This window comes from Branchiostoma belcheri, unplaced genomic scaffold (genome assembly GCF_001625305.1).
Source record: "Branchiostoma belcheri isolate BF01 breed outbred unplaced genomic scaffold, Haploidv18h27 scaffold6, whole genome shotgun sequence".
In the NCBI taxonomy this organism is placed as follows: domain Eukaryota; kingdom Metazoa; phylum Chordata; class Leptocardii; order Amphioxiformes; family Branchiostomatidae; genus Branchiostoma; species Branchiostoma belcheri.
In genome coordinates, this window is record NW_017804242.1 from 1790574 (window position 1) to 1934026 (window position 143453).

The 143453-nt window shown below is 42.4% G+C and overlaps 10 protein-coding genes and 1 long non-coding RNA gene across 12 annotated transcripts in view; 4 read left to right on the forward strand and 7 right to left on the reverse strand.

The window, feature by feature from the left end:
• The window catches only part of LOC109482392 (probable peptidylglycine alpha-hydroxylating monooxygenase 1), a 27344-nt gene extending 5965 nt beyond the window's left edge, over positions 1–21379 (forward strand). The window contains exons 2-13 of one of the 2 annotated variants that reach the window (XM_019785100.1): positions 4074–4282; positions 7844–7901; positions 8353–8443; positions 14784–14890; positions 17599–17682; positions 18276–18324; positions 19094–19161; positions 19330–19410; positions 19681–19757; positions 20122–20175; positions 20378–20427; positions 20630–21379. In XM_019785100.1, the coding sequence (XP_019640659.1) occupies positions 4112–4282; positions 7844–7901; positions 8353–8443; positions 14784–14890; positions 17599–17682; positions 18276–18324; positions 19094–19161; positions 19330–19410; positions 19681–19757; positions 20122–20175; positions 20378–20427; positions 20630–20777 (1038 nt within the window). In that variant the 5' untranslated portion in view covers positions 4074–4111 and the 3' untranslated portion in view covers positions 20778–21379. Of the gene's footprint in view, positions 1–3815; positions 4283–7843; positions 7902–8352; positions 8444–14783; positions 14891–17598; positions 17683–18275; positions 18325–19093; positions 19162–19329; positions 19411–19680; positions 19758–20121; positions 20176–20377; positions 20428–20629 lie in introns of those variants that run through there. The other variant, XM_019785101.1, reaches the window with a different exon arrangement.
• A 2542-nt stretch (positions 21380–23921) lies between these two features.
• LOC109482234 (CUB and sushi domain-containing protein 1-like) lies at positions 23922–37080 on the reverse strand. Its single transcript, XM_019784927.1, has 23 exons — positions 37067–37080; positions 36675–36883; positions 36375–36551; positions 36006–36192; positions 35595–35773; positions 35072–35254; positions 34692–34875; positions 34265–34443; positions 33664–33840; positions 33115–33250; positions 32589–32767; positions 32153–32335; positions 31694–31835; positions 30953–31140; positions 30530–30719; positions 30112–30263; positions 29416–29592; positions 27735–27912; positions 26873–27051; positions 26435–26636; positions 26125–26297; positions 25655–25831; positions 23922–25297 (listed from the first exon to the last, which is right to left on the reverse strand). Exons 1-23 carry the CDS (start codon positions 37078–37080, stop codon positions 23922–23924), a joined length of 5121 nt encoding a protein of 1706 aa, XP_019640486.1.
• Positions 37081–40376: 3296 nt separating this feature from the next.
• On the reverse strand, positions 40377–41563 carry LOC109482429. The gene is made up of 3 exons (XR_002140951.1): positions 41472–41563; positions 40842–41031; positions 40377–40477 (listed from the first exon to the last, which is right to left on the reverse strand). It is a non-coding gene; the product is annotated as an uncharacterized LOC109482429 (long non-coding RNA).
• Positions 41564–51547: 9984 nt separating this feature from the next.
• On the reverse strand, positions 51548–75374 carry LOC109482235 (neurogenic locus notch homolog protein 1-like). Its single transcript, XM_019784928.1, has 39 exons — positions 75218–75374; positions 74862–74975; positions 74590–74739; positions 74051–74319; positions 73727–73802; positions 73484–73597; positions 73222–73335; positions 72748–72867; positions 72239–72352; positions 71578–71691; positions 67799–67912; positions 67438–67551; positions 66999–67112; positions 66620–66736; positions 66111–66257; positions 65324–65589; positions 64660–64735; positions 64419–64532; positions 62383–62496; positions 62142–62252; positions 61743–61862; positions 61217–61360; positions 60605–60867; positions 60295–60370; positions 59918–60031; positions 59627–59740; positions 58064–58177; positions 57596–57739; positions 57071–57177; positions 56559–56708; positions 55991–56081; positions 55694–55807; positions 55162–55278; positions 54676–54798; positions 54324–54440; positions 53795–53950; positions 53136–53410; positions 52607–52679; positions 51548–52394 (listed from the first exon to the last, which is right to left on the reverse strand). Exons 1-39 carry the CDS (start codon positions 75372–75374, stop codon positions 51940–51942), a joined length of 5496 nt encoding a protein of 1831 aa, XP_019640487.1. The 3' UTR covers positions 51548–51939.
• Positions 75375–76729: 1355 nt separating this feature from the next.
• LOC109482236 (MAM and LDL-receptor class A domain-containing protein 1-like) lies at positions 76730–85558 on the reverse strand. The gene is made up of 4 exons (XM_019784929.1): positions 85357–85558; positions 77633–77886; positions 77194–77284; positions 76730–76926 (listed from the first exon to the last, which is right to left on the reverse strand). The coding sequence occupies exons 1-4, from the start codon at positions 85556–85558 to the stop codon at positions 76730–76732; spliced, it is 744 nt and encodes a 247-aa protein (XP_019640488.1).
• LOC109482395 (zinc finger protein 525-like) lies at positions 79093–80353 on the forward strand. The gene has a single exon (XM_019785103.1). The coding sequence runs from the start codon at positions 79093–79095 to the stop codon at positions 80113–80115; it is 1023 nt and encodes a 340-aa protein (XP_019640662.1). The 3' UTR covers positions 80116–80353.
• Positions 81823–84611, forward strand: LOC109482377 (zinc finger protein 260-like). The gene is made up of 2 exons (XM_019785079.1): positions 81823–81918; positions 83075–84611. The coding sequence occupies exons 1-2, from the start codon at positions 81875–81877 to the stop codon at positions 84531–84533; spliced, it is 1503 nt and encodes a 500-aa protein (XP_019640638.1). The 5' UTR covers positions 81823–81874; the 3' UTR covers positions 84534–84611.
• An 8295-nt stretch (positions 85559–93853) lies between the features above and the next one.
• On the reverse strand, positions 93854–120083 carry LOC109482355 (trichohyalin-like). Its single transcript, XM_019785042.1, has 35 exons — positions 119776–120083; positions 117403–117458; positions 117015–117075; positions 116565–116766; positions 115691–115797; positions 114384–114499; positions 113932–113979; positions 112717–112797; positions 112359–112455; positions 111589–111776; positions 110656–110766; positions 110196–110360; positions 109844–109966; positions 108965–109105; positions 107386–107549; positions 106164–106330; positions 104932–105155; positions 104072–104239; positions 103499–103645; positions 102992–103126; positions 102357–102422; positions 102128–102214; positions 101214–101324; positions 100890–101019; positions 100172–100337; positions 99651–99732; positions 98975–99103; positions 98534–98632; positions 97354–97454; positions 96961–97035; positions 96571–96717; positions 95864–95968; positions 95278–95380; positions 94703–94836; positions 93854–94090 (listed from the first exon to the last, which is right to left on the reverse strand). Exons 4-35 carry the CDS (start codon positions 116690–116692, stop codon positions 93943–93945), a joined length of 3993 nt encoding a protein of 1330 aa, XP_019640601.1. The 5' UTR covers positions 116693–116766; positions 117015–117075; positions 117403–117458; positions 119776–120083; the 3' UTR covers positions 93854–93942.
• Positions 120084–127303: 7220 nt separating this feature from the next.
• LOC109482413 (phosphatidate phosphatase LPIN2-like) lies at positions 127304–130225 on the reverse strand. Its single transcript, XM_019785125.1, has 2 exons — positions 129999–130225; positions 127304–128312 (listed from the first exon to the last, which is right to left on the reverse strand). The coding sequence occupies exons 1-2, from the start codon at positions 130029–130031 to the stop codon at positions 128082–128084; spliced, it is 264 nt and encodes an 87-aa protein (XP_019640684.1). The 5' UTR covers positions 130032–130225; the 3' UTR covers positions 127304–128081.
• Positions 130226–131279: 1054 nt separating this feature from the next.
• LOC109482368 (kelch-like protein 24) lies at positions 131280–137771 on the forward strand. Its single transcript, XM_019785064.1, has 7 exons — positions 131280–131381; positions 132219–132464; positions 133119–133260; positions 134613–134897; positions 135303–135560; positions 135870–136274; positions 137145–137771. Exons 2-7 carry the CDS (start codon positions 132313–132315, stop codon positions 137691–137693), a joined length of 1791 nt encoding a protein of 596 aa, XP_019640623.1. The 5' UTR covers positions 131280–131381; positions 132219–132312; the 3' UTR covers positions 137694–137771.
• Positions 137772–140084: 2313 nt separating this feature from the next.
• The window catches only part of LOC109482375 (zinc transporter ZIP14-like), a 6755-nt gene continuing 3386 nt past the window's right edge, over positions 140085–143453 (reverse strand). The window contains exons 4-8 of the mRNA XM_019785075.1: positions 142940–143056; positions 142328–142537; positions 141742–141934; positions 141077–141264; positions 140085–140426 (exon numbers count right to left, since the gene is read on the reverse strand). Of these exons, the coding sequence (XP_019640634.1) occupies positions 140259–140426; positions 141077–141264; positions 141742–141934; positions 142328–142537; positions 142940–143056 (876 nt within the window). The 3' untranslated portion in view covers positions 140085–140258. The remainder of the gene's footprint in view (positions 140427–141076; positions 141265–141741; positions 141935–142327; positions 142538–142939; positions 143057–143453) is intronic.

The following is a 143453-nucleotide window of genomic DNA, read 5'->3' on the forward strand; positions in this document are numbered from 1 at the left end:
ATGACCTTGCCTGCTCCAATCCAAGGCTCGCGGTTTTCCAGGAATAAGATTAGTAGAATTCTCAGAAAATATCCCTGTGGGCCAGAAAGAAACGAGGGATTAACAATCACGTTTTCTTGGAGCTGGACAGTCTTCGCATATCCAAGAACGTAGACTTGCCCCAGGCTCATATCCTGCAAGATGCAAAAGTAGGATTTAAAAGACCAGAACTGCCTGGGAACAAAACATGGTAACAAAGCAATACAGATAGACAGCAGTTGAAGTGTGGTCACAGAGCATGTCAAAGTGCGGGTTGAACCTGTAATCACAGACCAACTTGCAAACTTTCGAAGTAAAAAGATCGATGTTTAGTTACTCTATTCTTTCTGTCTGTAATGGATGCACAGACAATGATGGAACAATGCTTAAGGTATCATAAAATAGATTTAACCCTTTTGGCCTGCATTGAAAAAAAAACACGTGAGTTTCCCAATTAATTCATCATGCATAAAAACGACGGATCTGATATTTACATCGATATTGAGACCAGGGAGAAAGAAACGGTGGTGATAATAGGTCTGATAGCCAGGCTAGTATGACGCCGCTTATCCTATGAAAACGCACATGACCTTGCCTGCTCCAATCCAAGGCTCGCGGTTTTCCAGGAATAAGATTAGTAGAATTCTCAGAAAATATCCTTGGGCCAGAAGGAGCGAGGGATTAACAATCACGTTTTGATGGAGCTGACTAAAGCAGGTAATTATAACCAGCACATGTATGCATGTGTATGCTTACTGCCATTATTTCCAGATTGATGCACTCATTGTCGTGTGACTTATGAGGCTTAGTAAAGGATTTCTGATTGAGTGGATGTTATACGTTATTAGCTGCTTAGCACTCAGCATTTGGGAAAGAGTATTGGAGTTAAGCCTCGGTCACAACCCGCCGTACGTGCTTTGTCCGTACGTTTTTTGGGAGGCTACGTCTGCTACTTTTTTTCTGAAAACGTGGGGAAGGAGTGGGTGCGTTTTCGTAGGTGTAACTTTAACGTGCAATTCAAAAGTGCTTCTCCAGGTGGGGTGAATACTAGGTGATTTCGTGACCTATTGTATCTTGTATTTTATTTCATCACAAAAGAGAACACCCACGACAGGAATAGGGCACGATACAAAATTGAAAGCAAATTGAAAAACTGTGTCTGCTACGTTTGGCACAGCATCTTGCTTGGACACAGTGGGATACCGGCTATTCGTCCAGCATCAAAACATCATGAGAAATAATTTCAATAATTTACTTGCACGTTATTTTCTTGTTTAGACAGTACAGATGATATCTCAGAATAATAGATGAACATTTGTGTTGCGTGATAACGCCATTTTTGAGACGCCCCCGGCCCATTGCATGGTTGGATGCACGAGTTCTCTTTCATGTTACAGTATTGGCTATGTTGGACGCTTATGGGTAATTTAGTGCTATCTCTACTGCACTGAGAAATTGCCCATGCAGTCAAACCTAATTGCAGTTCTGAGTAGGATCGGAAGGAGGCGATGTTGCACTAGACGATGACTTCAGAGTCTAGGGTTTGGGTTCGAATACCCGGCAGGCCCCAGAGTTGTGTCCTTGGGAAATTATCCACAGGCAGATCTTTCTGTGGCCTAGGGACAGCGTATCCAATTGCCAATGTTGGATTAAATGGATACTGCCTTGCCACCGAAAGATCAGACTTGAGATTACTTTGAAAAGGCACTTTACACCTATTTACACAAACGGTCTGGGCTCTGTCCTTGGTGCTGAAAGACGTCTGTCTTGGTTGTTGTGACACCTTATGCCACGGTGCAGTCATGGTTACGCAGCAATGCCTACTGTATATTCATCTATTTTCTTGTGGATTCAGAGCTTCATTGTGGCACGCATGGGACACCCCCGGAATGCTGTAATGAAACAGTCCGGTTCTGATGTATGATTTTCCGGATGACCGCCCCGCCCGGTACATGCAGCAGCGACTCTCCCTTGGGGAGTACCGCTGATCTACACCGCTAACAACGCGGGGTTGAATAGTAAAAATAAATTTACCAAGGGAGTTAGGCCGCTTCCCTGGCTTATTATTATTGACCATCGGGCTATTTTTGCCCAATTCTAGTATTTCTACTATTCATAAACCCTTTCCACTAGAGGCTGAGAGAGCATAGGTTTGGCAAATTTGAGATCGCTCAACGAATTTTAAAAATTTGTTCTTACGTTTTCCATATCAAGTTGTCTGTTAAGTCATACTTTTGCATCTTGCATCATATTGCAATAATGACGCAAACAGTCACACAAATCCAATTTTGGCCTCTCAGCGCCTGCCGTCAGCTGAAAAGGGGCCTTTAGGCCTGGTGGAGGCTAAACGACTTTTCCCCCGGGGAGTAAACCTAGCCTCCACCAGGCCAGGCCTTCCTACGGGGTTATTGATAAGTGAGATTCGGCAAAAATAGAGTCAATAATTGGCCAGGAGAGTCAGGGTAAAATTCCCCCTGGAACTGCGCGGGGAAATGAACTCAATAGTGGCCAAACTCCCCAGGCAAATTATCCTCAGTATTCGGCTAAATCTTGACTATTTTTCAAACCATGACGTTCGTTCCGTGTAGGCATAGAGTACACCCGTGACTAGCGTCGGGGTGTGCGTGTGATTCAACCCGCGCACGACAATGTACTCTCCAAGCAGCGGTTTGGGCTGCCTTTGGCTTATTCTTGGCGTTAATTTATACTTTTTTCTCAGGCTTTCACAAAAAAAAAGATACCGGTACAAAACAGACCAAGAAAAAAGCCTAAAACACGCCAAAAATATAGTCTCCTGTGCAGGCTCCGGGCGTTTGGGAGGAAGTTTTGATACTGCGTTTTGAGTTGACGTTTTTAACGCGTTCTTTTAATTGCCGGCCATCCTACAACCAGCCGCGAGAGAAGGTTTCCATCCGCCCACGGCAATTAAAAGAACGCTTTAAAAACTCTACAAAACGCAGTATCAAAACTCCCACACACCCGGAGCCTGCACAGGAGACTATATTTCTGGCGTGTTTTAGGTTTTTTTCTTGGTCCTTTTTGTACCGGTATCTTTTTTTGTGAAAGCCCGAGAAAGAAACAAAACGCAGTATCAAATCTCCCATCCGCCCGAAGCCTGCACAGGAGGCTACCAAAACTAAAGCCAAAGCCCAAACCGGTGCTTGAAGAGTGCGACAATGTAATGTCCGGGCGGGGAGCGGAAACAACCCGCTAACGAGCTTTACATTGACGTCAACTGGGCAATTTGAGCAGGCCGGGGAACGGCGGCGAATTTCGGGCACACGTCACCGCCCGTCACGGCGGCATGGTACTGACGTCGCCGTCTGTAAAAAACCCGCTCATTATGCAGAACGCGGGACTATTCAATGACATGCATTATCCTCGGCCTTCAAACAAGAAGCCAAACCTCATAATAGAATAGGAAACGCAGTAATTATATAACTTGATCAGACAGTAGTTAGTTGTACGTCCCCTGTTGCTTTATTTAACGTCTTTGAACATGTGCTTGCAATTAGCCTTCAGAAATGATTTTACAAATATATTCTACATATGTCCAGATAGACAAAGGCACTCGAAGTTCTTATTCTATGGGGATCGCAAAAGGAATAAACCTTAAATTTACCCTTTATTTCAGACTTTGAAAAACTGCGGAGATAGCAAACGACAAACTGTTGACAATCTTCACAGCGTATCTCTTATTTGTGGTAAAAAAAGAACTGCCCCGCCAGAAAATGGTTGGATCCACTTCTAAGATTTCAAGCCATCGCTTCTGTGCGTTTCCGGCCCTTTATGATCACAGTCGATAGCTGTTCAAATAACGCACCGTGAAAAACACACACAGCTACACCGTTCGACTCGCGCTGGATATTAATCTTACTCGTATTTCCACACAAACCTGGAGCAAACATATGTTACGGTAGAAAGCCCAGGACCGCTGATTTCGTATCGTCAGCGCAAGGCTAGAGCGGTTGGTATCTCCCACCCATTGCGCGCGCCCGCCGACGACTCGATTATAGTGTTAAAGAGGAACTGATCTTTGCATTTTAACGCTGCAGCTCGTCTCAGCGGGGATATTCGGAGGCCTGTCTCGGCGATGGCGGGTGCGCGGTACGGCTGGTGGCTGGGCCTGGCGCTGATTGTGACGGTCTGGGGGGCTCCGGGGCGCTCCCAGAAGTGGCTAGAAGACCTGGATGCTCCCATGTATCGACGGGACCGTCACCAAGATGTCGTGGACGTCAGGATGCCCGGCGTTCGTCCGGAAAAGGTAAGGTAGAAAGGGGAAGTGTTAGCACATGTTGCGCATTTACTTTCCAACCGCGCCCGTATTCATATTGACTCAACGTTAAAAGGTATTGAGTGTATCGTGCAGGCGTTATATTGAAGGTAGTAAAATCCGTGGTAACGGCTTTTCCCACTAAAATGTGTCGGCGTTTTTGTCGGTCATCAATTCAGATTAAAATAATGATAAATATACATAAATTTGCTTAGCGTAAAATATGCCGCCGTATGATTGATTGCAAATGTTTGGCAGCCTTGAATCTGTATGATTCCTTCTGTATCTACGATAAGTGTGATTGCTTCTCGCGGTAAATTCCGTGTGTTGTTTCAATATTTCATTGTAAATTCAGTAAATGTTTTGGCGTTATTCATGGATGTATGCGAATGTCCAATTAATGTCACAGGGCATGCGACATCAGCAACGCTGCATGGGCGACCTTTGTCTTGCCGCTGCAATTTCAATAAAATATAGAATGAAACAAGATTCAATATAATATCATACATGTAATAAAAGATACTGTGCTAGCAACAGTTTGCGCCGATGAGACTTCGAAACTGTTGCCCGAATGGTTCACGTTCTCTATCCACGAGCAAGTAACACTAGTGTAGTATCCGTGTCGACTCCGATTTCATATTCATAAATTTCCACCCGCACGAAAAACGCCCCCGCTAAACGGAGTAAATTTCCTTTAATGCTAGTCGCAACCGCGGGAAACATCCTGGAGTCTTTCATCTTCTGGTACTGAGTACACGGTTAAGGGGGCTGTTCTTACATCTAACCCGCTGGGACGGTATATGCAGGTGGACTAGCTAGTGTCCATGCTTTATTTGCATGCCCTATTTAGCTATTCCGCGGCAATATTTACAAACTACACCCGCATCTGTGAGACAAAATGGCGCCAGATATTACCACGTCAAAGCGATTCTCCCTACCAGTAAATTTCCCCTAACACGACTCTTCCATCTTGCTAAATGTTGTTCCCGCATATACATAGTCAACGTCAATAGCACTTACAAAATATAAACCTTCCCTCCGAGGAAGCAAATGTAATGAACAAGCCCGTATTCTCTGATTAACAGAATTGAAGCCAGGGCGAACCTACCATCTACGGGAGCACAGGGACCATCGAGTGACGGTCGTGCATGATAAACTACCATCAACTGGTGCCACAAAATTCATCAGCAATAGTCTTTATTTATTCAGTCTTCAAAACATCTGAGTAGCCCTTGCAACAATTTGTTGATTTTTGGGGGGATTTGGGCTACATAATAGAATTAACGATATAAGTGGAAATTAACACAAATAAAACCATAACAATAATGAATATGTACAGCATGTACAAATAACGAAACCTAAGCATTTAAACAAAACCATATCAACTTGTTCAACATCCAAACTCACGTACACATGCAGAATACTAGTAACACTCGCAAAGTAAACGCCCAAGACGCCATATGTTTCAAACTACCCTCAATGAACGTTGTTTACAAAACTGTATTTTTAATGGCTATCAAAGACGTGTGTTTGGCGTGCGATTCGTATTTTGCTCCATACAAAAAGGACCATATCTGAGATGTATGTCTCCAGCCTACAGATCTCCCTTTAGCTAAGCCCATTAACAGGTGTTCATAAGCTGCATTAAGGCGAGGATTCCTCTTTCAGCGATCAATAATAACCAGTCAATACAACACGTCTCAGAGGTGGTCATTGAATTACACACAGTCCCCCGTTTTCGCTGGAGGCCTCGACCTGGCCTGTACCAGGCACCGCGGATCGCCAGAAAAATAGTAGAAATTGGCCGAGATAAAGGAATAATATACCAGGGGAGGAAGCTGACCAGAGAAGATCCAATTCGCGACCCACTCCCCTGGTATATTATTCCTTTATTTCGGTCAATTTCTACTATTTTTCCAGCGATCCGCGGTGCCTGGTAGAGGCTAGCTTCGACCGATGAGCGACTAATAGATAAAGAAAGATTTTAAAAACGTTTTGTATGTTTTCTTAGCATACGTTTGTATCGTGCATCATGTTTCAGTGATAAAATCAAGGGTCACACGAATTCGACTCCGGTGGCTCAACGGTCACCTAGTCCTATGTAATGACGATTATTTTCCCATAGCACGACTATTATACATCGATCTAACACAGGAAAAACACGTCGTTTGGCGAAACGGTACAGGGACATTGGTATCTGCATGTATGTATGTAGGCAACATGAAAAGCGTCATCAATCTTTCATAGGGACATTTGAAGCATTTCAAATTATGACAATATTAGATCAATACATAGCAAATTAATGAATTAGTGATGGCACTGCGCGGGATAGACGCCCATGTAAGTAATGCACATATTTCAAGGAAATCAAAGCACATCTATGATTATAAAGTGTAGAAGAAGTCATTACCATTTGAAAAGGCGATGACTCTAATTCGATAAATCAAGTGCAGCGAAAACGTTAATGGTTGTATTTCTGCCTGAATATGTATGCCTCAGTCACTAAAACGTCGTCTTGGGATGGATAAAATTGCTAGTATGTAAAATACGCAATACTCATTGAACAAGCGTTATGAATTTATGATTACAGCGTTTTTCGGCAACTCGAAATTAGTCTTGTATGGCTGCATCGTCGAAAGATATTCCAATAACGCCAGGAAAGAAATTTAATATTCGCTATACCACACAACAACACAATTAAGATCAGGAGCCCTCCTTTCTACCGCCGCTCTCTGGCGCACACAGTGAGCGGTTCTACCTTCAGTTCTTGCAGCTTCTGCAGCCGTGAGGCGCATACACCGACTCACTAAATGGATTAAGGCAATATTTGTGATCTTATCGAATTTTATGAGAGCTCAAAGACGTGTAGCAGCCGCCGTGAATGCCGTATTATCAGTACCGTAATGCACTCTAGGTCCCCTGATGATGCACTCCCACCGAAAATAACATGCTATCAACAGGGTTGTGGATATGTATGAACAGGACGCCGGGGGAGTGTTCGCTTCTTAAGGTGTCCATCTTGTACGTAAGTGGGAAGCATCTCTACGTGTTTACAATCAGAACAAGCCGACACGAAGAGCAGTGATGTACACCATAAACAGGACGGTGTGGGAGTGCTCGGTGCTTGAGGTATACATCTTGTAAGGGGAAACGCCCGCGTTCTCAAAATCATCATTCAAAGTCAAAATCATGTTACCATGAAGGGTAGTGATGTACACTATGAACACTAAAAACAAGATACTGTAGGAGTGTTTAGTTCCATCTTAAGATGTCCATCTTCTAAGGACTTAAGGACTTTGATAACCACCTTAAGGGGAGGGGGCATCCACTTAATAAACCATGTCTCACAACACCCCTATTGCACTAGAGACTGATGATCAACAAAGTTCATTGATGGAGAGTGATCTTTTTGTGTTTTCTTAGTATCACACAAATCCGTCTAGGGGGCCTCAATTTGTGCGTTAAATAGAAATGAAACAGCACTGTCGAGTTTTTTTCCTGAGGTTTGTCTTAAACCTCTGGAATCTAAATAAATCTGTTTCTGTTTTACAGCGTGACTCATACTTCTGCTACAAGTTCAAGGTGCCGCAGGGAGAACCGTCTTACATAGGTAGGTCCTGATTGAGACCCCAGGGTTTACCTCCGTGAAACGGGAGGTATTGCTGCTTCCCGTGTGTCTGTGTGATTGTTTGTCAGTTTGTCTGTGTGTGAGTTATTTCCACCACTTGCTAGTCGCGTCGGGAACACTGGCAGGATGTTAAAAATGACCCTGTTATCGAAGTTATCACATTTCATGTCCTCATGTCTTATTATATAGGTGGAAAAGTAGATGGATAGAATAACCAAAGAATTCACAAAAACTCTTGACAATATTTTACGGAGGTATATCTTACGGAGGTATGAGATCTTTGACTTCTTGCTTCAGACCTATGTATGACTGTAATTGAAATCAATCGTTGAGAGTTGCGTCTACTGGACGTTGAACCAAGTATAGTATAATTTTGTGTCCTTCCCATAAATATAACTCCAAACTTTACATGTCTGCCTGGGTGCCGTTTCAGTGGGGTTCGAGCCGAAGACGGTCGAGCACGCGGCACATCACATGCTGCTGTTCGGGTGCAAGGTCCCCGGCAATGCGGACCAGGACGTCTGGTAACTATCACCTTGTGTACCGTACTGTAATCGTGGTAGGGAAGTATTGTTTTGATCTAATTTATTGAAATTGCAACAGTGCAACGAACGCGGAACAGAGGCAGCTGTTGCTGGTGTTGTGTCCCGCACATAGAAACGAATACTGGACAGACAATACTCATTTTCACTTGAGTCTAGTGGGGAAAGTCGTGTAAAGTGCCTTTCCCAATGGCACATGATCGGTGGCATGTCAGGACTCGAACCCGGGACCTCCACGACCCCAAGTATTGTTTTGGGTGGCTGCGGCGTGGGTTTGTGTGTATGCCTGTCCGAACAGAGGAGGACAGACCTGTCGTAACCCTCACCTTCTACACCATCATATTATCGTAGTTACTTCTGTGTCCGGAAGTATTGTTTTTGGGTGGGTTGGCGGTGGGTTCGTTACTCCTGTGTACGGAAGTATTGTTTTTGGGTGGGTTGGCGGTGGGTTCGTTACTCCTGTGTACGGAAGTATTGTTTTTGGGTGGGTTGGCGGTGGGTTTGTGTGTATGCTTGTTCGAACAGAGGAGGTTGACAGCACGTGGGGGGGGTTGATGGGCAGGATGACGCAGGAAATGGGTGAACTTGAGCGCCACAAAAACTCAAAGTTCCTGGAGGTTGGAAATCGATTCTTGTTAAAAGGATATGGTGGGCGTTATTTTTTGACAGAGCACATTGTCACGAACACAAAACAACTAAATTCTAATATGTAATAAAATAGGAACATAGAAGATTTAACTGGATAGATTTTCTAGATTAGACTGAGCACAATATAATCAAGACAAAATGAACTAAATAGCTATAACCAGGAATGTACTTAACCAAATAGTTAAGAACCATCTGAAAGCTGTAAGAGCACAGAGGCAATTTCCGTTGAGTCCCGATCAAACACTTTTAACAGCACGGCCGGGCTTTAGATCTTTTCATGAGAGGAGTGGGCCATTCTTGATGACACGTGTTCGTGGTTCATGGCACGTAGCGCCCGCAGTGTGGGTGGTTCGGTGGGCGATACCGCAAGATTAGCCGGCGTTTGTTTACCCTCTACATCACACTTCTAGAAGGCAGCACGTCGGAAGAACGTACTGCACCTGCGCGAAACCCGTAATGTATTGTGCATAGTATTTCGGCAGAATGTCTCATATAAGGTTGTATTCGCTCATATAAGGTTAGCATTTCGACAGTAGTTTCCAAATGTTATGTCGGAAAGAATATCCTCTGCAACAGGCAAAATTCTGGTGCAACGTTGACCAAAAACCCAAGAAAAAACGCGAAAATACGGGGTTCTGCGCAGGCGCAGTACGTTCTGCCGACGTGCTCTAGGAGGCCCTTCTACTGACCAAGGCCCATAGAAGCTTGATGGTCAACACCTCCAAGTCAGGAGAATTAAGGGAACATCTTGATGCTGTTGATTTATGCATATGCGGTGACATAGACCGATAATGAATGAATACCTTTATTGTACATTTGTGTTCTACAGAACTAAGTACAGGTCGCATGGGTACAGAACATGAACATAAACATATATACATTACATACATTTGAACATATAGGAGTGTAAATAAATGTCTAATTTCTATTCTTTTCGGCTTCATCTCGCTTAGTAGTGATTGTATGGATATATGGGGCTGTGAGATTACTTAGAGTGGGTTTATAAAAAGTTAAAAGGAATATAAATTTCTCTTTACATATTAATAGTAAGACTGAGAACTGTCTGTTACTTAGTACCATCATGGTGTTGGAGGCTGAACGAAATTTTTCGACGTTTGATGTAGTTTGCTGTCTTTTAAGTCATACTTTCATCATATTGAAATAAAAAAAAATCAAGGATCACTGACAAATCCTATTTTGGTCGCTTAGCGATCACATGTTTAGCGGAAAAGGGCCGTACCGATATGTGATACATCAAAAGACTGACATCTAATAGGGCAGACGTCAGCTATGCCGCTCTTGTTTACACTCTTGGTAATCGCATTAACTTCTCGCATGGGCTAATTGGCAGTGTGTGATCATCTTCAGCACCAACTACCGTGTGTTGCCCCAGAAGAAACCTGCTACGGTGGCCAAGTGGTTACGGGATGGCAAACTGTAGTGTCTTTTCGCCAAAAAGCAGTTACTCAAGCAACTGGATATGATTTTCAAAATCATATCCAGTTGCTTGAGTAACTGCTTTTTGGCGTATCGTATTACCTGGATGTCTAACCTTCATCGACGTATAGTGTCTTTTTCCCAAAGAAATCTGCTCATAGATTAAGTGTGTGAGGCAAACGGCGTTTCCTGGAGTAATTTATCGACAGTAGTAAGTTGTAGTTGGGCTGCATTGCAGTAACGGCACCATCGACCGGGACCGCACCTGATGCCGTGTGTGGGTGTCCAGGCGTGTAATGACTTGGCTCCGGGTTCATGAAAACGTCAAGTCGCGCGAGATAAAGTGAGAATCATCCGTGCAGATGACGTCAGGACAGAGACAACGTCGTCAAGCTAGATTATTCATTTAAATATTGAAGGTTTTCCTTCAGTTCTTAAATTGGAAACTTGGTAGTTGGGAAATGAAAGCACCTCCTTTTCAGATTTTGAAAAAAAAATCAGTTTATTCAGATAAATATAACGCACAGAACAGAAACATACAGAAACATGATCATAGGACATACCAAACAAATTATACATACACCGCCAAAAATTCACCAGGTGTTAGTGATGAAAAGAACATTACGAAATGCTACGATAAAGGCTACATTTTTATATTGCAAGCGCCTTGCTCTTAGTTTCAATTTTTCAAATCCTTTTGTCCTGAAAGCAGGTGCACTGAGGTTCTTTCACAACCTTTGCCACACACACACACACACACCATTACCGGACTGTGTGAGCCGCAAATCGCCCTTAATGGTCGGTCCACACAGGCACACCTGCCCACCGCCCACGGAATGTTACACTGCCTCCTCAACCAATGCATTTTCATGGCGGCAACACAAAAAATCTGGATGAGAAAACCTTCATATAATCTGGCCATGAGGAAATATGTCTGACATTGTATTTACTGCCTTTTCTGGGCACATTTTCGGACCATCATTTCATACCTGAGGCGTTTGAAATAGCCCAAAAAACAAGCTGTGCGATGAGTAACACCAATACAAGCAACCGTTTATCGACAGCAACAGTTTGCCTCACAGATATCTGTATGCTAGTGAATAGGGTTATTATTTTTTCATATGATCAGAAAATAGACTTTGACAACCCAGTTTCACCAGCCTGAAATCGCTCTGATTGCCTTTAGGTGTCAGTCCACGCAAGAAACACCAGCCCACGGCATGTACACTACACCGCCTCGGCAACCTTAACAGCTCCCGCAATCCCCGTGAATCTGTAATAGAAATTACCCCGTCTTCCGCCATGCAAAATACATGCGATAATTCCCGGTAGTTATGTAGGATGATACGGACCGACGCAAGCTGCCAATTACGCCGTAGGTTACATGTTGTGTGCACGCACCAAATCTGCTCCCATTTCTTTTGATCCGGAACGCGGTTCATGAGAAGAATTTAAAAGAGACATTTTGGACTACGTGTTTGAACGCTGCGACTAAGAATTATATAAGACAGGATACAATTTCGTCGGGTTAAGGTCTGCAGATACAAATTACATGGGGCACAAAATCAATGTTCAAAAATACACACTTGAAGCATTACTGTAAAGATCGCCTGTCTTACCGGTAATCTTCTTCCGTTTTTCTTTGGCATTGATGGACCGCGTTCACCCCTTTGCCAAAGTTCTTATCCCATAAAAGGATTTGGTTCCACAGGCTGGTTGCTAGGCGTGGGCGGCCGTGACGTCTGGTAACTACGCAGGCTGTTAGAACCCAGGGCTACCTGCGTCATAGAGGTCACAAATGTCGGATTACTTATGGCCAAATAAGGCAAAAGTTAGTGAATATATTTTCGGAGAAGAAATCTGGAGTTTGGTTTATCGGTTGGTTGACGGATCTTCGGCTAAAGGCCGGTGTCATCAGAGATAAATATATTCAAAGCAACCTTTTGCAGCAACTGAAGATCGTATCATTCCTCTTCCCTCGAGTATACATGTTATGGCCATGCCTGATTATAGCCAAATCTCACTCTCCAATCAGAGGTAGGCGTCGGCCATTTTTACCGGGATTTCTTATTTTTACAGGTATCTTTTTCTCCAACCCCCAAAAGGGCACTATTACAAAAAGGAAAACCCAATAAAAACACGTCAAAAATAAGCCAAAGCTGCTTGAAGGGTACTAGTAGCCAGATCTCTCTTTCCAGGAAAAATGAAATGCTCAGTGCTAATTCTGCGAACTCTAACTGGTGCGCTTCAAACCAGTAATGTTTCATTAAATCCGCGGGTTTTTGACGCTGCCCTGATGAAAGGCGTGGGTGTAAGCCGAGACCACACCGCCAGGCTGATGCATATTCCCGGTCACGTATGGATGGGTGATTTCCTACACCGATTTTGTGTAGAACGACCGCAGTATTCTATCAACCATTATCGAAACGATACCATACGACAGATCAGAGCGTGCAATCGCGGTGCCTAAAATATCAGTACTGCTCCATCATTGAGAACTTTCAAACAAAGAATACAGTAGTCGAGAAATTTGATTTGCGGACTGATTTTGCGGATTGTGATTTTGGACAAGATATGATTATTATGTTAGGTATTTAGTAATTTATTTTTGTATTAATTTAAATTTTATTTACTTATTTATTGTGTTCCCTTCAACTGGACCTCTGGGAAGAGCGGCTAAGGCCGACAGGGCACTTCCAGTATAAATAAAGGGTATTGATTGATATTGATTGATTGTACATATTTCTTCTGTCGACGAGACTTGCGGAAGTCGCGATACTGGATACAGGCGCTAGGAAAGGCATAGTTTTTTTCGGGAGCGGCGCCAATGAAATTGCCTTACATGGGTTTAGCTCATCACTGATTTGCTCATCAGCAAACCACTCACAAAATCCTCATCACAGATACGGCACCAACTTGTCCAGACAGATGATTAGTAGTCTCCAAAAGGCTAACGACAACCGGGGGTTCAAACACAGGAAAATTTGGCCAAATAGGAGATTAATTGGCCACAAAAAAACGTAGAGTTCAAGGGAAATGAAACCTGGACGGTGGACCCACTACCCTGGCAATCAGACCCTGTTTTTGGAGGATTTGACTCTCCTAACCCCCTTCGGAAGGCCAGGCGGAGGCTAGGTGATTAGGCCGATGACTATAGATGAGTTCAGGTAAAGGTGAAATCCAAAGTCCTCCGGTGACAGAATTACTGATGAGTCAGACATGACAGATCATGGGGTGAGGCTGTTACTCATCGTTCGTTGTTAGTCATCATAATCAGCTTTCCGTTGACAAATGACGGGTTGACTGTAAACTTCAGGATTCATTCCAAACAACGTAAAACGCGGCATCGTGACATGATGGCTAATAAATAACATGGTTCCACTTATTTACCGTGTTATGTCTAGATGATCAATCAGACAACGAATTCACCATAGCCAGGGGATTTCTGTCCATGATTCTTCAACGTGTATTTCATCAAGGCAACAACACGTTAATACCCATAGATATAACAATTTTGTCATCCCACGATCTAATCTAGCTAGTGCGGCAGTTTTACCGGTAATTTTTAGCCCAACTGGCTCCGGTTTGGATTACTAGGCAGTTTCAGATTGACGTGTCTGATGTGAAGCGCTTGCTTCATGGCAACATATAACAGCACATGCTATCAAAGAGATTTGTGAACCTCCGTGTAAGTGTTCTTTTGCAAAGATTGACAACCATTTATGTTTCATAATCTGCATAACCAGTATAAGCACACCTTGGCTGGTTATATTGCAGTGTTATCACTCATGCTTACCTTCATGGTACTGTATATTACTTATGTTTACTGTGATATCGTCATGATCGTTTTTAATCCCATGTTTTTTTATTATGATTTTGTTGTTTTTTAAATATTTATTTTTATTTTTTTTATTTAATCATTTTCACTATAAGAAAAAAATCACATATGTTTATGTTATACTTTATGTCATCTTTATGTTTACATTTGTATTATGTTTTATGAGCAGCGGATTTACATAAGCACAACAAGTGCTTCCTATCCAATGCTCAAAAATCCATGTGAATAAAATAAAATAAATAAAAAATTCACATAGACATAGAGTCTCCCTAATTGACCATAAGCATTAAATGGCTACTATATAAAGTTAAGTACATAAGAATTAAATGACTAGACTAATACATAAAGTAATTTATATAAGTACGCCTAACATTACATTTAATCTCATGTTTATCTCAGGAACTGTGGAGAGATGAGCGGCTCGACCATCCACCCGACCTGCCGTGATGGGGTGCAGGTCCTTTACGCCTGGGCTCATAACGCGCCGTCTCTACAACTGCCGAAAGGTAGGAGGAAAATCTCTGTGTAGACGTTGTCATCCAGTTGTGGTTATGTTACATACAGAAGGGTTTCACCGGTGAAAGACAGCGAAGGCTATCTAAAACGTGTCACATCAACACACTTACAGAACCAGATATGCTACTCGGAACACCTTCAAACTAGACAAACCAAAAACAAACAGCACTAAAAAGCCTTCACATACAGAACTACTGCAGCATGGAACTCTCTACCACATGGGTTGCAAACAGTGGCATCACATGAGAAGTTCAACAAGGCCTACTAAAACACATGAGGGACATGAATAAGTAGAGCACATACGATGTTACACACTTGTTTTTCTTTTAAAATACTATGTAATGTAAATGTATATGTAATTGTACGTGATGTATTATGTATTACATGTATGTACCCTCTCCTGGAAGAATAGCTGCCACCTTCGGGTGGGCAGCTAAAGGAGAGTTTTCCCTCAGTAAACCTCAATAAACCCTTGAGAAAATATACCCTTGGGAGGAGAAACAATCACTGTCACTGTATGAAAATTGTTATTTGCCAATGGCGGTAAATGCCTGCTAAGTCTGGTAATGGTTGCTGTTGGCAGTTGATGATTCAGGCGACCATTGTCGGACTTACCTGGCATGTATCACTGTTGTTTAGGCAACCATTCCCTGACGTGTGTGTTGAAAACATTATCCTGTACATAATTACGCAATAGCTAAAAATAGCTAAAAATAACACCAGTTATTAGATATGCAGGGCTCACTCCACAAAATGTTTGAAATACGGAAACCTATAATAGCGTAGTTTATCGTCTAAAGAAAACATTATATCAGACTTATCTTGCATTGGCAGATCCCTCTTTCCATGCAGTGTACGTGTGTGTACGTTGTCAAGCAGTTGTGGTCATGCTAGAAGGGCTTCTCATCAATGAAAGATAGCGGATGCTATCTGAAACGTCTTACGCTTCAGAAGAATTTATCCAGTTTCTTGACTTGTTTTATTTACGAAATACCCTACGTACATAGATTGTCTAACCTTCATAGACGTAAGAAACATGTATCATTTTGCGGGGTGAAAGTTGTAGAAGAAGTGTTGATGGTATCGTCAGCACCAAGGACATGAACAATTAAGGCCGGACTTCCTGATCGATATTTGCTCCTCCAGTACACAGTCTCCTAGGGCCTTTAGCAGGCAATCTTTCTCAAGCGTGCTCTCTGGTACGTGCTTAATTTAGCGATTGCGAATCTTTCTAGTTTAACAACACACCGCTTCCTTCCTCACAACAGAAGACCCCCCCCCCTTTTCCACGGCAAACGTAGCGATTTCAAGTTCCTTTTTTAATCACAGATGTTTCGCTTGTTAGGTCAGTAATTAGCAAAACCGGACCGCTTTTGCAGCAAAATGACTTGTTGATTAGTACAATGTACGTACGCGGATATATATACATAGTACCCAAGTCTTGTGCTTTGTAAACGTCGTTATATATGTGCATTTTGTATATATACAAAACCGCTCGTATGGTATATTGTACATTATTCAGTCACCAGGGCCAGCCATTTATATTAGCCTTCGGCTGGCTGCACGTCTCCATACAGCCGAACAGATAAATCAGATCCAATCAAATCAGAGTAACGGCCGCGCGGCGACAGATCGGTCCTGTCGGCGACAACGTGTGAGTAGCGACAGCCCCGGAGAAATCCGCGGAGCTTCACGAGATTTGGGCGTCCCCATCTAAATTAGGCATCAGTCCCGCGGGTACTGTATACGCACCAAGCAGAGGTTTGGGTTTGGGGTTATTTTTGGCATGTTTTTAGGCTTTTTTTATCGGGATTTCTCATTTGCACTGAATTTTTTCCCCACCAAACCCCAAACAAATTCCAGTGCAAAAGAGAAACCTCGATAAAAAAGCCTAAAAACACGCCAAAATAACCCCAAACCCAAACCTCTGCTTGGAGAGTAGGTACTGTACTCACTGCAGCATCATACGATCTGTGAGGAGTGATGGTGGAAACTCAGAATGCCTTCGGGCGTCTACGGACGCTTTCATCATATTCCTTGACATCCTTGCGGACGCTTTAGAAGTAGGATAATGTAATAAATGGCGCTAACAAGTACAGATGCGGACTGCCAGATATATACGCTCATAGGCTTGAAGTAGTCAGTGTTGCAACTGTACCACCAGTGTAATGTGGTATCTAAAAAGAGTGATTGGTAGATTTAGGTACGATATCTAAAGTTGAATCCTTTTCCATGAAAGTCAATGATGTCAGACAATAACGTAAGATAACTTTTTCTGACACAAAACAGCTTTAGTCGATGAAGGTTAGAGATCCAGGTATGAGATACACAAGAATGACGAAAAATAGTGGATGCTACTTGATTCGTCTGACATCTTTTCAAAATCTATCCAGTCGTTTGAGTAACTGTTTTCCTATGCAAAACAGCGTAATATTATACAATATGTTCACGACTGGCCCAAGATTACCCTACTGCAGTTTACGATTGTAAGACGTATGGGACCACGTCCTAAGGCCCTTTTCCTACTAGGATAAAATTGTCCAGATCGAGCCGAATTGATGCGCTTTGATCCGGCTTGGATCCTGCTTCGAGCCAGATCGGAGCCGGATCAAAGCGAATCAATTCGGCTCAATCCGAACAACTTTATCCTAGTGGGAATGGGTCCTAAGTCTCGATGTCATTTGTTTTCTCACCACAGATGTCGGCTTCGAAATTGGCGGGAACACAGACATCAAGTACCTGGTGCTGCAGGTGCACTACAATGACGTCAGCAAGTTCAAAGGTCAGTCTATTCAAAACGTTATTACTGATCATTCACGGTGTTAATGTGTATCCAGCTATATTATCATTTTTAGCATCGTCAAGCATGTCATTTGTGACACGCTCATCTTGTAGCCTGCTGTGCAGACTTCTAGCGGAACACTGTTTGTTTTCCAAGAGCTGCTAGAGTGGCGGTTTCTTTTCGGGGGAAGGCTTTATCGTTGGGAGAGCTGTATCCACGGACAGAGTTGCATCTCCTGCGCTAGGCATAACTCAATTTGCCGCATTAGAGAACCTTAGCCAACTAGAAAATCACGCGTCTCAGCGTTTTCCTCTTCCCAACATAAACGCCACTGCTCCAAGAATTCTGCGAAGGAGGCTACACAGTCTTGTCAAATGATGAGTCGGGTTGACTCGAGGCTTGTTCCATTTGCAAGCTTTTATCTATTCGGCTTTTACTATAGCCAAATCCCCGCTCCCAGGGCGCCATCTATCAGTAAGTCACTGAGGAGTTATCATCCTCTAGCATCCATTAACTGTGCCCGCTGCCTGCTGGGGGGTCACTGTTCGCGCTACTGATGCACTTACGCTGCAATACCTCTTCCTTTCCCACAGGGGGCGCAACGGACAATTCTGGGGTCGGCCTCCAAGTGACGGACGTTCCGTAAGTTAAATGATTATTATTATGATTTTTTTTCCATCACGATGACCTGGAGTAGAGATACTTAAGTTGAAAGCTAACTGCTGTCAAGGAAGATTTCATGCCAAGTTTCAAAGTACTGACTATGAAGCACGAAACAAATAGGTAGGCATTACATCAATGTTTAGCTCTGAATTCATGACATATTAGATTTGTCATGAAACATAGATATGCCACTATGTCACCATTGGAATTCTAGACAAGATATTGAAGTATCGAGATAGTCACAAGATTCCCTACAGCCAAATGAGATCTAGGTACTTCGTCTCTGGCAAGATTTCAATTGGCACAGAGTCCCTACGGATGTTACAAAATCACGCAGACGATGTTGTCAAGCTCAACAGACAAAGATGCCGTCCGCGTATTCCAAAGCGTCTTTCATACGCTGTAAGGAAAGGATCACTGTGTCGCTGTTTTTGTCTGAAAGACCATAGCAGGCATTATAAATATATGTATACCAAGGGGCCATGGCCACGGGTAGACTACGACGTTACTCGTACCTCTCACCGGGCCTACTGTGATCCCGGATCTCCATTTTGTCTTCCTTTTGAAACACAGCAGCCCGTGTACGTCATCAGAACGTCACTAGACCATTTGATATGCCGAAATAGCTTCTGAAGATCCGTTCGCCACACAGATGCTTCTGGTAAACATCTAGATTGTACGTGCAGCGTAATTTTGAAGCCGATGTCAGGGTCGATGTTTTATTGCTGTTTTTGTTTTGTTGCAACAGACAGAAGTACCTGGCTGGGGTGTATATTCTCGGGAACGGCGAAGGAACCATCCCTGCACACTCCTCAGGTATCACATGTCAGTCATTTTACAGGGTTCAATTCGTCTTGCTTGATTTTTCTTACAATTAATATGGCATGGGACCATCATTGTATAATTTTTGTCTCATTATTGAAATGAAGAAATTCTGAAAAACTTCCATGTTTAAAGGTAACTTAAGCTGGTTTTGTGCTACAGCGGCGCTTGACACGGCCTGCATGTATCAGGAGGACACTGTTCTTCACCCGTTCGGCTTCAGAACCCACGCTCACAAGCTAGGTAAGTGTTATGATGGAATCTAAGGCGGTTCAAGTTGGCTTAATAGATATCTTGAATAGCACTAACAGCGTTTAGATGTGAAATTGGATTGGGTATTCAGAAATCTACATTTGAAGTTGAGAGTGCAAAGGTGTACTCGTACTACGATACCTCATATTTTTGCAAGAAAAAAAGGGCTTTATGTTGTAATTTGTAACAGTGACGTTGCACTAAAACTGATGTTTTGTTGACTCTTTACAACCGGTGTGCTTCTCTCATTGCGATCATCAGGCACGGTGATCTCCGGGTACCGCATCCGGGACGGACAATGGGAGGAGATCGGCAAGAAAAGTCCGCAGCAGCCGCAGGTTAGTTAGCTCATGGCTTCACGTTGCCACAATCAGTATTCTATATTCTATATTCTATATTCTATATTCTATATTCTATATTCTATATTCTATATTCTATATTCTATATTCTATATTTTGTTTTATTCTATTCTATTGAATTCTATTCTATTCTATTATATAGTGGACAAAGCCATTTCTTGTTATTTTCCATGTTGTTGGATTCAGTACAAAGTTGTACTACGATACCTTATTTGGCTGTGCAAACATTAAGACGTTAACACTAACATGCAAGAAGAGCTTTGTTTTTTTTTCTTACAGTGACACTGAGGTGTCTATATATTCGTGCTACTAAACAGTTCTTTTCGTTCTTCTCTCCCGTTAGATGTTCTACCCTGTAAGCAACAAGGGAATGACCATCAAACGAGGGGACATACTGGTAAGTAGGTTTGATGAAGGTTAGACGTCCAGGTAGAAAATTACGTAATACAAATTAGTTCAAGCAGCTAGATAAATTCACTAAAGAATCAAGCGTTTCAGACAACATTAAGCTGTTTTTCTTTTCGCCACAATTTGTGCAACTGATCTACATTTTTCTACAGTAACTACGTCTGAGTAATTTTCATTTTATTTCTTCACAGGCTGCAAGATGCTCGTACAAGAATAATCTGGACCATGACGTGCGCATAGGGTAAGAAAAAGCGCCAAAATATTCTTACAGAATTATGAAAGATTATTTTTAAAAAATCTAGAAAATTAAAAAAAGATCAAATGTAATGTAAGAAATTTAAGAAATGAAAAAGGATTAGAAAAATAGAATACTAAAAATCATGTAATTAGATAATTAGAAAAAAGATAAAGGAACAAGAAAACAACTTCTTTTCCCCCGACAGGGCCACAGGTGCTGACGAGATGTGTAACTTCTACATCATGTACTACACCACGAGCCGCCAGCCCCTGACGCAGAACGACTGTTGGCGGGAGGACTTCCACTGGGAAAAAGTCTTCAGCAACATCCCCAAAGACGCAGGCTCTCTCTAAAGGTTTCCTTGAAAGACCCAAATATACTGTACCGATGTACATTGATATAGAAGGACGCAACTTTCAATAACGGGATTGAGAAATCTGTTAGATTCTCAAATTATTTAATTACCTTACATTAGATATGAGATCCTCCCGTATCTGTATGCTTCGTTTTTGACGAAGGTGGTGCGTCCGTTTGCACCAGATTCGCGAACCGTTTTGGCGTTGTATAAGAGAAGGAGGTTTCTGCATTATACACTTGGGTGGTACATGGTGTGTGAAGTTGAAGGTACATGGTATGTGCCTTTAACCGTGGGTTAACTCTACACTTTGGCTGTACTTGGGGCCGGCCTTTAGATATAAATGAGGTTAATCTTTTCTCAAGACGCAAGCCTGTGCCTGTATTTGTCTTAACAGCAGAAATGCTGAACTCCAGTATTGAAGTTTATGTTCGTTTATATACGTGGGATAGGGCAGTTACTTATGTTTCTTTGTCATGCTTTTTAAACAAGATTGCATTATAATCAATTTTATTGACTCCAAAGATTGTTAGAGTAGCTGGTTGTACAAAATTGCAAAAGATTGCAAGACTATTAAACGGGAGAGATATTATTCAAGAACTTTATTGATTAATTATCGAAATAGAGCTTAAGACGTTCATTGTCAGGACTGTTATTAAGTATCCTGGACTACCAGCACTTTAATACAAACGGTATAACCTTGAGCACTGCGATGAGCACTGTTTTTCAAACAAATGTTATCACATGGTGTTCAAATTCTGATTCAGTGGGACCAAACGACCGAAGCTAGACTCGTGGACGATTTGCAGTGAGGAACGTACTATTTATTCATGGAAAATAGAGGTCGGAAGATAAAGATTGTAATTTATGAGATCCTCCGGCGGGCCCGACTATTCAAACACTACATTCATATATATATAAAGCGATTACACTACATTCATATTCGTATAAGCGATTATGCTGAAATTTGGTACAACGATGTAACAATTCAAACACTGCATACTAAATTTTGACCACTCTGCTGCTTTATTAAGAAGAACGTTTTTGGTTATTTTTGACAAAAACCTGTACATTTTTGGCTATTCAGTTGGGCTATTAGGAACGCCACCATATAGCAAGACGCGACACACAGAGATAGCGTGTGTCTGAATTCCACCGACCACGTACAGCATTAAATCACACAGACGTGTCAGACATGGCAAACGGCTGGGCAGGCGCCATCAACGATCTCTGTTATCAATGGGAAGAAACGAGACAGATATCAGTTTAACCTTCTCCCTGCTACCTAACCCTGTAACGAATAAAATTTGGGTGCCGAAAGGCTACATCAGCAGGGAGAAGGTTAAGATCTTGAGCTAGGAAAAATCTAGTGGCTCTTTCCAAAGTAGGATTGAGACAGGATGTCTGCCAGCCCTTGTTAGCCTTTAAAACAAGTCGTTCGTCATGCATGATATTTGTATTGCGCTTAGGGCTTCCAAATGGCAGCGCTTGGGTGACATATTGCGAATCTTCGTTTGAAACGCTATCCAACGATTTATTGAAAATTCCCGTATCCAGCCATCTTCCTTCCTTCCTTAACAACCGGTTCTCATCCGTGTACTTCAACCGACATCCGCTCTATTAGTCAAGATTTAGAATAACCATTCTATACAGAAGAGCCTCTTCTTTCTCTTCTAACCAGCTCAAGCCGCACACGTTGCTTGAAACGTGATGATCCAAACCGTACATTCTCTGTCTGATGGTGCTCGCTCATTTTGGAGTGGTTCAATGGTTAGTTCGTGCTAATGACCAGAAGGGAGCGAGTCATACAAATGCTGCTCACATTGCTATACACGTGTACTGTATGCGAGTCAAAGACTGTAGTGTTGTATTTAGATGCGTATGCGATGTATGATATGTACATGAGATATTTGACTTGACTTGGACAATCTTACTTTTAACTCTATGTATTCAAGAATATGGACACGGATCAACATGAAATAAAATGTATTTGAACGATTCTTCGTCTGATATCTTGCTGTTTATTTGAATATCTCTGGTATGCGTGTGTTGTAGAAATCACACGTTTGAAAACTCATTACAGACTCATCTGAAGGTTAAACATATAACTTTAGTAGAAATTCTTTGAAACACATGCATGGGTGAATAGGTTTCAATGGAAAGCCTCTGAGCAATTCCTTTGGCAAACTGAGGACGTTCCATCAGACTGTCGTCCTTGGGTAAACCATTCATCTTATTTTTGCTCATTCCTGGTATTTACTCGTTACCGAAAGAAGACTGGCTGAGATTACGATTTCTGAAACCACCTTCAGTGTGAGAAAAGTTTTCAATAGAGATGTGGAAGCAGCAAACATTTTAAAAAGAAAATTTGCCCTTGTTCAAGACAGTTCTATCACCCCGGAAATTTCTCCAGAACGTCACTAACACGTTTAGAAACCTATCATGGAGCCATATTACTAGTAGAATCACAGACACAAAGTACTTTATTCAATAGTTAATAGACCATGTATTATTAGGTAACAAAATAGGTTACTCAATCAGCTCTAAAGATTAATTACAGGTTGGTGATAGCAAAACTTATACTGTTTTCGTCGACATTCATGGGCGCCGCCATGTTGGATTTGACGTCATATCGGCGCCATCTTGTCTCGGGTCTGATTTGGATTCTCCTCACCGAGACCTGTCCATGATTGTTTCTGCAGATCCTGCACTCGACTTGTACATTGTAGTCGCAAGAGTTTAACACTGCTGTGTTGCCTGTGTCAAAATACTAGCTATGACAAGGCAGACATTCAATTACTCATACATTTCAGGGTGGACAGAATGTACAAACTTCTTCGAATTTTTAATGTCAAAATCTTGTTTTATGAAACACATTCGTAGCAAATGGCAGGGAAGTACATGACTGTGACTTTGAAACTCCGCTTTATATTGCACACAAGCCTCTCCATGCGTAAGGAATCATACTTAAGTAGCAGCACAAAAGCCAGGCGCCAGAAATCTTTGACAATACGCGCGTGTCGTATTACCTTTGACCTGACGTTTGGCGCGCATCAAACTGGCAAAAGGCAGCATCTTCTTGCGTCTGTACAAACATAAGCTGCATCTGAACATTATTTACATCACATCATCATGTCTAGAATTATTCTTTAGCGTTATTGAGGTCCATTAGTTCAAGTTCCTCCCGTTTTTGAGAACCGGCGAGCAGTTTCCTCCTCCGAATCATGATCACACAGGCGCATCCCCCCGCCACCGCTGCAGCTCCGCCCCCAGCAGCCCCGGCGATTATTACAACCTGGGAAGACGAAGACGATTCTGGTTCGTCTTCCTTTGGAGGCTCGGTTGGCTTTGGCTTCGGTTTTTCTGTGTTGGCATTGACTGGCTTTTCGGTCGATTTAGTTGTAGTGGTGAAGACGAAGTCTGTCTTTTGCACGATAGTCGGTGCCTCTGTCGGTACAGGTTTTGTAGCCTCAGGATGCTTGGTGCTTAGCTGTTCTGTCGGCTTCACGCTGGCGGATTCCGTCGAAGTATACGTAGTGTCAAGCATCGTTGACGACGAGTCCGTGGCCCATGTCTTATTGGTTGTCGTTTCAGGAACTGTTGGTGTGGATTCTGTCGTTGGCATCGTGGCTGTTGTTTCAGGTATCGTCACTACGGATTCTGTCGTCAATAATGTGCCTGTTTCCGATGGCGTGGTTTCAGGCAGGGTTGTAGTGGATTCTGTAGTCGTTGTCATGACAGTTGTCTCCGGTAGCGCCGTTTCCGGTAGCGTTGTTTCCGGTGGCGTTGTCTCTGGTAGCGTTGTCTCCGGTAGCGTTGTTTCCGGTAGCGTTGTTTCCGGTGGTGTTGTTTCCGGTACTGTTGCTTCCGGCACTGTTGTTTCCGGTAGCGTTGTTTCCGGTAGCATTGTTTCCGGTAGTGTTATTTCCGGTTCCGTTGTTTCCGGTAGTGTTGTCTCCGGTATCGTTGTCTCCGGTATCGTTGTCTCCGGTAGTGTTGTCTCAGGCACCGTTGTGTCCGGTAGCGTTATTTCCGGCACTGTTGTCTCCGGTATGGTGGTTTCCGGTATGGTTGTTTCTGGCACCGTTGTTGTGGGTTCTGTAGTCGTTGTCACGATAGTTGTTTCCGGTAGTGCTGTTTCCGGCACTGTCGTTTCAGGCACCGTTGTGTCCGGTAGCGTTGTTTCTGGCACCGTTGTCGTGGGCGTTGTAGTCGCTGTTGCGGAAGTTGTTTCCGGTAGCGTTGTTTCCGGCATCGTTGTTGTTGGTTCTGTACTCGTTGTCATCATAGTTGTCTCCGGTAACGTTGTTGTGAGCTCTGTAGTTGTTATGGCAGTTGTTTCGGGTAGCGTTGTTTCATGCCCCGCTGTTGTCGGCTCTGTAGTCGTTGTCGTGACAGTTGTTTCCGGTAGCGTTGTTTTCGGCTCCGTTGTTGTGGGTTCTGTAGTCGTTGCCGTTGTTTCCGAGAGCGTGGTAGAGACAGACTCCGTCGTTGTCATGGTTGTGGTAATGACGATTTCTGCGGGAGGAATCAACATCACAGAATGGGTATCCAACAGGGTATCGCAAACCAAGATATCTTTTCTATGATGGTTGAATGCAAAACAAGAAACCATGTATTTCCTATATGCAGCTGCTCAGAGGTATATAGAATATCCAGCTAGACATGATTGCCATAAAAGAAACGAAGTGCTTTCAGCCATGGGTCCTGATGACCGACTACTTTATTTATTTATCTTAAAAGACAGTTGGGTGGTACCTTCAGTCTCTGAAAGACTGATTTCCAAGGTAGCCCAACTTTCACGACACAAGATGGAATGGCTCCTTTTAATAAATTCCAAATTCATCTTACGTGAAAATTCTAAATGCATCTTACGTGTGCACGTTGGAATATGTTGACTCCATGTTTGGTCAGCCTGGCAGATCACACTGGAGGCTCCGGCTAGCTCGTACCCATGGTTACAGGTGAACGTCACCACGTCCTGGTAGGAGTTCGCTCCAACAGGTGTCAGCAATCCATTCGCCGGGGCCGTCAGAGACGGACATTGTACAGCTGCAAACATGAAACAAAATAAGATAAAAGCTTATTGTAATTAAGTTTTGTAAACTACACGTATCATAGGCAATATTGTATGTCCTTATGATCGTTTTATGTGCTCCATTTGGGGTCACCAGCGGTCATTCGAACAGAACGAGTGTTCCATTTGGGGGTCACCGGTGGTTGCGGTATTGAAGGCATTTAAACACGACTGAGTTGATGGGATTTAATTGCCACTGGTAAAGTTATGGCGTCATAACCAATATGAAATTGAGACTATATGATAATTTAGTTTTAAATCGTCTTACGTTGGCATATTGGGACAGGAGCACTCCATGTTTGGTCGGCGTGACAAGTAACACTGGAAGCACCGTCTAACTCGTATCCTAGGTCACAAGTGAACGTAACCAAGTCTTGGTAGGAGTTCGCTCCAACAGGTGTCAGTGCCCCATTCACTGGGGCCGCCAGTGTAGGACATTGTGTAGCTGAAACCATAAAAACCAAGCGATTAAGAACTTTTTCGTACCTTCATCAAAACTTAAAAAATGGCGATGAACTGGTGTCATCGAGATAAAACTGTGCAGATCAAAGATTCAGGTGAAAAGGTAACCAGCTGATCTTGTACTACAAACTGTCTTACGTGTGCATGTTGGAACAGGATGACTCCATGTTGTGTCATTCTTGCAGGTCACGTTTGAGGCTCCGTTCAGTTCGTACCCCTGGTTACAGGTGAAGGTGATGACGTCGTCCTGGTAGTAGTTCGCCACCTCGGGGCTCAGGGCGCCGTTGGCTGGGGCCGTCTGAGCAGGACATTGAATAACTGGAAAAGAATGTGGGCAAAAGTAAGTTAGAGAGAGAGAGAGTAATGTTGACATATTGTGCAGCAATCCAGTTCTAATTACTCAACTGAAACTGTGATACCGTAAAACACCGCAAGGTCCGGAACGCCTGCATAAAACCTTCTCACGAACCAGGTACATGTATGACATAGATTACGTTATTGTCACAGTCTATGATCCAAAAGGCCATGGAGGAAACGACGTCTTCAGCACTTACCAATGCTGTACTTGGCTCTGAACCCTGTACGTTGCGTACTGCCGTCTGAGCGGAACTTAACTGTCATGACGTTGCCGACTGTCCGCACTGTTGGAGGCAGGGTGGCTCCACAGAATTTGCCCAAAGTGGGAGAAGCACTGCCTCGTCCATCGAGGACTCTTACATAATCGTACCGGCAACTGCGAATTGCAGATTGACTGAATGAGTGAGTGAGTGACGAGACAATTCAATGGAAATAGGCATAGATAGGGTACATTATATAGTACACTGATAATAAGTAGAGTTTGGTTAACTTGTCTTGAAACTACGTACTAGAATGAAAATGTTAGAACTCAAGGTTAGATTCTATTTGGTTTGTCCCAAGAACTGTAAGACCATTGGACGTCAGATAAAACTTTAGTTCTAGATAAAACTTCTAGTTCTAGAATTGTATCAAAGTGTCGAGTTGCTTACAATAACTGTCTTCGCATCATAATGTCACTACCCAGATTTTGTAGTGCAAGTGAAATGTTTGTATACAATAGGATTGACACATTTGATGCTACATGGCGTAAACAATGTTACTCATTTATATCCCGTCTATACAAGTCATCAAACAACATTATCCAATCTGTTCTTAAATCTGAAGTGATATTCCGTAGCAGATTCTTTCGCAATAACTGGGCCCGTCTGTACATATAGTTATATTATTATTTTACTGATGTTATTGTGTGTGTATTTTATATGTATGTTGTGTATGGGCGACTTATGCCTGAAATAAAGAAAGAAAGGAATAAAACAACAACACATTTCTACATATAGGTAATAATGTATAAAAGGATCTAACTGAGTGAGACTACCGTATGAAGATGACACACAATACCTTTGTTGGAGTTCGACGTCAAACGTGACAAAGTCCAGCTGGATGGCTGAAGGTGCAGTGATTGTCCAGGAACAGTCGGCGTTACTTGGGTAGTTGTCAGGGTAGTTTGGTGACATGATGTACCCTTCTGTTACTGAGTCTGTGAGAGCCAAGTTCTCGCCTTGAACACAAGCTGTAACTGATTCACAAATAGACAACAGTAAGACTTTATTTTGGAGTCACAAGCATGAAATCCTAACAGTTAAACAAGAAGCCATAGGTGACAATCCTCCGTGAAGTTTTATATATTTAAAAAAAAACAAGCGTCAACGCCAGACCTACTGTAACCTGGTATCCAGTCTGATCGTGGTCGGGGCCGTAAGAGCTCGGGGCCGTAAGAGCTCTGGCCCGCCCGCCTCACATAGGTTTCCCGGTGTGTATTTCACGAGAGATTAATTAGCCCTCCTATCGTGTTGGGGGAAACCAAATCCCCAAGCATACTGTCTCTGATTAGCGTAACTCTCCTACCGGGACGGTCGACTGTTGCACTGGGCGGGGGAAGCTCTTAGAGCCCCCGAAGACACAACCTGCCTGAACACCCCAATACCCCCAATCACGATCAGACTGGATACCAGGCTAGACCTACTGTGCAGACATTATAATTAGGTAACGGTTAATACAATGAGGGCGCGTCACAACCACACATGTAAAACATAAAAGGACCTTAATCCATTACTGCTCCCAGGGCGTGTAAAGATACTGTGCTTCAAGTTCGAAGTTCATTTTAATTACACACACACAATCATTGCATTCACATAAAGATCGGACTATCATGGTCGTGTCACTAGTAACAAAGACAGCCCCACCGTCTTACCGTGCCTGTTACTTATTAAGCGCGACTGCAACAGGCCAAATTCCAGCAACAGTTGCAGCGAGTGTCACTACCGCCGGTCAGATACCCGGGATATCTGCTTAGAGAACCTCTGCTACCAGACAACTGCCTAAACCTACGGCCTATTCCACAGGATTGTAAAAGTAGGGATGTTTTTAAAATATGCATTTACTTCAATATCAAAACAGCTACGGTAAAAATAAAAAGACGTGCATCATCCCGGACATAATGCCACACCACATGCGAAATTACACGGAAATGCGACGTACGGAAGAATGCGTTTTGACTGCGAACATCTTCCAAAAAACTTGGCATCTCTTAAGCATGGGCAAAAACATCTGGAACCACTTATCAAAACCACCCCGTATCTGCTGAAGTTCCACCCCCCCCACTGCTATTCCAAACAACGCGTTTTTCTGGACCATTCCAATTCGCCTCGTAATTGTAGGGGTGCGTCTGCAATATTACATTGACCGCGAAAGCAGCGACGGCAAAAATACACATTCGTGCATCAACACGGGCATGCCCGCAGGCGGCGTATAAAATTGCGTGCCGATTACACAAAGAGAACCCAGTGTTTTGACTGCGAACATGAAAAATCAGCCGTTCACAACACTCCGTCCGGAGGTCCTGACCTCCTTCACGGAGTAATAACAATAGAAGAAAAATCAACCATACAATTGAACACCCAAGGAATTTCCAGATGTCTGATGGTATATTCATACATGTATATGAACGAGGTTTCCATACTTAACTAGCTAGCTTTCGACCATCCTCATAATTTGTCCTGGTAATTTTAAACTGACTTACGTGTGCAAGTTGGAGCAGAATCACTCCACATTTGGTCCGCCTGGCAGGTCAAATTGGAGGTTCCATTCAGTTCATATCCCTGGTTACAGGTGAACGTTACCACGTCCTGGTAGGAGTTCGTTCCTGTAGGACTCAGCGCTCCGTTAGCTGGGGCCGTCAGAGTAGGACATTGTACAGCTGAAACAAGGAAACAATGTCGGATCGGTTAAAATATCGTGACAAATGAGCCAGAATGTGAATATCAAAGCTTGCGGTAGCAACGTGGTCTTGAGGTTAGGGTTCTTGTTTAAACTGTCTTACGTTGGCATATAGGAACAGCACCACTCCAGGCTTGGTCATGCTGGCAGATCAAAATAGCGGCCCCGTCCAGTTCGTACCCCTGGTCACAGGTAAAGGTTACGACATCCGGGTAGTAGTGCAATCCGTTAGGACTCATCGCCCCATTCGCTGGGGCCGTCAGAGTAAGACATTGTATAGCTGAAACAAGGAAACAACGATGCTAATATCTCTACCCCAAAAAATTATTCTATGAAAAATCGTGTGACACAATTAGAAGCCTGTGGTATACCCCAAAGTACAGACCGCATCGAACCTTATCAAAGCCCATGTTATGACATAAAGATATTGCTAAAACTATAGGATTCAAAAGTCCAAATGTCAAAAAGGACCTCCCCAAGGAAACCATGCAATACTTACCGATGCTGTACTTGGCCTTGAACCCTGCACGTTGCTCACTGTAGTCCGTGTGGAACTGAACTGTCATGACGTTACCGACTGTCCGCAGTGTTGGAGGCGGGGTGGCTCCACAGTATTTGTCCTCGAGAACTTGTACATAGTCGTACAGGCAACTGAATATTCCAGACATAAGGTAGGGTTAGGGACTTTCTACTTCAGTAAAAAAAGCATACTTGTACATAAATAAAGTATTTTGAATACTGGTAAGTTGTTACCGTGGAATTCAAGCAAAATCGTTTGACACTTATCATTGTTTATTCACAAGAACACGAAAACCACGAAGCAATATTTTCCCTTTCTGGTCGTAGAGACGGGAACCACGGTAAAAGGTTGATAAAATTTGAATGTGGATGATGTAGATCTCATGTGATTTACTTACTTAGCACCATATTCAATGTCAAACGTCTCCACAAAGTCCAGCTGGACGGCTGTAGTTGAGGGTGCAGTGATTATCCAAGAACAGTCGGCGTTATTTGGGTAGTTTCCGGGGTAGTTTGGTGACATGATGTAACCTTCTGGTACTGAGTCTGTGAGAGTCAGGGTCTCGCCGTGAACACAAGCTGCTGAAACTGATAGAAAAATGATTAATTACAACACTTAATTTATATATTATAATTATATTATAATTATAATTATATACTAAGTTGACTCATAAATCTGCAAACGAATTGTCACGTGCTTGATGGCGTATGAACTGTTGGAAAGGGACACATATTTCTTATGCTTTTATCCATTTTGTATTGTCAACCATCCTAAGAATGAATTTACAAAAGATTCGTTATACAAGCCATGCAATACTTACCCATGCTATACTTGGCCTTGAACCCTGTACGTGGCACACTGCCGTCCGTGTGGAACTTGACTGTCATGACGTTCCCGACCGTCCACAGTGTCGGAGGCAGGGCGGCTCCACAGAATGTGCCCAGGACTGGAGACGTACTGATTTGTCCCTCGAGGACTTGTACATAATCGTAGGTGCAACTGGATATACTGGACGTAAGATACGATTAGTGACCCCCTATCACAATAAAAACGTATACACGTTCATGGATAACGTCTTTTGAATACTGCTATTGATCAAGTTGTTATTGTGGAATTCATAGCACATAAATGTGTTTGGTTCTTATCCCTTGTCCTGCTGGCATTCCTGGCACAATATTTTTCAATAATTTCATGTCTTAATTAGATCATAGACCCCCAATTTTTTTGCCCTGCAGTGGCATAGTTACTTCCGCATTCGTTGCGTTTCGCTGCTGTGTGATGCGTTGAAATACCCCCAAATCGTACCTATACAGGGTGTTATATAGATGGTACTGTACATGTATGTGCCGCGCGACATATGTTGCGCACAGCAGGACAAGGGTTTATCATTGTCTGGTCATAGGAACATAAAAAGCAAAAAGTAATAATGTGCTTTTCTGATCTTAGGGACGGGAAATACGTAACAGCTTGATAATATGTGAATGTGGGCGATGTAGGTGCCGTGCCTTGTGTCCTGTACATTGTATAATGGTGTGCAGTAAAGGTTATATGATTCACGTACTTAAGACCAGGCTCAATGTCAAATGTCTCCACAAAGTCCAGCTGGATGACTGACGCCGAGGGTGCAAAGATTGTCCAAGAACAGTCCATGAAATTTGGGTAGTTGTTAGGGTAGTTTGGTGACATGATATATCCTTCTGGTGCTGAGTTTGTGAGAGTCAGGTTCTGGCCGTCAACACAAGCTGCTGAAACTGATAATAATAGCACTGGGTCACACACATGGCATCCTGTCAGTTGAACAACAATAACAACAGCAAAAGAATCATACGTCTTCTGCACCCACCCTATATTAGAATCACCGAAAGGCCCCGGATACCATTTTGATTAAGTCCATGGTTTCTGACGAATTGTCAATTGGTGTTTCGTGGCATATGAACTGTTGCGAAAGAGCACACAATAATTTTCATATTTTTGACAAATTTCTAAAAGGCTCCCTTGTACTTTTGGCTGGTTGTCTTACGTGTGCAAGTCGGAAAAGGACCACTCCATGTTTGGTCAGCCTGGCAGGTCACGTTTGAGGCTCCGTTCAGATCGTACCCCGGATTACAGGAGAACGTGATGACGTCGTCCTGGTAGTAGTTCACTCTCTCAGGACTCAGCGCGCCGTTTGTCGGGGCCACCGGCGTGGGACGACATGGTAAAGCTGAAAACAGGGATCAATGTTGACAACGGAAAGTTACTGGGAGTAATATAGGAATATTGGGCAGCATATTCAAATTATTCTATGAGATTTCACTTGATACAGGTAGAATCCCGGGTGATATCGTAAAAAAATGACTGGTCTGGAACATACTATCGCGGCCCCTGGTATGACACAGTCTATGGTCCAAAAGACCACTCAATGCCAAATATGAACTCCCCCAGACCATGGACCAAACCAAGTGTGCCATGCTTACCCATACTGTACTTGGCTTTGAACCCTGTACTTGATATACTGTGGTCCGTGTGAAACTGAACAGTCATGACGTTGCCAAATGTCCGCATGGTTGGAGGCAGGGTGGCTCCACAGAATTTGCCCAGGACTGGAGAAAAACTGATGGCTCCCTCGAGGACTTGTACATAGTCGTACTGGCAACTGTATATTCCAGACACAAGGTACCTAAAAGTTAGTGACTCACTACTTCGATAAAGCATACTTGTCAATAGATAAAGTGTTTTCAATACTGAATTGATAATATTGAACTGTAAAACACAAAATCTTTTAATTGTTATCATTTTTAGGTTAACAGCAATTCGAAAATCATACGGCATCAAATAATCAATGAAACAATGTATTTCCCTTTCCGATCTACGAAAATCATACGGCATCAAATAATCAATGAAACAATGTATTTCCCTTTCCGATCTCGGCAAGGGCAAAGATGACAATAGATTGATAAAAATTTGAATTTGGATGATGTAGATCTCATGTGATTCACATACTTAGTACCAGGGCCAATGTCAAATGTCTCCAGGAAGTCCAGCTGGATGGCTGAGGGTGCAGTGATTGTCCAAGAACAGTCGATGTTAATTGGGTAGTTGCCAGGGTAGTTTGGTGACACGATGTATCCTTCTGGTGCTGAGTTTGTGAGAGTCAGGGTCTGGCCGTGAAGACAAGCTGCTGTGACTGATACATAATAGATAATTGTTATACTTTATTTTGAGTCACAGATATGGAACTCTGCTGAGTTGAACAGAGAAAAAAAAGAGTCATACGTCTTCAACACTAAAGCGAATTGCCACGTGTGATGTGTGATGGAAAATGAACTCTTGCATCGTTACTCTTTGTACGAGTCACAGAGATGGAACGCTGCTAGGATGAAAAAAAAAGAATCATTGATCTTCAACACCCAACGAATTGGTAGGTGTTTGGTGGCATATGGATTGTTGCAAATGGAAAATGTTTTCATACTTTCAATCATTTTTCATACTTTCGACCACCCTCTAAACGAGTGTTCAAGACAGGTGTAGTTGTACTTTGAACTGTCTTACGTTGGCATGTTGGAACAGCATCACTCCATGTTGTATCAGCCTGACAAGTCAGATTTGAGGCTCCGTTCAGCTCGTACCCCTGGTTGCAAGTGAACGTCACCACGTCCTGGTAGTAGTTCGAGCCAACAGGTGCCAGCGCCCCGTTCACAGGGGCCGCCAGTGTAGGACATCGTACAGCTGAAACCGTAAAAACCAATCGATTAAGAACTTAATGTGGCGATGAACTGGTGTCATAAAACTGTGCAGATCAAAGATTCAGGTGGAAAGGTAGCCAGGTGGTCCATTCGCAGGATCCATCAGAGGGGGGCATTGTATAACTGGAACAAGGGAACAGTCTTGCTAACCCTGCCCATTTCGGCGAAGATAATGCTTTTGGTAACGTCTTTTGGCGTTTTGCAGCATAGTTTAAGACGTTATGCTTATGTAGCTAGGTCTTTTTTTATACAAATGTCAAAAGTCACGGCCGTTACATGTGGACAAACAATGGTCATAATTTTAAGCGGTGCTCATTATAGAGTCATTGTGATACTGCGATAGAAGGCTTCCACACCAACGATAATCATCGCCCTAATTTACGTTCACCAAAGTGTTCAGTACTTACCAATGCTGTACTTGGCCTTGAACCCTGCACGAGGCACACTGCGGTCCGTGTGGAACTGAACTGTCATGACGTTGCCGGTCGTCCGGAGTGTCGGCGGCGGTGTGTTTCCACAGAATTTGCCCAAGACGGGAGAAGAACTGACTGGTCCCTCTAGCACTTGTACATAATCGTACGGGCAACTGGAATCACAGACACAAGGTAAAATTAGCAGTGACTCGCTACCTCAGTAAAGTAAAAACCAGACTCGTAAATGAACATTACCTTTCGAATACTTGTAGAGATGTTATTGTGAATTTCTTAGCACACAAATTGTTTGGTGCAAGAACACGGAAAACACAGAGCAGTATATTTCCCTTTCTAACCTGAGGAAGGTAATGAATTAAACAATATGAATATGGACAATGTAGATGTCATATGATGCACGTACTTATCACCAGACTCAATGTCAAACGTCTCAACAAAGTCCAGCTGGATGGCTGAAGGTGCAGTGATTGTCCAAGAACAGTCCATGTTATCTAGGTAGTTGTCAGGGTAGTTTGGCGACAGGATGTATCCTTCTGGTGCTGAGCTTGTGAGAGCCAGGTTCTGGCCGTCAACACAAGCTGCTGTAACTAATTCACAAATGGATAATTGTTATACTTCATTTAGGAGTCGTAAATACAGAATCATGTTAAGTTGAACAAGTCGAACAACACCCAACGAATTGCCATGTGTTTAAAGGCAAATGAACTCTTGCATATACATACATATCATACATTACACCATACTTTACATGCATGTAAAAAAGGTGCTCTTAAACCTCCTTACGTGTGCATGTAGGAGAAGGATGACTCCATGTTTGGTCCGCCTGACAGGTCACGTTTGATGCTCCGTTCAGATCGTACCCCGGATTACAGGAGAACGTGATGACGCCGTCCTGGTAGTAGTTCGCCACTTCGGGACTCAGGGCTCCGTTTGTCGGGGCCACCGGCGGGAGAAGACATGGCAAAACTGAAAATAGGGAAGAATTTTGACAATGAGGGAATAACATTGGAATATCATTGCACGTGGGGGATTTAGGAAAAGTCTATTTTACTCCTTGGGAGCATGGAGTTAGAGGCTTCTCCCTTCTAACTTCATGTTGGGAGCAAACAGCACGTCCTGGTAGCAGGTCTCGGCATTTTATTCACTCGTTAATTAAGGCATAGCTGAAACAAGGTTGTAAAGACGTCCCTAGGCTGTCATTAAAGTGGAGTGTGTTTAAGTGTGGGAGCGGTACAAATCTGTTTAATTATCAAAGCCCTCAATGTAAAGGTGTGTTACATTCACCAAACTGCAGTGTAATACGTACTCATACTGTACTTGGCCTTGAACCCTGCACGTGGCTCGCTATAGTCCGTATGGAACTGGACTGTCATGGCGTTGCCGGTCGTCCGGAGTGTTGGAGGCAGGGTGGTTCCACATAGTCTGCCCAGAACTGGAGAAAAGCTGATTTGTCCATCGATGACTTGTACATAGTCGTACGGGCAACTGAAAAGTAGTTAAGATTGGTAATTTGCTACTTCAGTAAAATGGTAGAGTTGTTACTACGGAATTCATAGCATACAAAATGTTTGCTCTATTATCATTGTTTAGTCGCAAGAACCTGAAAAACACAGGGCAATATATACCCTCTTTTTATCTTATAAAAGGAAATAGGGTAAAAAACTGATAAGATTTGATTATGGGTGCTGTAGATACATGTATCATGTGATTCACGTACTTAAGACCAGTCTCAATGTCAAATGTCTCCACAAAGTCCAGCTGGATGACTGTAGTTGAGGGTGCAGTGATTGTCCAAGAACAGTCGGCGTTATTTGGGTAGTTGCCAGGGTAGAAGGGTGACATGATGTAGCCTTCTGGTACTAAGTCTGTGAGAGCCAAGTTCTCGAAGGGAACACAAGCTGTAACTGATGCACAGATAGGTAACAGTTTTAATGTATAGGTTACAATGTATATTTTGTTTCAGCTACGTACGTAATGAACTTGTCAATGTTAAAGAAAAAGACAAGGGCCCCTGATGATGAATTGTCAGGCGTTTGATGGTAAATGAACTACAAAGAGGTACTTTAATTTATTTTGATTATCTTACATATGCACGTTGGAACATCGTCACTCCATGTTTCGTTAGCCTGACAGGACACACTGGAGGCTCCGGTCAGCTCGTATCCCCGGTTACAAGTGAACGTCACCACATCCTGGTAGTAGTACGGTCCCTCAGAACTCAGCCCTCCGTTAGCTGGGGCCGTCGGAGCAGGACAATGTACAGCTGAAACAAGGAAACAATGTCGGATCGGTTAAAATATCGTGACAAATGAGCCAGAATGTGAATATCAAAGCTTGCGGTAGCAACGTGGTCTTGAGGTTAGGGTTCTTGTTTAAACTGTCTTACGTTGGCATATAGGAACAGGAGCACTCCAGGCTTGGTCATCCTGGCAGATTAAAACAGCGGTCCCGTCCAGTTCGTACCCCTGGTTACAGGTGAAGGTTACCGCGTCCGGGTAGGAGTTCGGTCCCTCAGAACTCAGCCCTCCGTTAGCTGGGGCCGTCAGAGCAGGACAATATACAGCTGAAACAATGAAACGACATCGGTGAAGACCCCTTTCATTAAGACATTATATGACGATGAGCTTGAGACAAATGAGGGAGAACTGTACATAGCAAAGCTCAATGCAGTCTTGTGTTTAGAGTTGGTATCAAAGGTTTTCGAATTCTAACAGGTCACAATGCTGTTCCCTTTGGTAAATACACTCAGCTTAGAGGAAAATGAGCATCTATAGATACAGACACAGATCCATATGCCACAGATACAGTAGATAGATGAATAAAATGATAAAGTTATTTAGCACACATTAACGAGAATATGGAAAAACATACCGAATTCACAGTGGCTCCCATAGAACGCGTCGCTGCAGATACAAGTGTAGTTCCGGTCGCCGTCGATGCAGGTCCCGTCATTGAGGCAGGTGGCGCTCTTGCAATCATCCATATCTAGAGTGATATGGTTTATACATGTTAATTGTATGTAATTTATGTATAATAAGCAGTAAACGTACAAGTAATGTACTACTCCTAAGATTTACCATCATCCTCAAACTCAGCTCAGCGACTCCGTCTAGTGGGAAGAGGGTATGAGTGAAACAGGAATGTGAACCTACCGTGCTCACAGTTGGGTCCGTAGAACTGGTCCCCGCACGTGCAGGTGTAGTTGTCCTTCCCGTCTGTACACGTGCCGTTATTCAGGCAAGGGGAGCTCAGGCACTCGTCAAACTCTGTCATGGGCAATTGCAAAAAAAAAACATTATTTTCCAACATCTTCGCAAACTAAGTGGTATTACATTTATGATTGCTTAGAATTTCGATATATGAAATGCACCTATCTGTTCTGTGCATACATTTATGAAATACATGCAAGAAAATTAAAATCCCGGTGCCACAGGCACGTGTACAAATGACTTTGTCGACTCAAATGTCGAGGAAATACGACCGCTATTCAAGCATTTTGGCTTGGGTATCTTTTGTATCACTCAGTCTAAGTACTGCCCACAAAAGTGGTACATGTATCCTACGGTAACTATTTCCAAACGTACAAACGTAATCTATATGGATAAGACAGCTCACCCGGCCAAGGACACAGTCCCTCTCGTACTGACACGTCGTCCAGTCCGATGTCTCCGTACCCGAAAACACCCCCATTCCCGATAACGGCCTGGAACACAACCTGGAGGAAACATACAGAGTTAGTCAACACTTTATACTCATTAGAACGTTGCAAGGCTATTTTGTACCTTCTGTGGTTGGCGTATTAGAATCTAGCAGCACTAAAGACAACATTTGTATCGGGAAATAGACTCCAGGCTAACTTCCTGCTGGCTCCCGGATAGCAGCCTGTGGGACCTATTAAACTTCCTCTGTCTGACCTTTTCTGGTCTGTAGTTAGGGCATTCCCCCACCCAGTTGCTGTCACACAACTGTATGTAAACACAAGCAAACACACACAGGCAGATATACACACGCACACACACATACGCGCGCGCGCACACACACACAAACACACACACTTGCACATACACACATGTGCACACACACACACACACACACACACACACACACAAACACACACACACACAAACACACACTACAAACACTACTTCAGTACCTCATAACGGAAGTCGGCAGTAATCTCTATCCCACCCCTCCGCCACCCGGCACCCTGCTGTCCCACAAGCCTCCACGCGGGTGTCATGGCGACCGATTCGGCCAATGGCATGTCGTCTCTCTTCAGATAGACGTTCAGCGCACCTGCAACAATGTGCAATGACGATGACGATGGCACTAGACACATGACTCATACATGCTCGTTTTAGGTTCAGTTGTAGATTATAGCAAGCCATGCCGCACTTACCGTCAAATTCGGAATGCAAATCTGGCACGGGAAAAAAATCGGGTTCATAGTTTCAACTGCACATGCACGGCGTGATGCCTTGTGGGTATTATACCAAAGGTGAAGGAATCTACATTGTAAACAGTTATTGGCTACAGTCTAGACCATCCGTTATAGATACCTACAAATTTAGATGTGCACCGCTTATGTCTTTGGGCCTTCAACTTAAACATTACCCACAATTCATCACTCTGCTTGCGCAGTCGGAACCGTGAAAGTATTCATGGCATGTAGGTTTCATGAGGGTGAAGTTAGTCATCAGAGCACGGATGATCTTTGGTGTATCTCATTCGAGACTTCTCAGTTGTATCTAAGCAACCAGTTTGAATAGTCGTCATGCTCACCGACGTCTGGACCGTCCATGTGGTAGAAGAACGCCACACATTTTGCCGGAGTTGGCGGCTGAACCTCAGTGGAAAGAATGGCGGTGTCGTCAACGTGTCTTCCCGTGGCGTCGGCAAGCAGGAAGGAACCTCCTACATACAGTGGATAGTAGAAATATGAATTTTCAGATTATAACAAAATATATAGTAGGTTTGTTTGAGGTCTTTGTACGACGACTTTTTTTAATTGAAATTGCAATACAAAGGCGACCCTGGCAGCATTGCTGATAACGGGTGCCTTCTGACATAGCCATTCATATGTGACATTCGCATGACTTCGCTACCAACAACTCCAAAACCAAGGTGGGGAGTAGCCTGGAATCACGAAATCACCCTATTCTAGTTCGCTCTCGTGGTCATCCCACAAGGCCGCGTGAACAACTGCACTTAATATGTACCTAAAACAAGACCACGCACCTGCTCCAGAGGTGTGATCACTGGTAGGACTCCAGACTTCTGATCCTGTTGCAGTCTTCCACGTCCACATGAAGTCAGCAATGTTGTAGTTCCTGATGTATCCGCAAGGACTGACATCAAACGTGCAGGACCCATAGTCTGTTATTGGAAACAAAATGCATGTTAGAAGTTTATGTGAGATTCTACTACGTATTGCCATGCCCTTTATACATGGAGTGACGAATATATGCAAGAGTCTAGATGGCATTAAAAAAACACAATTTTTAAATTGTGTTTTTTTAAAAGAGTTTTGGCTGCAGAAATAGAGAAAAGAGCCTAGAAAAGCATCCATGGCGCCCGGCAACTTTGAGGATTTCTATAATGAGAATGGCAAGCTACATCTGTTTTCAAGACGGTCTGTGCGTGGAGCTTGCGCTTAGAATTGGACTTAGGGTGTATTAAGAAATGATTATGTTCAAAGATCACTCACCACATCCGATGATTTCCAGCCGCAGACTGGGCTGCAGGTGATACTGTATGGGAAAGACTCTGATGCGCTGCGCCTGGAGCCGACCTGAGAACAGGTGTTCCACAACGCTGTCGGCATCAACGTTTCCGGTCAGCTGGGGGATAGAAGGTTAAGGATAAGCTCATGTGTATATCCGGTGTGGTGTAGTGTGGGTAAAATCTCAATGTTGAAGGCACACAGAAAAAGACAAAATATCACACAAATGTCTGGTGACATGAAAAAGGGTTTAAAGTTGTTCGAATTTATACTACTAGTAATTTTAGTCGGACTGGTTTATTTTGTAAATATGATAATTACATGCCTCCCAATTCGGGAGGCATGTATGTTAAGAAAGTACCTGGTCAGTTGTTATAAACGCATTGCATGTGATCCATGTTGAAGATAGCGTTTCGGAGTACTCGACCTTGTACTTGGTTATCCACCCGGTTCTAAAGCCTTGGGTTCTAAAGGAGAGAAAGGACAATTATAATATAGTGATTCAAACATGTTTCCCGGCCCTTTTTCCACATGCAGATTTCAGGTGAAGTCCGATTTATGCATATAGTGTCTGTGTGTGTGTGTGTGTGTGTATGTGTGCGTGTGTGTGTGTATGTGTGTGTGTGCGTGTGTGTGTGTGTTTGTATATTTATGTGTGTGTGTGTGTCTGTGTTTGTATATTTGTGTATATGTGTGTATGTATGTGTGTGTGTGTGTTTGTGTCTGTGTGCGTGCGCGTGTGTGTGTACACATTTGTGAATATGTGCTTTCTTCGTCTTGAATGGAAAGTTTAATGTAGTCATACCCTATCATGTCTTAAAATCTACTAACCTGATGCCAGTTAAGATCATAGTATTGGGGAACTCCACTTGTAGCCAGGAGCTGTGGGGAGTGGACGGTATCCAACAGCCGTTACCATGGAGACGAGCATTGCGTGGTGGGTAGTCCTGGCCGCTGGGTGTCGCGGTGATCTGGTCGTCTGTTATCCATCTACTCTCCATGCCGAGTGGTACGTTACAACCTGTTGTAGTCAGGAAAACGTTTTCGCGAATTTAAGATGAACTGATTGTTGCCTTCCTTCGTCTTGTTTGTTTGTCTACTTCACATAACCACTAAACCGCCTTAGGCGTAACATATGTGTACAGTAATTGCAATCCTTGTATGATCAGACTGTAATGTTTGATCCCGACTTTCATCAGCAAGGACCCCTACTCTTTTCGATAAGCGTGGTGGGATCGTTAACGTGCTCGAAGTGCATGTGGCTCTCCTGAAACACGTGACCTCTGGCTTTCACTGTATTTGTTAGCGTACTTAAGCGTAGTATCAGGGGTGCATAGATGAGCGAGTGACCGCATCGAGGAACAAAACTTAATGTTGGCATCACACATACAGTGTTTTTAAAAAGTTGAACCGGCTATGACAACTGTATGTTGTTCGAGTGAAGTTTAAGCGCATCCTTACCGTCACTGTCACACGGTCCGTTGATGAAGACGACGTCATCTATCGCGATCAGTCCCGGCTGTCCTGAACCGACCACTGCGTCAAAGTTGATCTAAAACAAACATACGTGTATGCATTTTTCTCTAAATATATCAAACTCGTCTTAGATTTAAGTTGCTGTCACACCGTTACCACCAAGACTCAGATGATAATGACAATGAATAAGATCTACTTTAGCAACATTACAGTCCTCGTAAGTTGAATAAGTGTGCAATGTACAGCTGGAAAGGTATCATGAGGATAAGGAAGAAATACCTGTAACACTTAACATCACCAAATATTTTAGAATCAATGGCTACTACAGTACGACAATGGTAATGAAAGCGTAATCTGGTGTGACTAATTTCTATTGACAAAAAAGTACAGTGATTGAACTTGTTACTTATTTACTGATCTTGCATATCTGTACTAACCCTATAGGCCAGAGGCGTGCCGCCGCCATCCAGTGGAGACGTGATGTCCACCCGGGCTTGTCTCCACTCCCGGCCCTGGTCTCCTTCTACCGACCAGAGCTCAGTTCGCCGTTGCTAATGGGGGTTTAAAACGGAACAATGATGAATACAAAAAAAGAAGCTCCCATACGTCCATTATTTTTTTGGTGAATTTCTTGTTTTCTTGATCAGTGTGAATTTCTCACTGGTTCTACCTGTATGTATTTTCCCACTGGTCACCATAACGCAAACAGGCAGACAGATAAGAGGAAAGTTAAGACAGGAAATGAAATAACCTTTCTGCCTGATACCTTTCTGGAACTTTGACCTACCTTTCTGTCAGTGTCCTTGACGTCCCAAGCTCATAGAATTAACCACGGAAACACAAGCAAACACACAGACACACCCATGTATATCAACACAAACCTCCTCCCTCAAAACATCAATGGAAAGCGGCCCACAGGCCACGATTGATGGGATTCTCGTGAATGAATGAACAAAGGTTCAAACTTCTAACATACCTCTCCGACTTGTCTCTGTAGAACAGCCAGAGACCCCACACCAGTCCCAGCCATGTAGTAGTAGAAGGTGAGACAGTGGTTTATGACGGAATGGAGCTGCATGGACCGCAGGATGGCGGTTTGGGACGTGGCTCTGCCGGTGGTGTCGACGTAGGCATAGCTACCTATGAGAAATCGATAAAGATATCTGTATCTGTATCAGTATAGCCGATATAACCGCCCTTCGGCGTAACACACCAGCTTCTCAGGGACGCGGCGCGGCGGCAACTAGCTATATCACACAGAGCGAATTGTTACACACTTTGCACATTTAATTGCAGGAGTTGTTTAAAGTTTTCTAGTGATGATGCCCCAACTGTGCTTGGTGGCAACAAGTTCCAGTCTACGATAGTTCTGGGGAAATACGAGTTTTTGAATACCTCAATTCTTGGTTGATAACTCTGATATTTGGAGGCATGACTGTTTCTTGTTCTTTTCTGGGCTGGTATCAGATACTCAGTGGTTGGTACGTCCACCAGTTTATTAGTCATTTTGTACATCATACATCAAGATAATCGATTATGGGTCTTTATTTTAACGTCTAATAGTCAACAAACGTCTGGCGTGCTGCTATGTTTCAGTAATCAATATGAGGTAAAATTCGACAACATGTACGTAACAAAAAAGTCCATACGTAACCTTTTTAGAATCGCCGTACCGCGCTCGATATTTTTGTTATCATCCAAACGCGAACATATTCAAGTCGCTAAATGACATAATTCCAGAATTTTAAAACCTACATTTGCGATGGAAGAAGTTTAGTGTATCATATATAAAGACGCGGTGCGCATGCTGTATGCTGTTTACGCGTAGTGTTAAAAAATCATACGCCACTATGAAACAGTAGGGTACCGCTGTTTGCTTTTCACTGTCGTTAAAATGGACTTTGTAATGGACAACCAATGAAAGGAACATTAGATTACTTATCTTTAAAAGTAACTAGTATTTTAGGTAGTGAAAAAGGAACAGTAAAGCCCGCGTAAAACTTTGTGTTTTGATCAGCGATGCTGTCAATAAGCGACATTGATTTTTCTAAATAAAGCGTGAGAAATCAACACGTGCGCCTTTGCGGTGCCGGCCTTGAAGTGCCGCCTTTTGTTGGAGCAAGCTCGAGTAATGCTAAAGTCACAATTCCCAAACGGGGCCCGGCCGGGCAGCTTTTGGGAACGAAATATACGATATAAAAGACAACAAACACAGACAAGTTTTAGATAATAATCATGGGCACTATTTCTGTATATTCCTGATGATATGAATTGTTAATTTTTCGTTCATACAAACAGCCCGACCGGGCCCCGGTTTGGAAATGTGACCTAAGCATTATTCAGCAATGATAGCCCGTAATCGCGACTTGAAAGTAATATAATTTCTGGCATCTTGTCTACCTACAAAGGTTTAGGTAATTTTGCTTTGAGCTTATAATAGTCGGTCCAAAAATATATTTGCCTTTAATCCAAAAATGCATTTTCCTGTGCATCTTTTTGGTGAATAGAGCAAAACAACTCACTTTAAAGGCTTGCATCCTGAAACGGAAAAGAACGACCAAATTGTATATTCTAACAAAGAAAGTTAATCTCATCTGGCTTTCATAACATCAAACCATTTTCCTTAAAAATAAGAATGAAACAAACGTACACATTTCTCTTCCCATATTGGTGAATGAATCTGACAAAATTAGAATGATACCGTCTGACCTTTCCATGATGGATCATAATTATAGACAAGATGCATATTTAGATTAAAATCATTTATTGATTTTGATTCATGTATTGAAATATGTACAGCACTATCGGCAAAACTCTTGACTTTTTAACCAATTTTCTTTTACTACATTTAATATCTCTTTTACTAATTAGCTCTTTTGTACTATTGTTATACCATTTGTTGTTTGATTTCTCTGCATTTGTGTACTCTTATCGTCATTTCATGTACTAGTATTCAGTGTAAGTATTAGTTTAATATTTGGTATATATTTCAATTTTTTTCACTACCTATTGTTTTGCCATTCTTTGAGTCTTGTAGAGGAACTACTTGGTTTGTGCTTCTGGTTCCTCTTAGATTTATTATCAAAAAATGCCTGTCAGAAACCCGTTGGGGCAACACGAAAAATTTTTAATTTATCTTACTGCTATGAAATTGTTGGCAACAATATTTTAGGAAAAGTCACCAAGTTTAGTGGCCCTAGCACAAGCCGTTCGAACGTTATCACAGCATGTTATTTTATTGCTGCTCAGCCCCAAGAAGAAGCGCCATTTGCAGGCCGTCATTGGTGCACGTGTTGATTTCTCACGCTTTATTTAGAAAAATCAATGTCCCTTCTAACGGGCAAAATAGCATCTGTACTATACCGAAGCTTGTATAAAGTACCTGTTTAAGTTTTAAAAATCAGAAATATCCATATATTGGTATACCCCTCTCCAAACCCTATCTGATGTTAAAAACAGTTGAAGATACAAAATAATGAACAAGTAACATCGAATAGTTTGAAAGTGAGCATATTGAAGATACCATGAGATACGTATCTTAAAATCCATAGAAAAACATTCATGAGCCATATACCGTAACAAGTGTAATAAAAATAAAACTAACAACAACTTTACTGTATGCGGGAGGACGGTGCGTCTTTGAAAATGTGTGCCTTTCATGAAACGAGTGGATTCATAATTGGAATATGATACAAGGTCTAAACGTATGCTTTAAAAAACAACAAAACATACAAAACATAACAAAATTGTTCTACAACCATCAAATTCATAATCTGTGAAATCTCCGATCACTCAGTGATCGTAGCCTCTTTTGGAAAGGGATATTAGTTGGGTTAGAGCAAGGAGCTTCTATTCAATAAAGAAGATAGAGACCACGCCCAAACTTTCATGGCAGGTGTCTTTTAATCTCTAAAGTAGAAGCTGAGTGCGACAAAGACTTGGTACTTACCCCCGCCCGTGTGATCACCGCTCAGTCCGAGAGACTGCACCGGACCAGACCCGACTTCCCAGTCGAAGTCATCTCCACCGGTTTGCTGAACGAAGCCGCAAAGAAGCTCCCCGTCAAAGTTACAGTTGCTGGCGACCGGCACCTGCGGGCCTACGAACACAGCCGCCCAAGTCAGTATCAACCACACGTGAACCCAGGATAGTTCCCTCCCTACTCCGCAACAGTTATCAGACATCGTGTCATCAAACATACAACACACACGTAAAACAAACTGTCTTTTGGATGAGCAAGCCTAGGGTGGGCACGAAAGTTTGAAAGGTTTGCGGCAGAGCTTTCAAGAGACGCATCCGCAGAGTGCTCGGAACAACACTCTGCGGTGCATGTCCGGTATCGCGGCGACTATATATATTTGTCCGGAATTAAGGTCACTAATAAAGACCCCGGCTTTTATATGTTTAATCATTGGCGCGATAACAAAGGCGTGTGCAGCTACGATGCGGCGAAGGAGAGAGGTGGATAAACATCAGAACAGATATGTGACATGAATTGAGTTTTCACTTGGCTAATATAACTTTCATTGTGCGGATTGTATCTTTGATTGCACTTCTTAATCATGATGTTGAAGGGCGGACATTATGTGCGATCCATACGTGTTAACACTCAGGACGCAAACAGCTCACTCAACAGTGCTGTTTACCGCTCGTGTAAGCTGATGTCTGTTTAAAACGATACGGGAGGGCTCCTTCGGATCCGGTTGAGATGCTTACAGAAGCAATTATGTTCACAAATCATGGTAAAATCACAAACACCTAACGTCTTACGCTAAGCCATCTGCAAAGCTAGACTGAGCTAGAATGCGACCACAGAGATTACGTTTGTACAAACTGCAAAAGAAGCAAGACAAGCACTTCCGGGACACTCTAAGCTTAAAGACAACGAAGAATAACTTTTGTAACAAACTGTTTTATTCTAAATATTGTCAGGCGGTTAACCAATGTGTGCTTGTTTTTTACGCTTGTTTTGTTATCAACCATAGCAAACCCGGAGAGCGATACAGGCCAAAGAACACTCGAGAAAGAATTGCCGAAGGAAAAAGAGGGGTTTGAAAGAGTAAAAAGAAAGAAAAGTAATTCCTCAAAATCGCTACACCTGAACGTTAATAAGAGGGCACAGTAACATTGAACAAATAAGACTATAAGTAAAGGTGAATATGTCTTCTCAGACTAAACTTACAAAATAACTTCGTGGTGATTGTGTCGGCACCTTCTGTGCGCCGTTTGTCCAAACAAACCTGTGTCATTACAACATGGACCGCTCGAGTCGTCGTTACCGGGAGATCAGATGTTTCTGGTATGTTCTGTTTGATCTGATCTTGTGACATCAGGCATGTATTTACCGCTGGAGAGTCATTTAGTTCCCCTTTCCACTTAAGGGCGGCGAGGGTATGGCGACAAAAGATTTTCACATATAAGAGACGAATTGTTTTACTTATTGTGTGTTTTCTTGTCTTTCAAACCATACTTTTATGTCGTGCACTGTATTCAAAGTAAACAGCCTTTATTGACACAGCAAAAGTGCAGCGACTTTCGTAAGGTGTGCTAAGACTTATGAAACCATGGGTCACTCAGATTCAATTTGGTCGTCGCACTGTCTCAGCGCGGTCGCCGCCCGGTCGCAGAGTGGAAAGGGGGTAAGAAGAACACCACCATGTGCTTACCGGAGTCCTCTTCGCCCTGTCTCCCGGGTAGCACCACTAGCAGGTGGAAAAGTGTAACCAGAAACATCGCTGACAGCTGAGATAAAACGTCTCTTCAAACTGCTCTTCACGGAAATACTGAAAATTGATAAAGAATGCGAAATAACAGTTCATACCTTTGTTGTGTAGAATTGATATAAACGAACTTAACAGAGACTTTCAGTGGTGTCAAATTATATTGACTACATAACTACACTCTGAGCAACTGGCTGGAAAAAGGACGCCTTGTTTATGTTGACATTTTAAACCAGTGAATGCTTGTATAGGAATGCTCTTAGCAACTTCAAGGAGTGAGGAACATACACTTTTGTGGGTGTTGTAACTGTTGTAGGAAGTTGTGAAAAATGTGGGCCCAAATAGTCACATTTATATCGTGCGTGTTGGCATGTTGGTGCACCTGGCATGGCGGACTCGTGTCAACACGTTCTCATCGTGTTTGTGGAGTAAAACCCCCTCACTTTACCCCGAGCCATTCTCTCTACCGCTGCAGCAATGTGCACTAAGACCTGCGCGTGGTGACACTAAGCTGGTCTTAATTGTTACACCCCTAGCCCAAAAGCCCATCTGTGACACAAGTCATCGATTGAATACGTGAGTTTGGACTCGATGATTAAGAAATGATTCGTTCAAATCCGTGGCTTTCGCGCTCTTGTTAGGAACGTCATGGTCCAAATAACAAATGGCAACAGAAATGAAAGTAAAATCCAGCCTTTTGTTCACATACATGATTAATGTATACATGTATAAACTGCAGTTAACACAAAATACTGGGTAGTTTTTCACGCTCTTGTTAGAAATGTCTTGGCCCAGATAACAAATTGCCACGTAGATGAAGTTAAAATCCAACTTTTTGTATATATATACATGATTAATGTATACATACCCAAACTTTACTACATTTAACATGAAATACTAAGTCTGTGGTAACGTACAAGACTTTTTTCGTGTGCCTGAAAATTAACTACAATCCAATGACTATGAAATAATGCATCTTAAGCCGTACCTTTTCACCCTCTTGCTAGTGAAATCCTAGTCCAAATAACAGATTTGCCACAGAAATGAAGGCAAAATCCAGCTTTTTGTCCATATGCCTGATTAATGTATACATGTATGAACTTAACTACAGTCAACAGAAAACACTAAGTCTGCGGTAACACATAGGACGTTTCATGTGCCTGAAAATTAACTACAATCCAATGACTAAGAAGTAATGCATTTTAAGCCGTAGCTTTTAAGCTCTTGTTAGGGACGTCTTTGTCCAAATAACAAATTGCCACGTAGATAAAGTTAAAATCCAGCTTTTTGTATATATACGTGATTAATGTATACATGCTCAAACTTTACTACATTTAACATGAAATACTAAGTCTGTGGTAACGTACAAGACTTTTCATGTGCCTGAAAATTAACTACAATACAATGACTAAGAAGTAATGCATTTTAAGCCGTAGCTTTTTAAGCTCTTGTTAGGGACGTCTTTGTCCAAATAACAAATTGCCTTAGAAATGAATTAAAATCGAAGGTAAAATCCAGCTTTTTGTCCATATACATGATGGATGCATACATGTATAAACTTTACTACATTTAACAGGGAATACTAAGTCTTCAGTAACACAGAGTACTTTTCATGTGCCCGATAACTAACTACAACCCATTCATTATCAAACAATTCATTCAAACCCGTTGCCTTTCGTGCTCTTGTTAAGGTCGTCTTGGTCCAAATAACAAATTACCAGTGAGGTGAATATAAAATCCAACTTTTTGTCCACATACTTGATTAATGTATACATAAATATAAACTTTACTACATTTGACAGGTAATACTATGTCCGCGGTAAAATAGACGACTTTCCATGTGCCTGATAATTGACGATAGCGTCTGGTCTCAGTATTACACATATTTGTCAGCTTAGAGAAACAAAACTTTTATCTACAACCCTGTCTTAACTAATATCGATGCACAGGTGATCTCTACAGCACTATAAATGGCTAAAATAATTACAGAATGTTGAACACTCGCCTGATATAAGTTCTGCTGTTCCGATGATTGGTGACTATTCTCCACGGGCCGGACTAGTGGTGTTTTACCTGCCCTGTACAGAAAGACAGAGGCCTTTCTCCGACAGCCCTTTCCCCAACCTTTCTGATCACTGTCGTCCTGTAGGCATTTCAAACCAACACGATACAACGGTAACAAGTCCCCGGTGTGAGCTAACCGACCTGGGCGGGCGGGCAACACTCTCAGCACCGTAGAGATACCGAGGAGCCCCCGATGGTATGGCTACCAGGCTAACTCGCTGTTCCAAAGAGACAGTACCGTAAATTGTGCCAATACTATGACGATACAGTCTACGGTCGAACACCCCCCGCACACGTACGGGCAAACCACGCCTAAAGTAGCTGTTTTGCCGCTTTGGGCAAAGTTTCCATAACAGGTCGGCTCTTTGAAGGGGCGTCCTTAGTTATGTTTTCATCACACGAGTCTTAGGACCCGCATAGGAGAAACAGCCTCGGACGAACGGATCATAACGGTTATAGAAATTGATGTCATTTTCGTAAAAAGTGTCCTTCTCTGTATTATCTTTACTGTTTATTACTGGTTTAATGCTAATTGTCATAATTCCACAGGGTACCCTAAAACCGCCACATTGAAAAGGAAACGGTGTTATAGAGGCCTTCGAAAGTCTTGAACACCTGAATGTATTAAAGTGTGCATATAACTAGGGGATCACTGATGCTGCATTCATTAGTAGATCTTTTTAAGTTCACGTTGCTTGAACTTTGCTGGTGTTAGGGTGTAACTGACGGAATTATGGCTGGTAACTTTAACGTCATAAGAGTTGTTGTAGGTGTTACCGTGTAGAATCTGCGTACACAGGGTAAATCAACGTCATCAACTTCCTGCGAAAAACGTGCAACTCTCGACACGTATCTAAGGAATCTGAGAGTGTCACAGCGATCATACGACATAGTTAGAACACACTTTCAAAGCTCTCTCCTACTTAAGGGTAGTGTCACAGCTGAAACTCACTTCTTTCGCCTTGCACGGCGACGGCGGTATGTAAAAGTGGCTCATTCGGGGCACAGAAAGTTCAAACGGGGATTTGTAATGAACTTCTGAATGGTGATCATATGGCTCTTATATGTGACCGGGTCACTGGCGCATTCATCCGATATCCTTCATTTATCACGTCCTATCCAAACGCGTGAACCAAACCAGTTCACGGGTGGAGGCCTGTATCTACAGAAAACAGAAGGTAAACTCTATTAATTGCTTTGAGCAAACTTTACGGCAAACACTCCAGGCTTCTGTCAACATGTGGCGTTTTCAGTGAGATGCCTGTCCCGGGTTGTTGCCAGGCACGGCCGCTATGTTAATTGATAGGAGATTAAGGTATTCCTCCAGCGGACTTTCCCCCACTCTCAGTTAAAGTGCTTCTACAGGTTGACGGAATGTTCCTACTGTTGTAGTTACCTTAGAAATGTTTCGTGGTGATACAAAACAGTGTCTGGCGTTTGCTGTAACATTGTACGCGTTAAGTTCAGTGATATGGCTACAGTTTACACAACTTCTGTGTCAAAGTGACATTTACAACAGGAGGATTAGAACTACGTCGCACAGGAAAGCACACAATAACAAGTGCGACAACGACTTCAACGCTTCTGATATCTCTTAATGTATTTCCTCTTTCTTTATACATTTTGTACTTGTAGAATGCACGTTTGAAGTATCTTACAACATGGAGAGCAACTCTTAGTGTCGAAAATTGTACATCAACGTGAACCGTTATACATCGATTAAGTACCTGCAACGTGGCATATCATGAACATCCGTTTTGAGATAACATCTGTGGGGACTATCTACAGCGCTATGTATATTTGAGTTGCTTACCTGACTAAGAACAGGATAGAGAACAGGATTTATAGGCTTTACTTCATTAGCAAAGAGCTGGGTAATGTAGTGTATCAAATACTAAGTACATTGTATCAATATTTATACAGTACAAAAATCCTGAAATTTACACTCACCAATGTACATGGATGAAGAATCATATTATACAGATGCTACTTGTTAGTTAATCTAGCTTCAAAGATACAATGAGTAACTATGAGTAGAACAGCAAATGGCAGTTGCTTGTGGTTTGTACAAACTCTACGTTAGTCTACCTGAGAAGAAACTACGATGAACGTTTATGGCTTAAACGTTGCCTACCGATAGCTAGATGCAACATGTAAAAAAAAAAACAATTGTTCCAAGATCTGATACCTTCAGAAAATTTCAGAGTCCTTTATAAAACTTTTGTTCCATTGTAAGTCATTGTTTATGGTAATTAGGTTCCAATTGGCGGTCTCATATATTGTGTGAAAATCTTTTCCTTTGGAACGTTATTTGAAAATATCAACATTAATCATGCAAATAACGCCCACATTTACACACGTTATGGACATAATGACAGAGAAGTTACATGTTATGGACATAAAGACAGAGAGGTGTTTTGGTCCCTTTTATTCCAAAGTAGAAAGATATGAATCCAAAGTAGAGAGATATGAAAGGAAATTATAAAATGTCTACAAGGACAGAGGGCAGTGAGTTGGTTTCTATAAGATCCTATAAATGTAAATCTACAAGATATGGCGAAACAGTCTCTTGTATTCGTCAAGGTTGGTCAGCATCTTCGTTCCAATATCTTTCCCGATGATCATGAGATTGGAAAATATCTAAAGATGATTCGAGTCAGAAGCTCTAGTTAAGTTTCTGAATCGTCACCTGTTTTCCCCAGCTTTAAAGCATTGAACAGCGGGTGGTCGATGTACAACGGATTGTCTATCCCCGCCTGACCATTTCCGGTGCCGTCTTCGTCAAATGCGACATAGTCATTTCCGCCTTTCCCGATTTCCTTCATCCCGATGTCTTCCTTCTCTCTCAGACCGCCGCCTCCCTGGCCGGCGGCGTTTCTCCTTCTTATGTAGAAAACGATTCCTATGATAATGGCTATAAGAGCCAGGGCGCCCACACTGACGCCGGCGATGATGCCCACAAGTGGAGACGAGCCACCGTTGTCGGTATCTTCTTGTTTGGGCGTTGTTGATGTTGGATACGTTGGTCTGGGTTGGTCTGTTGCAGTCACAGGAGGTGTGGGCCTTGTTGTCGTTGTTGTGGTGCCGGGTGGTAACGTGGTCCTCCCTGGTGTGTAGGATATGCCTGAAATTATACCAGATGATCTCCGTCAGAAACTTAATCTGTACCACATCAAAGTATCAATAGATTGTAGTAGACAGAGAGACCTCACGAGTGTAACCTAAGGCTATCTGAGTTACATACGTCGTGCAATCGTTGTACTATCACAAACTGAATGCGTAGTTGCAAAGAAGTATTTGTTATCATTTTATCATTGTGCTAAATGTGGAGTCTACCTGTGTCGGAGATCGTGATGTCGTCTAAGGCAATGGGGGTTGAACGGCCTCTGGTGTGGGCTTCAATGGCGATCTGGTGATAAAAAAAGGGAAACTCTTAGTAGAGCTGGACATATAATTCTATGTAATATGCTATTGAGAAATGGCTGAATGGGGTGATATATATTGTACATACGATATAAAATCGAGTATAAATAAAGGCACAAACAAACAAAGAAATAGGTAACTGATACATGATATTGTTGATGAGAAAAAGGCTACTGTTACCAAAAATGTAGAATACTTCTTCACAGATTTCGTACCGGATCTTAACTCCAATGGCCAAAAGTGTCATGCTTCTTTGGATATATGCACCATCTGGCGATCCACAGGAATATTGCACAATTATATCTTCATAAGGTCGTACCAATGCCAGTAGAAATTGCACAAAGTCTACTGCTAGTAAATAATGGTTATCCCAGCACTTTCCCTGCTGCCGATGCGCTAGTAAAATCACCAAGCACTGAAAAACCTGACAGTGCGTACTTACTCTAAAGTCCTGACTGGCTGACACATTGACCTGCACGTCTCTCCACTGAGCAGCTCTGGTGTCTCGTGCGAAACTCCCGCTCCACAGTAACGTCCCGATCACCTCGTCAACAACCAGGAACACGTTCAGGACGTCCACACTGGTGGAGTAGTACCAGAACGTGAACGTTTTGATGGTGAAAGTGTTACTGGTGTACGAGGGACTCCAGAGCTGCGCGACTTTGTCATCGAAGACTCCCCTTGGCGGCACGACGCAGAAGAAAGTACCGGATGCTTCTGTAAACAAGAGATACACAATCGCCATTACTTTTGAGTACGAAGCTATAGTTTTGGGTGCGTTGTCTGTGGGTTTGTGTGTATGTTTGTCCGGACAGAGTTGGTTGAGAGCATGTGGGTGGGGGAAAATTGACAGGCAGAATGACAGGAGGTTGACAGGTCAAACACATGCCTGACCTGTCAGCCTCGAGTCATTCTGTATGACGTTCCGAAGTATGCCATTTCCTGTGTACATAGGAAATGGCTCTAGTCGTGCGCCAGCAAGAATTAAAAGTCGACGGGATTAAAAAAAAAGGATTGTATGAGGGACCCTCCAATAGTTCCTGTAAGTCTGAAGTCTCCTACATGTATATCTTGTGTAGGACAGGTTATTTGGACACCTACGCCCAGTGGTGTGGTCCTGTGCGGGTCCGCTGGAGCCACAGTTGCCACCCTGCGTTCGGAACCAGTCGAGGTCATCCGTGGTGACCACCGTGTTCTCCCAGCCACAGTCGTCAACTTCCAGGTTACACGAAACAGGTCTGTCGTGGGTTACTGAGACTAGGGAAAAACAACAGAACAAGACCGTGTTATATCTTGAAAATGTGTTTCGTTCACGCAGCAGATTAATTTGGACTTGAATGGACCTTATGGCAAACGTAGACAAATTTTACCGCTACATGTATGCAATTCTCTATAAATCTTAAGTTACATATATGTATACATGGGAATTTATACTTTCGCGATAGGTTTCGCTGTATTCTAAATCTGCAGTTGGAACAGTTTCTTAGTAGGGTTAGTAATGCATTGGAAATGCATATTTGCTGTATCATGAATCTTAAATTTACATGGGAGAGGTAACCGCAAAAACCACTGCAAGCCTTTCAAAATTTACAGATACATGTCATGACTGTATACTTTTTTAAAGACTTACTGTGGCTACACGTTGATCCATCGAATCCGGGCTGGCACAGACACAGGAATCCCTGCACGGCGTTCTGGGCGACCTGGCACGTCCCGCCATTCGTGCACGGATTGTTCGTGCAAACGTCTGAAAGTGTGGACAGAAAAATGGTAACCGCCCCCTTGCAATTCATATCATTATTGCAGCCGGTTAAGCACGCTCACCTGCACTTTACATTACAGTCACGTTTGTAATGGTTTATGGTTTTAATGGTTCCTTGGCCTCTTTTCGATTAAGTCAACGAGTGCTGAGCGACCAAAATTGGATTCATGTGAACCTTGATTTTACATGTCGAGAAGAGCATGACAAAGTTGTTACTCACTGGTTTCGCAGTTGTTCCCTATCCAGCCTGACGCACAGTGGCATGTGTAGGACCCTTGAAGGTTTTCACATGTCGCTCCGTTTTGGCAATAAAGACTTGAACTCGAAGAACACTCGTCTACGTCTGCAAATAACAAGAGATACAATAAAAAGATGAAAGTGAAAGGAAACCCTACTGTCCACTACCATCTGTAGAAACCGGCCACTCAGACTGCATGACACATACTCAATGTATAAGTGAGCAGAAAGAACAAACTAACTGAATCAGAACAAAATAAAACAAAGTAAAAGAAATGAACAACAAAGTGCCTGTTCGAGGTTTTATGCAGAAGTAGTGTGATAAAATAGAACAGCCGGGAGAGAGATGTCTACAGACGCCATGAACCAGCACTTAATGCCCACTGATGACTGACTTTGTGCTCTTCGATACGTATTTTTGAAAGACCCTACTTTCTCCTGGTAGATGAGACAAGACCATGAACCTTACCGACATCACAGTTGTCTCCCGTCCAGCCCCTTTGGCACCTACAGACGTAGTTGTCAAAATTTCCACCGGAACACACGCCGCCATTTTGACAGGGGTAGCTGCTACAAGCCGCGTTATCTGTATCAAACGTATACGATCTGGTCAATGGAATTCCCAAATTGATAAAAGCCAATTAAGCAACGAGTAAGAGTTTTTCGCGCTGCATCTGTATAGCCTGTATAACTGCCCTTCAGTTGACACTCCAGCCTCAAGGGCGCGCGGCCAGGCAGCTGAACGACCTGTTACACCTAATTGCAAGTGTTGTTAATAACTATCTATTGAGGATGCCTCTACATGTACTTGTTGGCAGAAAGTGCCACTCTTCGAACACTCTTTCCCGGGTCGAAATTGCCATTACATTTCTCTTTGAGGGTTTCATCAATTTGCACCATAACCCAAATGATTCGAACCAAAAACCTTGAGATTTAGAGGTCAACAACCCTAATCACAAGACCAACTCGAGAGCTTTCATCAATTTGCATCGTAAACTCACCTAATTCACAGTGGGTCCCATACCAGCCAGGTGGGCAGCGACATGTGTAGCTGTTTACCCCGTCCTGACACGTACCACTGTTGCGACAAGGGTTGCTCGCACAATCGTCATATTCTGTGAAAAGCAAGAAGAGTACATTAACTTTGTGATATTGTCAGGTACTTTGAGATATTGAAAGAGATCGATGAAAGAAATCAGCAAGAAATAGAAACAATTTTATCTGTTTTCTTTTATCATATACATATTATAAGTTGTCATGTAAGCACACTGTCCAGCAGAAAAGTGGTCCTTCCTTACCGCTTCCTGACTGACAAGCTCCGTTGTAAACAGTGACGTCATCTATCGCCGCATCCGACAAAACTCCATCTGTAACACCTTCGAAAACAATCTGCAGGAGAAAATAACTGATAAGTGGTAGGTATTGGTTTAAAGAATTTAAATGTAGCGCTTTAAACAATTTTGGCCTCGGTTACTGACTAACGCCACATATTAAACTAGAGAACCTAAATCTCTCGTACAAGCAGACCAAAAAGCATAACATGGTGTCAGCAGTGGGATCCAAACCCACACTTGGACATAACAGTTAGTGTGTAAAATTAACCCACCGTGAATTAAATGTATTTTTTACACTAACTGATCTCGTATGTCAAGGCGAGGGTTCGGATCCTACTTCTGACACTATGTTATGTTCGTCTGTTTGCAGAGGTTTAGATTGAGACAGGCAGATGTTTTCTCTATCATAAGCATAGGATAGCGATAAGCATGGTGCTCAGCGTTAAGATCCACAACAGAAGAGATCTAGCCTTAACTCATAAAACCTGATCCAGTGAATATTCACTACCACTACATCTACGGTAGTAAATACCTCGTATGCTCTGTTGTCCACGATCTCCACCTCCGCCATCCTCCACTGGTTGCCCTGGTCCCCGGTGAGGCTCCAGACGGGCTGCTCCAGGCCGTGTCCGATGTGGCGGGTGTACACGTTCAGCGTGCCCATGGAGGGGCCGTACATGTGGTAGTAGAACTGGAGGCACGTCCCGCTGGTGATAGGCATGATGGGCCCCGACAGGCGGGCCTTCTGACCCCCGCCGTGCCCGGTGGCTTCGATATGGGCGTACTGACCTGCTCGGGGAAATTAGCAGTAAGAAATTTTTCATAATTACGTCTTTGAAATATTTTTAATTATTGAGTATTTGTGAACTTCTTGTTTTATTCATTATTGTGAATTCCTATGTCTAATATCCAACTGCCATCAAAAGGACTCCAGGCCAACTCCTTGCTTCTGGGACCTATATAGACCAACAGCTCTATTCAGAAAGAGATCGAGAGAGAAGGGGGAGGGAGGGAGAGAGTGCCCATGGAGGGGCCGTACATGTGGTAGTAGAACTGGAGGCACGTCCCGCTGGTGATGGGCATGATGGGCCCCGACAGGCGGGCCTTCTGACCCCCGCCGTGCCCGGTGGCTTCGATGTGAGCGTACTGACCTGCACGGGGTTTCCAATGGAAGGATTGATTCATTATTGTGAATTTCTGTATACGTTTGTATATGCATATTACCACTGATACCGGTCAATAGATGCAATACTAACTTCTTGATGGCTAACGGCCTTTTGGGACGTAATTTTCCGTGTCCAATCTTTTGTGGTCTGTAGTTAGGTACCCCCCCCCCCAAACCATGTGCTTTCACTCAACTGTCTTCACACACACAGTAAGTTCTGTTTTATTGAGTATCTCATTAACTATGTTAAAAATGGTGTAATCAACGTAATATATGACCATTGATAGTATCCGCTTTACATTTATATTATATGATATGACATCAGTATATATGATATACATGTATATCATATATACATACAGACCCATATCATTGACGTACAGTGATATTAAGGATCGACATACCATATCCAGTGGTGTGGTCACTGTCTGGCCCGGTCAGTGATGATGCAGTATTTCCTGACTCAATTGTCCAGTCAAAATCGTCATCACTGCTCTGTATGTAACCGTAGAACTGCAGCTCACGTTCAAAGTCGATCGCACCGTACACTGTAATGGATAGCATCACTGATTAGGCATGAATCAAACATCGGATGCAAGTCTTGGGAGTATACTTTGAAAATATAAAAGACAAGCAACGTACCTAAAGTGATCGTGTACAAGAATGGCCAAATTGTTACGCAAATAGATATAAATGATCCTATAAATAGAACCCCCCCCAAAAAAGTTAGACAATCGAATTACACATTCAACCAGTTTTTTTTAAGTGGTTCCTAAGTACTCAATGGATATCATTCTTCCTATAGCCAGGGTAGTTTCTGGTAGAGACTTGATTAATAAGAGAAGATAATGAAATTAGAAAAACTGTCCTACCTTCGTCACAGTTTATTCCTGTCCATCCGCCGAGGCAGCGGCACATGTACGCGTGGACCATGTCCACACAGGACCCGCCGTTCTGACAAGGGTTGCTCAAGCAGTCGTCAACATCTTTATTTCAATGGGAAACAAAAACAAACATAGCATAAGATGAATAGTTTCTATGACATAGTCCTTTGCATTAGTCATTTTGAGTATCATTAAGTAATATTGTCCAGTTGTTGATGTTGAAAACTTCCTACCTGGATCAAGAAATGCGATGTCGTCAAGTCCAATGTCTGCCGGGTTAAAACCGTCTTGATACCCCTCGAAGATCACCTGTCACAAAAACAACAGCGTTCTCGTCACCATGCCCTTGTATGAATCTCTTCGACGGAGATGCGGTGGTAATTGTAAACATAAAACCCCAAAAGCTTTTTACGTAAATCATACCCTAAACTGTGCGGTGTCGTTGACATCAACTCTGCCCCTTCTCCACTCGTCCGACTGGCCGGTAGCGCTCCAGACATACTGCCCTACAGGCGCGTTGTCATCAAGCATCAGGTACACTCTCAAAGTAGAGTCACCTGGGGTGTTTTTGTAATACCTGTGGGAAATGCAATTCATCATGGGATGTTAGCAGTACATGTACTAGGTATTCTCCAACCGTTACAGCGTTAGTAGTGAAATTGGAATGTTACTCTTTTCCTACGTCAAGTGAGTTGCTGAACCCAAAATCATTGGAGGCTGAGAACAATAGAATTAGAACAAAAGAGACCTGATGATTCGCCTGAACTAAAATGGAACTAAATAAACCAAATTAGAATTGAAGGCCTGGCTTGTTGAACTGTTCAACGTCCCACCATTGCAGCATGCTTGTTGAAATGGTGACAGCATCTAGGAGAAATCTAATTATCACATGCTGAAACTGAACCGGAGTACATACCAGAAAGACAAGGTCCTCCCGACATTGCCGGTTGTTGTGAATATGGGGCTTCTCAGTCGGGCTCTGCCATTGCGTGCCCCAGTAGGCATGCAGATATAGGAGCCAGTGCCTGTTTATAAGTGAATACGATAGACGTAAAGTGTATTGTGTTGTTTCAACCTTTTCAACCTGTTGTTTTTACCAAGAAATATTGAACTTTTATACATGGTCTACACACATGCCAAATCATCTGTATATTCAGATTGCCACCATTTGAAATTTGAGTTCTAGCCACATGTCTCGCAATTACCGGTATGATTGTCTTTACTGATTATGTTTATCCAGTGTTACCATCTTGACTTACCCGTTGTCCGGTCGCCATCAGGCCCACTGATGCCACACTTCCCACTCGGGATGACAGTAAAGTCGGCTGTATCATCGGGGGAACTCATCTGTTCCCATCCACACAGGTCATTCTCAAGGTCACATAGGTACAGCACATCATCTTGTAACACATCTGTAAAGCATGATTTGCTTATCATACATTTACCGTTTTAGTTACAAACCGTTGGAAATCCACCTACGAAAGCACAACAAAAAAAGTATGTTTCCCTCCCTATGGTACATGTATAAAGAATGATAATTATGCTACTTACATCTTGTGCAGTCGTCTCCACCAAATCCTACCGGGCAGATACATGAATGTCCATCTTGTAAATCTAGACACGTCCCGCCATTACTGCATGGTTGACTCGAGCAGTAATCATGGTCTGAAAAGGGAGAAAATCATATGCAGTGTAGAGGACTTCATTCACATTTCTTCAACCTACATTTGAAATAATGCTGTATCTTGGAGTTTTATTTCTGTTATTTTAAATCAGACATTACTTCCTAGAATATAGAGTACTCTCCGTCTTGTTTATGAAATACCATCATTGAGAAGTTACCAGTTTCGCAGAGAGCTCCAGTGTACGGTGGCCTACAGGTACAAGTGAAGGTGAAGTCCCCGTCTGTGCAGATTCCTCCATTCTGACAAGGCAAACTGGCGCATTCATTTGTATCTGTGGGTACAACACAAACATGTATTTCATACATGTGAACCTATTATACAACAGTTACACAAGGTGTTAAGTATGGCAACAAATATTCTATATGTTACATATATATGTCATGCAAAGTTATAGATGTTTAATGTTCAGCCTACCAGGATCTTGATTATGAACAGAGAAATTGTGCAAACACTTTATAAGACCATATCAGATGAAGTGCAGTCCAATTGTCACCATTCTAAAATAATGAAATCAATCATTTCAATACCACTCACTTGGATCGAGGATCTGTATGTCATCGAAGCCAAAATCTGTACTCCTGTATCCATTCTTCACTCCTCTAAAGGTAAGCTGTAAGGCAAGGTGATGGTAGAACATAAAAATACAGTCAAACATGTACAAATGTTGAAATGACCACCTGTGCATGAGGACCACCTGATCAATGTGGCCACTTTCTGGTCGTCCCTTAGATGAATTTTTGGCCATTGTAATGAGCATTAAGGATCCTGTCTATAGTGACGACACGTACATAATACTGACATTTGTCATAAACGTTGTAAGTTTTATGCGTGTTTTTAATGTTACCTCGAACCGTCCGGCCGGTATATCAAGCTCAGCCATCCTCCAGTCGGATGATCTGTCGTCTGCCGTCCAGACAACGTTGTTCGGCTGACCGGTACTACCGTGGGTCGTGACGGTCAGCTCCATGAACGAGTCTCCGATCGTGTTCTTGTAGAACCAGAATCGTAGTTTCCTCGGGGAAGTTGTGACAAAAGTCGGGCTGTACATGGCTGCCATGGTGTTGGGAGTTAGGGTGCTCTCCAAGCACATGTAGTAACCGTTCTGACCTGCAGAATTGTTTTAACTTTAATACATGTGTATCGTTCGGTGTACAAGTACATGCCTTATCCCAGTGCTAAAAATATGGGTCCTCCCTAGCGAAGGAAGATTTTATGAGACGAATTCTCAAGAACATCTGTGTGAAGTGCCATTCAGAGCATTGCTAATATGGGCATTTTAATGTCATCCATGCATATCCGCACAACCACATTAGTAGCCTGTATTAATGAGGTTGAACTCTATGCGCCCATCATTTTTCTTAGATGATGAAACAGTCTGGTGATGTTCACAGAAATACGCCATATTTCAACGATGTAACTCAAAACAGCCAAGATATTATGAGGTACATATACCTACCTGTAGTGTGATCAGCAGGTGCGCCATAGTTGCCACACTTCCCCGTCAGTCTGACGAAGTCTGCGTCGTCGTCCGTCGCTTGTACGAATCCACAGTTGTTCGTGTCGAAGTCGCAGCGGTAGGGAGTTTGTGGAGCGATGGTAACTAGAAGATGCAGATGAACACAATATGGTAGGTGATCGTAATGCATGAATTACCTTAACGTTCGGTCTGCTAAGGTACAAAATGTAGCCGTTTGTAGCCAGATCCTTTTAACTCTCTCCCTGTTCCAATACTGTATTATAAATAAGACAAACTGTATTAATTATGGGGTTTGAGAGCAGGGAGGGAGTTAAAATAATTTGCTATAAGCTTTACGACGATTCTAGTGCCCATATTGCAACAGAGCATGTCAATATAACGTAAGATATCAAACTTCTTTTCGACGGTTTCATGCGTTGAAATACGCTAGCTTGATGTATCATTGAGGATAAGCTTGCATACAGTTACATTAATCTTCTGCAGATCCGAAAACAACATTTCTTACTTTCGATCAGGTCGCAGTTTGTACCAGTAAACCCTGAGGTACAGCTGCACACGTAACCGTTGACCTGGTCTGTGCACACGCCACCATTCTGGCACGGACCGCTGGCACACTCGTCAATATCTGTAAAAATTAGCAGCAGTGTTTCGTTATCTGGTCGAGTGACAATTTCAAATCTTGTGTGTCAGGTTGTGTGGCACAACAACTATCCTTCTGTGGTTTATAATACATGCGTAAAATGTGGCATAGGATCATATGCGATTGTGAAGTGTAAGCTCAATATTGGAGTGGTGGTATAAAAATTGCAAAGTTACATCATTGTACAATTGTATTCATTTGTAGCTATTTCTGTTTCCAGTGGTGTGGTCTATTAAAAAAAACTCGTCTCGCAACTACATTTACCTTGGTTACAACGAGTACCGATCCACCCGGGCTCACAGTCACAGTTGTAGCCATTGACTACATCAATACACTGGCCGTGCACACACGGGTTGCTTGAACACTCGTTTGTGTCTGCATAAAAGTATGGAAGAGTAAGTGAAGAAAGGTTTTAAAACTGGACTTCTGGCGTCAGATTGCAAGCCCAATCTCGAAAGATAAACGTTATCCAGCAATATCAAAGTAGTCCGTCAGTACAGCTCACCTATTTGGCAGTTTTGTCCAGACCATCCGGCCAAACAGCGGCAGGTAAAGCTACCACCGCTTGGCACACATGTTCCTCCATTCTGACAAGGCGAGTTGGCACACACGACCGAGTCTAAAACACAGATAATAGTTTGAGCCTATTGGCCGCTTTTCAATGAGGTAATAAGGGAAGAGGTAAGGGTAAGACCAAATATAACAAGATACAGATTACATGATTGAAGTCCTAACAAATCTGTAAGCATATATTTAGTCATGTAGGAGCACCATTCAATTAACAAAGAAGAAAAACAAACATCTGTCTAAAACGTCACAACAAAAAGGACATATTTCCTTACTGGATTCACATCGGTTCCCATACCACCCAGACGTACAGGTGCAGGAATACTGGCCAAGTCCGTCCACACAAACGCCGTTGTTGAGACATGGACTACTACTGCAGTCGTTGAACTCTGTGTAAGGAAGGAACGAAGCAAAAACGATTTATATCACAAAGGAGACAGATAAAAGGATGGGGTACTGATAATACCGGCAAATGAAATCATATATGAGGAGACAAGCAACAGGACCGGTAGCATCCACTATTTTTGTCTGTGACTAATGGAATTTGTAGTTAAACAGATATTTATCAAAAATCTATGATGAGGTTTCATCGGTACTTACCAGGCGACGTGCATGCCCCGTTTGTCAGACTGATGTCATCTATGGCGATGTCTCTGTTTAATCCAGTGCCTTTGATACCCTCAAAGACGATCTGTAGGAAAGGTGTTGGGAATTTAAAGTCAACTTTCCGTACCAACACTTTCAAGATGCAGTATCAAATAGAATACAGTTAAAACTGCACAAGAAGAATAATCAGGGGAACGACATATGTGAACAGGTGGTCACTATTGTCAGCATTCTTAGTTCCTTAGTTGGCAAAACTAAGGGACCACCAAAAATGGTCACATACTTATATTTCCTAAATATGAAAAGGTGATCATTTATGCAGCTTGATGGTGGTCACTGACTGACTGACAGTAACAAACCATGCAATCTTCATAAGTTTACAGGCGATTCGCCCTCACATGGTAGCAGGACCTACCATGTAGTCACTGCTGGACACCAGTTCCACCTCCTTCATCCCCCACTGGTCCCCCTGGTCTCCCGTGATGTTCGTCACCAGCACGTCCGGCTGCTGCTGCTGCCGCGTGTAGACGTTCAGGCTCGCCACCCCTGCACCGCTCATGTAGTACCAGAATTGCAGACATGACGCCGCGGTGGCGGGCAGGCTGGGGGAGAGCAGCCGCGCCTTGTCTCCGGAAGATCCTCCCGTACTTCCAATATAAGCATATGAACCTGTGAGAGGAAAATCAACCCAGTCAGGACCTTACCAAGACTTTGCTCCCGACCGAAGTTGGCACTGGTTTGAGAGTAGCCTGGAATCCATCCAATGCTAGCAAAATGAACTATTCTAAAATTATTTCTGTATCAAAATGGGCAAATGCTTTAAAAGATAATCCCAATGAAAAAATAAAATTTGCCAAATTTGACTCCATACAATTATGGGCTATTCAGAAAGCACTACCCTGCAACTGTACTAGCATTCATATAGTGAAACAGGAATCCATGACACGCATTTTTGGGCTGAAAATAACCTAGATTCTCCTAACTAAATCATAACGATATCCAGCGGAACAACTGAATACTCTGCCTGCTCACCGGTCCCTGTGGTGTGATCTGTGGAGGGTCTCCTATTGGCCACTGAAACTACGGTCCAGTCAAAGTCATCTGCGCTGTCTTGAAGATAGACGTAGTTGGACAGGGGCTCTTCAAAGTCACAAGACCCAATTCCTGGAAGAAGAGGAAAACTACTCAGTAAAAAAATTCAGAATTCTGTCTTCATATAAAAGTTAAAACTATTTACCCAAGGACTTCAATGATTTGGCACTCTTAATGCTCAACTAACTGGTCAAAGATTTGTAAACGCAGCGCGTCTTTGTTTTGAATTGATCTTGAATTATCTGCACATAAATGTACCTTAAAAATTGTGCTTACCGTAAGAACAGTGTGCCCCCACCCATTGTGGCCGACAGGCACAGGTGTAGGAGAATAAAGCGTCGTTACAGACTCCGTTGTTCATGCAGGGGTTGCTGCTGCACTCATTCTGATCTGGGGATATGAAGTCAGTAATTGATTTTGATTTTGATGGCAAATACAAACAAGGTAACAGTCGTTAGTGTTACACAATAAAGCACCTTACCAAAAACACGTAACGTCATTCCAAACAGTATATCACCTGGATCAACAATAGTAACATCATCAATGGCAAGATCCAGCAGGTTGCCTCCACTTCTGAATCCCTCCAAGACGACCTTAAAAACACAAAAATATGTAAATTCCGCAAAATGGGCATGAAATCAGAACATGGAAACCACATACGACTACGAACAATTTTGAACATGTTCAGCAGGGGCAAACAATGCTTGGGGATTGCTGAATTCACATGCAGTTTGCCTACAATTAACGAGGTTGTCGCAAGTTTTCTCTACCTGTAAACTACCTACGGATGTCTATGACTAATACGACAGCGGCATTATATGTTTCCATTACATTCTTCAGTGTCAGAGTGATCCAGGAATGGAACAAGTTACCACCGGAGACGGTGAATAAGACGTCAGTAAACAGATTCAAGAGTAGCATCGACGAATACATACGGAAGAAGATGACCATAGGAGCTACTAAGGGCTACCCGCCTTCTGGCTCCTGATTTGCAGAGACGTAGTCTCTGCAATTCAGGTAAATTCAGGTAAATGTATTGCGCCCATTTCACTCATACCTAGGATTGCTATCATCGCGTAGAAAAATTCTTTCTTAGGCACATCATAAGCTGAAAATGCTTTCAAGCATGTGTCCTAGAGTTTTTGGACGCCAGAGTTCAGAAACGCGTACAAACGACTCACCTGGAATTGACTCCTTCCATCGATGTTGATTTCTGCCATCCTCCAGTCGTTCCCCCTGCTGTTCTCCTCCCAGACCGGGTTCGGGTCCAGATTCCCGTTCAGCATCAGGTAGACCCGGAATCCCGAGTTCCCGAGCACGTTCTTGTAGTACCAGAACCGCAGCACCCTGTTGATGTGCACTTGGGGGACGAACACGGGACTGATCAGCCTGGCCACAGCGTTCTGAGCCAGGCTGTGAGCGGTGTCCATACACAGGTAATGGCCACCTGTAAAAGTAGTGATAAAGTAGAGTCATTGCTACATATGCCTAATATGCTTTTTAGATAGCGTTTGTTCTGATAAATGTTATTGTATGTGTATGTGTATGTATGTTTGGATCCGGTTTAGCCCCATTATTCAAGAAGCTACGAACGAATTATGTTCATGAAATTTGGCATTTTCTATGTCTTGTCCTATCGAAGAAATCATTAGATTTTGGGTTCCCTTGCGGCTCCCCATGGCACCACAAAGCTTATGGTTTCGATATCTCGTATCTCGCGTTCTGGACATGCCAGGGTCACGATTTATGGCCAGCAGACAGCTCTTGGCCATGCCTGCCGCCCCTAGCGTGTTATCTCCAAGCAGATTAAAGATCTGCCTGGCGAGGCTGTAATAACCATTGGAGGGAGAACTGAACATTAGCCATCTTTGGCCAAGAGAGTGGTTATTACCTTGCCACCATTAGAATCTGCTTGGAGATTGGTGTTTCCTTTTTTTTTAATCACTATTATATACGAGTGCCCTTGACCTGGTACATGTGCTTCGTTCGGTCCCCATGTGCCGCACTTCCCGCTGTTCCACAGGAAGTCCTGCTGGTCGGTCTGCTGGTCCTGCTCCCAGCTGCACAGGTCCGTGTCGAAGTCACAGCTGTAGGAGGCCTCAGAGTACAGCAGCACTGGAAGAAGTTATTGTTATTAGCTCCATGTGCAGAGATTTTGCTTTCGGTGTGTTTGTTTGCTTGTGTCTCATGGTTATTTGAATACAGAAGCGCGACAGGAACAGAAAATGGCGAGGAGTTATCGTTACCTTAGTCCGCGTGCGGAGGTTTGTTTTCGATGGTTTGTCTGTTTGTTTGTTTGCTTCTTGGCTTGCTTCTGTCTTATTATTTATTTGGATACAGAAGAGAGTTAGGAAGTGTGGGGAAAATCGTATAACCGCACACTGACAGGGAGATTGAATTTACATCCCTAATCCTGTTCTCAGGTCTTTCAACATGGAAACGATGACAAGATCATTGGGATTATGTTTATCACTTACCCTGCTCACAGTCTTGTCCCTGATATCCTGGCTGACAGCTGCATGTGTAAACGCCGTTCACTCCGTTTGTGCAAGCTCCACCAAACATGCACGGCTGGCTCAGGCACTCATTTATATCTACATTTGATAAAAAAGAATTGAATTTCTGGTCGGCTGCAACACAGGGACTGCATGAGTATAGGTCATATACGTGATATATAGTAAATCAAACAAATGGATAAATTGTCTTCAGAGCTAGACGTTCACATAGCATCCCCTATGATAATCGTTTAGCAGAAGAGGATCAAACCATACAGTTTGGTCTTAGTGTAGACTGTACCTACTTAACAAAACTAGTTTCTCAATATTGCGAAACAACAGAAAAGTAAAATGCCCTCACCAGTGAGGCAGTCGAAGCCCTCCCATCCCTCGGTACAGTTGCAGTAGAATCCGTTCACTTGGTCGATACACACGGCGCCGTTGTAACACGGGTTCGTTTCACACTCGTTAATTTCTGAAAATGAAAAAAAAATGCTACCACATTGTACATAAATGTAGTAAATAATTGCAGCACAGTTTCGTTAGGTTCTGCATTGGATTGAAGGGATTAAGGCATTGAATGTTTTCTCTACATTTAACAAAGTTTTGAACTTCACTGCTATCACCCAGAAATCAGAAATTCAATAATTGTATCTCAGTCAACTTGAGTTGAATGAGTGGCATGTTGAATACACGTGCAGCCATCACGAAGCAACATTCAAAGTTGCCGTACTAAGAGTCCTTTGGTGTGTGTATATGAACTAGACTAGCTTTCAGAACAAGCTGTGGGAAATACAGACCCCGTTCGCAGTCCGTCCCGGCCCACCCTGGAGCACACGCACAGACGTATCCAGTCGGCCCGTCGTTACACGTCCCTCCGTTTCTACACGGATACGACGCACAAGCGTCATTGTCTGCAAAGGAATGTTTAAAATGTTATTCAGCTGTGGTTTGGGGGATATAAATTGTACATGTAGTATGGACTTCAATTTTTTTCTTATAGCCTTAAATTTGTATTTTCTACAACTGGTAACTATCGTGGAGTGGAACTCTCTACCACCAACTGCAGTAGGGGCATAGTCACTAGCACATAGCTTTAAGCAACTCTTGCTGTTATCCATTCGAACAAAGTACAGTTTATGGAAAGAAATACCCACTGACCTAGTTCGCATTGTGTGCCGTGCCAGCCAGACGGACAGGTGCAACTGTACTGCCCCAGGCCGTCCTGGCAAACTCCGCCATTCTGACATGGATTGCTCAGACAGTCGTCGAAGTCTGAAGGGAAAAAAGAGGAAATATGACATTTGGTTATTGAAATTCGTTCCCAGGGCCTAAAGGAACATCTTTAAGTATATCTAATCTTCCTAGTAAAATTGGTACCGTATGAAAATGAAAAAAAATGAATAGAAAGTAAAAGATAAGCCATAAATTGATGAAGGCAGAACATCCACATCTTAAATGTGACGTTTAAACACAAACATGTAGAAAAACCTTACCTGGTGAATCACATTGACCGATTTCCACCAGTACATCGTCAAGAGCAATGTCTCCTCGAAAGTACGAGCCGATCACAGCTTCAAACACCACCTGAGAATAAACCACGCCAATGGTGACAATATGTCATAGCCAAACGGTGACATACTGAGGATGGTATCAATTTACTTGTGCAGTTATGATAGTAGAAAAAATAGTGCTACAAAAGAATTGTGGCCGTGGAGCTAGCCTGTATACTGACCCTGGCAACAGTCTAGTTTTCATTACATAATCAGTGAAGAGACCGACTAGTAGTAGGTTCTAAGAGATCACGAAACCGAGAAGACGTAGTACCTGAAAAGGTTGTTGCATCACGACTTCGTACTCTCCCTTCTGCCACAGGTCTCCCTGCTCGCCGGTCCGGCTCCAGACAGAGTTACCCAGCGGCTGTCCATCTGGTCTCACGAACACGCTGAGTGTTCCTATCTGTGACCCGTACATGTGGTAGAAGAACTGCAGACATGACCCGGCTGTAGGCTGTATGACGGGGGACTCCAGTCTCGCCACCTTGTTTCTGTTGATGAAGGACGCTTTGGCGTACATGTAATGACCTGGAAGATCAAGTAGGTTAGATCAGTGCCATGAATATACACTCAACACAAAAGGTTTGGAAAACGTTATCATCAAATCTATTAATTAGTAATTGTAAATGATCACCTTTATCATTAGTCCCTCATCTGCCATGACCCTACATGAACATTCAAAGATTGAACACCAGCTGACTATGCGAATGTATTACAAAGACAAATGCCCCAGTATGGTGCTCAGTCCATTATTAATGTATTCGTATTTATAAACAACTGTCGACTAAAACAGAGAAATATATTGGTAATGCAAAACTATAGCATGAAGTGGCAGAAGGTATGAAAAAGCAGAGTATTTTAAGTACAGACGTACCGTTTCCAGTGGTGTGATCGCTTGAGGGGCCGGTACCACTGGTCGGAGTGCCGCCAGAGTTCCGTAACCAGTCCATGTCGTCATCCGTGGCTTGTGTGTACATGAAGGCGCTGAGATCGTCCTCAAAGTCTGCCGAACCGCGAGCTGGAGGCACAACAAGTGTCCTTGTCTGTTTATATGCTTGTTTGTCTGTCTGTAGTTACTTGTATACTGTGTGCCATTGCCAATAAATGAAAATACAAAATACAAATACAGTAAAGTCACAAGAAGTTGGGGAGGAATGATATAACCGCAGACTGACAGGAATAACTTACCACATATATGGAAAAGATTAAGGAATGGTCTATACCAGTGTGAGTGGATAAAAACTTGCAATCCAGTCTTACGCAGCTTGGGCCTACTCTACAAAATTGGTAGTGTACGTGTTACGCCTACAGGTGGTTTGAGGGTTACTAGTATGAGAAACAAGCAAAAAAGACGTACGCAGTTCGCAGTACAGCCCGGCCCATGCTGGCGTACATGTACAGGTGTAGCTGTAGCGGCCGTCCACACAGACCCCTCCATTCTGACATGGATTGCTCTGGCATTCGTCACTTGCTGGTCGTGAAAAATAACAGCCAACGTAACTAAAAGCCATCCAAATGAACATCTATGAAAGTGTACACGTGGTAGCATAATAAGCGATTATTTTTTATAAATCAGAAATAATAATAATAATGATATCTTCAGAAAAAATCCAACTTATCAAGTGATAATTCATATGCCTACATACTATGTTTGTGTAAATCAAAGTAAAAGGCTCTCTTATGTCAATGATACGTAAGTTACCTGGATCTTCAATGGACACATCATCAATGCCAAGGTCTGCGTAGGTAAACCCAACCTTCTCACTTTCGAAAACGACCTGGAAAAAATACAGCCAGTTTTAAGATATTCGGCCAACCATGCTGTGGAACGTATCACAGTGTACGAAGGTTTTGTTTTCGATGTGTCTATGTCAAAAACTCGACTCGTATTTTCAAGTAGCTACCAAGTACAGGAGGGGCATCATCACCAGATAGCTTTAAACAACGTCTGCAGTTAGATGTGCAAATAAAGGTTAGGTGAAAGAAGTCGTTCCCTGCAATATAACCAGCTGCCGCCGTGTGCCTATGAAGCTGGTTTGTTACGCCGAAGGGTAGTTACACCGGCTATGCCGATACAGAAGCTGCATGGTGTGTTACACCGGCTATACAGGTACAGAAACTTACGCGGAAGCGGGGCATCCCTGTGATGTCGACCTCCGCCATCCTCCACTCGTCCTCTCTACCGGAAGGAGACGTCCAAACGGCGTTACCAAGCGAGTCACCGGAAGTGACGTACACGCTGATTCCCGACGAACCGAAACTGTTCTTGTAGTACCAGAACCTCAGGGTCCGGTCGGACGTGGCGCGGAAGTACGGGCTGGTGAGCCTGGCCTTGCCGTCCCGCGGTGTGGTCGAACCTTCCAAGCAGAGATAATATCCACCTGGACCTTTACGGGGAGAAGTACGAAGTGGGCGTTGGTGAAACAGAAGTTAGGAAGCTAATCTCCAAGCAAACCTTTTGGTGGCTGCAAGACAGTACAGTATCAAATTGGCCAGGCAGTGTCGCCACGGTAACTCGGGTGTCAAATTTGATTGTCCCCTTCCCCTGAATGGTTCTGCTTGGAGATTCATCTTCATCTTCATCTTTGCCGGGGCTCAAAGATGTTATGTGAGCCCCGGCTACACCCCCATATAGCCCCTGATGGGGCACTTTAGGGGGGAGGCCTTGGTCTAAGGCGGGCAGGCCTCCAGCCTGGCCCGGAAGGACTCAACGGTGGGAGCCATAACTACCGGGCCAGGCAAGGCGTTCTATTGGGGGATTGTGCGAGGGAAGAAGGAATATTTGTAAGCGTCTGTTCGTGCATGTATAGGTTGATATTTATACTGGTGGCTCCCTCGGGTACGCCCTTGGGCTGGCTTGAGCAGGCCGGTATGCCAGGGTCGATGTGGTCCTGGCATCGAATCTTGAACAAGGATGGGCCACTGAAACCAAGGACGTTCTATTAGACGTTCTTGCTGAAACACATCATTAACAGACATGGACTTTACCTCTTGTATGGTCGCCAGGTGGTCCATAGCCACCACATTGTCCGTCCAGCCACAAGAAGTCCGTCTCGTCGTCTGCAGCCTGCCTCCAGTTACAGATGTCGGCATCGTCCAACGTGCAGAGATAAGATGTGAGGGGCTGTAGGATAACTGTGGCCACAGAAAAGGGAAACATATTCTCCTTGATCAAATGGTTATGATGCTATGATTCCGTATCAGCAGCTAATTACCTGAATAAATGACGAGCGTAGTGTGTAACTTGTGAACCCTCATGACGACCATTGCATCTTGTGTGATATGGAGCACCAGTTTAGCATATGTTTGATCTGTATGCATTATCTTAGTACGACTTAACGTTATCATTTGCCACGTTATCATAACGATTCGCTGACGACCTACCTTCGCTACAGTCGATCCCCGTGAATCCGGCAGGGCACGAGCAGGAGAAGGTGTTGACTCCATCACTGCAGGTCCCTCCATTAGTACAGGGGCCGCTGGCACAGTCATCAATGTCTGGTAAAATAAACGAATGAACAGGTGGTTCACGGTCTCAACTGCGCATCTATTAGGTCAACGGTTTTGTATATATGTTCTTCACACTAAATGCACTGTCTTGTCTTTTACACACACAGATTCAGTTATTTACGTTCCTTAGTGTCCCTTCCTTCAGTCACCCTTGTTTTTATTTGTACCGGTCACCTGTTTTGTAACTAACACATATACTGTATGTGCAGCTGCTAGTAATCCAATGTAAAATTGGGCTAAGCAGTACATAAGATGATGATGACGGTGAAGGCCCCTAACTTGTACAGTTCTTGTCTAGACGCGTGGTTGTTTAGATGTATGTCTCTGTTTATGACCTTCAACTTATTGCCCACACTTGCTATACAACATGCGCTTATGTTAGTATAAATCTAAGGTAAACTCAAAAGTGGTGACGGTCAGTGTGGAGATATAAGTCAGGTCTTGGGGGTACCGGTCGAGAAAGAACAAAAGAGCCTCTGGATAGAGTTAAGAGGTAAAGCCACACTAATGAGAAGTTCGAGTGAGATTGTCTTACCTGTTTCACACCTGCTTCCCGTGTATCCAGCCGCGCATGTGCAGTTGTAGCCGTTGAAGATATCCGTGCAAAGCCCGCCATTTTGACAGGGGGAGCTCAAACACTCATTCACGTCTGTCATGGATAAAATATACGATTGTAAGCTTAATCCCCGGTCACAAACATCATACTGATGAAAATTAAGTAGCTCTTGCTATACTGGATGGATCACAGGAGCTACAGTTCTGTCTGGTGGCCGGTTAACAGGAGCTACTTGATTCTCAATTCAGATACTAATCTACGTTTGTCTTTAGGATTATCAGTCACTGATGAAAGATAGCGGGTGCTTTCTGAAACGGGTCTTCAGAGAATTCATTTTGTATTTACATTGCACTGTGTAATATTGAAAAAGATACGGTATTAGCTCAACGAGTAGCAGAAGATACGGCTTGGGACCGTGCTTGGATGTAGTCCTTCGACAGGAAGGCAATATTCTACTTTTTGTGTCAGCCCTCATCGAAACATCCTACCTTGGTCACAGTTCTGCCCTCCCCACCCGGCGGTGCACTGACAGCTGTAGGAGTTTCCGCTCGCCGTGCAGACTCCGCCGTTCTGACAGGGGTAAGCTGCACAGGCTGCCTGCGATGCCGCTATAGAACAGTTACAATTATATTACAGTTAGCAATCGTAATACATACTTAATTTCCTACATTAGCCTATATGTGGACGACCAGGGCCCTCTCTTCTCAAGACCATGGTTGGGAGTTAGTTTGTTAGTTGTCATTTGTAGTTGGGAGTTGGTCAGCGAGGTTGCCTCCTAGTAGTCTGCGCTATTTGGAACATCAAACTCAAGAAGGACATGCAATCAAAGGAGCAAACTGAAGCTAGAACAGGGTGGCCACTCCAAATCCAATTCCGACTTTGGTTGGGGAGTAATCGAGATCAAAGTCGTACGAAGGTCCTAAATGTGTGACAGGGCTTTTTAAATTAGAACAATTCATTACCAAATTCGCAGTTGTTGCCAGTCCAAGCTGGAGTACAGGAGCACGTGTAGCCGTTGACGCCGTCCCGACACTGCCCATTATGCTGACATGGGCTGCTGGCGCATTCGTTTACATCTGAAACGAGATGTAGAAGATTTTAGAGTAATACCATCTATTCACAAAATACAATGAACAATACAAATAGAAATGATTTGAATATATTCTCCATTAAGTCAAACCAAAGGAAAGAAAAAAATCTGGTTTGAAGACAACAGTTACTCACTTGTCTCACAAGTCGGACCGTCCCATCCTGGCGCGCACACACAGTTGAAATCGAAGAGCAAATCTTCACACACGGCCCCGTTCTTACATGGACCGCTGGCGCAGTCATCCAAGTCTGAAAGAAGATAGATCATGTTGCAGTGCGGTCCAATGCGTACTTTGTCAATATAGAGACATCAGCGTATTATTTCAGTGCAATTGTTTTGGAACATGAAATGGACAGCAAATAGAACAAATGTCATACCGACTGATGAAATTTCCACATCATCTATTCCGACTTGTGGACGCGCAAAACCTGGCTTGACAGCTTCTATCAAAACCTAGTAGTAAGAAGATAGGAAAACAATGTATGGTGAGCAGCCCCTCCAACTCCTACCCTGCCACTTGCTACATAATGTAATTCAACACCACTACAGCATCAGTTACTCTGGTAACAGCTAGCTACGTGGTCCAGCTCATTTACGGAAGAAGAAGGGGAAGAAGTAACGGAGCAAAAATGTTTCCTGTTAAGGTTACGCAAAACCTTCGTACACGGAGCTCGAGGTGATATTATATTTATGTTTCATACCCGGAAAAACTGCGTCCTTGTTACATTGACCTCTACGAACGTCCATTCTGTGGCTCGTCGATTGATGGTCAGCGCAGGAACGTCAGAAACGACACCGTCTACATGCAGATACACGTTCAGGATGGTGTTCGAGGTGAAATACTTGGACAGATACCAGAAACTGAGAGTTCTCGGAGAGGTGTCGTAGAACCAGGGGCTGATTAGTCGGGCGGTGCTGTCTTGGGGATCGCTGGAGCTGCTCTGCATGCACAGGTACCAGCCCGACCCGTCTGCAAAACAGTGGAAAATCACAGTATACCAAAAGGGAAATGTTTGAAGAAACAAGCGCCAATTTTCAGCACGAATTGAAGACGTTGACCAATAGCTCCAGGTATACAGGCCAGTAGGTGCGACAGTGGATCGTCCTGTTCATGATACCAAACATACACCATGGTCCTGTCTGAACCCCCTTTGCATCATCTTTAGACAGCATCAGGCATCAAATATTTGCATGTTAGAGAACCTAGAGAATATGGGAGGATGAAGAAATATGTCTGTACCTCCTTGAGTGTGGTCGCCTGACGGTCCGTACCGACCACAGCCGTCTGACTGTTCTCTGGACACACTCAGCTGGTTATCTTCCCCGAACTGCCAGCCGCAGTAGTCCGTGTCGAAGTCGCACGTCACGATGTTCGTTCCCTCTAAAACAGCTATGGAAACAAAGTACAGCCAGATCAGCTTTAATTTTGAGACTCAGAACTTAGAGTTGTATTGTAGTAATGCCACATATTTGCAGTGCCAGAAATAATCATATTTAAAGATCTTTACGTACTTGCTTCACAGTTCGCTCCACTGAAGCCGGCAGGGCAGGTACACGAGTAGCTCCCGGGAGTGTTGGTACAAACTCCTCCGTTCTGACAAGGGTTCTGGCTGCATTCATTGATATCTGCATTTGGGAAAGAAAGCCACACATTAGATATACTAGTATTTACAAGTTCATTGTAATTTGTACCTTGCCTGTTTTGTTCTTAATGCCTGAGTGGGTTAGAATTAGGATCAGGCAGAAATCTGGTTATTCATCATGTAACCAAGAATGTTTAGATTTGCCTCGGGTTCTGCGGTTCTGGATACACGTGAACTATCCAGAACCATGTGAGCATGTTTTTGGATTCTGGGTAAAGCACTCACCCTGTGCACAGTTATCGCCCGTCCAACCGTCCGCACAGTAACACCTGTACCAGTTCACGGCGTCCACACAGGTGGAACCGTGTTGACAGGGGTTGCTTGCACACTCGTTGATGCCTGGTGTACAAAAAAAAAAACGCGTCAGCAGTTTGCAACTCATAATATCTCGTTAATGATAACGTTGTCAGTGTTGACATCCACATGTAGCCAGTACTAAATCGGATACGAAATGGTGATATTGGTATATGTCTTGTCCAAGCTATGTGACAAAGACGTTGACAAGAAACGGGGGATTAGGAAGTCTCACCTGCCGCATCACAGCCGTAGATTTCCACCCTCAGGCGGATTTCGTTGTTGTTCCACAAGGTGGGCTTGATCCGCAGATACTGCGCTTCGATTGGTTCGTTCAGAGTGATGCGGTTTCCGTTCTGGCTGCCGTCAAACTCCTGAAAAAAACAACATGAAAATAATAATTTTGAAAGGTAATATTCAGCTTTGAATGTTGATAGGTAATGAAGGCAATGCATGTATGACGTACAGGGCGATGTAGGTTGATCTAACAACGATGACAGTACTTGACAATATGGCTGCGTCCATGAGCGCCAGCGGAACAAATTTAAATACAGGTTTTTGTTATTGCAAACCTTAATCAAGAGAGGATGTGCTAGCCAGCCTGGGTACCATCCGTTTTGTAGCGGGGCTCCTTGCACTCGCTACCCCGAATTTTTTCGGGTACAAAAACGGATGGCTCCCAGGCTAAGGATGTGCATGCGTCTAACTGTAAATTGCATGAATCGCGAGGGAAAGATCCTCCCACCGTGTCATTATTGCTGAAGTCCCCGACCGTTGTCCAGCTCACACCGTCATCGCTGTACTGCAGTTTGTACTTGGAGACCCAGGTGTCGCCTGACCCCTGCGTGTTGATCCCCGTCACGGCTGTGCGCCTCTGCAGGTTCACCTGGGAAAGCAAAAGGGATTTTGAACCAGATTACCTCAAATAAGCTTCACAAACAGTTGTGCTGCCCTTCCACTGGTCTTGAGAGAAACAACAGACAGTATGTACAGTATTTACAGTGTACCGAGAAACTCCCCCAGCTCTTTTCGGCAAGTACAATAAACAGTGCACCATAGCTTATCATCGCCCCGTCCCATTGAAGGACTGCAAACCTTTTCCTTTAAAGTACATTTCGGGTGAGCAAGGAGGTTGTTGGGCCATGGGGTAAGCGACAACAGCTGGGATTCAATCTACCGGACTACACAGGCTACTGAACTACACATGCTACTGGACAACGAACGCACGATAATGGACTACGTATGCTTGCTGGACGGACTATGTATGCTACTGAACTACAAACACACACCTGTAGCCACGGGTCCTGGTCGCTGTCCTGGTATGTACGGCATGTACAGGTTCTTTGTACGAGGAAATTCCCCTTGGCTACCTCTTTTCGACAAGTACAGGCAATGAACGGGCCATTTGACGGATCCAAACTCACTACCTTTTGGTCCAAAGTACTACTGCGATATACACACTACTGGAATACAGACACACACCTGAAGCCATGGGTCCTGGTCGCTGTCCTGCGGGGACCAGTAGTTGGCGGAGTTGAGGCGTCCAGCCGAAGCTGGGTTACCCGGTTTGGACGTGGACGCTGAGAGGGAACTGTCCGGGATGGACCCATCCTCCATACCGAGAGAACTTCCACATTGCGCTATATGTTGGAGTAGGAAAAGAAACCTCCAGATTATTGGACGAAAATTGCAAAACCCACTAACCACTTATCACGAGGAACTATTCATCACACTGCATCCAATGATAAAACCCTCAGGAATTCCATCATCATTATCATCATCTATAACTTACAAGTAGTCTATTTGTTCGACTGTTACTTAGTGTCATGTTGGTCCATACTCTGATGTTTAATGTAGAAACATACTTACCTTTTTACGTTTAGTAATATGGTCGGAACATAGCTTACCTGTACTGCCGCTACACTGCCCATACTTCATAATGATGTGATCCAGGCCGATGTCACCGTAATTGCGAGACACCACCCCTTCAAACACGAACTGTAGATACAGATAAACATTTAAAAAAATCATTATTACATACTCGTATTATTTCATATTTGACCCAGGAAGTTGCAGATTTCAGATTTCCGGGATGTATTTTTGTTTTTTGTGACCACCGGGAAGTGTTTTGTGTTTTCGTGAACGTATGAATTGTTGGAACTGTGGAGGGAAGTATATGATGTAAATTAATCACACACTGACACACATACACACACACACACACATACACACACACACACACACACACACACACACACACACACACACACACACACACACACACACACACACACACACACACACACACACACACACACACACACACACACACACACAAACACCCACCTGATATTGGTCCTTGCTGTCGTAATCGATCTCGGCATAGTTCCACTGATTCCCTTGAGCTCCCTGCTGTGTCCAGACTAGTGTCTGCTGTCCCCTGGCCACCTTGTAGACGTTGAGACTGCCGACAGTCGAGCCGTACATGTGGTAGTAGAACGTGAGGCATCTCTCAGCCGTGGGCTGCAGGAGCGGGGTCAGCAACTGGGCTACGTCGCCGCGACTCTGGGGGGTCGACGTCTCGATGTACATGTAGTAACCTGTCAGGCATGCAATTTTGACAAATGTGACCTCGATCGTTTGATTGTGATAGCCATATAGCCCCTTTAGGGGTGATTTGGATGACCCTGAAAAGGGACAGGTGCTGGGAAACGAGTCTCCACCAGACTCCTTTGCAGGCAGAAATCGGCCTAAAAATCTAGGGGATATAATTGGCCAGAGGAGTTCGCGGGCCAGAGAGGGTCCATTTGCCGTGCAGGCAAACTGGAACCGGCCAACTCCCTGGCCAGCTACATTTTTTTTTTGGGGGGGGGGGCGATTTCTACTATTTATTCAGCTTGCAAATGAGTTTGCTGGTGGAAACTACTTGGAGATGAACGGCATTCAGCTGACCTAGCCTACTTTCTCAGCACCGGGAAGTCCGGTAACGTTATTGTTGTCACGGCGTCTCAGCTCTCGGATGCCAGTGCTGAAGCTGTCTCAGCACTGGAAGCCCACTGCATTGCTTTTGCAATGCTGAGAAAGAAGGGCGTAACTTTTGCATATTTGCGGCAAACATACTGTGTGAGACCTCTTTGTACATTGCGGCCATGTTGACTGTCCGTGTGGGAGTTTGAATTCAATACGTCTTGGCCGAAGTCGAAAACATTATCTGGCTAATCAGGTGAGTATATTCACCTTTGACCCAGGTTACCTTTATCCTGACCCTGGGTTGCACGAGTCCCGGTTTTTCCGGTTTTTGTGAAGAGAAAAATTATTATATATAGCGTCACATGAAGCAGGTAAGGCTTAAAAATCGAGCAGCCAGGTGATTTTATACCGAACGCAATAGTTTGAGGTCATTTCTGTGAAGGAAAGGCCACAGTGAGACGCCATGGTTTAGAGCCATCTTTTCCAGATAGCGGCAAGGAACTTCGAAAAGGTTTCAGGGGAGGGGGCCAAATTTTATTTTTTATTTTTTGTTTTTAAAACGCAACATGCCAATTTATCATAAAACATGCCAAAATCGTCGTCATCGTCATATTAGATACCCCCAAATAACCACGCGAGGGGTGAGGGTCCGGGCTTAGGCAGGCGGGTTGTGTGTTGAGTTGTAATGTACAATGTCATGTATTAGTTTGGAATTGTATAAAGCAGGTGATCAGGTTAGAAGTTGAAATACATTGATTTCTCAATTCTATAAATACTGAGCTTTTTTACACTTTTAAAAAATACATTTGTATAATTTCTTTATTTTGTCAATAGACATGGCAGCAATAGGACATAGGTCTCCCACCAGAGTACATCAGAACTGCTATGATGGGTCTCCCACCGGGGTTTCCCATGTTGACTGCGACAGCAAAAGACGTGAAGCTGAAGACCAGATGGCGGCACAAAAAGTCAACATGAAAAATGCTGGTGAGAAACGCTACATGTGTGGGGAGTGTGGGTACAGGACAGATCGGAAGACTGACTTTTCCAGACACACGAAAATCCACACAGGAGAAAAATCCTACAGGTGTGACGAGTGTGAATTCCGGACATCATGCAAGCCTTACCTATCGAAACATATGAAGACCCATTCAGATGAAAAGCCTCACAAGTGTGATCAGTGTGACTTTTCTTCAGCATGGAAAGCCAACTTGGATAACCATAAAACAAGACACACTGCTGAGAAACCCTACATGTGTGGGGTTTGTGGGTACAGGACAGCTGTAATGTATAGGTTATCTCGACACATGAAAGCCCATACAGGAGAGGCTTACAAGTGTGATGAGTGCGGGTACAGTACAGTTTACAAGTCTAACTTAATTGCCCATATAAGAACCCATACAGGAGAAAAACCTTACAGGTGTGACCAGTGTGACTATTCTGCAGCACAGAAGGCTACTTTGGACCAGCATCTTTTACAACACCCTGGTAAGAAACCTTACATTTGCGAAAGGTGTGGCTACGCGGCAGCTAAAAAGTGTCGCCTATCCGAGCATATGAGAAAACATACAGGGGGAAAACCCTACAAGTGTGACCAGTGTGACTATGCTGCTACACAGAAATCCACCTTAGATTGCCATAAAGCAAGACACTTGGACCAACATCTCGCAAAACGCACTGTCTACAAGTGTGACCAGTGCGGGTACAGTACAATTTACAAGTCTCACCTATCTGCCCATATGAGAACCCATACTGGTCAAAAGCCTTACAAGTGTGACCAGTGCGACTATTCTACAGTAACAAAACAACGCTTGAAATCCCATCTCAGAAAACATAGTGGTCTCGACCTCTCTCCCTGAACGTAGTGGTAAACGTGACAAACCTTACATGTGTGGAGAGTGCGGGCACAGGACAGCTCAAAAGTATGTAAGGTTTGAGATAGGACTCGAAGAGCTATAAGGCGAAAACTGTTGTGTAAGGTACTCAATTGTTGTTTGCCTTCGCAGAAGGAATACATGTTGTTTTTGCAATGTTACTTCTTCTTCTTCTCCAAACAAGTAAAGTCGATGACCATGTCTGTCATCATGATGGTATTTAACCTAGCCAGTTGCCTAACTAAGACAGGAAAATTTGCCTAACTTAGATGAAAAACCCAGTTGCCTAACTCGGATGGGAACCCTGTTCACCTAACTAGAGTTGACATGTCGGCCTAATCTCGAAGCAGAACCTAGGGTGACAAAAGACAGTATCAAATTGGCCAGGCAGTATCCATTCGCCAGAGGAGACGAGTTACAACTTTCCGCAGTTCCTAGGATGGTGTATGGACCCTCTCTGGCGAATGGATACTGCCTGGCGCATGGCCAATTTGATACTGTCTTTTGCCACCCTAGGATCTGCTTGGAGGTTAATGTCAGCCCGCGGAATGCGATCCGTCTGGGTCACGTCCGGCCAGGCGCGCCTCATGAGTAAGCCGTCTTTTACATCCGTAATTCTATATTCTTGAACTTGTGCCGTGTTAATATTAACAGGACGTGGGCCAACGGATGGGCACGATCGTACTAGAAACTTAATTAAGAATCGGATACTCAACACCATTTGTGCTTGTGCGATGTTATCACAGTTGCCTTGACTCGTCAAGTTCCCTATTAATAGACACCTGTTCCGACCCCGCTATTTCGAGTGGAATCGTCCCAGAACTTTGAGACTCAAACTTAGAGCAGTTCAGTTCCGGTCTTCCGGCCTTGAACAGCTTGATATTCTATCCTCCTTCGCAGACTTGCGGGGCGGCGTTGTTATATTTTTTTTCGGGGAGCGACGCGACTTACGCCGCGGAGGAACGGTATTACGAATTACCGCCAAGGGACTTTGCCGGCGAAAGAGGGTTTCGCCGCCTAACAAAACCGGCAAAACTTGGCCGCCCCTCCGCGGCGTAACTCGCGTCGCTCTCGGAAAAAAATAAGACGCCGTCGTCTGAGAGGGTGGGGAAATGGTTACAGACTGGCCAATTTGATACTGTCTTACCCCCACCAAAAGATCTGCTTGGAGATTAGCCGTCGTCCACAAGTATGCGAAGGAGGATATTGATATCCATAGTCCCTGACCCTGAGGTCTCCCACAACCAGAAGATAAATGAGGAAATAATGAGTTCGCCGGTCAACTCAGACGAAATGACGGCCGAACGTCCGGATGGTTTCCTGCCAATGCCTGCATTTGACGGATTAAGTCTACGAAATTAGTCATTTTTTTTCTCCAATCAGGTTGCACCCTTTTTGACAGGAATTACTAAATATGGCCATGGGTGGTGACCAGAAATTAGGAAATAAAGAGACGTCCAAAGTATTAAAGATCAAGTAAGACTGTCCCGTGGAAAAATCCGGAGATAATTCAGAGATCAAAAGCCTGAGACGGTCGACGGAACGCCAGAAACTAAACACGTGGCAGACGACGCGGACAAACCTGAGACTAACAGCCAGGATTTATTCTTAGGAGTTAGTTGTTGACGTTTGACGTTTGCAGAAACTTGCCCAGAGTTACGGTGAACAGGGACGTACCGTTCATTGGCACTCACGTACCGGGGAGTCGACGATGTTCGTGACATCAGTGAAGTTGAACTGACTCATGCACCAGGTTTACTCGAGGAGGAAGAACATCGTAGAAAGCAGGTAAGACTTATAGATCTTTTTCAGATGTGTCAATGAAGGGGAGGGGGGGGGCAAAACCGTTGTAAGGGTTGTGAGGCTGATGTATGGGCACTACATCGACGATCTTCATGACATCAGTACTTGAACCACAGCCTTGAACCATCTGAATTTATTCTTGCCGAATCACCACCAGTCGGATCATCACCGTGGGTCCTAGCTATAGGCCTGTCCCTCACACTCAGGTCACTGCTGATTGGCAAATGGTCAAATGGTCTCAAGCTCATGTAATCATCAGATGTCAGTGTTGAATCACAGTGTGGAGTTAACTCTGACTCCCGGGTTACGGCGAAGAGAAAGAACATTGTAGAAAGCAGTTAAGACTCAGAAACGAACCGCCATGTCATTTCTGTGGAAGAATGGCCACAGTGAAACGTAGATCACGGTTTTCTAGATGTAGCCTGGTATCCAGTCTTACGTGTCGGTGATTGGGGGTATTGGGGTGTTGAGGCAGGTTGTGCCTTCGGGGGCTCTCTAATAGCTTCCCCCGCCCAGTGCAACAGGCCGTCCCGGTAGGAGTGTTTCGCTAATAAGAGAAAGTATATGCTTGGGGATTTGTTTTCCCCCAACACGTTCGTGGAGGGCTAATCAATCTCTCGTGAAATACACACCGGGAAACCTACGTGAGGCGGGCGGGACAGAGCTCTTGTGGCCCCGACCACGAATCAGACTGGATACCAGGCTATGAAATACTGTGGAAGTGAATGGGGGGGAGGGGGGGGGGGGTTCGTGTGATCACTGAGTGAGCCACCGTACCGTAATAGGAAAATATTGTGAGCGAGCTCGGTGGGCCAAGTAAGTTCTAAGGATCGTCTCTAAGAGCTCACAGTGGTTCTGCACTGAGCAACCTACTGACAAAATGTAATGAAAAGGCAACATCTGAAATCTGCGAAAGTTGTGCATTGAGTTGTTACTTGCATAATAGGTAAGGTTGCGATTGTATTAAGCAAATGAGGTTTCATATATATATATATATATAGAGAGAGAGAGAGAGAGAGAGAGAGAGAGAAGAGAGAGAGAGAGAGAGATAGATAGATAGATAGATATAATATATATATAGATAGATATAGATATATAGTAGATATATACATATAATTTTTTTAAATTTGTCTCAAAATAGACTTGACATGGCAGCGGCAGGACATGGGTCTCCCACCAGAGTAGATCAGAACTGCTATGATGGGTCTCCCACCGGGGTTTCCCAGGATAGCTGCGACAGCAAAAGAAGTGACGCTGAAGACCAGATGGAGGCACAAAAAGCCAACATGAAAAACGCCGGTGATAAACCCTACATGTGTGGGGAGTGTGGGTACAGAACGAATTTAAGGTCTAGCTTATCCCGACACATGAAAACACATACAGGTAAAAAACCTTACAAGTGTGACAAGTGTGACTATTCTGCAGCACGGAAATCTGACTTGGACGCTCATCTAGTAAAACACGGTGAGAAACCTTACATGTGTGAGGAGTGTGGGTACAGGGCAGCTCGAAAGTCTACTTTGCGTCAACACATAAGAACGCATACAGGAGAAAGACCCCACAAGTGTGGCCAGTGCGACTATTCTGCAACACAGCAGGCAAGCTTGGACATTCATATAGCAACAAAACACACTGGTGAGAAGCCCTACATGTGCGACAAGTGTGGGTACAGGACAGCTGTAAAGTTAAAGTTATCTCGACACATGAAATCCCATACAGGAGAGGCCTACAGGTGTGACCAGTGCGGGTACAGTACAGTTGACAAGTCTAACTTATCTGCCCATATGAGAACCCATACAGGAGAAAGACCCTTCAAGTGTGGCCAGTGTGACTATTGTGCAAAACAGCAGGCGAGTTTGGACATCCATGTAGCAGCAAAACACACTGGAGAGAAGCCCTACATGTGTGGAGAATGCGGGTACAGAACAGCTATCAGATGTAACTTAGTTATACATCTGAGAACCCATACAGGAGAAAAACCCTACAGGTGTGACCAGTGTGACTATTCTGCAGCACAGAAGAATATTTTGGACCAGCATCTTTTAAAACACACTGGTAAGAAACCTTACATTTGCGAAAGGTGCGGCTACGGGGCAGCTAAAAAGTCTCACCTATCCGAGCATATGAGAATACATACAGGGGAAAAACCCTACAAGTGTGACCATTGTGGCTATGCTTTTACACGGAAATCCAACTTAGATTGCCATATTAAAGCAAGACACTTGGACAAATATCTCGCAAAACACACAGACGAAAAACTTTACAGGTGCGATGTGTGTGGATACAGTACGGGTCACAAGACCCACCTAACCGAGCATATAAGATCCCATACAGGTGAGAAGCCCTACAAGTGTGACCAGTGCGACTATTCTGCAGCAACAAAATGTAACTTGAAGCGCCATCTCACAATACACAGTGGTGAGAAACCCTACATGTGTGAGGAATGTGGGCACTGGACAGCTAAAAAGTCTGACTTGGTCGTACATATGAGACAACATACAGGAGAAAAGCCCTACAAATGTGACCAGTGTGACTATTCTGTAGCGACAAAAGGTAACTTGAAACTGCATCTCTTAAAACACACAGGTGCAAACCCCTAAAAGTGTGACCACTGTGATTTTTACACAGCAAAGAAATACATCCTGGACAAACATCTCGTTAAACACGCAGCAAGTAGCTGAACAGCTGAGTCTAGAAGTATGTTACAATTATCATGATAATATTTGTTCAAATATGCTTTAAGTTAAATGTTAGATATTCTACCAACGTTTTCAAAAGCACATTCTCATCCATAGCCTTTTGTAGATAGATTAGTTTCATTATACGATTGTTGTTATGTAGAAGAAGATGCCATACACTATTGTACCTTATATAGTTGGAATAAAGTTTTTTTTTGATGGACTAGAATTCAAGGTTTTATTTGTGTATATTGAATTATGCACTGTGAACAACACAACACCCACACAAAACACTTGATCACTCACTCACTCACTCACTCACTCACTCACTCACTCACTCACTCACTCACTCACTCACTCACACACACACTCACTCACTCACTCACTCACTCACTCACTGCACTCACTCACTCACTCACTCACTCACTCACTCACTCACTCACTCACTCACTCACTCACTCACTCACTCACTCACTCACTCACTCACTCACTCACTCAGTTCCGTAGCCGGAAACCGTAGGGGCAGTCTGACAGTCCACAAATACACATGCTCACAAATACAGACCAATGGCGAAGGTAATAAACAACAACAAGCCTTGAATTGAAATGGCATATTTTGCATTCTAAATCATTTTTCACCGACAGAACCCCCAATGACATACGCACCCAAATAAGCAACCGGCTGAAGCACCTGGTTTTTACTTTTTAAAAGTTTTAAAAGTTTTAAAACGCTATTAAGATTTACCTGCAGTACCAGTCAGTCCCGCTGTGACGTCGTCTGACGGCCCGGTGAAGGATGACGGGGTGGCGCCGGTGTCCTGTGTCCAGTCGAAGTCGTCCCCCTGGGACTGGATGTACCCGCACAGGTCCCCGGCCACGTCAAAGTTACAATTCTGTCTCACCAGCGGCGTCTGCTGGACGGTTTCTGAAACGAGCCGCGCAGACATTTAGTTGGGAGAAATGACACTCATGTTAAGACCCTGATCATGATATCATACAGGGAAAAGATGGGATGTACCCGCACAGGTCCCCGGCCACGTCAAAGTTACAGTTCTGTCTCACCAGCGGCGTCTGCTGGATGGTTTCTGAAAAGAGCCGCGCAGACATTTAGTTGGGAGAAATGACTCTAGTGAGGATGATATCAGAGAATCGACCCGCAGGACACTAAGTGGGAACAGAAAACTTAAACCAAGAGGGGTGGAGAAAGCTGTTTGTCAGATCGTAGTTAGTCCGTGGTTCGGTCAAATAATTAGATTAAGGGATAGATGAGATATGAGAGGCATTTGTTTGTGTGTTTCTTTAGCCATGAAAAGCTCAAATCGCGACCTGCAGGCTGATTTTCAAGGGAAAAGTTAAGGTTCAGAAAAATATATAAAGAAGATACATGGCGCACATTATCACCTTCTTTGCTTTATCGGCAGATCACGTATTTGAGCTAGTCTAGGCTATTGCTACCTAAGAGTGGGACAGTTTTCCAAAAAGCGTAGCAGGTTTTAACTTGACCCCATGTCGACCATGTCTGACCAGCAAAGCTCCGAATATCATTCTCACTAAGGACGATGACTACACCCATTGTTGTGCCGTGCACACGACCTAACAGTGACGTTGCTATTATATAATTAATTCTCATCAACCATGAAGTTATGACAGGCGGCGTAACGTTATCTTTGACCGACCGTGACCCTGGCCGTGCGCCGGAAGGTAAACAGCTTTACAGCATATTTGAGACCCCGTAGAGTTCTAAACTTCGGGGGGGGGGGAATTGTGAAACCGTGATGCCGGATTTATATCGAGATCTCCATTGTCTGCTACTAGATGGACGTACGGAAGGTTTTGCCATTCAACAACACGACATTGTCTGGTTGCGCAGAACGTTCGACCGAATGCTCACCCCATTGTCTTAGTTTTAGCCCAGCTGAGTGTTACATAATCAGCACGAAGTGGAAGGAGAACACTTTCACGATACTTTGGAAGGGAAATGCGATTAGAAAGACTTGCAAAGAGTAGGAGAAGAAGGAGGTTATAAACCCAGTAAACTCCTTGCATGAATGTTACATACAAAAGGACGCCTAGGAACAGCCTGTTAATAACCTGCTAATATAACTCTTGTCTTCAAACTGATAAGGGCCGAGACAAAGTCGAACTCCCAAGTAGACAAGTAGGTAAACATCCAGTGAGTGAGGGGGCACAAATAAAACAAAGGCACATGCTGGCTCACGTTGTCTGGACGTGTGTGGTTCCACTGGGCAACAGATCAACCAATTAAAATTAGGCCGGGTCAAATTAATCTCTCTATACCTGATATCATACATCGGGTATCGAGAGGACCGTGGAATATTTTAGTTATATGGCCTAAGTTCTTCCGTTTAATGGCATTTCGTTGGTACCTAAAACTGGTATACGGACAAAGTTATGAGAGCCAGTGTTCATTGTTATAACAGTGCCCGTCTGAAGAACAATTTGAATTTTTTGATTCCAAGTGTGAGACTGTTTTAAACTATTAAGTAAAAGTGTTTTAAACTATCCAATTATGAGAATGTTTTAAACATCGAAGTTTAAGACTGCTGTTTTTAATTCCTGTATTCCTAACATTAGTCAATCTAATCGTGATTGTAATGCAGTTTTTAATTAACACTGTTATCAAACACAGTGTGCGATAAATCAACCTTCGGTAATGTGGCGTACGTGACAGCCATGTAGTAAAGTTTGATTTGATGCCCTAGATTTGTGCCACAGTCATCAGAAGAATTGTGAAGAAGAATCTATAATTATATTCACATCAGTCTCAATGTATGTAAATAATCCTGAATCTGTCACAGATAAAGAACAAACAGGATGAAGGACAGAGAGTTGGGTAGACTGTCTCCGTAGCTTTTGCTACCTCCGGAAAGTTCAGGAATGGCGCTATGCCTTACTTGACCACTGGAGGCCTTTTAGACTTATCTGTTGTGAACGCACTCTGAGTTGTTGTTCATTTAGAATAATGTAGCGTCTTGTTTTGGTGTATGTAAGGCAATTGATTTGGCAAGGGTTTTCTTTTTTTTTTTCTTTTCTAACAGTATGATGATATTATTCTACACAGAGCCTTTTCTTGATTATGGGTTTTGACTGTTACATAATTCAGAAAGTTTTACCTTAACGTTTCTATTATTTGGCTGCAACGTTATATTGTAATCTATGTACCAATCTGTCAATAAACCAACTTACTAAAGGGACAATAGGTCAGGGACCGTCCACTACATGGGCTAATGAGGGGGGGGGTGCTGCTCTCAGTAAACTCGGACAAATCAATTCAGTAAACGTAAATCAAGCTTCGTTGGTAGTGAATTCAATGGAAATGCGGAAATTAAGAGAAAGAAAAACCAACCAACCAGCAAAACAAACAAACAAACAAACAAACAAACTACTACCGACGTTCCTACCTACCAAAGGACCAACTACCTTACCCGTGAACTGACAAACCAGGATATCAAAGGAAAGGAGCAATGAAAACATTATGTTCTACAAGGCAACATGAAAATAACAGGAAACTGGAGACAGGAAACGAGATAACCTTTTCTGGGACCTTTGACCAATCTTCCTGCCGGAGTCCCCTAGTGTGCTCAGCTTGTGGAAATAACTAAGGAACCACAAGCAAACACACAAACATACCCACAAAACGTCCGTACACTGAGGTATCAAGCCGGGAGATCGTGGACGTGATAAAACATTAGAAAGAGGAAACCCTATTGTTTTCCTACTAACACGATCACACAATGTCCTGTCTGTGTATCTGTCAAATAACGTACTCACTCTGATAAATGTCTGTTTCCTGGTATTAACTTCACCAAGAACAATGAACGGGCCTAAGACACAATGACATAGTAAACTTCCCTAAGAGTCTTTGGTCATAAAGAAATAGCATAATTTTCATGAGGAACAGAAACACAGACAACGTCAGTAGCACTGGTGTATCTGTCAAATAAAGTACAGGTTAATGTCTCTCAACTTTACCAATGACAATGAACAGTGTTGACACACACTGGTGTTACGTAGTAAACTTCCTCAAACTTCAAGACATAGCTTTGTCTGGAACAGGAACACAGTTGTACTACAGTACAGGCAACGATTGCTGGTGTTGTGCACAGCACATTACATATCATGGAGCACATTACGTATCTCACGACACATTTCACAACATATATGGCAAAACTGTTGAAACAAAACACAATGCAATACTATTAGATACAATGATATAAAAAGAAGCGCAATAAATTGGTGAACATATCATAATTGCCTTGTCATATTCGTCATATTTGTACAATAACTTAATAAGGTTACGACAACTTCAGAGCATTGGGACAGTCTAATGTGTACAGGCTGTATATATGGTGCAAACTTAGAACAGGAAAGGCTGCAGTAGATCCATGTCTACGGTCAGTTGAACTGTTCTGTCACATAGCTTCGCTGACAATTCCTCTAAGAACAATCGTATGACGAATGTGATTCAGAAACAAGTTCTCTTACGTCGATGAAAGTTAGACATCCAGGTAATGAAATTGTTACTGAAGTAGTAGGATAGATGTGACTATCAGACGTTTCAACTAACATCCACTACTTTTCGTCAGTGACTAACGGAATCCGCACTTCAGGTGTCTATCAGGTGTTAATTGATATGTAAATGAGGTGAAGACTCTTACCTTTAAACAGAAGGACGATAAAAATCCATGTGCCGATATTTCCGACCACCATCTTGTTCGATGACCAACCTTTGTTACACTTGTGTGTATCCCGGCAGGCAGTACGGCGTGCAAGGCGCCGATATAAGGTCCGCTTCGATGATATCAGCAACCTTTAGAACTTACACAACGATCAAACAACAACACGAACTCTATACTTGAAGTGTTTTAAAGATTTTTGGTCGAAATGTATTAAGAGTGTACTCTTAAAATGGCAAGTGGTTGGTGCACGGTGCACATGCATGTAGACGAATCTGACCGTGTTCTTGTCAAACAGACATCGTCTGAGAAGCCTTTGTTTGGGAGCTGCACGTGAGACGCTGGGTGAGGGTCCAAAGTTGCAGTGGAATGTCACACCATCAGCAGTTACAAAAATCCGTACTTTAAGTAAAGAACACGAGTTTGTGAACTCTACCGTGCTGTAATATGAAGAATCAACCTTAAAGAACGGTTGCTAGAGAAGTTTCTGCAGGAAATTGAAGAATAAAAAGTTTTATTACATAATGGTTAACACATGTTATTTAAGGTCAGTGTAATGAGTAACGACTGTGTTAGTTTATCAGTTGGGTGGAGTGTAGGTACACATTTACTTAAGGACTGGGACAAAAAATCTAATTGGATGTATCCAGTCCGGTGTGTAAAACAATTACCGCAGTGTTTTAAGGTACACGATGTTGAGAAAAAAGATAAGAGTTCTGAGCTTGAAAGTTAACGTCAATCTGTCATTCTGAAAAAAGGCTTATTTAAACTGTAATTTCTACATAATGGACTTAATTAAATGTTCAGTGGTAGACTCACATTCCTTGACAAAGTTGAACAGTCGAATATTTGGCTAAGTTTAATTTTTTGTGTTGGAAAATTACAGAAATATATGAGTTCTTCGGATTTGATGTGGCGAAAATAAACATGTTATCAATCTTGTAGTGTGGATTTAGAACTGATATCATTGATGACAATGGCCTCATCAATTACTTGATTATCACTATACTTATTCAAACCAGCAGACATCAATTTGAATTCCCGTGGCCCAAAACAACTCCCCACGTTTCCTGACCAATGGGAGAGAAGAGTGCTGTGACCTTTGTGCCGCCCCGATGAGAGGTTATCTCGCTTCTGAGAACACGTCGCGCAGTGGTACAACTAATGCCGGCCTTCACCTAAATTATACTGAAGTCAAGATACGAAGATGCTGGAGATTTTCTGTGTCTACAATGAGCTATTAAAAATTCGAGTTGTGAAACTGTCTAGAAATTCCACCATTGATTGTAAAATCATGTTCCAATACTACATACTCTTTGTAGAGTAGTGCCATATTCGATGTTTTTTTTTACGTTGTACAGTACCTTGTACAATGATCGTGCAATAAGGCCCACTCCAATTCATCAAATGAAAGCTGTTGCTCTGAAGTCAGAGCAAAATACAGAGAAAAAAAGTTGATATGAAAGAAACGATTGTGAAGATATATTTTCCGCAACATGGCAAAAAGCATCGTTTCTTCTTCAAGCTGTGTTGATGTTTGTTCTGGTAAGACCAGAAGATTGCTCAATGGTGCCATTGGTAATGGCTTTGTTTGCAGTTAACGGTTCAGGGATGTCAGTTGCAGAGTGTATAAGTGAAAAATTAAGTTACAAACTTTTGACAAGTTTGGATTTTTGTTGACCCTCAGCATACTGTACATTCATTTATTTTCGCGAGGACTTAATTTCGACGTAGAAGGGGATGAGGTCTTCGCGGTGGCTTCGTATTAGGGTACCAATAAATTTAGGTGCTTTACTCTCTGTGTCTTGAATTCGCGGATGAAAGTTCGATCACCGCGATAATAAAACCACCCAACTTACAGTATCAGGACGTACACGTACGTGTCTGACGCAACACGAGCAGGCCGAACCCTGCTTCTGTTGCTCTTTGGTCTCCCGACAAGATAACGCCTTGGATACGGAAGAATTTACAGTGTAGGATCCGCAGCTTCTGTGCATTTCTTATGCAAACAGTTCATCGTCCATTGCTTCTTAATTTTAGTCATCCATACTCGTTCTCTCAACTTTTGGGAGGGAGTATATGAGTCCCGGTAAATAAATGGGTAAAAATGTCCATTTTTTATGCATACCTTCTAACCTTCACTGTCACATAACTGAGGCAGCTGTTAGAAGGTTTGTACACGTACATGTATGTGGAAAATGCGCAGTTTTACAAGATTCTGGTCCACCTGTTTCTGATAAAATTTGCCACAATCTACTAGTATGATATGTCTCAAATAAATTCCTATGAATTCCATACAATTTGTACAAATTTGCTAAAATAACAAAGACATATCACAAAGAAGCACAACTCCAGTGAATATGACGGAACTGTTTATTCTACAGTTCTGCATTGCACCGATGGCAGATCAGGACGGACAGGGTGCATACCTACATGTACAACCTGGGAAAGCAACTCACCCCCCCTTTCCACTAGAATCTGCCAGCGCTGAGCGACCAAATATTAGACAGATCGTTCAACAAATTTTATTGACGAAGGACAAATTTTCTAAACGTTTTGCCTGGCTTTGTTTCTTTTCAATCATACTTACACCCACTGTATACATCGTCTTCCAAGTATAAAATCAAGTCCCGTTACAAATATCCAATTTTAGCAGCTCAGTGATCGCTGTCTGGTGGAAAGGGGGCGTTAGGCATTGCATTGCAACAAAACAGTAAGCTCCTAGAAACTATGAAGTACGCAAATTATGAAAAACAAACGAGAAGTTAAAAAGCTGGTGCAAATTGACAGGTACAGTGACTTGTATAAAAAATAATTTCTTGAGATATGAAAACACCCATAACAACAAAGAGATTAACTAGCACGAGTTGGAAGAATCTGAATTTAGCAAATGAGAAGAGCTCATCGTGGCCTGACAACATTTTAACACCTTCTCTATCTATGTTGCTATCATTATATTCCATACCATTATAGTTTGTTTGTTTGTTCAGTTCATAACACTTAGGGTAAAAAAAAACACTTGAGAAGTGAAAGAACCTTGTAAGACTAAAATAGTACTTAACAGAATTCACCAAACCCCCCTCTTAGGCAACAGATTGTGCTACAAGTTAGCAAAAACCCGGGTTTTCACAATCTGTGACAATTCTTCACATTTCCTACATGGGAGGTTTTCATATTAACTTCTTTTAGCCCCCTTGTAACACTCCTTATGGTATACATCACACTTTAAACCATATGAGATAACTATGGATGTGCTGGCTATACATGTACATATTCATATAAAACACACCGATTTTTAGCCAAAAGGATATATAATGATGAGATGATTAACAAAATATAAAACCAACTGTGTGATGCTTCATTTTTAAATGAATATTATTCATATTTTAACACTGATAGTAATAATCTTAATAGGCTTTTTCTGAAGCCATACACATGTAAGTTGCATAATTCTTTTACAATGCAAATGAATCAAACGTAACAAATGAGATTTTTCAATTTGGTGTAAGTTGAATAATTGAATTAAGAGGTAGTGCAATATGGCTTAATACATCTATAATAGAATGCACTCTTTACTGGCTTAGTTAAAATACAGGTCACCCATTCTCACAAGCATAAAAATATAACCTAATTTTACTTAAAATTAATGTAACTATTATATTTAACCTAAGCCTGTGCAAGCCTTAGCTGCAATTTGTAAGTTTATCTTTTTAGGCAAATCTTACCAGTGTGAAGTAACTTCATGTAATTCAGCCTTTTAGCTGCAATATTTGGATGTTGAAATTGAAATTATTGTATGGATGTTTAATTTTTTTTTTTATTAATATAGCAGTGCCACTTTTATGGTCATTCAAATCCTGTAAAAAACACACACATGAAGATGTTAATCTTTGCCATTAGTTCCCTAAAGTTTCTTTTAAAAAAAGCTGGCAAAGATTAATGCCTGCACAGATGTTATCTATAAATTAACTACCTAGCCTAACTATCATCCCTGGCAAGAGACAGGAAAAGAATTCATCAATGATGGAACCCACAAACAGGAAGCAGAATCCCAGTCTTTGACCTGAGACTTTTGGCAAGGACACGTCAGGTTACTTTAACTCATGATCCACTGCTCACCGAGTTATCTGTTCTATCTGCATATTAATGTGATGTCACATGTTGAAGCTGTGGATTGCTCAATTCTTTGACAAAGACTGTTTTCGGTCAAAAAATCTGTGTAAGTCCAATGACAGTACAACTTTGCTAGAATGGTTTCACTAACACACTGGCTAATGTCCCGATGTTTGCAAAGAACTCTGGCAAGGATCGAATTAATCCAGCTTGGCAAGACACAAAAAGTCTGCATCTCAAATAAAAAGTGTACAATGCCAAGACTCAGCCAGGACAATTCTCAATAAGGACACGTCTTGCCACTTCCACCGAAGCAAATCACCCTTTCTTCCTCCATACACCACCTCTTAGGAGGAAGCTCCACGCTGAAAGCTTCTTTCCAAGAACAACATCACTTTGGAATAAGCTACCTCAACAAACATCTGTCCTTACTGGCTGTTCTGTAACCCAAAACATTTTAAGTGGCTCCCATGAGCCTTGTTTTGTGGTGACCGATGAATAAAAATAAAAGGACGGAGTTGCTATCCAAAGTTGCCAGTTGATGGGGACATGTAGTCCTTGGACGGTGGTGTCTGGAAGTTTCTGGATTCTGCCATCTTCAGCGACTTTTCTATCCTGGAGTTGATCTCCTGAACAAAGTTGTCAGGATTCATGTATCTTTGGTGGTATCTGCAAAATAAGGTGTTGATATTATTTCCATTGGCAATTTCCACACCACCAATCAGACTCGCCAACCAGGTTCTACAGTGGTGCCCAGAAGGACGGAGAAGGAGGGGGCGCCCAAGGATGAACTGGCGACAGACAGTGGAGAGGGACCTTCAGGCAGTCAGCATGAGCTGGAAGGAAGCCTTGTGGCTGGCTGCTGACAGAGGAAGCTGGGCTACTTTGACTGCCTCATGCGTCACGAGAGGCGGGAGCCCCTAAGTCTAAGTAAGTCAATTCCACACACGCTCACCTGACATGCACGCTACTGGAAAGGGTCGCAGTGATTCAGACGGGCAGTTAAGCCATGGTCCACTGCTCATTGCGCTTGTCAAAAAGGGGAAATTTCCCCTGTACAATGTTGTGTACATAGCGTCTTTCTTCTGTGTCATGACCAGTGGGAGATTAACACTTTAGTGAGCTAAAACTAGTAAATACTGTACTTGGTGTCTGTCTTCTCTGTCATAGCCAGTCGGAGATGAGAGCTAACTTCCCTTGTATAGAGGCTACTCAAGTAAGCAGTGGCCAATAGATTTAGATGGAAACTTGCTGCTGTAAGGACCTAATGTCTAAACTGACCTGTCGCTGTTCCTCTGCATGATGAGGATCCTGTTCCTGAGCCTGTGCACCTCGTCCTCCAACTCACGGATACGCACGTGCTGACCCGTGCTCAGCGCCGTCAGACGACCGATCTCACGGTAAAGCTCGTTGATCTGCCGACAAGAAGTACCAGTAGTTACATGTGCGGCAATTTTGTAACCAATCTTTAGAAAAATCGACAAACCAGAAGCATCTTGTAGTTCTGCCAATTTGATTTTGTAATAAAACTGATTTATTGGTGCCCCTTAGTAATAGTCTTTGACTAGTTGACACCCTAAGGCTAGCTTCTTTGTAAGCCGAAATAAATAAATAGATATATAAAACTGATTTATTGTTGTGAAGTGGAGTGAGGAAAGGGAAAAGGAAAAGGGGTAGACCCAACACCATGTATAGATGATGGACAAACTATGATGGACAACCTGGCATCCATGAGGCTATTCTGGCAAACAGCAAAGATGTGAGCTTCCAGGATAGACTCAGATGGATAGAAAAGTCATGGCCGTAAGTCTTACCAGGGATGAAGAGGATACAAGTAAGTAAGTGGGGTGATTTACCAAGTTTTTGTCAGGAGAATTCTTGCCGGGTGACTTCCTCAGGGTGGTCTGCATGTCCAGCTGCCTTTGTTTGATCTCCATCAACATCTGCCTCATTTCAACACTGTCAGTGGAAAGGAATCTTGTTAGGATGAAGCCATCTTTATGCTATCATATAAAAATTCAAGTAATCTGCAAGCAGTCAGGATCTACATGTAGCTCATTATTCCAAAAGGTTTTACATGTATAATGTGACAAAAGGGAAAAATATATTAAATTTTTTCAAGCACAAGATTGAATTTCTAGATTACATTACATGCAACTGTGGTCATCAACAGACAATCAGTTTGTCAAAATTGAACTAGGCCACCCAGGTGTCTGAAGATTAAATAAAAAAAATAAAAATAAAACAGACACCTGCTAATGCTGCAATGACTATCTTTACAAAATTAACTACTGATGAAGTGTCATCAAAACTTCAGAGGTACCTTAACCTTCTCCCTGCTGTCTAACACTGTAACCAACACAGAACTGGTCGACAAACAGTTACATTGTACTTCAGTGTGCTAAAAATTTATAAGAGTGCAAAAGGCCAACATTTCCCCACCTTGTTGTTCCATCCAGCGCTCTTCTGTGCTCGTCTATCTCCTCCTCCTCCTTCTTAGCCAGCATTGTCCTGAGGCGGGAAATTTCTCCCTCCAACTCCTGGTTCCTGATCAAAAGGAAAATATATGTTTAAAACAAAGAATCCACCAAGTCTAGAAACTAAAACATATACTTAAGGACAGGTAACTTTGCTGCTGGCGACTCCAGAACCATGGTCCTTGGGGTCGTGTGGGGTCGTGTGGTGTAGTGGAAGAGTGCACGACTCGGAACCTACAAACATGTAGGGGTCCCGAGTTCGAGTCCTGACATGCCATTGATCTTGTGCCCTTGGAAAAGGCACTTTACACGACTTTCCTCACTTTGCTCAGGTGAAAATGAGTATTGTTCTGTCATGTATTTGACCCCTGTGTTGGTGACGGCATTAATATAAGTTGAAAAAAAAACTTGAGTGTGCCGTCACCACGTCTGGTGATTACATATTGGAATTAAAAAAAACAAAAAACAAGGTTGGCACTGGGTTGGGAGCAGATTGGAATCCATCCTATTCTAGCTCTAGTGGTCAGCCATGTGTGATGAGCCTAACTCCCAACTATGGTCTGGAGAAGGTTGGAAGGCCATGATTGGCTATGTGTGACAGACTATCAACCATTGTCTAGAGAAGGCTGGGAGATAGTGAGCTATGTCTAAAAGGGGCTTGACTCTACTTACTTAGCCATGAACAAGTCCTGTAGCCCGTTGTTAGAACTCTCCTGGGCTTCCCTCAGCCGAGTGTTCAGCAGGTCCAGTTTACTCTCCATGGAGGCAACCTCCTCCTTAAACCGGTTGTTATCCACTGTTTTCTCTGCCAGATGCTCCCTGCAAGTTAAAAAGGATCTTATATTCATCCCAATACCATTTTACATGAGAAAGATGCACAATGTAGAACACAGTGACATGTGACTGCAGACTTACATCTAAATTATCCTGATTCTAAATTCTATCCTGTTGTGTTTGACAAGTTTAGTGGTAGATGAAAGATCCAACTTTTTCTGTAATGTGTGGGGTCTGTGATGTTAAGAGGAAAATATTTCATTTTCTTTTGAGTGCATGTAACCTTACCTAACCATCTCCAGTTCCACAGACAGGGAATGTGCATCCTTCTGTAACTTGTCTCTCTCCTTTTCTAGACTCTCACTGGAGGAAAAAACAGCCAGAACAGTTGCAGTCAGGACAACATCGCAATGAAAAAGGACAATTTCGCTGTCCTTCTCTTCTTAGGAAAATGTGTTCAGTATGTCAGAAACTTGCATTGAAAACATTTTCTAGTCAATAGCAATCAGTTAACACAAATATATGGACCTGAGCTTTAAAATTCCTCCTACTAAAGACTATACCTTACCTTATACCTTGCTGAGAATCAGCCTGATGCTTACAGTTACATCTGCTTGGATGGAGATTGCAACAACCCTGTTCCCCTTAAATCTATCAATTTTACAACAGAAAACAACATACACTTGATACTGGAGGGTGATGGAGGACTTCTCTGTCTTCTGTAGTCTCTGCATCTGTTTCTTCTGGTCAGAAATCTGCAGTCTGGCAACTTTCAGTTCCTCCTGGACAGAAAACAACAACAAATTGAATATGTCACCTGGAAATTGCTCTGTAGCTCTGTCAAACACTGATTGACCAAAAACATCGCCTCCTCGTGAAATAGTAGCTCTTTCATTGAATGCATGACCGGGAATGTCTGTCAGTTGTCACACACTCACTCACTCACTATCCTGGTTTAGATTTTACTGCTGCCGGTTTCCCTGTCCCAGGGGTGGGCAGCAGTCGGCTGTTCTGCACACCTCGTCTCCAGCTGGCTCTGTCCTGTGGGTCTGTGCTGGACAGACCACACTCCTTTATATCCTTCCGAATGCACTCTAACCAAGTTTTTCTCGGCCTGCCACGGCCTCTGTTGCCTGGCAACTGCAAGTCCGCGATGGTATTGATGCAGCCACATGCTCTTTTAATGTGCCCGTACCATCGGAGGCGGCGTGATCTCAGTACTGAGGAGATGTCTTCCACACCTAACTTGGCAAGCAGGTCAGCTGAGGGGGTCTTGTCCTGGGCCTTGACACCACAGATCCACCTAATCATGGACCTGTCGTTTCGGCGCAGACGCTGAAGTGCCGATGCAGTAGGTGCCCATGTCTCACTCCCGTGGAGCAAGGCCGATCGTACACATGTGCTGAACACCTTGCCACGGGTTTTGAGGGTTCATATATTAGTAATTCTGGCAACCCTAACCTTTACTGCCTGTCATTCTGGCAACTCTAACCTTTACTTCTTGTCACTCTGGCAACTTTAACCTTTACTTCCTGTCACTCTGAAGTGAATGTGACTATCATATGGAAAATAAATCATGCAGAAACACTAGCAAAGATGCACAGTACCTCCTGTTTCACAGAGGTTATAAGCACAGTTAAAGATGCCCTTTGGTGTACCGCTTAACTTCAAGCATCAAAAATCATGAGTCTCAGATCTATTCCAAACAACTCGTCCACAAGATCTATATTGCTTAATCTTGAGATGTTTTGACTTAATCTTCAGATGCTTTAAACAATCTCAAGATACTATGAGACAATCTCATTGACAAGATGACGCTAACTATAATAACAGTATAATAAATTAGTGTTTGAAGCCTGACCTCGAGGTTGCTGCAGTACAGTCCCTTCTCAGTCTTCTGTTCCCGGATCTCCTGCTGGAGTTCCTCATTCCTCTGTTCAGACAACCTCCGAGCAGACGACTACATATGCAGGACAGAACAACAGCTGTTACAACCAGAAATCAGAATGTTTGACTAAAATCCATGAAATTGATTTCTAGACCTACCTGTGGAAGTAGCTTTTTAATTGCTATAAATCTTGAAATGTTTGCAATGATTTCATTTTTGCAGTGAACTCTCTACAGAGAAATGATGACACCAACAATACCTTTCCATTGCATTACGAAAACTGCATCACAGGTTCTGAAGTGAATTTTGAATTCCATGAACTTAAAACAGCATGAAAGACTTCCTGCCTATTGAAAAATCCCACTGCTAAGTAAAAAATTGATTTCAGGGCTCCAAATCCTTTTTTCTGCATACCTCCTCCTGCAGCTGTGCCTTGAGTGCCATGTTGATCTGTTCTTGTGCCTTCAGGTCTTGTCTCAGCTTCTCCCGAGCCTGGTTAGCCTTTTCCAGGCCGTCTTCTATAGCCTTGATGCTGGACTGGGTCTAAAAATAGATATATATACTCAGCTGTGTAACAATTGTTTGAAAATAGAAGTTTAGAGGGTAAAAAAATAGATGTATATTTTTATATATTGTACAACTGTGTCATACAATGTAACTGTTTGAGTATGAAGTTGATGCTAGACTGTGTCTAGGTTAGAAAGAATAGATGTATACACATGAACAACTGTGTAGTATATAGTAGAGGGGATTCATTCCTCAAGCTAACGACATCTTGCACACGCAGTCGTCCCTCAGTAAGACATCTGGAGCCGCATAGTTCCCATTTACAACTTTTATTCAGCCTGTCACACATTGTGGCTCCAGATGTCTTACTGAGGGACGACTGCGTGTGCAAGATGTCGGTAGCTTGAGGAATGAATCCCCTCTACTATATAATACATGAACAACTGTGTAACAACTGTTTGAGTATGAAGTTACATGTACCTCCTTCATAGGATTCTTAGCTTACAAGCACATTAGGGTATTTGCAAACACATTGAGCTTGATCAGATAAATATTTTATATTTTAGTACTTCACACAACCCACCTTTTCCTCTGTACTCCTGGTGAAATGGTCCAGGTGAAGCTCCTTCTCTCTGATTGTCGCCTCAAGTACGTTAATCTTGTTCCTGCAAATTGAACAATACATTGTACTTAAATTATTATCAATATTGTTCAGATCCCCTTTAGTACTTCTATTTGGCTTCATATGCCTTACTGAGGGAGGACTGCAGTGTGATAGATGTTGGTTAGCTGAGGAATGAATCTAGACTATAGTTTATATCATAATTGATACAAAGTTATAATTAAGACTGACTGTACAGAGGCCAAATGACACAAGTTCATTAAGTTCTCACTTTTATATCTTAAAGTTTCCACATGGCAAAACCAGTTGTGACATGCTGAATAAAAGTTTTAAATAGGAACTATGCGGCTCCAGATGTCTTACTGAGGGACAACTGCAGTGTGATACATGTCGGTTGGCTGAGAAATGAATCTACCCCGGTACTCTACTTTAAACTAAGTATATATCATCAGAATTCAAACAAAGTTGAACTTGAGACTGACTTGGCGTTCTGCAGATCCTCCTGCAGGTTTCTCTTGTCCCTCTCCAGCTGCTGCTTGGTCCTCATGAGCTCAGCCTGGATGTTCTCCACAGTGGAGCTGCTGTGCTGCTGTAACATGGCTTCCCTCTCCTGGGACTCTGCCAGGGACCTGCTCGCATCTCTCACCTCTGGAAGGTACAAAAGGTTAAGGTCAACACTGGGCTTGAAATACCACATTCATGTGCTAACCCGCACTGGTCCATGTACTGCATTTAAATGTATGTGTCAATGTATATGTAGTTGTATGTGGATTTTTATTTCCAGGGACTCTGCCAAGGACCTGATCGCATTTCTCACCTCTGTATGGTACACATGTAAAAAGGGGCAATTACAGTTGTGTCATCGTCACTAGCTTTAAACAACGTTTAGAGTTAGATGTGCAAAGGTTATAGATGTAAAAAGTTGTTTGCTGTAGTATAGCCAGCTGTTGCCGCGCCACGTGCATACAAAGCTGGAGTGGTACGCCAAAAGGCAGCTATACTGGCTATACAGATACAGATAATAAAGAATGTAGTCCCATAGCTTTCTTTGGCCATAGGTGCAGTGGGTTGTTGATCCACTGGGTCCAGGGCACGGTAATTGGGAAAGAGGAGCCCAACCCTCTCCTTCTCCATTTACCTTCCTAACCAAAGTCAGGTACTACATTAGACATTTGTTGCTAATGTTAGGCTTATACGTACCATTCTGCAATGACTTCTTGTCCTCCTTCAGTCTGTCTGCCTCCTTCTGTCCTTCCCTCAACTCCTTCTGCAGCCTTCTCTTTTCATCGGTCAGTTCATTTAGCTGGCCTTCCAGCTTGTTGCACTTATCCTAAAATTGAAAGCAATACACGTGTATCTCAGACTATATTGATAACAATTTACCTACTAGATTACATGAACTTACAACAGCTTTGGGTTACTTATACCAATTTTTTTTTATAATCAACTCCAGTCTTTGTCAGGGAATGTTCATGACAAGATATGTTTGACAGAGCCTTTTAAGATTTCTTCTCTACTTCTTACCTTCAGACTTGTTGCTGACTGTCTCTCGTTCTCCTCCATCTGTTCAATACGACTCTTTGTGGCCTGAAGCTGGTTTTCTAACAGCAGCTGCTGCTTTTCCTTGTTGTGCAGCTGAAGAAAGAATAAAACAGCCAAACTCAGATGATCAAGACCCAACAGTATCTCTGTTATATAAACTAGGTTTCGAGCGTGATTACTTGTCACTGGCATGATTTGCTATAAGATATGTGATGACCCCTTTGGACCCCATTTTCACTAGAGACTGCGACCACTGTTTGACCAAATAGTTTAAGAGGCATAGAAAACAATGAACAGTATTTAAAACTGCCTAAGGTATGTGTAATCAATGATGATGCTATGATACTGTAAATAACAGAGATCACCAGGTACCTATTAAAAAACAGAAAAACTTTACCAGACATTAGTTAAACAAAAACATGAGTCTAGCAAGCTTTTGCCATAGTATGCTCTGTGACAGCAGGACTGGCATTTGTGGTTATTTGTGATAACCAAGGCAGGTGATTCTAATAATATGCTTAATAACTTGTGTCGACAATGCGTTGTGCCTAGTGCCTACACCTGTCTCACCTTTCTCATTGTCCATGGAACCTGACACAACAATGTCAGCAAGGGATAGGGCAGATGGGGACAGGGTTAGGTAATACTACATATATGTAGTCATACTTAATGATGATGGTCTCAAATGGTTTAATGTACTATTTGAGCAAGATAGTATTAACATGAAAGGGAGTAAGAAATGGCCTTACTGGTGAGTGTAATAGTTTTTACTGTAATTATCATATTTGATATTGGTTATTGACTTCAATATAAAAGATTGTTCTAACAGGTGATGCAGGTTACAATTTTAAACTTCTAAAACACAAAAAATTTTGGAGAAGGTAACTTCTGCATACCTCATCTTCGAGTCTGGAGATGGTTTTGTCTTTTTCCTCTGCCATTCCTCGGAATTTGTCCACATCTTTCTTGGTTGCTGAAAACATCTAGGGAGAGCAAGCAAAACAAGAGACATACAAATTTTAAGATCTTTGATCATGACAATTTCTAACATAAAGTACAAATTTTTTAGCAAAAGCTTAACAACATATAAAAAAGCAACAACCAAAAACTTCACAATACATGTACCTTCTCCTTCTCTGTTGCCCTGTTTTCAGATTCTTCCAATTCTTCTTTCAGTAGTCTTGAAGTTTCCTGAAGACAATTAAAAAATGGGATCAACTAAATACCCCAGAATAATCCAGCAACAGAAAGTCAGACTTAAGACACAGACACACACGGACATACCACACACAACCATGCACTCCACCGTTCACACAGGTGGAAACACCAATTCCCATATGATTACACCACAAGTGGTGAAAAGATTTTTGTTCCAACATCATGAAAAATTCATACACATTGTTCCCTCATCCCACAAGTATTGTTGGACATGGCTGAGCTTTTATACTGTAATAGATAGCATTTGACGGGTAAATGTAGTAAATATTGTATGCTGGTACAGGTTTAGCATTTAGCATGAATACAGTAAACCATGATTTAATAGCATAATTCTAGTACACATGGATGGCCTCTAGAGGAAAACCATGTGCTGTTTGATTTATAGCTGAAAAGGCTTTCTTCAAAGCAGCTGAAAATTTTTGTCAGAAAGTCTTTTTCTTGCTTTGAATAATAAGTACATTGTTTAGCAGCAAATCATATTCAAAATTATAAGAAAGTCTTTTTTGACAAAATCTTTCTGTCTCAAATGCTCTCTGACTTACCTCCAGCTCTGCTTCCTTTAGTTCAATAGTGTTGAGGAGTTTGTAGTTGTCCTGCAGAAGTTTGGCGTTCTGTTCTTCAAAGTCTCCGGTTCTGGCTTCAGCATCAAGCTGGTACTTCTGCTGCAGCTCAGCAAGCTACAGGTAGAAAAAGACATGGAATACATTATATGTAAATCATAGATGCCATCATTACATATGACTATGATGTGAGGCTGAAAGATATAAGTTTGTATTATCTAGAAAACCTGCAAAATACAACATACATGTTTTTCTACTTCTGATTCTACTAGAAATCACAATAGTGGTTTTATTTTTGCAGTTAACTTTCCACTGCAAATTTAATTCCCAATGCATTTCTACAGCTGTACGTTAGCTGTATCTGCATGTACTGTAGAATCGTTTTAACAGCAAACTCACAACAAAACCTCCTTTTACCTCAAAATTAAGTCCTTGTGAAAATAAGTAAATTCACAGTAATTCATTCAGTAAACCATCTGTGAGCTGTACCTGTCCCATGAGCCTCTGGCTGAGGTCCTGTTCAGACAGCAGGTCTCTCCTATCCCTCTGTAGCTGGTCCTCCAGGGCTCGGTACTGGGCCAGCAGAGATTCCATCTTCCTGTCCCGCGCACCAATCTCCTCCAGCAAACCTGCTTTCTGTACAGGAACACAACATGTACATGTACATGTAGGTATAGAGCAGTGCATGTAAAATTTAGGTACAGGTACACAGGTTTAGGTACAGACTTGGTACAGGGCCAGCAGAGATTCCATCTTCCTGTCCCGCGCACCAATCTACAGCAAACCTGCTTTCTGTACGCCAACACAACAAACATGTAGTTATAGAGCAGTGCATGTAAAATTTAGGTACAGGCCCGGTATTATATTGAATATAATGGCATGAAGTTGAAAAGACCAAAATATTATCCATTTTTACTTGTCATTCTCTTCAAGCAAAATTCATCTCTTTTTATAACCTTGGCCAGTTTGTTCCTGGCTTGCTCAACTTCTAAACTGAGCCAAAAAGTCACAGAGCTGTCAGTGTCATTGGCTAGTAAATGAAAGATGTTCCTGTCATCCTACCTGTGAGTCCAGTTGCTCCAGATCAGACAGTAGAGAGTCAACCCTGGCCCTGAGGGAGTCAGCCTCCTTGGCAGACACCTCCAGCTTCTGGGCCATGTCAGTCCTCTCCTGGCACGACTCCTGGTACTCGTTATCCAGCTCCTTCAGCTGGGACTTCAGTCTCTCCAGCTGGAGAAACAATTAATAATAATACAATTACAAAACAGGTTTTGATTGCGCAACAATCGTACAGTGTACAAAGTATGGCATCTACTAACTTAAGCAAGTACATGTCAACTACATTTTCATAAGGCTAATCTAATACAAAAGTGGGTGGCTAGTACGAGATAGGTATCAACAAAAATAAAACAATTAGCTGGGACTTCAGTTTCTCCAACTGGGAAAACAATTACAGTCTTCTTACAGTGGATTCTCTGTTTACAAATAAACAGGTCCATATCTCAAACAATACCTGATTGAGCAAATATCAAAAGCATAATTATATATTGCATAACATACACTGTAAAAAATGAACATACACTGTATAGAACTAAAATGAATTTAGATAAGTATCATGGAAACTGATAATACTAATAGTTTTAGGGTCTAGAGAATAGAGACAGATAAAGACGAAGTCACAAAGATTTTGTTTTAAAAGCCTACATGTACATATTGTGTAAATTACAATCACACATACATGTATAACCTAAATAGGTCATGGGGACAGCTGTATTTTCAGACAGCCTATGTTTGCTTAGGGTTAGAGTTACTGAAACAAAGGAGTACCAAATGCTATCATTTACATGTATATTTAAAATCTCTCTTATACAGTGTAAGTTATATCTATTTCACAAAAACGACCAAAAAGAAGTGTAACCGACCTCTATCCTGACAGAGTCGGTTGCCTTCAGGTCCTCCATGGTTTTCTTCCACTCGTTCTCCACCTTCTGTCGCCCGTCCTCGGCGGTCTGGATCAGCGCCTCCTGCGTGGTGAGCTTGGCGCGGAGCCGGCTGATCTCCGACTGCTGCTGAGACTTCTCGTGCAGGACGTGGAGCTTCTCCTGCTCCTTCACGCCAAGCTGGGCCTCAGACTTCTCCAGGTTTTCTGAAAGTTTCAGATGAAAAAGAGAGAAAGTTTAGCTCTTTGAAGAGCTATAGTTCTTCCACTGGTTGTCACAGAGAAGACAGATGCTATGTACTGTAAGTTACTGTTAGAGACTTCTCGTGCAGGACATGGAGCTTCTCCTGCTCCTTCACGCCAAGCTGGGCCTCAGACTTCTCTAGGTTTTGTGTAAGGTTGAAGTGGAGACAAGTTTGGAAAAGTGATCTCCATCCAGGTTTAGCTCACTGAAGAGCCATTGGTCTGATCATGCCACACATGCCACTACACCACACAACCCCTGCCATTCTTCCACTGGTTGTGACAGAGAGAAGACACAAACTATGTACTGTGAGTTACTGTATTAATTATTTATTTTATCTAGCTCTTTTTGACAAGGACGATGAATGGTGGACCATAGTTAATGTCATATCCTAAGGACTGCAACCTTTCCAGTAGCATTGAATACAGGTTACTGACAACAGTGACAACTTCCAACTTGGTGCTGAACACCATCCACACACAAACATGCCTGTCCTTGGTGCTGAATACTATCCACACATTGACAAACATGCCCTTCCTTTCTGCTGCACACCATCCACAAACAGGCAAACATACATGTCCTTGGTGCTGAATGCCATCCAATTCACTTAAAACAACAGAATACCCCCACATCCATTTGTACCTCTAAGTTTGTCGATCTGTGAGTCAGCTTCCTGTAGCCTGGCCAGAAGTTTTCTGTGAACATGCCTGTCCTTGGTGCTGAATGCCATCCAAATCACTTAAAACAACAGATTCCCCATACAACATGACCACACGTGTTTGTACCTCTAAGTTTGTTGATCTGTGAGTCTGCCTCGTGTAGCCTGGCCAGGATTTTCCTGTGAACACGCCTGTCCTTGGTGCTGAACACCATCCACACATACATACACATACCTGTCCTTGGTGCTGAATGCCATCCAATGCACTTAAAACAACAGATTCCCCATACAACATTACCCCATGTTTTTGTACCTCTAAGTTTGTTGATCTGTGAGTCGGCCTCGTGTAGCCTGGCCAGGAGTTTCCTGTTCTCGCCGCTCTGCAGCCCGGCGGCAGTGCGGGAGTTGGTCAGCTCGTCTTCCAGAGACTTCACCTTCTTGTGAGACTCCTCGTTCTCCTTAAGGAGAGTGGCTACTTTTCTGGAAGGTTTACACGAAGAAATAGCCTGATTAGAATTAAATCACACTTCAAGCAGCCCTTCCAATGGTCAGCCCCAAGGATGACAGAGTGGCGTCATTCAGATTATTAAAGAGCACACCTGAGAGGCATAGAAACAGCAAAATACTTTGTACGGACCGCGATGCACGCTCTGCCACCAGACCATACAGAAGCTTGATAGGCAACAGGTCTGAGTCTGGAACACACTCTAATCCTGATGCTTTATGCATATATGCTAACATGGACCAATTATTGTCTGCTGCCATGGTGTTGACTGGTTATGACTGAATTCCAGAGTGACTGAGAGTCCTGAGCTCTTATTGGACTGGTTTCCATAGTGACAGAGAATCCTGAGCTTCTATTGGACTGCTTTTCACAGTGGTAAAAAAACCTGAGCTCCTCTTGGTATTTTCTAAATCAGTCTTCTGGCTTACATGTTTAATGACCACAAGCTTTCAAGTAGGGGCTAAGTCAAATCTACATTTATATCATCTTTTTATTGTGTTTGACTGGATTCAATCAATCTTCTGTTGGTGGCAAAAAAGGTATTTCTGTATCTGGTACAACATACTTTGCATAGTACTTGAGACTGATAAGACAATCCTTATATGATAAAACAACATTGTTATTAATAGTAACTTAAACAGTTCAAGTGTCACTGACGAAAGGTAGTGGATTCTACCTGAAACGTCTGACCATTTCCAAAATCATATCCAGTTGCTAGAATAACTGTTTTTAGGCATGTCTTATTACCTGGATGTCTAACCTTCAACGACTTATAGAGTTCAAGCTTTAAAACAACATCAAACCCAAGGCACGGACAAACAGACTGTATAACTCGTTCCTCCACTGCACAATTAGACTGTACAATAGCCAAATGCAGACCTAGTGTTCAAGTGTTCCATGTCCCACTATTGTATGTAATTGTCTTGTGCGTCTCTTGTCCTTATGTAAAGTCCACACAATTCAGGAGTACTACATACCCCTGCTATGTTGACTGTTCTTAATAAAACTAAAATTGAAAATAAATACTCACTCTGAGAATGTCTTCTGCAGTTCTTTGGTCTCATTGAACACCTTGTTCTCGAACTCCTCCCTGAGTTCGTCCAGCTGCGCCTCTAGCTCGTCCTTCTGGTACTGCAGCTCCTCGATCTGCGACCGCAGGCTCTCCTCGATCTCTTCTCGCTCGGATTCTGTAGCCTGGGGAACGAAGGGCGACAATTTATACATTCTATTTAGGCCACACCAATTTAATTTCCTGGTTAATGGATTTTTCTAGAAAAATGATGGACGGGCGAAAAAAAAATAAAAACAGGCCTAGGCATCCTATTATGCCCCAAAATGGTACGATAGGAGCCATGAAGTCAACACACCAGGCTGGTTCAAAATTTGAACAATGAATTTTGAACTTTTAATGATACCACTGCATTGAAAGATGGAATAACTGTAACAACTAGGAAGAAAAGGACTGTTTTCTTTCAACTGTTCAGGGCAAAATATGAGCATTTGGATTTTTGATTCTGAATTCTTTTTTTTTTGCAAATCAGAAAAAAATGTAGCAGGCAAATCTGTTAACCAAGAAATTAAATTGGTGTGGCCTTACTGAATTTCTAAACAGCTGAGTAGTCCTATTTAACTCTGTCAAGTTGTCTTTCAAGTGGGCCCATTCTAAACAACTCCACTAGACTTTATGATCAACTACAATGTAATTACTGTCTAAACCAATATGCCTTGCTAATCAGTTTATGATGATCTTGCTTTAATTTCCACCATTTTTCACATACACCTTTCCACCAAAAAATTGGAGTGCAGGATCTAGTTTAACACCAATGCTGTCTAATGTCTAAAAGGTCAGAAAAATTGTCATAATGCAGTGCATGGGAGGAAAGGATACTTCTGCATACAAATTGACCTGGTGCATGGTAAGTGCAACAGTCTATGTCTGTGCTTGTGATATCTTTAAAAAACATATGTCATAATAGACCTCATAGTTCAGAATATTTAACATTTCTACACTACCCAGAAAAGGTGCAAACCTTGTTGGCTGAAATATGAAAATTTTCACTGTTATAATTTGATGAAGCCCTTAGTGCCCTTTACCATGCATGTTAGGTGCACCACATGGTTGAGATTTTGGTACCTGTGAATCGTTATCATGAGCTTTTCTTGGAGACCCCTACAAAAAAGTGTCACATAATTTCAGTACCTGCCCAACAACTACATGTATTGTTATTATCTAAAGGTCAGTTGTATAAAATTATGTTTTCGGAAAAAAATATTAAAGCATGTTGTTCCAAAGTAATTCAAAATTGACTTTTAGTTACTGAGTAATTATGATCATTCAAAGACATATACCAATTGGTTTGACAATTGTAGTTCAACCTTAATTTACAACCAAGAACTTAATATCATTATACATTTGTAGTATGCATAGCTAAACTTTGTTACTGATATGTAACTAAGACATATCTTTTCAGACTTGAAGTACAGTTTAGAATGGTGAAATCACATGTATTACAATTATAATGAGCAAACTAGCAAGCATGTACTGTACTGATGAATTTGTATCTTATTTAACTTGAATGTGATTTACAATTTGAAGTTTTTTATCTCACCTCTGAACCTGCGAAACCAGAGCTTCTTGACGATGAGCGCTGCCGTTCCAGTCTGTCCTCCAGATGTCTGACTGTGGACTGGAGGGACTTGGTCTTCTCTCTCTCTATGGTCAGGAGACGGGTCAACTCTGACTGCTTCGTCTGGGATATACACAAGGGGCATAAATGATGACTTCATATAAAAAATACAAGCAAAAACTAGAGAAGCAATATTTGCAAAGCAAATGCATAATGTTTACCTTCAGACATGATCTGCCCTGTTAATATTTACTCAAACACATACATGTACTATGAGTATATGGTGACAGGAGTAGAGTAGACCATGAAATTGCAACATTAGGTAACCCAACACCAGTCACAATGGTGACAGACATCAACAAATCATGTCATTGGCCAGGTCAGAGGTTAGTGTTTGGAACAGAAGAGGAGGAAGAAACTGAGTAAAAACAATATGTTTTCCTTCGGTGAACATAACGAGACTATCAGACTGCTTTGTGATCCTTCCAGATAGAAAAAGGCACTGTCGATGTACATGATTGTATTTGTATAGCAAGTATAACCTCCCTTTGGCGTACTAACACACCAGCTTTGCAGGCACACGGCGCGGCGGCAGCTTGATATATTACACCTAAGGACATAGTACAATGTATACCTAGCCTTGAACATCTACATGTAACTCTGAGCACTGTTTAAAGCTACACAAATGTATCTAGTGATGATGCCTTTGCTGTTTTAGATCTGTAAGTTTGTGAATAGCATAACTTGAATAGACCGTTATGATATTTGCCGTGTGGGCTGTTGTCCATTGTATCTCAATATTTGTGTCCACTGTGATGACTATAAGTTGTTTGAGAGGGACTGGTTAAGACTGGTACATACCTGTAGCTGCATGACTTGACTGATGAGCTCTTCTCTAGTTTTGGCCAGTTCCTCGGAATGTTCAGTTCTCGCCAACTCCAGGTTTTCCTCAGCGACTTTGGCTCTACCCTCTAATGTCTTAATCTGGAAAGAAGTAAACATGCAATCACAATGAAGTTGACTTAATGCAATACCATTATAAAAATGAGAGTAAAGGTTCCATCAGGATAGATAATTGATAAACTGTCATTATAACAACATTGCAGCCAACTAATACAAGATAATACAAAATAATACCAACTTTGACATAGTTTAACAGTATGCCTAATGTAATCATTATTTCAAGTGTGAAAAAGTATTGTTTCTGACTTACTCTTTGCTCTGCAACACTTTTGCTGTTTTCTAAGTCTCTTTCGAGCTGGGTCTTCTGTTCTCTAGCTTTGGCAAACTTTTCGTGCATCTGTGCACTCTTCTTGTTGTTCTCTTCCACTACTTTTTCTTGCTCTGCTAGGAGTTGGTGAGTTCTTCTGATCTCATCCTGTAACAGAGGGGAGAGTTTGAGCTTCCAGAGGTAATCATAGCACCAAATGCATACTACCAAGTACATAAAACGTACTAATGTAACAATTAATAGTTATATAGTAGTGCACTTTACATGACCAGAATGACAGCTATTTTGCAAGTACACTGTGTGTATGACATTTGATCATGTTAGGCAGAAGATTGTATCATGGCAGTCAAGTTCTTAGTTGGTTTTTAAATCTTTAATTTAATGTCCCCAATACATAAGGCCTAATACATGTATAATCTCTTGTAGACAAAAGTAATCTCACCTGCATGTTTCTGAGTTCAGACTGATGCCTCTCTCGACCGGTCCGATCGGACTCCCTTGCCAGAGCACTTGTAGTTTTAGCCACTCTCAGCTGTTTCTCTAGAGATGCATTCTGCAATGTGGTAACAACAAAAATTATTACTATTAGTTCATGCATGTATATGTAATAAGATATAGTGCTACATCTTAGCCATTCACATAGAGGCAAGCATGCCTATCCTTGGTGCTGTACACAATCCTCAAAACTGTGTACATGCCTGTCCCTGGTGCTGAACACCATCCACACATAGGAAAACATGCCTGTCCTTGGTGCTGAACACCATTCACACACAGGCAAACACGCCTGTCCTTGGTGCTGAACACCACCCACACATGGGCAACTATATCTGTCCTTATTGCTAAACACGTTCAACATGTCTATCCTTGGTGCTGATGTGCCATCTACATACAGGTATCAACCTATCCATGACTTTTAAAAACCTGATACATTTTTCGCATTTGAACAATTCTGCAACAATTCAGCTAAACTGTGCAACTTAATGTTTAAATGCTATCATGTTTCAAGCATTGACATATCCTTTACAATTAAACATTATGCAAAAAATGACCCGTGCGTAGCGTGCGTAGTCCAGTGGTTAGCAATCCTGCCTCTGGACTAAAAGGTTGGGAGTTCGAATCCCGGCTGATGTCGCTCACCCGACATGCACGCTACTGTTTAGGGTCGCAGTCCTTCGGATGGGACGTTAAGCCATGGTCCACTGTTCATTGTGCTTGTTGAAAAGAGCTAGGGGAATTTCCCCGGTACAATGAACCTGTAAATACTGTACATAACGTCTGTCTTCTTTGTCACGACCAGTGGAAGATTAGCTCTTCAATGAGCTGAACTGGTTCGAGATCACTATCACTACCCGATTTCAATGCCACGCTAGCCTACCTCGACTTTCAGTGCGTCCAGCTCTCCCTCCAGGATCCTGGCCCTCTGTGCTGCATCCTTCTTCTCCCGCTCGACGTCTGCCAGTGCCTTGCTCTGGAAGCGCCCCAGCTCGGTGCCGTGCTCCTTCTGCAGTCTGTCCTGCTGGGTCAGCAGCTGGGACACTCTGTTCTGAAGGTCCTGGATGTTCTCTACAAGATAGATATGCAGGGTTTGAAATTTGTTTTGGGGAATAGGTGCACTAGAATCAACGTGACACATTATGTAGAACAATCCACTTAGACAAACTGTATAAAGGTAGAAGAAAGAAGTATACAGTCATCTCATGTCTACCAGTAATGACCACACAATAGAAAAACTTTGTGAATTTATCTCCAGTTGCTTTAAAAAGAGAGAAGAAATCTTCAAGGCCTAGATTAGATAGAAGGTATTCTCTAGTAGTTGTTAAGACTTTTACGTTATTCTTTTATCCTTGTACCCCATGGGCATGAACATGCAAATAAAGATTTGATGTATTAAATGTTTGGATATACAACATATTAAGATAAAGTAGAAAGTTTGCAAAACCTAATTACAAACATGTCTTGTAGCATGAATCTGAAATTACACAGCTAAGTACAAAATTTTGAATTAGTCATACAACAAAGGTTAATTATTTTTCTGTCACCTAAATGTCAACAATGCATAGTATACTAGTGTATGATATTACCTTTGCATATGTACTCCTATACAAATATCTAGGTGTAAAGATACACAAAGGTCAAAATACTTACTGCCATATTGTTTTTCTCTTTCCAGTAACATTTCTCTCTCAAACCGCATGTTGGAGAGCTCTGCCTTTTCTTTTCGAAGCTCGCTCTCCAATCTCTCCTGCAGGACAACAATTATATCAGTCATCAGGCAATGTATGTAATATGACAGACTTAACCAGGTAAAAATGTACTTCCTGGGAAAAAATAAATAAAACATAATGTTACAGTAAAAAGTAAAAAAACAAACTATACAAGTGTAACATTTAATATCAATTATTATGTTAAGTAAATACAATGTGACAGAAAAATTTTGAAGTATGTCTACTACATGGAGGGGAGGGCAAAACAGGTCTTTTAACACCTTTAGAAGTTGGCTTACCTTTTCTATTCTCAGGGCACGAGATCCCTGTGGACTCTTCTTGGAGAAGGAAACAGAAAGTTCCTTGACACTGCCAGTAATCTGGAATAAGGAATGGGATTCCATGATAAAATAAACATTCTTCAAAAATTTCCTACTTAAAAAGAACCCCACTACATTAAATAAGAAACCACTACTATTGTAGAGTGCATGTACATTCTGATCATTCTGCTCACACCATGCTTACAAACATATACTAGTACTATCTATGTAGTAAGCAGCACAAGCAAAGCAATCACATTCAAAGAACAGGATACAAATGTCTACATGAACATTACATGTACCAACAGCCAAAAACAACCATTAGATCTTGTCCATTTACATTCATTATTAATGTGTAGCAGTATGGGTGCATGCTTGCGGAGATAGGGGAAAGGAGTTAAGGTAAAAGCAGGGATTGTTGTCTACTGCTAGCGATTAGCAGTTGTTGTTATACTTACACGTATTAGCAGTGGATTCTATCGCACTACTTTTGTTCATGAAAGAAAGCTAACTAAGTCAGATGTAAGAAATAAATAAATCAGGAGTTACATGTTTTCTCCTGCGGGTACCAAAAACCCAGTTGTGCTGACGCATCGAGAGAGGAGGAAGAAGAAGTTAGAGATCAAACAAATCACATGTAAGTTATAGTACAGTTAAACCTGGCTGAACAACCACCTCCATTTTTTCTTCAGTCCCTCGAGTGGTTGTAGAGACCAGGCTTGACTGTATAATGTTGTCATCAATCATAATGAAAGAGAAATAGAAAATAAACACCGAGTCAAGAAGAGAGACAGTTAGAAATGTGTTGTTGAGATCTTATTTGTTATCAGTGGATGTACTTCGAGTTGTGTAACATTTGGCATTAAATTAACTAAATCTACAGTGAAAAGATCATCAATTAATACATACATCATAATATATTTGTCATATTTTAGTCATATTGTGAGGTCAAATGTATTTAGTACTAGTCCTAATGAGTAATGTCACAAATATTTTCTGGCACACCAATCTATAAAATAATTACAGTAGGGTGGAATCTTTGTATTTTCTATAAGTGTTTATCAACTTAGTTATTAGGCAAAATTGACTTGTGGTAAAGAAAGCTCAATTCAGCTTTGTGCTGTACTAGTACTTAATATGATCTACATGAATATTCCAGACTGAGGGGAGTTACTAATACTATGTGTAACCTACCTCTCCACGGGGGGTTGAAGCTGCACTTCTTGGAACAGAATCATCTCCCTGTCAAAAGAGATTTTACATCGTGTTTCTGTCAAGATACAAAATGTGAACAAATAACTGACAGACATTAGATGATAATGTACCGGGTCAAGAATATGCAGTAATACAGTACCAGTAAATATATGTCCTTTACAACCCTACACAAGTATTTACGTGCACTGGTCCAGACAGTCAAAAATTGGGTGAAAATCTCCAACTTTGCAAACACAAAAGTGCAGATGAACCCTCACAGTATTTTGAGCCCCGTTGTAATTGATTTATACAGTCAGTGTACCAAGGACCTCTATTTCACGAGTCTCTTTGTCTGTGTCTCTCTGAAAAAAATAACACACAATAGTTTGCAACAATTCACTGTCTGCTATTAGCGTCAGTTTTTATCATGATACAGTGAAAGAACCACGCACCTCTCTCCCGCTCTCCTCGTCCGTGTCTCTCCTGATCTGAGGAATCCGCCCTGACGATGGTCTGGAGCCGTAAAGCGGCGGTGTTCCCGCACGGAGCGAACGCAGCGACGCCGGGCCTGCACGTGGAAATAACATGTTAAAACCGGCAACCAAAACTAACATACAGCAGTCTAAATATCACCCATTGTCTGTCTGAAGTTTATATATGAAAATTGCTTGACAATGTCAATCTACAACCTCCTTAGCAGGCTCTATGACTAAGGCTTTTAGGGGGCTCACAGTGTACAGTGTACTTTACAGAGCCCAGGCCCACAATAAATTGAGAACTTAACTAATATATCATCAGAAAAAAAAAACATACAGGTATAATACCCCTCTCATAAAAAGCCTAGTAGAGACTACTAAAGTGGCTATCAATCTATTTCATGGACACCGACACCAGAATGTTGCTTGGTTAAGGAAAGTGCCTGTTGACAGAGTCATTTTACTGTATTTATGACATTGTTCAAATGAGAGACTGGTTGAGAAATGATGGTTAAGGCAGTATTGTTCAATTATTTGTGTGTATTGTTCAGTGTATATTTAGAATAGAGAATGACAAAGATCACCATTATATTGTGTCACATACTGTTCTACTGTGTGTCTAACATTGAAGACACCAACATACGCTGTTTGTGACAGGTTATCCTGTTATGCCATATGGTTTATTAATTATTTCCAAGTGACATATGTTATTGGTATAGACTGTTGCTAAATGAAGTTTTAGACACCCAAGTAAGTACAACTTAGAAAGCACAAAACCTGCAATAGACCATCTCCTCTGAGAGAAATATGCTATGAGGAAATACACATGCCAAAAATGTCAGTTAAAAAAATCATTACATTAAATTCAGTAGTTATATCATTCTCTATTTTCTTATTTGACAATGTAACGTTTGTCTTATCCCTCAAAATGCAATACCAGTAACCAGTACATAATACAAGTCATGTACTATATTGACTGTAACTTCCAAATTCCATCTGCAATTCCCTCTATTTCATGAGTACACAGTTTTCACCCTTCTGTCCTGTATCGACATCATCTACTGAGAGAGAAGTTCAACCAAAATACAACACCTACAACAGTACTGTTTGGTGAGATGAAAGTAATCAAGCAAATGGATAAATTCTGAGGCACAAATTAAAAGAATTCATCCAATTGCTTCATTTCCTTTGTATTAAATAATGTTTGATCTGAATGTCTTGTCTCATTGACACAACAAACTGTATCAGATACAAAAGTGCAGTGTATGTTTTAAGATACGTACCATCTTTGTCACTCAGAGCCAAACTTCTCTCTGCCTCCTCATAGTCAGATATTCCTGAGTGGTATCTGTGTTCATCTCCATCCGGTAGTGTGGGGGTTTTCGCTCTCCTGTTAACATAGAACAGCATAATGCTTTAGCTGAGCTAAAGTAAACTTTAAAGTTCACAATACTGAAAGTGTAAGATCAATCAATTATAATTGTATTGACTCTGAATAGGTGATGTAATGCAACATCTTAATATAAATGTACTATGATTGGGCATGAACAATGTTTTGGTTTCCTCTCAATACCGGGATAGTCTATAGAAAAGGTCTACATATTGCTCAGTTGATGTATGAAAAGTCAATCTATTTACATTATGAACATAAGTTGGTACTGGTATTGTGTACACAATGTATACTGTCACACATACCCGGATGTACACAGAACCTGACACACATTGTTCTGCTCTGCTAATTTAACATTGGCGTAACGTTTGTTACTTCTACTTCAACAAATATACAACCAGGGCTCGAAATTGACAGTGTCCCGATGGCCACCGACCACCAAAATTTAGGCTGGGACAACTGAAAAGTCACTTTGGGACATTTTTGGGGCAATAGAAAAATCATCGACATCAGAATGTCAGCCGTAGCGTCCCAGCTTTTGGCTCGGAAAAGCCCCCCAAATTTCTCGTCTAGATGGTGCGCCTGGGCGTCAGAACGTAAGCAAAATAAAGTTGACTTCAACTTGTTGTCAATATACATACTTCCCGAAAACAGGTTCGGACAGTTCAACCTCACTTCGGGACAATTGAAATTTATTTTCGGGACAGTTCTGGGACAATAGGAAGAAATGTTAATTTTGAGGCCTGATACAACATCACAACACTTACTCAATCTTCTTCTGTACTTTCTTGAGGCGTTTCCCTGCGGCCTGAGCGAGGACGGCGCGGATGATTCCCCCGGACGGACTGGAGCGGTCGCTGAACGACGCGGGGCTCTGTCTCCCCCTCCCCTCCATCGCGGCAGGCCGACCTGTGGCGATGCTCGCACGACGTTTTATACGGGCGTTCCGCAGATCATTGCCGTCTGTGGCTGGAAAAGGGGAGAATATGTTTAGCGAAGGTTCGACAGTGAGTCACAAATTTGGATAAGATTAAGACAATTTTTGTGTTGGAAATTAAAATTCAAATTCTGCTTCACAACCGATGAATACATTAGCCTGGGTGCCATCCGATTTGTGACAGATTTTTTGGGGGTTGCCGTTACAAATCGGATGGCACCCAGGCCATAAATACACAACACGAAGAAACTGAAAAAGAATCAAGATAACTCAGACTCACCAAGTAAATTGTTGAAGAGATCTTCATAAGGATGACCCTGGAACGATCTTCGTCTGCGCTCCTGTAATAATTTTTATATCAAGATCACACTGAAACTGTGTCGTAAAAATTTCAATACTTACAGCAGAAAGAAAGGCTACCAGCAGTAATTAATTTGAGCAATATTTTACCAAAGGCAGACTTGCTTGTATGCCTGGCAAGCTAAAGACTGTTTCTTGTTTAGCTTTCTTTCAGTGCTTTGACAGTCGCACCTCTGATTACAAAGAAAAATCTATGAAATAACAATATTTAGTACTAGACACCAATCAGAAGTGAAATCACAACTTTTGTGACCAACACAACAGATTAGTTTTTTTTGGTATAATTAGCAATGATTATTAAGGCTCACCTTTCTGTGGAATTTTACACTCTTTGACTGTCTAACTGCTCTGGAATCCCTGGATACTGCACAAAACAACAAGAATGCAAATCAAGCAGACTGATCACACTAGATATCAGAATGAAATCTTACAGCATTACAAAATTTGTTGCATGAACTTAGCAGTAATTCTTTATTTGCAAACTCAATACTGACCACAATTGCTACCCAAAGACACTACATCATAAAGATGTTAAATTTTTAAAATGTCAACTAGTAGTCTACACTAGTAGTAGTACCTATAATAATAATAAGTATAAATTTTCTACCCTTAAACTTCCAAAGGCAAGAATAATCGTTAGCATTCCGAGTTTTACATGGTAAAGCCTGAGACTTTGACTGCTGACAACTTGACATGTACATTTTGTTGACAGAACAATGTGTCTGTTTGCAAAGGGTGTGTACCGTAGTATTTACTTGACGTAATCAGTGCTTAACTTTACGGATTGGTATATCTATATCCGTTTATACCATATATGAATACCCTATAGCAGCTGCTTAAACTTATCTGTAATGTACTAAATACAGAGCTGCAAATACCACCTGTGTATGCAGGTTAGTACTGGTTTAGGTAAAATTGGACCTGTGCAGGTATGTTTGACAAGCCCAATACTGTACCAGGTGTATTGATTATTTGTGTGACAGTGTTGAGGGAAGTGTTTGTTTTGAATTCACTGCAGTGTAAACATGCTGTGTTACATGCTCATAAAAAACTTTGTCATTTTTTTATAGGTAATTCATGTACAGACTGTACAGTTGTAATGAATTAGGACTGATAACAACACACGGTGAGAAGATTTGATAGTCTGCCATTTTATCAAGCCTCTACAAAGCTTCTACAAAGAAATACCAACCAAACAAACAACAACAAACCATTCCACATGCACCACCAGGTGACAATAACTTCTGAATAGAAAATAACCCACGGCTACCAACAATGGAAAACTTCTTCAGTCAGTCCTTCAAATGCGCAAAACCGGAACAATTACTTGACACCAACACAAGGAATCTGATCCCAAACAATGTGGCAGCGTGAAAAACAACATTATCCCTATTGCCTACTTGTAAGACTACCTTTTTTTTATCCTGACTGAACAGCATTTCTAGACAAACTGAAATCCATGCAAGTTTCCAACAAAATTATGACATACACTACAGACAATACAGTTGATTTCGTATTTTAGGTAGTAAATGGTTGTATAACTTAATTGAGCAACGTAACTGTCTTTGAAAATCTTGTTTAGATTATTAGGTGTTGAAGAAATTTATGTTGTAATCATATTGAGCTTGGACTAAAAAAAAATTGGCACAAACAGTTGACAACAGTTTTTAGAAAATTAAGTTTTCCTAATGATCCTATGGATTTGAAACAGACAGCAATAAAATGTAACCTAGATTCATTCACTAAAAATTGACCTAGATAACATGATTTGGGTCGAGTTAACGTTTTACTTTTTAAAATCTTTTACCGTCTGCAAAGTTGCATGAATGCTAATTTTAAAATCTTATGTTGAATACAACAATTATCATGTCGTTGTTTAGAGCAAGGTTGGCTTTCTGTGCATAATGTCCTGAAGGCTATTTTCGGTAACTGGCAAGAAATCTGGTTTGCATGATTCTATCACGATATCCATGATCAAATTACTCTTCCCGAGCATAGTTCTCACTAGGCTGTTTGAGCGTAGGGGCCCCCTACGCTGTGATTTTGACCCCCTACGCTGTGATTTAGCCCCCTACACTGTGTTTAAACCGGCGTAGGGATGGTTTTTGGGGGCAGAAGCTTCATTAATCTTTAAAAAAATGAAAATATAACTTAAGAATGAAGCTATAACAGAGGGAAAACAAAATCTGTCCCCCAATAAACAATAAATAGTGTCTTCAGTGGTTAATATGAGTTACAAAATTTTGGGGGGAGAATATCAGGCCCATGTTTTGGAGACTCGGTGCGTGACTCGCGCCGCAGAAAGTTGCCCTTCTATACCTGACCCCTACGCTGTGAAAAAATCCTGGTGAGAACCCTGCCGAGTTAACAGTTAAAAAAAGTATCACTACCACAAATAACCTTACATGTACATGATTGCACAAAGATTAACTAGAAACAAGATAAGGCACTATATATGCAGAATCTCTCTTTACCTCAAATCTAATTCCGCGGCTTTCCGTTGCCTTGTCAACGTTGGACTGCCGAAACGACGCGACCAAAAAATGATCGCCCCCCTCCCACTTTTCTGTCGTCTAACCAGTTTTGCAGCAAACCGACCTTTGTGAAAGCGAATTTTCGGCGCTAGCGGGGGGAAAACAGTTTGGGTTTGATCTCACATAAGTCATGATTTTGTCTCTTACCTGAACTGTAGACTTGTACCTCTCTTTGTGCCTTTTCCTTCAGTGATCTTACGGCGCTCCGTGCTGTCTTGGTGAGCTGTGATCGTTGCTCGGTTGTTGCCTGCAAGAATTTTCACGTTTAGACAAAATTCGGAGCACACAGGGAGTCATTGTAGTCGCCCAGAGTTCTCCCAAACCTCCCAGACACGCGAGGCCCGCAGTAATCCGTCGCAAATCCGCAAAATTCGGTTGGCATCTCGAGCTACTGTGTTTGACCCGCTAACTGACGCTAGCGTCTGGGATGGTACATAGTAAACTCGAGCCTAGGGTTCAAAGTTCACCCGGAATTATTTACTGCCAATGAACTGTGCAATGGGGCGGGATGAATGAAAAGCTCGGGCTTGTGACAAATTCTTGATCCTCAAACAAAATTTTCAAGCGATAACGTGAAATGATTCCTTTAGCATTACTTTCAGTAAATCCTGGAGCAAATCGCTAATTCATAAAGTTACCAGGTAATATAAACGTCATGTTATTTCTTTTCATAGTCGTGAAACAATATAACAATGGCAGTGGCGCTATTGAAAAGGATGTTATGTTGTAAAGTGAACAGTACGGAAGGACTGAATAAAAGTAAAGGGCTTTTCATTGTGTCGGAACTAGCGTTGTATAGTGACTAAGTCTATTGGAATTCGTTTAGTCTTGCTGGCATTGTAACGTTTACCTCATTAGAAGGCTGCACGACTCAGTAGTCAGTAGTGCGGCTTTTGGGGGCTTATGATGTGTTTTCAAGTCTTTGATCAGGCAAAAGACATTCAGGCATATCAGTTTTCCATACAGAAGGCGCGGCCTACACATTAAACGCGCAAAGAGAACTGATATATCATTAGAAAAAACACGTTATAAGCCCCCAAAAAGTCTGACTCGTTAACGTTGTCGCCTGCTAACAAGGTTACACGCATTGACCCTGTCATATTGACTGATTCGGCCTGGTTTCCTTGACTCCGAAAAACTTTCAGGAAGCGCGTGTTATTTACGGTGCAAAGTACCAAGTACGTACGACGAAATAGCCGTATGTTGGTTCATGGTTTAGAACGTACGCGTGCAGTCTCAAAAACAAGTCCTGAAATTGAGACTTGTGGGCACGGTGTACATGTACTTGTACGAGTTCCGAAAATCAGCATTTTATGCAAGACACACACACACAAAAAAATCTGATTTGAACTCGAAAGTTCCCAATCAATAGATTTCTGATCAATAAGTTTCTGATGTCCAACCCCCATAAGTTACATGTTGCTAGGGTGATCAGCATAGATGACAGACCGTGGGGGAAAGTAGTGTTTGAAGGAAGAAGTTTATATATAATAGTTGCCGCGCCTTGGCGCCATACGTTTGTGTACTTGCCTCTAAAAGAGTCTTCAGAAGCGGCAGGAAAGAGTAGCAATTTGCCATGTATAGGAGACAGATAACATGCCACCAGGCTACCTTTGCGAACTGATCTAACATCTAAACAAGAATGTACCAATTTTTCTAGATTCTGGATTTTCTAGATTTCTCATTCCTTGACAAAGACTGGAGTTGTACAGTCGAAAATTTGGGTGAGTCCAATTTCTTGTGTTGGATATTGCATGCAGTTCAAACTTGTTTCATAATGATCTCTACCAACACAGATGAACTTTCAAGATATTTTTTCTAGATTTTTAAGTCATAGATTGTCCTTACTGACTTAAAGAGTGGACTGGTCTAACAGCCAACCAGATGGCCAGACTGGCGGAGGACCGCCAGCAGTGGAAGAACTTGGCCAAACATCATGCTGCCCCGACGGCTGACTCATGGGAGAGAGTGAGTGAGAGTGAGATTGTCCATAAAGCGTCATCTTTGATACGTCTTTGATACCTATAATGAAAGGTACAATGTATTAGATACATCCCCGAACATCATGCGATATCCGTCCTTACCTGACTGGATACGGATGACGACGTGGATCGAGACTCCCTCTCTTCCACAACAGTCCGGAGCACCTGGACATTACCTGAACGGAAGACAACACAAAGGAGAAATGTTGAATTGAAAAACAGTCTATATATTTGCACGTATCAATGATTTTTCTTTGAAATTAAGGATAGGAAGATTCATTTGGTACCAGGTTGAATAGTCACAACTGATCTATGTCTGATCTATGTAACTTTCTAAGATACAGAACACGTTTTTCCTTAGAACTATCGTATAGTGGAACTCACTGCCACTAAGTACAGTAGCTATAGGGACATCATCACTGGATATCTTTAAACAACGCTAGCACTTTCAGTTGGATGTGTTGCGCAAAGGCGAGGTATAACAGAGCACTCGGTGCAATATCGTAGTATCCAGCTGCCGCCGCACCGCGTTCCAGCGAAGCTGATGTGTTATGCCGAAGGTTATAGCGGTTATACCGGCTATACAGATACAGAAATGGTGTGATGTCGGAACATCCTGGACGTTTATCGACGATTTGCTCTCAGGCAGATGTGTTAAATTTGGATCGATCACGTGACCTCGACCCCGCCTCAAGGTTACTCACCACCATTACACGAAATTCCGCCATTAATAACAGCAACACTTTAATACAATACGGGTGGGTAAACAGGCAATGAATGCTACATTTTATAAAAGGACTTTCAATTCGCAATAGATTGACTTTGTACTCTCGGACGACATTTACCTGATGAAGCCATACCTCTGCTATGAAACAAAATATCAGATACAAAATCCACCTGCTAACTGTGGCATATTCTACCACATAAATTTCTCGCAATAAATACACAAAACCGACCCACTGGCTCTGACAAGGACATTACTAGTCCTCTATAGAGAGATAATACGAAATAGAGCTTTTGCACACTGCATTCTGTAATACACAGTTCAGGTTGCAGTAGAGTTACTAGGCCTTTAATCCCCATCTGGTAGCAATAAAACCTGTATTCAGCTCTGCACTTGCTTGTTTCAAATACCGGAGCTTATCGTCCCATCCGCCGCGTGAAAGGACGTTCTAACTACTCTAACTTTAAACGAAGCTATACTCAGGCATTTTCACCTGAGTCTAACTAGTGAGGAAACAGGTGAAAGTGCCTTTCCCAAGGACACAATACTGGGCCTGCCATTAACACCGGCTGGCCCCTCCCCAACCGGACACAGCTGTAATATTCCAGCACAAAACATTTATCGTTCTTACACCGTGAACCTACCGCTTTTCCGTACAACAGACGCCGTCTGTGCGTTTTCTGCATCCTTGTTGTTATTATCCTCCTGATCGGCGCTGTACATGGTTTATCCTGTACAATCACACACAGACGATCGGCACACATACGGTCCGCTCCGTGGCCGCTACAGTTCTCTATTACTCATCGCGCAATATCATCCCATTGTTTTGTCTGCCCGTCTCCCACGCGATGAGCCCCTGTCAGAACCCATTTTACGAGCCGATCAGTCAATTCGCACGGTTGTCATTGTTTTTATTGTATCCGGGTGTTTTCAATGACTCGCTGTCCCCGGATCTAATACATAGTATGTAATAAATCTAACATCGATGGAAACAATTGAGTAACGTTGCTACTCCCTTAACGGTAGTAGCGACTAAAGGCCAAAAAGATAGCGCCAAACGGGAATTTGTTGTCGCATTTACCGGGTATCTGCTACTGACATAAGACCTATTTTTGACGCCTTTATCTGAGGATAGGAATGTGGTAAGAGTACATGTAGCTGTGACTGATATATCACAGATCCCGGCTTTGTTAGTCTTCAACGCAACCTTTGCGCGGGTCTCCCGTGTATTTCGGAAATAATTCAAAGCTCCTACGGTTCACTGGTTAATCTTATGCTTCAATGACTCTGAATCATATTAGATCGTATCTCAATGTGTTGTCACTGATATGGAGGTAGTCTTGATCGTTAATCATATGGTCATAAAGCCGTTCCTTAATATTACAAAAACATATTCTCAGTATCGATCAACACATTTTATAAACATTAATTTCAAGTCTATTGATATCTAGAACAATTAACAGTAAACGATCATAATTCAATTTCATTGATGCAGTTTCATTCATTGAATCATTATTTAAATGCTTAGTACTGTTAAGGTGAGCAAGTTCTCTCAGGTGAAAAGCAAGGTGGTATTTCTTCTACAGCTTCTTTTAAATGTATTCTATGATTATGCCTAGGCGTATATAGAACAATGAATAGAATGTGAACAGGCGCAAATTTCGGTTGATTATGGGGTGTCTTGTTGATGATTTGGACAAACCAAGGAGGTTGTGTGGAATATAACATCTATCTAGGTTCTTGAAGACTTGACAATTTCAAAACCATCGCGCATTGTTTGATGCTACGTTTGATACCATGCACCACGCATGCCGACAAAATACATCGATTGAATCACATGTGACCCACAAGAAATGTATTATGCATCGAATGTCAGTAACCGGGTCATCCGTATTAATTTTTCATTTTGTTTATTTTTATCATTTGCAAATTCATGCGCGTAGGCTAATGGCAATGGGATATACAGGTATTGTAATCATAAAACTAGAAAGGCCAATATTTGCTTTGGAGCAAATATAGCGATGGGTTCACCACATTTTACCACATGGCAGGGAAAGAATGAGAAACACAAGGGAAAACAATGCTTTACATTGATATAACTATAGTATGAAGTAACATACAACTAAGACTACAACAGTTGGATAGCTATTCCCTACATTATTGGTTAGGATTGCATAATGCAAACTGTTGATTTTCAAGATAAAAAGAAGCGTTCATAGCCCGCATTCCAATGCTGGAGCAGGAAAGCTTAAAATACCTACCAAAACACTTGAATACAGACATACTGTCAGTATGGCATGGCTCTGTGCAGGTGTAAATGAAGTTAAGCCAGTTAAATCCCAACAGCCAATCAGCAAGGAGAATAGAGGAAAGCTGCATGCCTATTGGTTGATGCCTTGCATGCCATTGTGATGACTCATGTCCAAATGTGGTAAACACTGCACACTTACACAGTAATACATTAGCTATTACACAGCCAAAAAACTCAAATAAAACCATTCTAAAAGCCTGTATCACAATAATTTAAAAAACGCCTAGGGGTATTTGCCCACTGTACCTCCATACCAAATTTCAGGACCTTAGGCCCTAAAATGAAGAAGCTGAATCCATTTAAAGATATGGCAGGAGGAGGAGAAGGAGGAGGAGAAGGAGAAGAAACATCAGAAAAAGCAATATGGTTTCACCACACCACTTCGTGGTGTGGTGAACCCATAATAAAGAGGTAAATGTCTAGTCTAGTCTGCCTAATGTTTCTACGTGCATTTCGTAAGGGTTTTACTTTATTTTGGAGTACTTTTGTATTGTTAAACTTTACATAAAATTAACCGAATTGAAAACTGCACCATGTCAAAAGTCGTACATTCCGTAATAGGTCATCACCATGGATAATTAGTGATCATACTTGATGAAATTCTGTTATTTGTTAACTTTATATTTCCGTCCAGTTTTGTAGAGTTGTATTTCCCTATCACGATAATACAACGCTTTTAAAATTTTATAGCCTCAAATTTTATAGCCTCTACCAATTGTCATTGACGAATTCGAATGCACGCAACGGCAATGTCAATGTCATATAGTAACATTACAGCAGTCAACATCGTTTTCTACGACCACAAGTACATTGCTGCACACAGTCTAACAGGTTTGTTCAAACCAGTATCACCTGTGAACCATGCATATGAGATGAAATGTTCCAGATACAATAATCATAATAATTAATCTTTATTGCCTGAGGGCTAATTGCAAGCTGACAAGCGCGATGAGTACAGAATGCATTGAAGAATGGTATAAAACCCTGCGCTAACATAAAGTTCTACTTCTACCAATCTAAGGTTCTATCTCTACTTACTAGTAACTTCTACTAAATGTATGTATATGTGGAGGCAAACAGAGGACATGAAATACATAAACAAGTAAGCGTGACGTACAAACCTTTCCTATTCATCCCCGGTATTCTGCTGACGACACCCCTGCCTGAATGAGCCAGCAGGGTCCCGAACTGGTGGTACATCCAGGAAACAAACGGGCCTGTCGTCTTCAGTTACGGGGAATCCTCGGAGGACGGGAACCTCTGTTGTCAGGCCTCAGTCTTCCATCACTGTGGTGTCAGACTTAGTCGCCGTGATGACGCAAATAATGATGGAGTGGGATTAAGAATTTAAGAAGGACATCATCTTTACATGCTGCCTTAAGTGACGAGTACATTGAACAGAAAGTTAAGACTAAGCGATTTAGAGGAAAGCAACAACATGTATGCCGTGTGTTCAGGCTGTCTTGATGGACATGTTGACAATAACTCAAGTCGCTAACGCAGAGCATGGTCATGTGGTTGTCACATTTAAGCAAGTCACTCGATTCCCGAGAGTGACATTCATCAATAGGTCTAGTATTCTTCCACGTGTCCCTAAACGCACAACCTGCGTCATCGGTGCAGACGCGGGACAGGTAGCCGACATTAATTGTTGGCACGCAAGTCAGTCTAGATACGGTATTGGCACGACTTCAAGGAGTGATGGCATGCGAGTGTCTTATAAACATACTTTTCGGTCATGTTTTAAGTAAATTTCCCCACTTTAGATACTTGACAAGTAGTGAAAAATTTATATTCCTGTTAGCCTTTGATAAACCAAATCTAACTTCTCATACAGCCTCAGTCATTTATACAATTACTAAGAAGCGAGAGGAAGTTGAAAAGGCTAGAATACATTAGACGTTTATATACATGTAAAAGTTATATGTATATGTATGTATGTATACATGTATGTGTATATGATTGTATTCTTGTGACCTGTGCTTAGCCCAGGGGGGCAAAAATGTACAATAAAGGTCTTCTTCATCTTCATCATATAATCTTCAAGCAGATCCTACAGTGACAAGGCTGTAACCGTTGGCCAAGCAGTAGTGACTATTACCTTCGGTGACCATGGCTAATGGTCACTGATGATGATGAATGGTCACTGCTTTTCCAATGGCTGCTGCCTTGCCACCGTAGGGTCTGCTTGGAGATTAATGTCATAGCGGTACCAATACTACTAGACGGTGGCATCCAGCAAAGCGTCCAGGTTTTCACTGGCTGACTGGTTGGTTTGTGAACTGAGTAACTGAAAGAAGTACTAGTTATGAGGAGACCTTATGTATATTTTATCTTAGTAGAAACTCTTGTGGGACTGCAGGGGAGCAGCGGGGGCCGATTTGAAAGAGAACAACTTAAAAGTGTTCCATGGATTGTTATGTTTTTTTTGGCATCTAGGTTGCTTAGTTGATGATTGGCGTCGTCAGTGCTTATTATTCAAATCAGGACCGACTTTGCAAAACCAACGAGGAAATGTTATAAATTAGCTACAATCGATAATAGGACTATGTCAATGTCATGTACATGTACTATATGTATCTGAGAATAAAGGCCTTTGCATAATTGATGAATAAAGTTTATAATAGGTCAGTGGTCAACATCAATAGTCATCATCTTTTAATTGCAATGTTTATTCAAAATAGCACCAAAGCAACATCAGATTGCAAAATGTCATTTCATCACATTGAGCATTATAAACATGTAACGATACACGTGTCTATTCAGTTTACAATTCTGGTACATTATGAACATTGAGTTGGGACGTTCTAGCACACTACAAAAACATTTACATCAAAATATTGCAGTTACCTGTAGCTAACAATAGAAAATGTACTTATTTAACATTGTGAACATACAATATTGACCATAGAAGGGTTTGAAAATTGGTAATTTGTGTCGAATTCTGCCTTTATATTTCACATCCCTATTTTACTGTTCTCCCTGTGTTTCCTCCCCTTCTTCTCCTGCCATTCTATCTGCCGTTTTTTTTAAATTATTTTCCAAATGACCTGTCATTCGGCATGGAGGTAGGGTGTGTGATGTAACACAATGTTACTGTAGTCGTTGGAAAGTGCAGTTCAAATTTGTTTCATAATGACCAACACAGAGGGACTTCCAAGATGAAAGTGTAGTCGTATTCAGCGTTGAATGACCAAATAAGTCAGTATATCCTTTACAATGTACACTTTACAAGGTAATTCTGTCAAACACGATGCTGCAAAAAATTAAAAAAAAAATAGAAACGCAACTGTACTCCACATTATATTATTAGCTCTAGCATGTCCATACTGAGATCGATGTCCGGTATGGGTTCTCTCCAGAAGTTGAAGTTGTTAAACTCGGGTACTGGATCCAAAAGTGTTGAAGTGAAACAAAAACACAACTGTACTCCACATTATATTATTAGCTCTAGCATGTCCATACTGAGATCGATGTCCGGTATGGGTTCTCTCCAGAAGTTGAAGTCGTTAAACTCGGGTACCGGATCCACCGTGTTGATGTCGTCCTCGGACAGAAGAGGCAGCGGCGCTCGCCAGAAGTTGAAGTCGGTGAAGTCCTCCTGCAGCCCCGAGGACGTCTCGGCGATCTTCTCCCAGGACGGGCTTCTCCCGAAGGAGTTCAACAGCTGGGGAATACGCAGAAGAAATGATTCTAAATGAATGTTTATGCTAAAAATTGAACGGCATAAATGGACAAGATGTATAGACCGTGATTTCTGTTATCGTCAGTAGGTAGTAGATTTCTGGTACGTGGAAGGTGTTAAACCGCTGGGAAGTACATATAACAAGGACTTGTAAATTGTAAAGACAGACTGTTTGTGCTAAAATTATGATCATAAATGAACAAGATGTAGACCGCGATTTCCAGTACTCTGAGGGTGTTAAACAACTCGGAAACACATAGAAGAAGGACGTTTAAATGGATGTCTATGAATGAATGTGGATATTTCATCTGTTGAGCAAGATTGTGATACACGTATCCATGGAGTCCCATGACGTATCTTAGCATGTGGAATGCTAAAAGGACTATAGTCCGAATTTTCTACAATAATGGTTTTGTTCTTTTTTTTTTTAGCAAGTACAATGAATGCAACACTGGCTTGGCACCCTAAAACAAGCCTGACTTTGTACTACTATATGTTTACGGACTCGGTAGGACTTCAAGTATGAAACCTGTTGGCCTGCATTTTTCATATTTTTGTCTGACCCTGACCTCTCCCCTCATGACCTCAATAAAAAGCGGCTAGTGTCACGCCGATTCGAGTATTTCATGAATAAACAAAGCTTCAATCATACCAAGAAATACCTGTAAATTTAGTAAATTTGCCTCAGTCACGACAATACGTTATTTATGCACGGATACAGGAGCATCGGACCACTCCCTGGCAGTAAATTGGGACTAAGTGAAGCAGTGATTCAATTATGTCCGAGCCACGCATTCCGCGCACGTACTGTTAAAAACCCCAGAGATGATATGACCTGGTATGAGTCATACACATTGTGATGTATTCATCAGATGTATACATCAGGGAATGATATCAGATATGTTATCTTAAACCGATGTTGCATTATTACCTGTAGTGTTTTGTTCGTCACAATGTGTTCTTTACATTATGGTTGATGATAAGTCAGAGCCTAGTATATGAGAAATAGAGAATCAAAGTATACTGTATAAACATGTACAGTTTAATCTAATCATGATAGCTGCCTATTATGCTATTATGTCTTCCAAGAATGGCAATGATTTCTTTGGATAATTATAAATCACTCGAATTCTAGCATTTCTTCATTCAGAGACACGTGACCTAGATACACGTACAAGCATGTGCATGGTAGAGGCGATGAATGTATTGGTAGTAAAAAGGAGGAGGTTGTGATGGACTAGAAATGGGAATTGTTCAAGAGATCATTTCCAGTAATAAATCACAAAGAAATATTGTCAAGTGCGAGGGATTGATTACTAGTACATTTTCGAGCATTTTTACTGAAGCAAGGCATCTATAGCTAATTTTACCAAATCAACAAAAATCAAATAACTTGCCACATGAAAATTAATTCATTCTTGCTTGCCCTCGGACAATGATATCGGATAGATATTTCATGCTTGGATCAATTCACCTGATACTACACATTTTTAAAGGCCACAGCATCTTTTCCAGCATGGTATTTCAACACAAAACCTAACACAACGTTGTAAAACAAAACAACGTTAACAACAGTGCATCAAACAATGCATATCACTCCGACACAAGTAAGGTATAACGCAGTTGTTGATACACAAATATTCAGAGACAGCAAAACGCAATACATACCCCTGAAAAATCCACTTGATCCATAGGATGCATAGCTGGTTTCCCGTCACCGCCCTCTCGTTCTCCTGGTAATACCGTGGAATGCCTACAGTGCTCGGGCGGGTCGCTGGTACAGGTGGTCCCGATGAGTTGAGGTAGAGGTCTCCGTCGGATCTGTTTTATCCGCTATTCTTCAGTGTTTTTCCACAACGTGAGGTCGTCTGTCTACATGAGACATCAAGGCGTGGGCAGTGACGTAATACGAACGTTGCACGAGTAGGTCCCTGGGGAACAGTAATCGCATGGTAATATCGATTCTTCCCTCGTTTTCCGGGAAGCGCGCGTGCCGTGGGTATGATCATGACTCACGTGCGCGCGGCACGTGTGACCCACTCGTGCACCACTGGTTGTGTAGTGTATGATGCCGAAAATTACTCTCCAAGCAGAGGTTTGGGTTTTGCATGGAGTTAAAAGATCGTTGTACCTCCATGGGTTTGGGGTTATTTTGGCGTGTCTTTAGGCTTTTTTTATCGTTTTTCTTTTTGCACTGGAATTTTTTTTCACTTTGGGTCAGGTGAAAAAAAATTCCAGTGCGAAAAAGAAACCCCGCAAAAACCTAAACCTCTGCTTCGAAAATGTCTTTAGAGCTCGTCGACTCGTCGGGTCCAACGTAACCATCCACCAGCATTATGGGGTTTAAAATCATCTTCATCAAATTATTACATTCAATATACATTTAACGCTTTTTTAGTGTCATGATGGGAGATTAGAGATATTAAAAACAGTACATCATATAATATATATACATCCAACTTGTACAGGAAAACACGACAAAATCTGCACTTCTTAAAATGTAATATCCCTCCCACTTATTACGGGAGAAGTGTTCTCTGTCAAACCTATGATACATTACAAAGTTAGTACTGATTAAGGAGTGCTGGTGCATCGTTTCCAATTATAACAGGAAAATCTGTCGGAAACAAGACTTTAAGCATCAATCCTATATATATAACGTTATATATATAACGTTAACTTACTTCATTGTTAAGTTCACGCACGTATGATGGAAACTTTTACGTTCAAAAACTGCGTCAACCCTATGACTCACTTCAAGATCCGCACTTTTAAAGTTATACCGGGATTTTTTCCCGTCGGAAACCTGAATATCAATCTAAAGACATTATGTATAGAATGTGCTTGAGAAAAGACACTTAAAGACTGGGAATCATTTGCTGGTATACAATAGAAAGACATTTGCTGCAATATATTGATATATCGCTGTGAGGCGCTTTAGAGAGGTCGAGATTTTGAAAGTAGAAAAGAACGGGACAGAGCGGCTGGGTTTGCCAGGTGTGATCTTTACACCGCATTTTGTGCAATATAGAGAAAGGCTGGCGACCTGAGGTAAGGCTTTGGGGGCGAGTTAGCTTCAGGTTACAATGTACAAGTCTGAAACGATTATTTATGACTTCGAATTCACTAGAAAAACGTCGACTGATTGTCCACCCCCCTCCCCACTACCCTGGGCACTTTTGAGACTGTCAATATTATGATGCAAATATTTATGATAAGAGTTACGTTTCCTTCGCCATAAAGGCCATGTTTTCGGGGGCGTGTGTTAGTTTCTTTGCGTAGCTGCGTTTGCGTATGTGTGTGTGAACAGCATAACTAGAGAAGATTTGGTATGTTGGTAGGGTGTGACAAAAGTATTTGTTAATGAGTATAATATGACATGTGCATGACAATTTATTTATAATGATTACATTTTGGTCCATCTGGTGGCTTTCCATGGTACTGCAGCTAAACTTCCCGTTTTGATATCTTGTTTTCTGGATATGCAATGGCCATGGATTGTTTCGATGTTCTCATCATGAGTCCTTGAAATCAGTGTCCCAGGTCTCCACCTCTGCCCTACCAACATCCAGTACGTCCGGAGAATCTCAAGAGGCATTTCAAGGTCTCAGTCTCAGTCGATTGTCAAGTTCAAGAGCGCAACATTTAGATATTATGATGTTCTCATGACTTCTTTACAGGACTACAGTACCTGAGTTTCCCACCTTTATCACCATCCAACATCCAACTTTTTCCTCAGAAGTCAGATGCTGTGTCTCAGAAGCCTGACCGCGCCCTCCCGATGTCTGTGAGTGGGCTGGCAGCCTTCCTAGCTGATGTCTGGATGTACATACTGTAATCAAATCGTTCTGATGTTCTTATGACTTGTTGAATACTGTACTGTTGCAGGTTTCCACCTCTGAATCACCTTCCAACATAAGGATTCCTCAGAGGTATGTGGCTTGACAGCTCTGAGGCCTGACCCTGCCCTGCCGATGTCTGGATGTCTGTGAGCGGGCTGGCAGCCTTCCTCGCCGCGATGGGTTCGGAGCTGAGCAGCCACGGGCACCAGCTGGAGGACGACTCCACGTACCACCACTCCCTGCACGCCGCAGACATCCTGGACGCACTCAACGACCAGCGGCTGCATGGCAGGTAACGCAAGGTTACCAGTTTACATGCAGGACCAGTTTACGGTCAGTTACCGACACGGCCGTCACTTCGAGGTGTACCATCCAAAAATCAAGGGTCGCGAGCAACAAAGAATAGCATGAATATGATCCTTATGCGTGTCTTTTATTTATTCAATGCACGGGAATAAGTTTGCATTCAGCAACACAACAGGATATCTTCCGAAATGACGGGACAGCAAGGTGACATAGACTTGTTACATTCAGATTCAGATTCTTATTTCCAATGATACGGGAGGTACACAAATCAGGGCTCGAAATACTGAGTGTAATACTAAAAATTTTGAAGTGATTTGTCATTAATTATCCTGCTGAAGGCGACAGTGGTCGCTGAAAATTTGATCTCTATTTAACCTGTGTCTTGGTGTAAAATTCAATATTTTAGTATGAGTACTACCAACACAGATAAACTTTCATGATACTATTGATAGTTTTGCATGTATGTTTCAAATTGTATGTAAAATATTTTGCCAACATGCAATTTTGTATGCCATCGGTTTAGATCCGGACTTTTATGTGTGTATTTGTAGAAAGTATTTCCGAATTGCAGAACAAAATTTTGACATTCTGCAATATTGCAGAACACTGAAAAAAAAAAGTATTTCTACCCCTGCACCAGGTACACAGACGTAGTGGTGTGCGCTGACGGGGTGGAGTTCCCGTGCCACCGCGCCGTGCTGGCAGCCAGCGTCCCGTACTTCAGCGCCATGTTCGGCAGCGACATGAAGGACAGCAACGCAGAGAAAGTGGAAATCAAACAGGTTGGTTACTAGTAGCTATACATATCAACTGGAATGAGTATTCCATTGGTCAGGTCCCTAGAAGCTTGATGGACAATTACAAAAAGTCCAAGTCAGTAGAATCTACTCTCCAAGCAGAGGTTAGGGTTTTGGGTAATTTGTGGCATTTTTAGTTGGAATTTTTCATTCACGCAACCCAAATATCCAGAATTGTGCTTGAGTATGGTTCTGGATAGGGCACAGTTCAGGATACGTCAGACCTTATTAACAGTGTGCCTAGAGGGCTTGTGGCCATTTCCAATCTCAGAACTACATGTACATGTACCAATAGAAGCTCAGGATTATTTGTCACTGATTTGAAAATCAGTCCAGTAGGAGCTCATCAGGATTGACTGTTTCATGAATAAACAAAGGCAAATGAACAAACAGACAGGTATTTATTAATATTTTAAACAGTGTTCTCCAATATCCCCAGGTTAAGGCCAGTGTGATGGGGGAGCTGGTTCAGTACGTGTACACCGGGCGGGTGAGGATCACGTCCCAGAACGCGCAGGCCCTGATGGAGGCTGCCTGCATGTTCCAGTTTGTACTAAACAGTGTTTTTCATTATCCCAGGTTAAGGCCAGTGTGATGGGTGAGCTGGTTCAGTACGTGTACACCGGCCGGGTGTGGATCACCTCCCAGAACTACCAATCAGAGCTCAGGATTATTTCTTACTGATTTGAAAATCAGTCCAATAGGAGCTCATCAGGATTGAATGTTTCATGAATAAACAAAGGCAAATCAACAAACAGACAATTGTATTTTAACAGTGTTCTCCAATGTCCCCAGGTTAAAGCCAGTGTGATGGGGGAGCTGGTTCAGTATGTTTACACCGGCCGGGTGCGGATCACCTCCCAGAACGCGCAGGCCCTGCTGGAGGCTGCCTGCATGTTCCACTGCGCCTCGCTGCGGGACGGCTGCTGCCTGCATGTTCCAGTTTGTACTAAACAGTGTTTCTCATATTATCCCCAGGTAAAAGCCAGTGTGATGGGGGAGCTGGTTCAGTACGTGTACACCGGGCAGGTGCGGATAACCTCCCAGAACTACCAATTGGAGCTCAGGATTATTTTTCACTGGTTTGAAAATCAGTCCAATGGGAGCTCATCAGGATTGAGTGTTTCATGAATAAACAAAGGCAAATGAACAAACAGACAGTTGTATTTTAACAGTGTTTCTCAATGTCCCCAGGTAAAAGCCAGTGTGATGGGTGAGCTGGTTCAGTACGTGTACACAGGGCGGGTGCGCATCACGTCCCAGAACGCGCAGGCCCTGTTGGAGGCTGCCTGCATGTTCCAGTTTGTACTAAACAGTGTTTCTCATATTATCCCCAGGTAAAAGCCAGTGTAATGGGTGAGCTGGTTCAGTACGTGTACACCGGCCGGGTGAGGATCACGTCCCAGAACGCGCAGGCCCTGTTGGAGGCTGCCTGCATGTTCCAGTGCGCCTCGCTGCGGGACGGCTGCTGCCGCTTCCTGGCCAAGAACCTGGACCCCTGCAACTGCCTGGGCGTGCAGCACCTGGCCGACGCACTCTCCTGCACAGAGCTGTACACCAAGGCCAGGGAGTTCTCTCTGCAGCACTTCCTGGAGGTGGTCCAACACCAGGAGATTCTGCAGGTATGCCAATCTTTACATTGAATTGTCAAACCTAATAAATTGCATTGCAATTCGAGAACTGCAGAAAATGGCATCTACTGGTACATTTTTCAGCTACAATTCCATAAGGCTCACCTACAAGAGTGTGGGATGAGCTTTTACAATCATTTGAGGAATTTCTAATGTCTAGACAATTTCTTTAATAATTAGAATTTTAGCAAAAGATGAGTACCGAACAGTGTTTTTCACTTTCAATTTCAGTGATACATTACAATGTAAGACCATTTTTTAAATACTCTGTAGCTAGTTGAAGTGCTGTAATGATGCATTTATGTTCACTATAGCACAATTCAGATAACAAGTAAGATCTCCTGTGAATCTGTTGTCCGTAAACACTGCATATTCTCAATAAACCATTTATGCTAGGTCCCAGAGGAGAGCTTCATGGAGCTTCTGTCCAGTGATGACATCAACACGGACTCAGAGGAAGCGGTGTTCGACGTCGCAATGGCCTGGGTCCGGTACGACGTGGAGACAAGAAAAGACAGTCTAGCCAAGGTCATGTCCGTCGTGCGACTGCCGCTCGTCAGGTCGGAGTTCCTACTTGACACGGTGGAGACCGACCCGCTGATCCGCGACTCCAAGGAGTGCCAGGAGTTTGTGGTGGAGGCGAGGCGCTACCAGGCATGGCTACGCTATCCTTGGCCCCAAATATACCCATTACGACGAAGCCCTAACTTATCTATGTCTCCCCTCCAGGAGAGAAAACCTTAGCCTTAAGTTCGCCAAATCTCTTAAGTTCTCCCACTTTCGGAAGCTGGTTACCCCCAACCCGTTTTGAAATTTGCTAAAACCAACCACTATAAAAACAGTCCCATTATGTCAAGATGCCTAAAATGCACAATTAAGCATCTGTGCAGAATAGAAGATGACGCTGTCATGTATTTCATGAACGAATAAACACAACGTATTCATAAATATTTATTTTACTAGCTGCTGACGTACAAGCGCCATGAGCTGCAGAGTCCGCGCACCCGGCCCCGGTTGTCCACGGGGTTCGCCGAGGTGATGCTGGTGCTGGGGGGAGAGTACGAGGAAGCCACGCTGAACACGGTGCACTACCGGAGCCCCATCACTAGCAGCTGGATCCCGCTGAAAAACATTCCGCGGCGAAACGAGGAACAGTACAGCGTTGTGACGCTTGTCAACGATATCTATCTCATCGGAGGCGTGTTTAAAGGGAGGCCGCTGTGTCGGGTGTGTTGCTATGACTCGTGTCTGGACGACTGGCGGTTCGTTGCGAGTTTGTTGGTGGCGCGCTACCGCCACGGGTCGTGCGTTCTGAAGGGACAGATCTACGTGGTGGGGGGGTTTGACGGGAACAAGCGGCTCAGCCAGGTCAGTGGTCGAAATACTTTTTTTTCAATGAACTGCAATATTGCAGGATGTCACAATATTGTTCTGCAATTTGGAAATACATGTAACAAATGTATTTTCTGCAAATATACACTTTTAAGCCCTGACTCAAACCCATACAAAACTGCATGTTGGCAAACATTTTGCATGCAATTTAAAAATACATGCATAACTTGCTTAGAAGACTCTGATGTTCTGCCAAAGTGACTTTATGGTAGTACATGTATACCATGAAGTCAGTCAGTAAGTACAAAAGCTCCTAAATATTATACAGACACAATTGAACCCCTATCCTGATTTTTTCAGTCTGTAAAATTGCCGGTTGCTTAATTTTTGTTCTGCAACATTGGAAATTTCTCTGCAAAATCATCATCATCATCATCTTCACCGCACTCATCTGTCGACGATGCGGGCCTCCACAGCTTTCCACTGTCTTCTGTCCTGTGCTTTCCTTTGTGCTCCTTCCCAAGTAATAATACTCATCTCTTCTAAGTCTCTCATAGCAGTTTTTTCTCAGCCTATTTTCTACAAAATGCAGGCTGCAGATGTACTGTGCATTTGTTGTGTGTCCTTTTTATGTCCAGGATTACCTGACAAGCAGGCCACCGAAATGGCCTGAGATGTAGTTACTGGTAAAATAAGTAAAGTGAAGAAACAAAGAAGTGGTATTTTGCCTGTTGCAGAGGATCTTTTCTGACATAACATTTGAAAACTAGAGACGGGATGTTAACCTTATATAGGCAAATACGACCTCATGTGAGACGTTCTGCCAAAGTGCTATGCAGGGTATATGACGGGTTTTGTGCAGGTGCAGTACGTTCTGCCAACATGTCTGTATTTCTAACACTGCAGGTGGAGAAGTACGACCCGAGCTCCAACCAGTGGCAGGCGACGGTGCCGCTGCCCACGGCGGTCAGCAGCCCGGCCGTCGCCACCTGCCAGGACCGGATGTTCGTCATCGGCGGCGTCTGCAACGACGGGTCCGACTCCAGCCTCGTGCAGATCTTCGACCCCGACCCCGTCGTCTGGGAGACCGTGGAACTCCCGCTCATCGAGAACCGCTGCGCCGTCGCCGTGGTGATGGACTCGAAGATCTACCTGATCGGCGGCTTCTCGAACAAAGTCCTTGTGTTAGACCCGAGCACCATGGAGGTGTACCGAGTAGCGGACATGAACATCCCGCGAACGTTTCACGCGGCGACGAGCCTGGGGGGTAAGATTTACGTGGCTGGCGGGAAACCGGACAGCGTGAGCATGCCGGACGACAGTATCGAGTCGTACGACCCGACGGAGGACCGTTGGGAGATGGAGGGGAGCCTGCCGTGTCCCCTGTACCTGCACGGGATCGCAGCCATACACAAGTACATCGGGAATGAGGGGAACCTGGCGTATGTGGACTGAATAAGGAGGTTCACAAACAAGAAGTGTGCATGACCAGTGTCAAGCCTTAGAGAGATAAACAAAACATGTCAGAAGACCCCTTCCCATCTCCATCAAAACTTTTGAAATGCAAAATTTACGTTTAGGCTTTGACATTTGATGCTGTCTTTGATGCTGGGCTTGCACCTCCTTATTTGTGAACCTCCTTATTACAATGTATGCAATTACATGGGGACTGAGGGGACCTTAAGTACGGTATGTAGGTCAGATGACATGTGCAGTACTGTAGTTTGGAACCTACAGTACTACACATTGTACTATATGATGTAGTAGCTTTTTAGCACTGGTAAAGATTTTGACTCATTCGTGAATAAGGCAGGCTTTTTTTCTGATGGTATATCAGGACCAAGAAGGCAGGAACTTATATGCCTTCAGAAAAAAAGCAAACTATCAGCTCGCCCCCCAAAAAAGACTTGTAGAACATTCTAAGGAAGCTACTAGTATGTAAACGGATGAAGTACATGTTTGTGTGAAAGTGTGGAAAAAGAAATACATGTACATACGAAATATTCCCAGTCAAATGTCACTTTTAGCTGCCACATTCTTCTGTCAATCACATTCCCAATATGTACAAGATAATGTACATACTAGTCCTAGTACATAAAGTATATATAGGTGACCTTAATAATTATAGAAGACCTTGATATGTATCTTGTAGACTGCTCAAAATAATATATCAGGCTTGGATGAGATGCTGGTCTTATTCTTATTATCATGAATATCTCATTAAAGTTACATGATGACATTGTAGAATATAAAATAAGTCAAGAGTAATGTTGCTTCTCAATCACTGATGGAAAGACAGCAGATGCTATCTGAAACGTCTGACTCTTCAGAGAATTTATCTAGTTGCTTGATTCATTTTGTAGTACATATTAATATCCTACCTGCTAGTAGAAATTTGACCATGATTGATGTCATCTGCATTGTATTTATCCATGGACAAAGCCAGTACAAGTATGTCTTTAGTGTATATTGCAATAGTACCATTGCCAAGTTTATTATTCACTCTCATGTTGCAACATTATTACAATACAATCATGATTCTACCTTTAATATGCAGCCATTTGTCTTCAAATATGGATACAAATTGTAGAAAAATAGACCACATATACATAAAACTTATTGTAAAAATTTGTTGCCACCTGGCTATCTTCATTCTTCATAAACAAGACACATCAGTGGAGCTGTCTGCAAGTATAAAAATACCACACGACCTTAGCTAGAAATTTAGGATGATAAAATCTCTTCAGTTCTTATTGGTTTGTCAGTGTACTGTAGTAATTTATCACAGCACTTTGTTCTGGAAGAAGAATGTTCAACATACTCTGACCATTTCCGAGCTAGTTTACATGGAGAAGATGCAAAATTAATTCATACAATGTAACATTTGTTAAAAGCACATTCAGTGCCAAGAGAGTTACATTGCACTGCAACATTTGTTCAATATTGTTTTTAAAAGGGACAAAATGTAACATTGACTCCAACCAACTCATGAAATTAGTGTAGCCTAAACATGTAATAATAGTACAAACGTACATATGGCCTAAACATGTAAAAAAGACTACAAACAAATTAAAGTACATTGCATGTCATACATAGAGCTAAAACAAGCTAGCAACTTATCCTTCATCCTTACATACATCTAGGACTACGTAAAAACACTGTCTTTATTGGACTGAAATAAACTACTGTACTGCAACTTGATCTAAATTTTTCTTTGGTACAATTCATCTAAAAACTGTCAGGAATGCTTGTCTGGTTGAAGATGCAACAGACTCTTCAGAGCTCTTAGCAGACCTAATGACAGGCTTTTTGGGTTTATAGATTGAATTATCATATAGCCAGGTGACGTTGACCAATCAGAAGGCTCCATTCCACATTCCTTATGACGCCGTAATGTGACGAATAGAGTCAAAACCGGGTATTTATTCATCCCAATCCATACATTAAACAACCCAATAATCACCCACATATGACCTCAGGTGACCCAATGGAACACTTCTCTAGTTGTAAAAAATCCAAACATAACTTGTGTTCCAATGACCTCGTGTGACTCCCATAAGAACACCTGTTCCCTGCCTGTGACCCAGATCGAACGTGAACTCTACCTAGTGACCTCATGTGACTCCAGATGGCACAATGTTCTATGTTCTATTCTGCATGTGCAAGGGGTAAATTGTACATTGTGTCACTCTTACTGCATCAGTTTGGATAGGCTATCGTGAAAGCTATATGATGATAGCGTTAATGGCCCGCCCTTTCTCGGTGAATATGGTGTGATAAAGCCTTGTCAGTTGCCATAACCACCTCATAAAGCCACCTCGTTCGCTGCGCTCACTTGGTGGCTTTATTCGGTGGTTATGGCAACTGACAAGGCTTTATCACACCATATTCACCTCGGGGCGGGTCATTAACCCTTAATTAATGCACTTTTGTGCTGATGGCTTGTATGTACCAGCTGTAATATTCCAAAAATGCCTTTCAAAGGAGGCTACTGATTTTTAATATGGCTAAAGATACAACTTAGATCTCAAAGGGGAACTTTGCCAGGACCAGCATGACAGCGAACCCCACCAGCAGGCCCAGGTTCTGTAGGAAGAACCGCAGCAGAGACGAGGATTTCTCTTCCATGTCCTGACTCTTCTCCTGGCCTTTCTTTTCATCCTCGTCTACAGCATTCATTTCTGGCATCTGAGTGGAAGGGGACAGAATTTCAGTCTGTGGGTATTAAATGTTGCCAACATTGTATCTGAAATAATGACAGAATGCAACCCCTCCTCCTCTGACCAGTTATAAATCTCTATAAAATATTTGGAGGATTTTGTGAACTTCTTGTTTTATACATCAAGAATTCCTTGTTGATTCTGTCTCTGCATTTTCTGACAAGGAAACATGTACAGAAACGCACAAGGAAATTGCTACTCAAAATCTTTTCAGTTGCTTGAGTAAGAATTTCCTTGTGTATCTCATTACCTGGATGTCTAACCTCCATCAACAAAGTGTTGCAACATATAGACAAGTGGTGCAGTAAAGTGAAGACTGAAAATGAGAAAACCTTTTCTGGAACCGCTGTTACTTACTGTCAGTGCCTAGCATATAAAAACAACAGAAACAAGCAAACATGCAAAGAAACCATAACAACTTACCATGTCCACCATTGAGATGTAGAGGAACATGCCGCCAGCCAGGTCAAAGATCCACTGGCCTAGCTTCCTGTTAGCCTATGGTTGCACCATTTTCCCCACTTGCTTCCTGTCACTCGACCATATTCTATGTGTACACAAGCAACACACAAGCACACTGAAAACAAAACCTCGGTGGAAGGAGCTATAGCAACTTACCATGTCCACCAGTGAGATGTAGAGGAACATGCCTCCAGCCAGCCCAAAGATCCACTGCCCCACCTGGCTGTTGTCTCCCACCACGATCCCGACAACCAGCCCGGCGAAACAGGAGCAGGCTGACAAGAAGTTGTAGAACATGGCCTGTCTCACCGACATGCCGGCATTCAGCAGGATGGCAAAGTCTCCTGCAGAGTACAACATACAGAAAAACATCCGAAAATAAGGTTGGGGTTTTCTTATAGTATATAGAATGCAACTACACATGTAGTTATGTCTCTTGCTTCCATTTCCACGCTTATCAGTCATCTTCCTCAGGTCTTCTGACTGGAATGTTGCTGTATGTAGCTGATGTAGGTCATCACCAGGCTCTTTTATGTCACTCACACTCATCATCCGGTTTAGCATCTGTTGTTCCCCATCTTCTGAGGTTTAGACATTAACACAATCTCAAATGTGGCTAGATTTATATCCCTATAACTTACATCACTTTTTCCATAGCAGTTATTGTAGATACCAGTACTTTACGGTTATTATTGTCCACAAATCCATAACAATAGTAATACCCGCTGATGCTACTATCCTAATAGTACTAATCATTGTTGGCTAGTGCCAATATTTACCAAGCAAAAAATGGCAGCATTATACTGTCAACTGGAACATACCAAGTTCATGTGGGAATTCCTCACACAGCACAGCCAGCGAGGTGCTGATTCCGCTGAAGACAGACACCTGGAAGGACGCGCCGATGGCCAGCCCATCCATCAGGTTGTGTAACCCGTCCCCAAATATCACCATCCACGCCACGGTCGCGATGGTGTCCGTGTTAGAACACAGCGCCCGGCAACAGCTTCTCTTCTATGGATAGAGAGAGAGTAAAACATGTTTTGTCTCATTTGTCAGCAATGTAGGAAAAACATGATGGGAGATTCCCTCGACTCCTTCACAACACTAGCCTGGGTGCCAACGATTCCTTATTTGTATACCAGTGGTCGCTGTTTTTGTTTACATCATGTACATGCAAAGTATTTGAAAAAATATGCAAATTGCTGAAAGGCAAATCATCAAATCTGCTTTTTGCCTACCACTTGCTGACTGTGACATCATGGCAATTGCTTGTATACTAGGGCTCCCACATTTGCTGACCGGGTACTAAAAAAATATTTTTCATCTAGTTGCTTGATCTATTTTGTATTGCATAATGTTGTACCTAGAAATGTAACCTTCATCAATGTATGTAACTTTCTTTACCTTTTGACTCTCCCTGTCCTCTGTGCTGCTGTCCTCTGTAGAATCTCTGTCTGGGTTATGAAAGACGTGACCGTGGCTGTGTCCGTGATGCCGTGGAGGTTCTGTGATGTGGGGATCCACGTGTGACAGGGTGCGTGCCCTCACCGCACATACTGCCACGTCTGCCCTCAGCTCTTTCCCTGTCTGCTGGGCATACTTCCTGGCCTTCCTCTGGGGAAGAGAGAGAGAGAGAAAGAGAATTTTTGAAAACAGGTGTCAATACGTTCAATATGGAATAATGCAATTTTTAATTCAATCTAATTAAAAGTGAAATACAGCGACCAAAATTGTTATTTTTTCCTTTGCCAAGAAGGCTATTCTATTTGTGTATCTGTGGGTTTGTTTCAATGTAGACAGTGCATCTTGTAGAAGTTGTGGATGGATCTTTATGATATTTGGTATGTGGGTAGATGTTACCAAAACAAAGGACATACATGTATTTGATAATAGACAAACCTAGAGGCTTGTTATGGTACTGTAGGATTTCCAGTGGTCATGATTTCTCTTTGCTAATCTTGCTCTATGCAAATCATGTACCCCCTTTCCAATGATTTGATTTTGAACTTTCCTCACCTTTTGTCGTAGTTTGGACGCCATCTTCAGCAGCCTCTCTGTGATGAAGAACAGGTAGATCCCTGCCCAGATGGCCGCTGCCTTCTCTGTGTACTCCTCAGGGGGAAGGTCAAAGGCCTGCAGAACAGCAAGGGTGCAGGGTAAAGGTTAAATATCGAAATACAGTGACTGTCAGACTTGTCTAAGGTGACCACGCAAAAGTGGTCGCCATAGATAGATAGCCTGGAGTCAAGCCTTGATAACTTTTGTTTGTTTCCCAAGATTGTTGTGGATCTTGGTAAGCAGACCAAAGCTAACAAGGTTGTCCAGAGAGATGGTCTTTCTGCTAAACCAGTTCTGAGATATCAATGGCATCCCTTAAGAAATGCCTGTGTTAAGCTTTTGCTGTGGCTAAATACATAGTTTAAACTCACAGTTATGGTAATACCTGATACACTTTGTGTATGTTTGATATCAGCGATTGATCAATGGTGCATAAAAAAACAAATTGTATTCAGAGCAATTCGTTCAAAGC

Excerpts from the sequence above, each read along its gene's own strand:
- LOC109482234 (XM_019784927.1), bottom strand. Across the intron at positions 32,336-32,588 it reads CAAAGCCAAGTACAGTATGG|CTTTACCATGTCGTCCCACG; the intron begins GTAAGCATGGCA and ends CCCTGTTTTCAG. Across the intron at positions 27,913-29,415 it reads TTCTGCTCCAACTTGCACAC|TTACAGCTTGTGTTCAAGGC; the intron begins GTAAGTCAGTTT and ends TTTGTGAATCAG.
- LOC109482355 (XM_019785042.1), bottom strand. The coding sequence starts at position 116,692 with ATGGAGGGGAGGGGGAGACAGAGCCCCGCGTCGTTCAGCGACCGCTCC. Across the intron at positions 105,156-106,163 it reads ACAGATCAACAAACTTAGAG|AAAACCTGGAGAAGTCTGAG; the intron begins GTACAAAAACAT and ends TGAAACTTTCAG. Across the intron at positions 96,718-96,960 it reads GTGGAACTGGAGATGGTTAG|GGAGCATCTGGCAGAGAAAA; the intron begins GTAAGGTTACAT and ends TTTAACTTGCAG.
- LOC109482235 (XM_019784928.1), bottom strand. The coding sequence starts at position 75,374 with ATGAGTTGCAAACTGCTGACGCGTTTTTTTTTTTGTACACCAGGCATC. Across the intron at positions 55,279-55,693 it reads TGGGACCCACTGTGAATTAG|ATAACGCGGCTTGTAGCAGC; the intron begins GTGAGTTTACGA and ends CGTTTGATACAG. Across the intron at positions 52,680-53,135 it reads CAGCCAGTCAGGACTTTAGA|ATCGCCATTGAAGCCCACAC; the intron begins GTAAGTACGCAC and ends TTTTATCACCAG.
- LOC109482413 (XM_019785125.1), bottom strand. The coding sequence starts at position 130,031 with ATGCATCCTATGGATCAAGTGGATTTTTCAGGG. Across the intron at positions 128,313-129,998 it reads ATCAAGTGGATTTTTCAGGG|CTGTTGAACTCCTTCGGGAG; the intron begins GTATGTATTGCG and ends CGTATTCCCCAG.
- LOC109482368 (XM_019785064.1), top strand. The coding sequence starts at position 132,313 with ATGTCTGTGAGCGGGCTGGCAGCCTTCCTCGCCGCGATGGGTTCGGAG. Across the intron at positions 135,561-135,869 it reads TGGAGGCGAGGCGCTACCAG|CTGCTGACGTACAAGCGCCA; the intron begins GCATGGCTACGC and ends TTATTTTACTAG. Across the intron at positions 136,275-137,144 it reads GGAACAAGCGGCTCAGCCAG|GTGGAGAAGTACGACCCGAG; the intron begins GTCAGTGGTCGA and ends CTAACACTGCAG.
- LOC109482395 (XM_019785103.1), top strand. The coding sequence starts at position 79,093 with ATGGCAGCAATAGGACATAGGTCTCCCACCAGAGTACATCAGAACTGC.
- LOC109482377 (XM_019785079.1), top strand. The coding sequence starts at position 81,875 with ATGCACCAGGTTTACTCGAGGAGGAAGAACATCGTAGAAAGCAG. Across the intron at positions 81,919-83,074 it reads AAGAACATCGTAGAAAGCAG|ACTTGACATGGCAGCGGCAG; the intron begins GTAAGACTTATA and ends GTCTCAAAATAG.
- LOC109482236 (XM_019784929.1), bottom strand. The coding sequence starts at position 85,558 with ATGTCTGCGCGGCTCGTTTCAGAAACCGTCCAGCAGACGCCGCTGGTG. Across the intron at positions 77,887-85,356 it reads GGGACTGACTGGTACTGCAG|GTTACTACATGTACATCGAG; the intron begins GTAAATCTTAAT and ends CATGCCTGACAG. Across the intron at positions 77,285-77,632 it reads ACAGCAAGGACCAATATCAG|TTCGTGTTTGAAGGGGTGGT; the intron begins GTGGGTGTTTGT and ends CTGTATCTACAG.